This window comes from Bombina bombina, chromosome 1 (genome assembly GCF_027579735.1).
Source record: "Bombina bombina isolate aBomBom1 chromosome 1, aBomBom1.pri, whole genome shotgun sequence".
NCBI classification, from domain to species: domain Eukaryota; kingdom Metazoa; phylum Chordata; class Amphibia; order Anura; family Bombinatoridae; genus Bombina; species Bombina bombina.
Window position 1 is genome coordinate 1,416,998,678 of NC_069499.1, and position 144,179 is coordinate 1,417,142,856.

Here is a 144,179-nt window from a genome sequence, read left to right on the forward strand (position 1 = left end):
GAGTTGGAGACTATTAAATTAAAACAAAAACATGAGCATGTAGGAAAAACAAAAAAAAAAACTCAAAAGATGACTTCATAGACTTTTTGTTTAGCCAAGAAGTCTAGCAGCAGATTGATAAAACCAATTAAGATCTGCCAAGATGATTTAAGGCGCTCTACAAAAACAGAATTTATGCTTACCTGATAAATTACTTTCTCCAACGGTGTGTCCGGTCCACGGCGTCATCCTTACTTGTGGGATATTCTCTTCCCCAACAGGAAATGGCAAAGAGTCCCAGCAAAGCTGGTCACATGATCCCTCCTAGGCTCCGCCCACCCCAGTTATTCGACCGACGGACAGGAGGAAATATATATAGGAGAAACCATATGATACCGTGGTGACTGTAGTTAGAGAAAATAAATTATCAGACCTGATTAAAAAACCAGGGCGGGCCGTGGACCGGACACACCGTTGGAGAAAGCAATTTATCAGGTAAGCATAAATTCTGTTTTCTCCAACATTGGTGTGTCCGGTCCACGGCGTCATCCTTACTTGTGGGAACCAATACCAAAGCTTTAGGACACGGATGAAGGGAGGGAGCAAATCAGGTCACCTAAATGGAAGGCACCACGGCTTGCAAAACCTTTCTCCCAAAAATAGCCTCCGAAGAAGCAAAAGTATCAAATTTGTAAAATTTGGCAAAAGTGTGCAGTGAAGACCAAGTCGCTGCCTTACATATCTGGTCAACAGAAGCCTCGTTCTTGAAGGCCCATGTGGAAGCCACAGCCCTAGTGGAGTGAGCTGTGATTCTTTCAGGAGGCTGCCGTCCGGCAGTCTCATAAGCCAATCGGATAATGCTTTTAAGCCAAAAGGAAAGAGAGGTAGAAGTCGCTTTTTGACCTCTCCTTTTACCAGAATAAACAACAAACAAGGAAGATGTTTGTCTGAAATCTTTAGTAGCCTCTAAATAGAATTTTAGAGCACGGACTACGTCCAAATTGTGTAACAAACGTTCCTTCTTTGAAACTGGATTCGAACACAAAGAAGGTACAACTATCTCCTGGTTAATATTTTTGTTGGAAACAACTTTCGGAAGAAAACCAGGCTTAGTACGCAAAACCACCTTATCTGCATGGAACACCAGATAGGGCGGAGAACACTGCAGAGCAGATAACTCTGAAACTCTTCTAGCAGAAGAAATTGCAACCAAAAACAAAACTTTCCAAGATAATAACTTAATATCTACGGAATGTAAGGGTTCAAACGGAACCCCTTGAAGAACTGAAAGAACTAGATTTAGACTCCAGGGAGGAGTCAAAGGTCTGTAAACAGGCTTGATCCTAACCAGAGCCTGAACAAATGCTTGAACATCTGGCACAGCTGCCAGTCTTTTGTGAAGTAAAACAGATAAAGCAGAGATCTGTCCCTTCAGAGAACTTGTAGATAATCCTTTCTCCAAACCTTCTTGTAGAAAGGATAGAATCTTAGGAATTTTTATCTTGTTCCATGGGAATCCTTTAGATTCACACCAACAGATATATTTTTTCCCTATTTTATGGTAAATTTTTCTAGTTACAGGCTTTCTAGCCTGAATCAGAGTATCTATTACAGAATCTGAAAACCCACGCTTTGATAAAATCAAGCGTTCAATCTCCAAGCCGTCAGTTGGAGGGAAACCAGATTCGGATGTTCGAATGGACCCTGAACAAGAAGGTCCTGTCTCAAAGGTAGCTTCCATGGTGGAGCCGATGACATATTCACCAGGTCTGCATACCAAGTCCTGCGTGGCCACGCAGGAGCTATCAAGATCACCGAGGCCCTCTCCTGATTGATCCTGGCTACCAGCCTGGGGATGAGAGGAAACGGTGGGAATACATAAGCTAGGTTGAAGGTCCAAGGTGCTACTAGTGCATCTACTAGGGTCGCCTTGGGATCCCTGGATCTGGACCCGTAGCAAGGAACCTTGAAGTTCTGACGAGACGCCATCAGATCCATGTCTGGAATGCCCCATAATTGAGTTATTTGGGCAAAGATTTCCGGATGGAGTTCCCACTCCCCCGGATGGAATGTCTGACGACTCAGAAAATCCGCTTCCCAATTTTCCACTCCTGGGATGTGGATCGCAGACAAGTGGCAGGAGTGATCCTCCGCCCACCAAAAAACTCTTAACCATCTCCGTGGAGATGTTGCCTGTGCAACGGCAAAGAGAATGACTGGGGTGGGCGGAGCCTAGGAGGGATCATGTGACCAGCTTTGCTGGGACTCTTTGCCATTTCCTGTTGGGGAAGAGAATATCCCACAAGTAAGGATGACGCCGTGGACCGGACACACCAATGTTGGAGAAATCCTGATAATAATAATAATACTACAGCACATGTTGGCAAGTGACTTAGATGGTCTACAAAAGGTATTTTTTTTTTACATTAGTCTAAAAAGTAGGAAAAATGGTCTCATTTCGGCAGTGATGTAATATAAAACTAAATAAAACGTAATTTAGATTGAACAAAAAAATTATTCTAAACACACATTGTGCAGTAAAGTGCCTTACAACACTATGCTGGAGCTATACAGCCCCAAAGTACTATTGGCATTTATGTTACTTTAAGCATTCAGTGAATATAGCTCTCCATATCTCCAGGCTAAATGATAAAGTGAATAAAGGCAAAATGGAAAAGAAACTGGATCTATTTGTCCCAAGCAAAATCATTTAAACAACTTGGACACTAGATATGCATTTGTGAATGTGGTAACCAACCGAATGCGGAAGCTGAAAGCCGTTCGCAGAAGTCGGCTCTTTTTTTAGACTGATTTATTTTTGTGAAAGTGCAAGACACTAAGCGTGAAAGTCAAGCATGAACACAGATTTGCACAGATCTAAAACTCTCAGAGAAAAATATAAAAGCAGGTTTTAATTTTAAAATAATGCAAAGCGGGTTTTCTATTTTGTGTTCCTTTAAGACCATAATAAAATAAGTGTGAAAAGAAAAAGCCACGGTCTAAAACCAAACATAAAAGACTAAAATGTACACACACACACACTACTTTGCATTGTATACGCATTTCACTTGATGACCTCTACTTCACCCTACCCTGTAGTACATAAAAAGAAATTAAACCAAATCCACAATTAAAAAAGAAAAAAATGGGAGATCAACACCAGATTTCTGTAATCTGTTTCAGGCCTCAGATAAAACTGGTTCTTCCCCCAATAGATGCCTAGAGCCTTGAGGTCAAGCATTTCATAAAACAATGCTTTCTAGCTCATTGCAATCTTGCTCCACTGCGTTCCTTCCAGTGACAAAACCCTGAAAATTAATTTATGCCTTGAGCAGAGGATACATCAATGACTAAAACAGAATATTTCTTTGAATTTTCTTTAACTGAATACATACTTCCTTTACCTAGCCCATAACACTTGTATGAAAACTGATTTTGTACAAATATCTTTGTTAGTACCAAGGTCATCTACTTTCCTTAGATTCAAAACTAGAATAGGAACTTAAATTTAAAAAAAAGCAGTGCAAGAGTCTTGAAATGCATGTAAGAATGTGAGGTTGCCTAGCTGATTTGATGCTATATATAAAACCGACAATACATGTTTATTAAAAGAGGGGTGATAAACATTGGTTATATTAGAGTAGGTAGTTAGGTTGGAGAACATAAATTCTTTTTAGGATTTTACTTTCAAAATTATATTAGGAAAGAAACTGACGCAGAGGAAAAAAAAATAAAAATCTGCAAATCTACGTTTCCAATTTACCCGTGCAAGCAAATTTGAAAACTGTTAAACAGTGCTTTAACATTACAAATGCTTAAGTATCAGGACTGTCATTTATATACACTTTTTTACCTTGGATTTTAATCTGGTGGATTACACTGTGACTCATGACTCTAGGTTGAAAAGGTTTACAGCTTGTAGCCAAGGCATTTATTTTTCATTTATTGCCAGGAATGTTTGGACGTCACAAGGAGGAAATGTGAACAGACCTGCTAAAATGGCATAGCACAAAGGGGAAAGACCAACAGCTGAACACAAGGCTCTCTTTTTGTTTTAATTCCTCGTGCCTTCCTCTATTTGCTAAGCTGCTCTTCCTGCGGGTCATTTAACCACAAAATTGCACATCCGGATTTTCCCCTGTCAGGAATTACTGCAGTATGTTCCACTAACTAGAACAATAGGATTTCACTAAATATAAAATGCAGGCAGACAATAAAAAGGCCTATTTAGGTCTTATGACAAGATGAGTTTGATGTATTTTTCATAATGTATTAACTAGTGCCACTTTAAACTGATTTAAGATCAGTTACATTGGCTGAGGTTTCCAATAATGCAATTTTCATAAAGGACAGGGGTGAAACTACTATTTATACACTGTAGCATAGGAATTGAAAAGCTAGGGCTAAGAATTAGCAATGATTAATGTGATATAAAAAGGAATGCTAAATTTTAGCAAAGTTACATTTTCAACAATGGCAGGCCTCTGTTTTTAAGAGGGCTCCATTACTTTTTAGGACATCTTCCATGATAGCAAGACTACATGATTAGATTAAGTGGAAAAGGAACTATTAACAGTTACTGACAATCAAGTGCTAGATTACTCCACTCCATTTTTTTTTACTGGGCTGTAAGTCTTCAGTAGAGATGCAACACCACAAATAAACCACTCTTATTAAAGCAAGGTTAATGAAGCTAGATGTTACCACCTAGCAGGCAAAAGCAAACAAAAGCCAAGTCAACACCTGGATCTGTAATCCGTATATAGTCTTTCCCCATACTTTAGAGGTAATATTCTCCCTGTAACCTCAAATTTAAAATACTAAATATGCATCACCTACGATATTAAAGTCTGGAGGGAAAAAAAACAAACAAAAAAAACATGCCTTTAAACTCATCCTTTCTGCAGCAATGCTACATAAATAAGATTCTTAAAACACATCCTTTATTCAATTCCAATACTAAGAGTCAATGGCAGCAGCTACTACCTTAGCTTCTGGGAGGAGGGCTGGAGAGCGCATACCATTAATAATGCAGCTGACTTTTCTGCACTCTCTGTCATCCATGCCCTCCACTTGCCTATCACCATTCCAAAGGCGTTTAAGGCGAAGCTTAGGTGGAAGAGAGTCTTCTTTCTTTTCCACTGCAACTGCCTCATGATAAGTGTGTTTTACGACTTTATAGTCAGCTTCATCTTGCTCTTCCTCATTCCCTTTAGGGTAAGAGGACGCCATAGGTGTTGGTGGCAATGGTTTCCAAGTTGGAACAGCAGGTCTGGCAAACATATGCCCTACTGTTTCAGCATCCTGGTTTGGTGTGAGTTTAGCTGGTTCCTCATCACTGCTGTAATCCTCTTTTTCCACATGATCTGAAGAATAAAGGTCATCATCAGAGAGAGGTTCATCATCAGAAATTGGCTCTACTTTTAAGACTGGAAGGACAGGAGTTTGTTGAGGGATTGCTAGTTTGTCTTCAGGACTCTGCTGACGCTCCCTATTCTTACGACCCATTGGAGGAGGCTGCAACTTTATAGGGAAAGCTGGTTGCTCATCAGGTGGAAAAGAACGATGGGGTGGTGGCATCATAAAGCCAGGGTATCTTGGCAATGTCCGTGGACTAAGGTGGTAGTTGAATACAGAACAGGCCTGAGCCTGCAGGTAGTGTTTCATCTCTTCAGGGTTGAAGTTGAAGCAGCTGCCATTTTGAAAAGCTGGGCTCAGTCCTGGTGATGGACTGTAGGAGAAAACTGTCGGAGTCAGAGATAAGGCTGGTGAGATGGGCATGTTCAGCATTCCTCCACGTTGATGAAGAGGTGACACAGCAAAGGGGCTATGAGGATCACTGTACATTCCTGGCATAGAGAACAAGGGTAGCATTATTTCAGATTTGTGCTTCTGCAGGTTGTGTGCACCCTGGGAGATAGAATTTCTAGAGGACATAAGGTCTGCACCACGGCGCCATTCTGAAGATAGGTCATCAGACTCTGAAGAATTTAGTTTGCGGTCACAAACATCATTTAAAGATTCATGGCTGGACTGTGCTGTGGAATTCCTAGAGAAGTGACTTGCCTGAGCATCTTCGTTGGGGGAATCTAATGATGAGAAATGGAAGCGGGAGGCAGCCGTTGGGACAGGTGGGGCACTTTGAGGTACTGCACCTATGGAATGGAAAGAACAAAAAGGTATACTTTAATTAAAAAGGAGAAAACCTATCACAAAACAAAAAACGTGCTACATTGCAGAATAAGGCATTCTAAAGAATGGATCACAGCAAAATGCATAAGTCAATACTTTTTTTCTCCCACAAACAGTCAAATATATAATTTTTGGTCGAAGCCAAAGGCTTTTCTTATTAGGAAACAGTATAGAATAATAATAATCCCAATAGTAACCAAACATACAATTAATAAAAAGGGACAGTAAAGTTCAAATTAAACTTTAACGGTTCAGATAGGGCATGTAATTTAAAACAACTTTACAATTTACTTTTATTAAAAAAATTTAGCTTTTATCCACTTGGTATTTTTTGTTAAAAGCTAAAAATGGAAAAAGGCTTATAGGGCGATTTCTAAGACTCTGCAGTCCACTTCTTATCACATAGTCTGGCTGTGAATAGCTAATAACATGTACTGTTTGTTCATGTTAGCCATATAGATAACATTGTGCTGACTCCCAGCACTATTTGTCTGAAATGCAAGTCTGTCAAAAAGATCTGAGACGAGGAGGCCATCTGCAGAGGCTTAGATATAAGGTAGTCATCGAGGTAAAAAGTATATTAATATAACAGTGCTGAAAAATGTTGCTGCTTTGTTGACTGAAGACCAGTGAGTGCTTTAATTTCCGTTTGGAATAAATAAATAGATGGATATAGAGATATATATATATATATATATATATATATATATATATATATATATATATATATATATATATATATATATATATAGATCCATCTATAACTATATATACACCTCAACATTTCAAGTCCTAAGCTACTAGACAGGACAAAATGTTACTCGACAATTCTAATCACACCCACTACTTCACCCCCTCTTTGCAATTGTGAAACATTTTGTAATATTGTTTTTATTTTATACCATAAATTAAATAATGCTACATACAGTTATAAATTAGGTTTATAGCAGTTAGAAACATCAACTAGGGGTTCTGGGGAAGACAACAGCTGGATAGAAAAAGGAAGTTGTTGAACAGAGTGCTGGCAGTCATGGAAGGTCATAGCAGACCAGGATATTTTTTTATAATTATCACTTAACTATCTTTCTCAACTCCCTCCTCTCTTCAATCTCTCTTTTAACCCTCTCCCTTCTCTCTCTGGCCATATATTCTCTTTACACTCTCTCTCCTCTCATACTTTTTCTCTCTTAACTCTTCTCCACTTTCACCTTTCCTCTACACTCTCTCTCTGCCCAGTTTACCCTCTCAGAAGTAAAGGTCTAAGCAGTAATGGGGTCCTGACAGCCCTAGAGGAATAACATTTCCTTGCACTTTCTTGGATATATATACTATCCCTTTTGATAATAATTTTAGCACAAAAATGTGTGTTTGTCAGCACTGCAATAGGAATATAGAAATACAATGTGCCAACTTTACTACTTACAACATGCGACCAGACTTCAAACTCAACATTCACAACTAATTTTTAATCGCCACTGTTAAATGTCCACTCGCCAATGCCTAGTGGACATTTTGAGCCCTGATATATCTATATCGCTATAGCTAAATCTACATAAATCTATATATCTAAAAAAAACAAAATTTATGCTTGCCTGATAAATTAATTTATTTCCGGATATGGTGAATCCACGACGTCCTCAATTACTGTTGGGAATATCACTCCTGGCCAGCAGGAGGAGACAAAGAGCACCACAGCAAAGCTGTTAAAGGGATACTGAACCCAATTTTTTTCTTTAATAATTCAGATAGAGCATGCCATTTTAAGCAACTTTCTAATTTATTACAATTTATAAACTCCCTGAAGAAGCTTGATGCATTTGAAGAGCCGATACAAAATGAAACTCTCCCAGAGAGCTGGAAATATTAATAACTGGGGAGGAAGAAGGATCTTTTTCCCTTTTTTTTCCCCTTCTATAAATAAGGAAATTTATGCTTACCTGATAAATTTATTTCTTCTACAACATGACGAGTCCACGGATTTCATCCTTACTTGTGGGATATTAACCTCCTGATAACAGGAAGTGGCAAAGAGCACCACAGCAGAGCTGTATATATAGCTCCTCCCTTCCCTCCACCTCCAGTCATTCGACCGAAGTTAGGAAGAGAAAGAAAAAACATAATTTATGTAAGAACTTACCTGATAAATTCATTTCTTTCATATTAGCAAGAGTCCATGAGCTAGTGACGTATGGGATATACATTCCTACCAGGAGGGGCAAAGTTTCCCAAACCTCAAAATGCCTATAAATACACCCCTCACCACACCCACAATTCAGTTTAACGAATAGCCAAGAAGTGGGGTGATAAAAAAGTGCAAAAGCATATAAAATAAGGAATTGGAATAATTGTGCTTTATACAAAAATCATAACCACCACAAAAAAAGGGCGGGCCTCATGGACTCTTGCTAATATGAAAGAAATGAATTTATCAGGTAAGTTCTTACATAAATTATGTTTTCTTTCATGTAATTAGCAAGAGTCCATGAGCTAGTGACGTATGGGATAATGATTACCCAAGATGTGGATCTTTCCACACAAGAGTCACTAGAGAGGGAGGGATAAAATAAAGACAGCCAATTCCTGCTGAAAATAATCCACACCCAAAATAAAGTTTAATGAAAAACATAAGCAGAAGATTCAAACTGAAACCGCTGCCTGAAGTACTTTTCTACCAAAAACTGCTTCAGAAGAAGAAAATACATCAAAATGGTAGAATTTAGTAAAAGTATGCAAAGAGGACCAAGTTGCTGCTTTGCAAATCTGATCAATCGAAGCTTCATTCCTAAACGCCCAGGAAGTAGAAACTGACCTAGTAGAATGAGCTGTAATCCTCTGAGGCGGAGTTTTACCCGACTCAACATAGGCAAGATAAATTAAAGATTTCAACCAAGATGCCAAAGAAATGGCAGAAGCTTTCTGGCCTTTTCTAGAACTGGAAAAGATAACAAATAGACTAGAAGTCTTACGGAAAGACTTAGTAGCTTCAACATAATATTTCAAAGCTCTAACAACATCCAAAGAATGCAACGATTTCTCCTTAGAATTCTTAGGATTAGGACATAATGAAGGAACCACAATTTCTCTACTAATGTTGTTGGAATTCACAACTTTAAGTAAAAAAATCAAAATAAGTTCGCAACACCGCCTTATCCTGATGAAAAATCAGAAAAGGAGACTCACAAGAAAGAGCAGATAATTCAGAAACTCTTCTGGCAGAAGAGATTGCCAAAAGGAACAAAACTTTCCAAGAAAGTAATTTAATGTCCAATGAATGCATAGGTTCAAACGGAGGAGCTTGAAGAGCCCCCAGAACCAAATTCAAACTCCAAGGAGGAGAAATTGACTTAATGACAGGTTTTATACGAACCAAAGCTTGTACAAAACAAAGAATATCAGGAAGAATAGCAATCTTTCTGTGAAAAAGAACAGAAAGAGCAGAGATTTGACCTTTCAAGGAACTTGCGGACAAACCCTTATCTAAACCATCCTGAAGAAACTGTAAAATTCTCGGTATTCTAAAAGAATGCCAAGAAAAATGATGAGAAAGACACCAAGAAATATAAGTCTTCCAGACTCTATAATATATCTCTCTAGATACAGATTTACGCGCCTGTAACACAGTATTAATCACAGAGTCAGAGAAACCTCTTTGACCAAGAATCAAGCGTTCAATCTCCATACCTTTAAATTTAAGGATTTCAGATCCTGATGGAAAAAAGGACCTTGCGACAGAAGGTCTGGTCTTAACGGAAGAGTCCACGGTTGGCAAGAGGCCATCCGGACCAGATCCGCATACCAAAACCTGTGAGGCCATGCCGGAGCTACCAGCAGAACAAACGAGCATTCCTTCAGAATCTTGGAGATTACTCTTGGAAGAAGAACTAGAGGCGGAAAGATATAGGCAGGATGATACTTCCAAGGAAGTGATAATGCATCCACTGCCTCCGCCTGAGGATCCCGGGATCTGGACAGATACCTGGGAAGTTTCTTGTTTAGATGAGACGCCATCAGATCTATTTCTGGAAGTTCCCACATTTGAACAATCTGAAGAAATACCTCTGGGTGAAGAGACCATTCGCCCGGATGCAACGTTTGGCGACTGAGATAATCCGCTTCCCAATTGTCTATACCTGGGATATGAACCGCAGAGATTAGACAGGAGCTGGATTCCACCCAAACCAGAATTCGAGATACTTCTTTCATAGCCAGAGGACTGTGAGTCCCTCCTTGATGATTGATGTATGCCACAGTTGTGACATTGTCTGTCTGAAAACAAATGAACGATTCTCTCTTCAGAAGAGGCCAAAACTGAAGAGCTCTGAAAATTGCACGGAGTTCCAAAATATTGATCGGTAATCTCACCTCCTGAGATTCCCAAACTCCTTGTGCCGTCAGAGATCCCCACACAGCTCCCCAACCCGTGAGACTTGCATCTGTTGAAATTACAGTCCAGGTCGGAAGCACAAAAGAAGCCCCCTGAATTAAACGATGGTGATCTGTCCACCACGTTAGAGAGTGTCGTACAATCGGTTTTAAAGATATTATTTGAGATATCTTTGTGTAATCCTTGCACCATTGATTCAGCATACAGAGCTGAAGAGGTCGCATGTGAAAACGAGCAAAGGGGATCGCGTCCGATGCAGCAGTCATAAGACCTAGAATTTCCATGCATAAGGCTACCGAAGGGAATGATTGTGACTGAAGGTTTCGACAAGCTGAAATCAATTTTAGACGTCTCTTGTCTGTTAAAGACAGAGTCATGGACACTGAATCTATCTGGAAACCCAGAAAGGTCACCCTTGTCTGAGGAATCAATGAACTTTTTGGTAAATTGATCCTCCAACCATGATCTTGAAGAAACAACACAAGTCGATTCGTATGAGATTCTGCTAAATGTAAAGACTGAGCAAGTACCAAGATATCGTCCAAATAAGGAAATACCACAATACCCTGTTCTCTGATTACAGACAGAAGGGCACCGAGAACCTTTGTAAAAATTCTTGGAGCTGTAGCTAGGCCAAACGGCAGAGCCACAAACTGGTAATGCTTGTCCAGAAAAGAGAATCTCAGGAACTGATAATGATCTGGATGAATCGGAATATGCAGATATGCATCCTGTAAATCTATTGTTGACATATAATGCCCTTGCTGAACAAAAGGCAAGATAGTCCTTACAGTTACCATTTTGAACGTAGGTATCCTTACATAACGATTCCATATTTTTAGATCCAGAACTGGTCTGAAGGAATTCTCCTTCTTTGGTACAATGAAGAGATTTGAATAAAACCCCATCCCCTGTTCCGGAACTGGAACTGGCATAATTACTCCAGCCAACTCTAGATCTGAAACACAATTCAGAAATGCTTGAGCTTTCACTGGATTTACTGGGACACGGGAAAGAAAAACAAAATTTATGCTTACCTGATAAATTCCTTTCTCCTGTAGTGTGGTCAGTCCACGGGTCATCATTACTTCTGGGATATTAACTCCTCCCCAACAGGAAGTGCAAGAGGATTCACCCAGCAGAGCTACTATATAGCTCCTCCCCTCTACGTCACCTCCAGTCATTCGACCAAGGACCAACGAGAAAGGAGAAGCCAAAGGGTGTAGTGGTGACTGGAGTATAATTCAAATTTTTTTTTACCTGCCATAAAAAACAGGGCGGGCCGTGGACTGACCACACTACAGGAGAAAGGAATTTATCAGGTAAGCATAAATTTTGTTTTCTCCTGTTAAGTGTGGTCAGTCCACGGGTCATCATTACTTCTGGGATACCAATACCAAAGCTAAAGTACACAGATGACGGGAGGGACAGGCAGGCTCTTTATACGGAAGGAACCACTGCCTGAAGAACCTTTCTCCCAAAAACAGCCTCCGAAGAAGCAAAAGTGTCAAATTTGTAAAATTTGGAAAAAGTATGAAGAGAAGACCAAGTTGCAGCCTTGCAAATCTGTTCAACAGAAGCCTCATTCTTAAAGGCCCAAGTGGAAGCCACAGCTCTAGTAGAATGTGCTGTAATTCTTTCAGGAGGCTGCTGTCCAGAAGTCTCATAGGCTAACCGAATTATGCTACAAAGCCAAAAAGAGAGAGAGGTAGCCGAAGCTTTTTGACCTCTCCTCTGACCAGAATAAACGACAAACAGGGAAGACGTTTGTCGAAAATCCTTAGTTGCCTGTAGATAAAATTTCAGGGCACGGACTACATCTAGATCGTGTAGCAGACGTTCCTTCTTCGAAGAAGGATTAGGACACAAAGATGGAACCACAATCTCTTGATTGATATTCCTGTTAGTGACCACCTTAGGTAGGAACCCAGGTTTAGTACGCAGAACTACCTTGTCTGAATGAAAAATCAGATAAGGAGAATCACAATGTAAGGCAGATAACTCAGAGACTCTTCGAGCCGAGGAAATCGCCATTAAAAATAGAACTTTCCAAGATAACAGCTTGATATCAATGGAATGAAGGGGTTCAAACGGAACACCCTGTAAAACATTAAGAACTAAATTCAAACTCCATGGTGGAGCAACAGTTTTAAACACAGGCTTGATCCTAGCTAAAGCCTGACAAAAAGCTTGAACGTCCGGAACTTCTGACAGAGGTTTGTGTAAAAGAATGGACAGAGCTGAAATCTGTCCCTTCAAGGAACTAGCGGATAAACCCTTTTCTAAACCTTCTTGTAGAAAAGACAATATCCTCGGAATCCTAACCTTACTCCATGAGTAACTTTTGGATTCGCACCAATATAAGTATTTGCGCCATATCTTATGATAAATCTTTCTGGTAACAGGCTTCCTAGCCTGTATTAAGGTATCAATAACTGACTCAGAAAAACCACGTTTTGATAAAATCAAGCGTTCAATTTCCAAGCAGTCAGCTTCAGAGGAATTAGATTTTGATGTTTGAAGGGACCCTGGATCAGAAGGTCCTGTTTCAGAGGTAGAGACCAAGGTGGACAGGATGACATGTCCACTAGATCTGCATACCAAGTCCTGCGTGGCCATGCAGGCGCTATTAGAATCACTGATGCTCTCTCCTGTTTGATTCTGGCAATCAATCGAGGAAGCATCGGGAAGGGTGGAAACACATAAGCCATCCCGAAGGTCCAAGGTGCTGTCAAAGCATCTATCAGAACCGCTCCCGGATCCCTGGATCTGGACCCGTAACGAGGAAGCTTGGCATTCTGTCGAGACGCCATGAGATCTATCTCTGGTTTGCCCCAACGTCGAAGAATTTGGGCAAAGACCTCCGGATGAAGTTCCCACTCCCCCGGATGAAAAGTCTGACGACTTAAGAAATCCGCCTCCCAGTTCTCCACTCCCGAGATGTGGATTGCTGACAGGTGGCAAGAGTGAGACTCTGCCCAGCGAATTATCTTTGATACTTCCATCATTGCTAGGGAGCTTCTTGTCCCTCCCTGATGGTTGATGTAAGCTACAGTCGTGATGTTGTCCGACTGAAACCTGATGAACCCCCGAGTTGTTAACTGGGGCCAAGCCAGAAGGGCATTGAGAACTGCTCTCAATTCCAGAATGTTTATTGGTAGGAGACTCTCCTCCTGATTCCATAGTCCCTGAGCCTTCAGAGAATTCCAGACAGCGCCCCAACCTAGTAGGCTGGCGTCTGTTGTTACAATTGTCCAGTCCGGCCTGCTGAATGGCATCCCCCTGGACAGATGTGGCCGAGAAAGCCACCATAGAAGAGAATTTCTGGTCTCTTGATCCAGATTCAGAGTAGGGGACAAGTCTGAGTAATCCCCATTCCACTGACTTAGCATGCACAATTGCAGCGGTCTGAGGTGTAGGCGTGCAAAGGGTACTATGTCCATTGCCGCTACCATTAAGCCGATCACCTCCATGCATTGAGCTACTGACGGGTGTTGAATGGAATGAAGGACGCGGCATGCATTTTGAAGCTTTGTTAACCTGTCTTCTGTCAGGTAAAACTTCATTTCTACAGAATCTATCAGAGTCCCCAAGAAGGGAACTCTTGTGAGTGGAAAGAGAGAACTCTTCTTTTCGTTCACCTTCCATCCATGCGACCTTAGAAATGCCAGTACTAACTCTGTATGAGACTTGGCAGTTTGAAAGCTTGAAGCTTGTATCAGAATGTCGTCTAGGTACGGAGCTACCGAAATTCCTCGCGGTCTTAGTACCGCCAGAAGAGCACCCAGAACCTTTGTGAAGATTCTTGGAGCCGTAGCCAATCCGAATGGAAGAGCTACAAACTGGTAATGCCTGTCTAGAAAGGCAAACCTTAGATACCGGTAATGATCTTTGTGAATCGGTATGTGAAGGTAAGCATCCTTTAAATCCACTGTGGTCATGTACTGACCCTTTTGGATCATGGGTAAGATTGTCCGAATAGTTTCCATTTTGAACGATGGAACTCTTAGGAATTTGTTTAGGATCTTTAAATCCAAGATTGGCCTGAAAGTTCCCTCTTTTTTGGGAACCACAAACAGATTTGAGTAAAACCCTTGTCCTTGTTCCGACCGCGGAACCGGATGGATCACTCCCATTAATAAAAGATCTTGTACGCAGCGTAGAAACGCCTCTTTCTTTATTTGGTTTGTTGACAACCTTGACAGATGAAATCTCCCTCTTGGGGGAGAGGATTTGAAGTCCAGAAGGTATCCCTGAGATATGATCTCTAACGCCCAGGGATCCTGGACATCTCTTGCCCAAGCCTGGGCGAAGAGAGAAAGTCTGCCCCCCACTAGATCCGTTCCCGGATCGGGGGCCCTCGATTCATGCTGTCTTAGGGGCAGCAGCAGGTTTCCTGGCCTGCTTGCCCTTGTTCCAGGACTGGTTAGGTCTCCAGCCTTGTCTGTAGCGAGCAACAGCTCCTTCCTGTTTTGGTGCAGAGGAAGTTGATGCTGCTCCTGCTTTGAAATTACGAAAGGAACGAAAATTAGACTGTCTAGCCTTAGGTTTGGCTCTGTCTTGAGGCAGGGCATGGCCTTTACCCCCTGTAATGTCAGCGATAATTTCTTTCAACCCGGGCCCGAATAAGGTCTGCCCTTTGAAAGGAATATTAAGCAATTTAGATTTAGAAGTAACATCAGCTGACCAGGATTTTAGCCACAGTGCTCTGCGCGCCTGAATGGCGAATCCAGAATTCTTAGCCGTAAGTTTAGTTAAATGTACTACGGCATCCGAAATAAATGAGTTAGCTAACTTAAGGGCTTTAAGCTTGTGTGTAATCTCATCTAATGGAGCTGATTCAAGTGTCTCTTCCAGAGACTCAAACCAAAATGCTGCTGCAGCCGTGACAGGCGCAATGCATGCAAGAGGTTGCAATATAAAACCTTGTTGAACAAACATTTTCTTAAGGTAACCCTCTAACTTTTTATCCATTGGATCTGAAAAGGCACAGCTATCCTCCACCGGGATAGTGGTACGCTTAGCTAAAGTAGAAACTGCTCCCTCCACCTTAGGGACCGTTTGCCATAAGTCCCGTATGGTGGCGTCTATTGGAAACATCTTTCTAAATATTGGAGGGGGTGAGAACGGCACACCGGGTCTATCCCACTCCTTAGTAACAATTTCAGTAAGTCTCTTAGGTATAGGAAAAACGTCAGTACTCGACGGTACCGCAAAATATTTAACCAACCTACACAATTTCTCTGGTATTGCAACTGTGTTACAATCATTCAGAGCCGCTAACACCTCCCCTAGTAATACACGGAGGTTTTCCAGCTTAAATTTAAAATTTGAAATATCTGAATCCAGTCTGTTTGGATCAGAACCGTCACCCGCAGAATGAAGCTCTCCGTCCTCATGTTCTGCAAATTGTGACGCAGTATCTGACATGGCCCTAATATTATCAGCGCACTCTGTTCTCACCCCAGAGTGATCACGCTTACCTCTTAGTTCTAGTAATTTAGCCAAAACTTCAGTCATAACAGTAGCCATATCCTGTAATGTGATTTGTAATGGCCGCCCAGATGTACTCGGCGCTACAATATCACGCACCTCCCGAGCGGGAGATGCAGGTACTGACACGTGAGGCGAGTTAGTCGGCATAACTCTCCCCTCGTTGTTTGGTGAAATATGTTCAATTTGTACAGATTGACTTTTATTTAAAGTAGCATCAATGCAGTTAGTACATAAATTTCTATTGGGCTCCACTTTGGCTTTAGCACATATAGCACAGATATCTTCCTCTGAATCAGACATGTTTAACACACTAGCAAATAAACTAGCAACTTGGAAATACTTTTCAAGTAATTTACTATAATATGCAAAACGTACTGTGCCTATAAGAAGCACAGAAAAAGTTATGACAGTTGAAAATTGATAAACTGAAAAGTTATAGCATCAAATCTTTGTAAAAAACACACTTTTAGCAAAGGATTGCTCCCATTAGCAAAGGATAATTAACCCTGATAGCAGAAAAAAAATACAGAAATAAACGTTTTTTATCACAGTCAACTACAATCTCACAGCTCTGCTGTGAGTGATTACCTCCCTCAAAACAAGTTTTGAAGACCCCTGAGTTCTGTAGAGATGAACCGGATCATGCAGGGAAGACATTAAACTTCTGACTGAATTTTTTGATGCGTAGCAAAAGCGCCAAAAAAGGCCCCTCCCCCTCAAACACAACAGTGAGAGAGATCAGTAAACTGTCATAAATTAAATAAAAACGACTGCCAAGTGGAAAAAAATAGTGCCCAAAACATTTTTTCACCCAGTACCTCAGAAAATTAAACGATTTTACATGCCAGCAAAAAACGTTTAACATAAATAAAATAAGTGTTATTAAAAAGCCTGTTGCTAGTCCCTGCAAATTAGGCTAAAGTCTTATGCATACAGTATAATTCCAGTGAAGTGCCATTCCCCAGAATACTGAAGTGTAAAATATACATACATGACAGCCTGATACCAGTTGCTGCTACTGCATTTAAGGCTGAGTTTACATTATATCGGTATGGCAGAATTTTCACATCAATTCCATTGTCAGAAAATAATAAGCTGCTACCTACCTCTTGCAGATTAATCTGCCCGCTGTCCCCTGATCTGAAGTTTACCTCTCCTCAGATGGCCGAGAAACAGCAATATGATCTTAACTACTCCGGCTAAAATCATAGAAAAAACTCAGGTAGATTCTTCTTCAAATTCTACCAGAGAAGGAATAACACACTCCGGTGCTATTATAAAATAACAAACTTTTGATTGAAGGTATAAAACTAAGTATAATCACCACAGTCCTCTCACACATCCTATCTATTCGTTGGGTGCAAGAGAATGACTGGGGGTGACGTAGAGGGGAGCAGCTCTGCTGGGTGAATCCTCTTGCACTTCCTGTTGGGGAGGAGTTAATATCCCAGAAGTAATGATGACCCGTGGACTGACCACACTTAACAGGAGAAAAATCTCTTTGCAGGAGGTCTCATCTTGAAACCAATTCTGTACCCTTCTGAAACAATGTTCTGAATCCAAAGATTGTGAACAGAATTGAACCAAATTTCTTTGAAAAAACGTAACCTGCCCCCTACCAGCTGAGCTGGAATGAGGGCCGCACCTTCATGTGGACTTAGAAGCAGGCTTTGCCTTTCTAGCAGGCTTGGATTTATTCCAGACTGGAGATGGTTTCCAAACTGAAACTGCTCCTGAGGATGAAGGATCAGGTTTTTGTTCTTTGTTGAAACGAAAGGAACGAAAACGATTATTAGCCCTGTTTTTACCCTTAGATTTTTTATCCTGTGGTAAAAAAGTTCCTTTCCCACCAGTAACAGTTGAGATAATAGAATCCAACTGAGAACCAAATAATTTGTTACCCTGGAAAGAAATGGAAAGTAGAGTTGATTTAGAAGCCATATCAGCATTCCAAGTCTTAAGCCATAAAGCTCTTCTAGCTAAAATAGCTAGAGACATAAACCTGACATCAACTCTAATAATATAAAAAATGGCATCACAGATAAAATTATTAGCATGCTGAAGAAGAATAATAATATTATGAGAATCATGATCTGTTACTTGTTGCGCTAAAGTTTCCAACCAAAAAGTTGAAGCTGCAGCAACATCAGCCAATGATATAGCAGGTCTAAGAAGAAGATTACCTGAACACAGATAAGCTTTTCTTAGAAAGGATTCAATTTTCCTATCTAAAGGATCCTTAAACGAAGTACCATCTGACGTAGGAATAGTAGTACGTTTAGCAAGGGTAGAAATAGCCCCATCAACTCTAGGGATTTTGTCCCAAAATTCTAATCTGTCAGACGGCACAGGATATAATTGCTTAAAACGTTTAGAAGGAGTAAATGAATTACCCAATTTATCCCATTCTTTGGAAATTACTTCAGAAATAGCATTAGGAACAGGAAAAACTTCTGGAATAACCACAGGAGATTTAAATACCTTATCTAAACGTTTAGAATTAGTATCAAGAGGACCAGAATCCTCTATTTCTAAAGCAATTAGTACTTCTTTAAGTAAAGAATGAATAAATTCCATTTTAAATAAATATGAAGATTTATCAGCATCAATCTCTGAGACAGAATCCTCTGAACCAGAAGAATCATCAGAATCAGAATGATGATGTTCATTTAAAAATTCATCTGTAGGGAGAGAAGTTTTAAAAGATTTTTTATGTTTACTAGAAGGAGAAATAACAGACATAGCCTTCTTGATGGATTCAGAAACAAAATCTCTTATGTTATCAGGAACATTCTGCACCTTAGATGTTGAAGGAACTGCAACAGGCAATGGTACTTTACTAAAGGAAATATTATCTGCATTAACAAGTTTGTCATGACAATTAATACAAACAACAGCCGGAGGAATAGCTACCAAAAGTTTACAGCAGATACACTTAGCTTTGGTAGGTCCAGCACTAGACAGCGATTTTCCTGAAGTATCTTCTGACTCAGATGCAACGTGAGACATCTTGCAATATGTAAGAGAAAAAACAACATATAAAGCAAAATTGATCAAATTCCTTAAATGACAGTTTCAGGAATGGGAAAAAAATTCCAAAGAACAAGCTTCTAGCAACCAGAAGCAATGAAAAATGAGACTTAAATAATGTGGAGACAAAAGCGACGCCCATATTTTTTTTAGCGCCAAATAAGACGCCTAAATGCTTTTGGCGCAAAAAATGACGCCACTTCTGGAACGCCGACATTGGAGCGCAAAATAACGTAAAAAAATGACGCAACTTACGGCGACACGTATGACGCCGGAAACGGAAGAGATTTTTTGCGCCAAAAAAGTCCGCGCCAAGAATGACGCAATAAAATGAAGCATTTTCAGCCCCCGCGAGCCTAACAGCCCACAGGGAAAAAAGAGTCAAATTTTTGAAGGTAAGAAAAAATGATTAATTCAAATGCATTATCCCAAATATGAAACTGACTGTCTGAAAATAAGGAATGTTGAACATTCTGAGTCAAGGCAAATAAATGTTTGAATACATATATTTAGAACTTTATAAACAAAGTGCCCAACCATAGCTTAGAGTGTCACAGAAAATAAGACTTACTTACCCCAGGACACTCATCTACATGTTTGTAGAAAGCCAAACCAGTACTGAAACGAGAATCGGCAGAGGTAATGGTATATAAATAAGAGTATATCGTCGATCTGAAAAGGGAGGTAAGAGATGAATCTCTACGACCGATAACAGAGAACCTATGAAATAGACCCCGTAGAAGGAGATCACTGCATTCAAATAGGCAATACTCTCCTCACATCCCTCTGACATTCACTGCACGCTGAGAGGAAAACCGGGCTCCAACTTGCTGCGGAGCGCATATCAACGTAGAATCTAGCACAAACTTACTTCACCACCTCCATAGGAGGCAAAGTTTGTAAAACTGAATTGTGGGTGTGGTGAGGGGTGTATTTATAGGCATTTTTAGGTTTGGGAAACTTTGCCCCTCCTGGTAGGAATGTATATCCCATACGTCACTAGCTCATGGACTCTTGCTAATTACATGAAAGAAAGCCAAAAGGTGGAGAGGTGACTGAAGTTTAACAAAAAAATATAATATATACCTGTCTAAAAATGACAGGGTGGGCCGTGGACTCGTCATATCGCAGAAGAAATAAATTTATCAGGTAAGCATAAATTTCCTTTTCATCTACAAGATATGACGAGTCCACGGATTTCATCCTTATTTGTGGGATACAATACCAAAGCTACAGGACACGGATGAAAGGGAGGGACAAGACAGGAACCTAAATGGAAGGCACCACTGCTTGAAGAACCTCTCTCCCAAAACCAGCCTCAGAAGAAGCAAAAGTATCAAATTTGTAAAATTTGGAAAAAGTGTGAAGAGACGACCAAGTTGCAGCCTGAAGCATCGTTTTTAAATGCCCATGAGGAAGCCACAGCCCTAGTAGAATGAGCCGTAATTATTTCAGGAGGCTGCTGTCCAGCAGTCTCATACGGCAGACGGATGATACTCTTCAGCCAAAAAGGGAGTTAGCAGTAGCCTTCTGACCCCTACGCTTTCCAGAAACGACAATAAATAATGAAGATGATTGACGGAAATCCTTAGTCGCCTGCAAGTAAAACTTCAGGGCACGGACCACGTCCAAGTTATGCAACATACGCTCCTACTTAGAAGGATTAGGACATAATGAAGGAACCACTATTTCCTGATTAATATTCTTATTAGAAACAACCTTGGGAAGAAAACCAGGTTTGGTACGTAAAACCACCTTATCAGAATGGAAAATAAGATAAGATAAGGCGAATCACATTATAGCGCTGAAAGCTCCGAAACTCTACGAGCAGCAGAAATAGCAACCAAAAATAAAAATTTCCAAGATAACTTAATATCTATGGAATGCATGGGTTCAAACGGAACCCCTTGAAGAACATTAAGAACTAAATTCAAACTCCAAGGTGGAGCAATTGGTCTAAACACAGGCTTAATTCTGGTTAGAGCCTGACAAAAAGACTGAACCCGGATCTGGGGCTACCCCTTCATGCTGTCTTAGTGGCAGCAGCAGGCTTTTTGGCCTGTTTACCCTTGTTCCAAGCCTGGTTAGGTCTCCAGGTTGGCTTGGATTGAGCAACGTTCCCTCTTGCTTTGCAGCAGTGGAAGAGGAAGCGGGACCACCCTTGAAGTTTCGAAAGGAACGAAAATTATTTTGTTTGGTCCTTGTCTTATTTGACTTATCTTCCCTCCAGTGATGTCTGAAATGATCTCTTTCATTGCAGGCCCGAATAGGGTCTTACCTTTGAAAGGGATGGTCAAAAGCTTAGATTTAGATGACACATCAGCTGACCAGGACTTAAGCCATAACGCTCTTCGCGCTAAAATGGCAAAACCTGAATTCTTTGTCGCTAACTTAGCAAGATGAAAAGCGGCGTCTGTAATAAAAGAAAGAATTAGCCAACTTAAGGGCCTTAATTCTGTCCAAAATATCATCTAGTGGGGTCTCCATCTGAAGAGCCTCTTCTAGAGCCTCAAACGAAAAAGCAGCTGCAGTGGTTACCGGAACAATGCACGCTATAGGTTGAAGAAGAAAACCCTGATGAACAAAAATTTTCTTTAGGAGACCCTCTCACTTTTTATCCATAGTTTTAATGAAAGCACAACTGTCTTCAATAGGTATAGTTGTACGCTTAGCCAGAGTAGAAATAGCTCCCTCCACCTTAGGGACCGTCTGCCAAGAGTCCTTTGAGGTGACAGAAATGGGGAACATTTTCTTAAAAACAGGAGGGGGAGCGAACGGAATACCTGGTCTATCCCACTCCTTAGTAACAATGTCCGAAATCCTCTTGGGGATCGGAAAAACATCAGTGTAAACAGGAACCTCTAAATATTTGTCCATTTTACACAATTTCTCTGGAACGACAATAGGGTCACAATCATCCAGAGTAGCTAAAACCTCCCTGAGCAATAAACGGAGGTGCTCTAGCTTAAATTTAACTGCCGTCATATCTGAATCTGTCTGAAAGAACATCTTTCCTGAATCAGAAATCTCTCCCTCAGACAGCAAATCCCTCATCCCTACCTCAGAACATTGTGAGGGAATATCGGATAAGGGCTACTAAAGCATCAAAAGGCTCAGCATCTGTTCTTTACCCAGAGCTACTGCGCTTCCCTTGCAACCCTGGCAGTTTAGATAAAACCTCTGTGAGGGTAGTATTCATAACTGAAGCCATATCTTGCAAGGTGAAAGAATTAGACGCACTAGAAGTACTTGGTGTCGCTTGTGCGGGCGTAACTGATTGTGACACTTGGGGAAAACTAGATGGCGAAACCCGATTTCCTTCTGTCTGAGAATCATTTAATGCCAAATTCTTATAAGTCAAAATATGCTGTTTGCAATTTATAGACATATCAGTACAATTGGGACACATTCTTAGAGGGGGTTCCACAATGGCTTCTAAACAAATTGAACAATGAGTTTCCTCAGTGTCAGACATGTTTAACAGGCTAGTAATGAAGCAAGCAAGCTTGGAAAACACTTTAATGAAAAAAACATAATTTACAAAAACGGTACTGTACCTTTAAGAGAAAAAAAAAAAGGCATACACAAACTGCAAAACAGGTTAAAATTGCTTCAAAAATTCTGAAATTTTAACAGTGTACCCACTAAGCTTTAGAAGGATTGCACCACAAGTAAAAAAGCAATAGACCCCCAAATGAAAAAAACGGATTGATAAGTGTCTAAAACCGGTTAAAAACCCCTAAAGCACCTTGCCACAGCTCTGCTGTGGCCCTACCTGCCCTTAGGAAGCGATAATATGGGGTTTAAAGCTTCAATTAGTCCCTCAGAAGACTCTCAGGACCTCAGGAGAAGTTGCTTGCTGCTTGTAAATGTAGGCCCCGCCCACCTCACTCGATGTTGCTGGGGCCTACAAAAAACTAACAAACCCTGCCTGAAAGCCATGTGGGTTATAAACAACCCCAAAGAACCCTCAAGCAAATGTCCCATAAAACAGAAAACGTTACTCCCATACACAAAAATATTTGTCCCAAATTGACATAAACTGAGTGCCCACAAAAAAAACATAGTTTATGTAAGAACTTAGTAATACTAGGGTAATAAACCCAATAGGGGGCGCTGTGGTATGCAATATGTACTTAACAGCTGTGTTTTTATAAAAAATTACAATCCAATTGCTAGGTACAGGTACATATATATATATATATATATATATATATATATATATATATATATATATATATATATATATATATATATATATATATATATACACACATATATATATATTTAAAATTGCCTATAATAATCAGCAATTGATGTATTAAACCATTGGAAAAGTAAATATATCAAAGTCCCAAACCATGGATGAGTCGCACCCAGTATTGACTGTGGACCTTGTTTTTTATCTTATGTAAGAACTTACCTGATAAATTCATTTCTTTCATATTAGCAAGAGTCCATGAGCTAGTGACGTATGGGATATACATTCCTACCAGGAGGGGCAAAGTTTCCCAAACCTCAAAATGCCTATAAATACACCCCTCACCACACCCACAATTCAGTTTAACGAATAGCCAAGAAGTGGGGTGATAAAAAAAAGTGCGAAAGCATATAAAATAAGGAATTGGAATAGTTGTGCTTTATACAAAAAAAAAAACATAACCACCAAAAAGGGTGGGCCTCATGGACTCTTGCTAATATGAAACAAATGAATTTATCAGGTAAGTTCTTACATAAATTATGTTTTCTTTCATGTAATTAGCAAGAGTCCATGAGCTAGTGACGTATGGGATAATGACTACCCAAGATGTGGATCTTTCCACGCAAGAGTCACTAGAGAGGGAGGGATAAAATAAAGACAGCCAATTCCTGCTGAAAATAATCCACACCCAAAATAAAGTTTAATGAAAACATAAGCAGAAGATTCAAATTGAAACTGCTGCCTGAAGTACTTTTCTACCAAAAACTGCTTCAGAAGAAGAAAACACATCAAAATGGTAGAATTTAGTAAAAGTATGCAAAGAGGACCAAGTTGCTGCTTGGCAAATCTGATCAACCGAAGCCTCATTCCTAAACGCCCAGGAAGTAGAAACTGACCTAGTAGAATGAGCTGTAATCCTTTGAGGCGGAGTTTTACCCGACTCGACATAAGCATGGTGAATTAAGGATTTCAACCAAGATGCCAAAGAAATGGCAGAAGCTTTCTGACCTTTCCTAGAACCGGAAAAGATGACAAATAGACTAGAAGTCTTACGGAAAGACTTAGTAGCCTCAACATAATATTTCAAAGCTCTAACAACATCCAAAGAATGCAACGATTTCTCCTTAGAATTCTTAGGATTAGGACATAATGAAGGAACCACAATTTCTCTACTAATGTTGTTGGAATTCACAACCTTAGGTAAAAATTAAAAAGAAGTTCGCAACACCGCCTTATCCTGATGAAAAATCAGAAAAGGAGACTCACAAGAAAGAGCAGATAATTCAGAGACTCTTCTGGCAGAAGAGACGGCCAAAAGGAACAAAACTTTCCAAGAAAGTAATTTAATGTCCAATGAATGCATGGGTTCAAAAGGAGGAGCTTAAACAGCCCTCAGAACCAAATTCAAACTCCAAGGAGGAGAAATTGACTTAATGACAGGTTTTATACGAACCAAAGCTTGTACAAAACAATGAATATCAGGAAGATTAGCAATCTTTCTGTGAAAAAGAACAGAAAGAGCAGAGATTTGTCCTTTCAAGGAACTTGCAGACAAACCTTTATCCAAACCATCCTGAAGAAACTGTAAAATTCTCGGAATTCTAAAAGAATGCCAGGAAAAATGATGAGAAAGACACCAAGAAATATAAGTCTTCCAGACTCTATAATATATCTCTCTAGATACAGATTTACGAGCCTGTAACATAGTATTAATCAGAGTGTCAGAGAAACCTCTTTGACCAAGAATCAAGAGTTCAATCTCCATACCTTTAAATTTAAGGATTTGAGATCCTGATGGAAGAAAGGACCTTGTGACAGAAGGTCTGGTCTTAAAGGGACACTCAGGTTAAATTAAATTGTCATGATTCAGGTACAGCATGTAATTTTAAACAACTTTCCAATTTACTTCCATTAAAAAAAATGTGCACAGTCTTTTATATTTACAATTTTTGAGTCACCAGATCCTACTGAGCATGTGCAAGAATTCACAGACTATACGTATATGCATTTGTGATTGGCTGATTGCTATCACATGGTACAAGGGGAGTGGAAATATACATAACTTTGAAATTTGTTATAAAAAAAAATCTACTACTCATTTGAAGTTCAGACTAAGTTCTATTGCATTGTCTTGTTATCTTGCATTTGTTGATTATGCAAATCTAATGTGTTGACTGGTCCTTTAATGGAAGAGTCCACGGCTGGCAAGAGGCCATCCGGACAAGATCCGCATACCAAAACCTGTGAGGCCATGCTGGAGCTACCAGCAGAACAAACGAGCATTCCTTCAGAATCTTGGAGATTACTCTTGGAAGAAGAACTAGAGGCGGAAAGATATAGGCAGGATGATACTTCCAAGGAAGTGATAATGCATCCACTGCCTCCGCCTGAGGATCCCGGGATCTGGACAGATACCTGGGAAGTTTCTTGTTTAGATGAGAAGCCATCAGATCTATTTCTGGGAGTTCCCACATTTGAACAATCTGAAGAAATACCTCTGGGTGAAGAGACCATTCGCCCGGATGCAACGTTTGGCGACTGAGATAATCCGCTTCCCAATTGTCTATACCTGGGATATGAACCGCAGAGATTAGACAGGAGCTGGATTCCGCCCAAACCAGAATTCGAGATACTTCTTTCATAGCCAGAGGACTGCGAGTCCCTCCTTGATGATTGATATATGCCACAGTTGTGACATTGTCTGTCTGAAAACAAATGAACGACTCTCTCTTCAGAAGAGGCCAAGACTGAAGAGCTCTGAAAATTGCACGGAGTTCCAAAACTCACCTCCTGAGATTCCCAAACCCCTTGTGCCGTCAGAGACCCCCACACAGCTCCCCAACCTGTAAGACTTGCATCTGTTGAGATTATAGTCCAGGTCGGAAGAACAAAAGAAGCCCCCTGAATTAAACGATGGTGATCTGTCCACCACGTCAGAGAATGTCGGACAATCGGTATTAATTGAGATATCTTTGTGTAATCCCTGCACCATTGGTTCAGCATACAGAGCTGAAGAGGTCGCATGTGAAAACGAGCAAAGGGGATCGCGTCCGATGCAGCAGTCATAAGACCTAGAATTTCCATGCATAAGGCTACCGAAGGGAATGATTGTGACTGAAGGTTTCGACAAGCTGAAATCAATTTTAGACGTCTCTTGTCTGTCAAAGATAGAGTCATGGACAATGAATCTATCTGGAACCCTAAAAAGGTTACCCTTGTCTGAGGAATCAATTAACTTTTTAGTGAATTGATCCTCCAACCATGATCTTGAAGAAACAACACAAGTCGATTCGTATGAGATTCTGCTAAATGTGAAGACTGAGCAAGTACCAAGATATCGTCCAAATAAGGAAATACCACAATACCCTGTTCTCTGATTACAGACAGAAGGGCACCGAGAACCTTTGTAAAAATTCTTGGAGCTGTAGCTAGTCCAAACGGCAGAGCCACAAACTGGTAATGCTTGTCCAGGAAAGAGAATCTCAGGAACTGATAGTGAGCTGGATGAATCGGAATATGCAGATATGCATCCTGTAAATCTATTGTGGACATATAATGCCCTTGCTGAACAAAAGGCAATATAGTCCTTACAGTTACCATTTTGAATGTTGGTATCCTTACATAACGATTCAATATTTTTAGATCCAGAACTGGTCTGAAGGAATTCTCCTTCTTGGGTACAATGAAGAGATTCGAATAAAACCCCAGCCCCTGTTCCAAAACTGGAACTGGCATAATTACTCCAGCCAACTCTAGATCTGAAACACATTTCAGAAATGCTTGAGCTTTCACTGGATTTACTGGGACACGGGAAAGAAAAAAATCTCTTTGCAGGAGGTCTTATCTTGAAACCAATTCTGTACCCTTCTGAAACAATGTTCTGAATCCAAAGATTGTGAACAGAATTGATCCAAATTTCTTTGAAAAAACGTAATCTGCCCCCTACCAGCTGAGCTGGAATGAGGGCCGCACCTTCATGTGGACTTAGAAGCTGGCTTTGCTTTTCTAGAAGGCTTCGATTTATTCCAGACTGGAGATTGTTTCCAAACTGAAACTGCTCCTGAGGATGAAGGATCAGGCTTTTGTTCTTTGTTGAAACGAAAGGAACGAAAACGATTATTAGCCCTGTTTTTACCTTTAGATTTTTTATCCTGTGGTAAAAAAGTTCCTTTCCCACCAGTAACAGTTGAGATAATAGAATCCAACTGAGAACCAAATAATTTATTACCCTGGAAAGAAAGGGAAAGTAGAGTTGGTTTAGAAGACATATCAGCATTCCAAGTTTTAAGCCATAAAGCTCTTCTAGCTAAAATAGCTAGACACATAAACCTGACATCAACTCTGATAATATCAAAAATGGCATCACAGATAAAATTATTAGCATGTTGAAGAAGAATAATAATATTATGAGAATCATGATCTGTTACTTGTTGCGCTAAAGTTTCCAACCAAAAAGTTGAAGCTGCAGCAACATCAGCCAATGATATAGCAGGTCTAAGAAGATTACCTGAACACAGATAAGCTTTTCTTAGAAAGGATTCAATTTTCCTATCTAAAGGATCCTTAAAGGAAGTACCATCTGCCGTAGGAATAGTAGTACGTTTAGCAAGGGTAGAAATAGTCCCATCAACTTTAGGGATTTTGTCCCAAAACTCTAATCTGTCGGACGGTACAGGATATAATTGCTTAAAACGTTTAGAAGGAGTAAATGAATTACCCAAATTATTCCATTCTCTGGAAATTACTTCAGAAATAGCACCAGGAACAGGAAAAACTTCTGGAATAACCACAGGAGATCTAAAGACCTTGTCTAAACGTTTAGATTTAGTATCAAGAGGACCAGAATCCTCAATTTCTAATGCAATTAGGACTTCTTTAAGTAAAGAGCGGATAAATTCCATTTTAAATAAATATGACGATTTATCAGCATCAACCTCTGAGACAGAATCCTCTGTATCAGAAGAATCAGAATGATGATGTTTATTTAAAAATTCATCTGTATAAAGAGAAGTTTTAAAAGACTTTTTATGTTTACCAGAAGGAGGAATAACAGACATAGCCTTCTTAATGGATTCAGAAACAAAATCTCTTATGTTATCAGGAACACTCTGAACATTAGATGTTGATGGAACTGCAACAGGTAATGGTACTTTACTAAAGGAAATATTTTCTGCATTAACAAGTTTGCCATGACATTTAATACAAACAACAGCTGGAGAAACAACTACCAAAAGTTTACAGCAGATACACTTAGCTTTGGTAGTTCCAGCACCAGGCAGCGATTTTCCAGTAGTATCTTCTGACTCTTGCAATATGTAATAGAAAAAACAACATATAAAGCAAAATTGATCAAATTCCTTAAATGACAGTTTCAGGAATGGGAAAAAATGCCAGTGAACAAGCTTCTAGCAACCAGAAGCAATAAATAATGAGACTTAAATAAAATGGAGACAAAATTGACGCCCACAATATTTGGCACCTAAATGCTATTAGCGCCAAAAATGACGCCACATCTGGAACGCCGACATTTTTGGTGCGAAAAACGTCAAAAATGACGCAACTTCCGGCGACACGTATGACGCCGGAAATAGAAAAAAAAAATTTCGCGCCAAGAAAGTCCGCGCCAAGAATGACGCAATAAAATGAAGCATTTTCAGCCCCCGCGAGCCTAACAGCCCACAGGGAAAAAGTCAAATTTAAGGTAAGATAAAAATTATATACAAATGCATTATCCCAAATATGAAACTGACTGTCTGAAATAAGGAAATGTTGAACATCCTGAGTCAAGGCAAATAAATGTTTGAATACATATATTTAGAACTTTATAAAAAAGTGCCCAACCATAGCTTTAGAGTGTCACAGAAAATAAGACTTACTTACCCCAGGACACTCATCTACATGTTGTAGAAAGCCAAACCAGTACTGAAACGAGAATCAGCAGAGGTAATGGTATATATAAGAGTATATCGTCGATCTGAAAAGGGAGGTAAGAGAAGAATCTCTACAACCGATAACAGAGAACCCATGAAATAGACCCCGTAGAAGGAGATCATTGCATTCAAATAGGCAATACTCTCCTCACATCCCTCTGACATTCACTGCACGCTGAGAGGAAAACCGGGCTCCAACCTGCTGCGGAGCGCATATCAACGTAGAATCTAGCACAAACTTACTTCACCACCTCCATAGGAGGCAAAGTTTGTAAAACTGATTTGTGGGTGTGGTGAGGGGTGTATTTATAGGCATTTTGAGGTTTGGGAAACTTTGCCCCTCCTGGTAGGAATGTATATCCCATACGTCACTAGCTCATGGACTCTTGCTAATTACATGAAAGAAATAACCCATTATGCAAGCTAGTAAAAACCTCTGATAACACTAGGATTACTGCTTACCCTTCCCCTAATGGGGACACTGTCAGCCTTTCTGAGTTAACACAGTCTCTGCAGAAAATATGACTGAACATACCTCATTGCTGTATAGCAAGAAACAGTTCCTCACACTGAAGTTTTCCTGTACTCCTCAGCTCATGTGGGAACAGCAGTGGACCTTAGTTACAAATGCTAAGATCAACCTCCAGGCACAAATCTTCATCTATGTCCTGCCTGAGAGTAAATAGTACAACACCGGTACCATTTAAAAATAAAACACTTGATTGAAGATAAAATAAAACAGTTTAACACCTATTCTCTTTACTCTTCCTGCTTAGAGCCAGTAAAGAGAATGACTGGGGGGGTGGAGTTAAGGGGGGAGCTATAGAGATATCTCTGCTGTGGTGCTCTCTTTGCTACTTCCTGTCAGGAAGGACAATATCCCACAAGTTAGGATGAATCTGTGGACTCGGTACATCTTGCAAAAGAAAACGATATTAAAGTGCCCAAAATACTTCCTTACTATTGCATCCACTTGCTTAGATATGCAAAAATACGATATATGTCTATTATAACAGGATTTCTCTTGTTAAGTGTGTTCAGTCCACGGGTCATCCATTACTTATGGGATATATTCTCCTTCCCAACAGGAAGTTGCAAGAGGATCACCCAAGCAGAGCTGCTATATAGCTCCTCCCCTCACATGTCATATCCAGACATTCTCTTGCAACCCTCAACAAAGAAGGAGGTCGCGAGAGGAGCTGGAGTTTTTACTTATCTATTCTTCAATCAAAAGTTTGTTATTTTAAATGGCACCGGAGTGTGCTGTTTTTCTATCTCAGGCAGTATTTGGAAGAAGAAACTGCCTGCGTTTTTTTTCTATGATCTTAGCAGGCGTAACCAAGATCCACTGGCTGTTCTCGACATTCTGAGGAGTGGGGTAACTTCAGAAACTGGGAATAGCATGCGGGGTCCTCCGCAAATGAGATATGTGCAGTACTTTATTTTCTGGGAATTGAATTGACTAAGAAAATACTGCTGTTACCGTATGATGTAAGTACAGCCTTAAATGCAGTAGTGGCAACTGGTATCAGGCTGATAAATGTATGCGCAGTCGAGTTATTTTCTAGGGACTAGAATTTGACTGAGAAAATACTGTTAAAACTGAAATAATACTTAAGCCTTAACTGCAGTGGTAGCGACTGGTAGCAGGCTTAGTGATAACTTTGCATAACATTGGAAAATGTTGCTTTTTAATAAAACGTTTACTGGCATGTTATTCGTTTTGTGAGGTACTTTGGTGATAAATCTCTTTGGGCATGATTTTTTTCCAAATGGCTAACATTTTTCTGCATGGAAACCGTTATATCAGGGCTCCCACTGTTGTAATAGGAGTGGGAGGGACCTTTTTTTAGCGCCTTGTTGCGCAGTTAAAATTCTAGCACAGTCTTCCTGCTTCTTCCTCCTTGATCCAGGACGTCTCTAGAGAGCTCAGGGGTCTGCAAAATTCATTTGTGAGGGAGGTAATCAGTCACAACTGATCTGTGACAGTGTGCTTGACTGTGATTAAAAGCGTTAAATCTTAATTGATATTCGTTTTATCCGTTTTGGGTATTGAGGGGTTAATCATCCTTTTGCTAATGGGTGCAATCCTCTGCTAATAATACACTTCTTGTTAAGAATTGTTTAATTATATCTGTATTTTTTGAAGCGCTGCAGCGTTTTTTATATTGCTTGTATACTTATTGAAAGTGATTTCCAAGCTTGCTAGTTTCATTGCTAAGTCTGTTTAAACATGTCTGATTCAGAGGAAACTGTTTGTTCATCATGTTCAAAAGCCAATGTGGAGCCCAATAGAACGATGTGTACCAATTGTATTGATATTGCTTTGAATAAAAGTCAATCTGTACCGATAAAGAAACTATCACCAGACAACGAGGGGGAAGTTATGCCGCCTAACTCGTAGGATTGAGACGCCAAGTACATCTAGGCCCTTACAAATCACTTTACATGATATGGCTAATGTTATGAAAGAAGTATTATATAATATGCCCGAATTAAGGGGCAAACGCGATAGCTCTGGGTTAAGGACAGAGCGCGCTGGTGACACAAGAGCCATGTCTGATACTGCGTCACAATTTGCAGAACATGAGGACGGTGAGCTTCATTCTGTCGGTGACGGTTCTGATCCGGGGAGACCGGATTCAGAAATTTCAAATTTTAAATTTAAGCTTGAGAACCTCCGTGTGTTACTAGGGGAGGTATTAGCGGCTCTGAATGATTGCGACACGGTGGCAATTCCAGAGAAATTGTGTAGGTTGGATAGATACTATGCGGTACCGGTGTGTACTGACGTCTTTCCTATACCAAAAAGACTTACAGAAATTATTAGTAAGGAGTGGGATAGACCCGGTGTGCCTTTTTCCCCTCCCCCGATATTTAGAAAAATGCTCCCTATAGACGCCACCACACGAGACTTATGGCAGACGGTCCCTAAGGTGGAGGGAGCAGTTTCTACGTTAGCCAAGCGTATCACTATCCCGGGGGAGGATAGCTGTGCTTTCTCAGATCCAATGGATAAAAAATTAGAGGGTTATCTTAACAAAATGTTTGTTCAACAGGGTTTTATATTGCAGCCTCTTGCATGCATTGCGCCTGTCACGGCTGCAGCGGCATTCTGGTTTGAGTCTCTGGAAGAGGCGATTCGCACAGAGCCATTGGATGAGGCTTTGAGCAAAGTTAGAACCCTTAAGCAAGCTAATGCATTTGTTTCAGATGCCGTAGTACATCTAACCAAACTTACGGCTAAAAATTCCGGATTCGCCATACAGGCGCGCAGAGCGCTCTGGCTTAAATCCTGGTCAGCGGATGTAACTTCCAAGTCTAAGCTACTTAACATTCCCTTCAAAGGGCAGACCTTATTCAGGCCCGGCTTGAAGGAAATTATTGCTGACATTACGGGAGGTAAGGGCCACGCCCTTCCTCAGGACAGGGCCAAACCAAAGCCCAAACAGTCTAATTTTCGTGCCTTTCGTAACTTCAAGGCAGGAGCAGCATCGACTTCCTCCGCTCCAAAACAGGAAGGAACTACTGCTCGTTACAGACAGGGTTGGAAAGGCAACCAGTCATGGAACAAGGGCAAGCAGGCCAGAAAGCCTACTCCCGCCCCTAAGACAGCATGAAGACAGGGCCCCCTATCCGGAGACGGGTTTAGTGGGGGGGCAGACTTTCTCTCTTCGCCCAGGCTTGGGCAAGAGATGTGCAGGATTTCTCGACGTTAAGGATTATATCTCAGGGATACCTTCTGGATTTCAAAACCTCTCCTCCACAAGGGAGGTTCCATCTTTCGAGGTTATCAACAAACCTAGTAAAGAGAGAGGCATTTCTACAATGTGTACAAGACCTCTTAATCATGGGAGTGATCCACTCAGTTCCGCGATCGGAACAGGGACAAGGGTTTTACTCAAATCTATTTGTGGTTCCCAAAAAAGAGGGAACCTTCAGACCAATCTTGGATTTAAAGATCTTAAACAAATTCCTAAGGGTACCATCGTTCAAGATGGAAACCATTCGAACCATCCTACCCATGATCCAAAAGGGTCAATATATGACCACGGTGGACTTAAAGGATGCTTACCTTCATATACCGATTCACAAAGATCATTATCGGTACCTAAGGTTTGCCTTTCTAGACAGGCATTACCAGTTTGTGGCTCTTCCCTTCGGGTTAGCCACGGCCCCGAGAATTTTTACGAAGGTTCTGGGCTCACTTCTGTCGGTACTAAGACCACGAGGCATAGTGGTGGCTCCGTACCTAGACGACATTCTGATACAAGCGTCAAGTTTTCAGAATGCAAAGTCTCATACAGAGATAGTTCTAGCATTTCTGAGGTTGCATGGGTGGAAAGTGAACGTAGAAAAGAGTTCTCTGTTACCACTCACAAGGGTTCCTTTTCTAGGGACTCTTATAGATTCTGTAGAGATGAAGATTTACCTGACGGAGTCTAGGTTATCAAAGATTCTCAATGCTTGCCGTGTCCTTCATTCCGTTCCAAGCCCATCAGTAGCTCAGTGCATGGAGGTAATCGGCTTAATGGTCGCGGCAATGGACATAGTGCCATTTGCGCGCCTGCATCTCAGACCGCTGCAACTATGCATGCTCAGTCAATGGAACGGGGATTACTCAGATCTGTCCCCTTTGCTAAATCTGGACCAGGAGACCAGAGATTCTCTTCTCTGGTGGTTGTCACCGGTTCATCTGTCCAAAGGAATGACCTTTCGCAGACCAGATTGGACGATTGTAACAACGGATGCCAGCCTTCTAGGCTGGGGAGCAGTCTGGAATTCCCTGAAGGCTCAGGGATCGTGGACTCAGGAGGAGAAACTCCTTCCAATAAACATTCTAGAATTAAGAGCAATATTCAATGCTCTTCTAGCTTGGCCTCAGTTAGCAAAACTGAGGTTCATCAGATTTCAGTCGGACAATATCACGACTGTGGCTTACATCAATCATCAAGGGGGAACCAGGAGTTCCCTAGCGATGTTGGAAGTCTCGAAGATAATTCGCTGGGCAGAGTCTCACTCTTGCCACCTGTCAGCGATTTACATCCCGGGCGTAGAGAACTGGGAGGCGGATTTCCTAAGTCGCCAGACTTTTCATCCGGGAGAGTGGGAACTTCACCCGGAGGTATTTGCTCAACTGATTCGTCGTTGGGGGCAAACCGGATCTGGATCTCATGGCATCTCGCCAGAACGCGAAGCTTCCTTGTTACGGATCCAGGTCCAGGGAGCGGTGCTGGTAGATTCATTAGCAGCCCCTTGGGTTTTCAACATAGCTTATGTGTTTCCACCATTTCCGTTGCTACCTCGACTGATTGCCAGGATCAAACAGGAGAGGGCATCGGTAATTCTGATAGCGCCTGCGTGGCCACGCAGGACCTGGTATGCAGACCTAGTGGACGTCGTCCTGTCCACCATGGTCTCTTCCTCTGAGGCAGGACCTTCTAATTCAGGGTCCTTTCAACCATCCAAACCTAATTTCTCTGAGGCTGACTGCCTGGAAATTGAACGCTTGATTCTATCAAAGCGTGGGTTTTCGGATTCGGTTATCGATACATTAATACAGGCTCGGAAACCTGTGACCAGAAAAATTTACCATAAGATATGGCGTAAATATTTATATTGGTGCGAATCCAAGAGTTACTCATGGAGTAAGGTTAGGATTCCTAGGATATTGGCTTTTCTACAAGAGGGTTTAGAAAAGGGTTTATCCCCTAGTTCGCTAAAGGGACAGATTTCAGCTCTGTCTATTCTTTTACACAAACGTCTGGCAGAGAATCCAGACGTCCAGGCCTTTTGTCAGGCTTTGGCTAGAATTAAGCCTGTGTTTAAAGCTGTTGCTCCTCCGTGGAGCTTAAACTTGGTTCTTAAAGTTCTTCAGGGTGTTCCGTTTGAACCCCTTCATTCCATTGATATTAAGCTTTTATCTTGGAAAGTTTTGTTTTTGATGGCTATTTCCTCGGCTCGAAGAGTCTGAGTTATCTGCCTTACATTGTGATTTTCCTTATCTGATCTTTCATTCAGACAAGGTAGTACTGCGTACTAAACCTGGGTTTTTGCCTAAGGTTGTTTCTAACAGGAATATCAATCAAGAGATTGTTGTTCCATCATTATGTCCTAATCCTTCTTCAAAGAAGGAACGTCTTTTGCATAATCTAGACGTGGTCCGTGCTCTGAAGTTCTACTTACAGGCAACTAAAGATTTTAGACAAACTTCTTCTCTGTTTGTCGTTTACTCTGGACAGAGGAGAGGTCAAAAGGCTTCGGCTACCTCTCTCTCTTTTTGGCTTCGTAGCATAATACGTTTAGCCTATGAGACTGCTGGACAGCAGCCTCCTGAAAGAATTACAGCTCATTCCACTAGAGCTGTGGCTTCCACCTGGGTCTTTAAAGGGACAGTTTACTCAAATATTTTCTCCCCTTTAATTTGTTCCCAATGATCCACTTTACCTGCTGGAGTGTATTAAATTGTTTACAAGTAGCTCCTTTACCCTTATATTGGCATTTGAAATTGTTAATTTAGCATGTGGTATCCCCACCTATTCTGAAAGTTTGTGGCCGCGCGTACCAGCTATAGATAAGCTTTGTAAACACAGCCAGCAGAAGAAATTACACTCCCAGTGCAATATAGCAGAGATAAGGTAATAAAATGTTGATTTTCCATTGTTCTCTCAAAGTATTGGTGATTGTTTTAAGGACAGATATAAGATAAAGAAGTAGGTATATGTACACAATGTGATACAGTAATGAGATCTGATTATACCTACAAGCTCAACCTATTTTATTAGGCTATGGCTTCAAAACACAAAATCAGAGCTTTAATATACAGAAATAAACCTTAAAAAGCTAATTTTCATACATTTTTTACTCTGCAGTTGGTAAAAAAAGCAATTGTAAACACATTAAGGGAAAAACTATTTTACAGTATACTGTCCCTTTAAGAATGAGGCGTCTGTTGAACAGATTTGCAAGGCTGCAACTTGGTCTTCACTTCATACTTTTTCCAAATTTTACTTTCGCTTCTTCGGAGGCTGGTTTTGGGAGAAAGGTTCTACAGGCAGTGGTTCCTTCTGTTTAATGTTCCTGCCTTGTCCCTCCCTTCATCCGTGTACTAAGCTTTGGTATGGGTATCCCATAAGTAATGGATGACCCGTGGACTGAACACACTTAACAAGAGAAAAACAGAATTTATGTTTACCTGATAAATTACTTTCTCCAACGGTGTGTCCGGTCCACGGCGTCATCCTTACTTGCGGGATATTCTCTTCCCCAACAGGAAATGGCAAAGAGCCCAGCAAAGCTGGTCACATGATCCCTCCTAGGCTCCGCCTACCCCAGTCATTCGACCGACGTTAAGGAGGAATATTTGCATAGGAGAAACCATATGGTACCGTGGTGACTGTAGTTAAAGAAAATAAAATATCAGACCTGATTAAAAAAACCAGGGCGGGCCGTGGACCGGACACACCGTTGGAGAAAGTAATTTATCAGGTAAACATAAATTCTGTTTTCTCCAACATAGGTGTGTCCGGTCCACGGCGTCATCCTTACTTGTGGGAACCAATACCAAAGCTTTAGGACACGGATGAAGGGAGGGAGCAAATCAGGTCACCTAAATGGAAGGCACCACGGCTTGCAAAACCTTTCTCCCAAAAATAGCCTCAGAAGAAGCAAAAGTATCAAACTTGTAAAATTTGGTAAAAGTGTGCAGTGAAGACCAAGTCGCTGCCCTACATATCTGATCAACAGAAGCCTCGTTCTTGAAGGCCCATGTGGAAGCCACAGCCCTAGTGGAATGAGCTGTGATTCTTTCGGGAGGCTGCCGTCCGGCAGTCTCGTAAGCCAATCTGATGATGCTTTTAATCCAAAAAGAGAGAGAGGTAGAAGTTGCTTTTTGACCTCTCCTTTTACCGGAATAAACAACACACAAGGAAGATGTTTGTCTAAAATCCTTTGTAGCATCTAAATAGAATTTTAGAGCGCGAACAACATCCAAATTGTGCAACAAACGTTCCTTCTTTGAAACTGGTTTCGGACACAGAGAAGGTACGATAATCTCCTGGTTAATGTTTTTGTTAGAAACAACTTTTGGAAGAAAACCAGGTTTAGTACGTAAAACCACCTTATCTGCATGGAACACCAGATAAGGAGGAGAACACTGCAGAGCAGATAATTCTGAAACTCTTCTAGCAGAAGAAATTGCAACTAAAAACAAAACTTTCCAAGATAATAACTTAATATCAACGGAATGTAAGGGTTCCAACGGAACCCCCTGAAGAACTGAAAGAACTAAATTGAGACTCCAAGGAGGAGTCAAAGGTTTGTAAACAGGCTTAATTCTAACCAGAGCCTGAACAAAAGCTTGAACATCTGGCACAGCTGCCAGCTTTTTGTGAAGTAACACGGACAAGGCAGAAATCTGTCCCTTCAGGGAACTTGCAGATAATCCTTTTTCCAATCCTTCTTGAAGGAAGGATAAAATCTTAGGAATCTTAACCTTGTCCCAAGGGAATCCTTTAGATTCACACCAACAGATATATTTTTTCCAAATTTTGTGGTAAATCTTTCTAGTTACAGGCTTTCTGGCCTGAACAAGAGTATCGATAACAGAATCTGAGAACCCTCGCTTCGATAAGATCAAGCGTTCAATCTCCAAGCAGTCAGCTGGAGTGAAACCAGATTCGGATGTTCGAACGGACCCTGAACAAGCAGGTCTCGTCTCAAAGGTAGCTTCCAAGGTGGAGCCGATGACATATTCACCAGATCTGCATACCAAGTCCTGCGTGGCCACGCAGGAGCTATCAAGATCACCGACGCCCTCTCCTGATTGATCCTGGCTACCAGCCTGGGGATGAGAGGAAACGGCGGGAAGACATAAGCTAGTTTGAAGGTCCAAGGTGCTACTAGTGCATCCACTAGAGCCGCCTTGGGATCCCTGGATCTGGACCCGTAGCAAGGAACTTTGAAGTTCTGACGAGAGGCCATCAGATCCGTGTCTGGAATGCCCCACAGCTGAGTGACTTGGGCAAAGATTTCCGGATGGAGTTCCCACTCCCCCGGATGCAATGTCTGACGACTCAGAAAATCCGCTTCCCAATTTTCCACTCCTGGGATGTGGATAGCAGACAGGTGGCAGGAGTGAGACTCCGCCCATAGAATGATTTTGGTCACTTCTTCCATCGCTAGGGAACTCCTTGTTCCCCCCTGATGGTTGATGTACGCAACAGTTGTCATGTTGTCTGATTGAAACCGTATGAACTTGGCCCTCGCTAGCTGAGGCCAAGCCTTGAGAGCATTGAATATCGCTCTCAGTTCCAGAATATTTATCGGTAGAAGAGATTCTTCCCGAGACCAAAGACCCTGAGCTTTCAGGGATCCCCAGACCGCGCCCCAGCCCATCAGACTGGCGTCGGTCGTGACAATGACCCACTCTGGTCTGCGGAATGTCATCCCTTGTGACAGGTTGTCCAGGGACAGCCACCAACGGAGTGAGTCTCTGGTCCTCTGATTTACTTGTATCTTCGGAGACAAGTCTGTATAGTCCCCATTCCACTGACTGAGCATGCACAGTTGTAATGGTCTTAGATGAATGCGCGCAAAAGGAACTATGTCCATTGCCGCTACCATCAACCCGATCACTTCCATGCACTGAGCTATGGAAGGAAGAGGAACGGAATGAAGTATCCGACAAGAGTCTAGAAGTTTTGTTTTTCTGGCCTCTGTCAGAAAAATCCTCATTTCTAAGGAGTCTATTATTGTTCCCAAGAAGGGAACCCTTGTTGACGGAGATAGAGAACTCTTTTCCACGTTCACTTTCCATCCGTGAGATCTGAGAAAGGCCAGGACAATGTCCGTGTGAGCCTTTGCTTGAGGAAGGGACGACGCTTGAATCAGAATGTCGTCCAAGTAAGGTACTACAGAAATGCCCCTTGGTCTTAGCACAGCTAGAAGGGACCCTAGTACCTTTGTGAAAATCCTTGGAGCAGTGGCTAATCCGAAAGGAAGCGCCACGAACTGGTAATGCTTGTCCAGGAATGCGAACCTTAGGAACCGATGATGTTCCTTGTGGATAGGAATATGTAGATACGCATCCTTTAAATCCACCGTGGTCATGAATTGACCTTCCTGGATGGAAGGAAGAATAGTTCGAATGGTTTCCATCTTGAACGAAGGAACCTTGAGAAACTTGTTTAAGATCTTGAGATCTAAGATTGGTCTGAACGTTCCCTCTTTTTTGGGAACTATGAACAGATTGGAGTAGAACCCCATCCCTTGTTCTCTTAATGGAACAGGATGAATCACTCCCATTTTTAACAGGTCTTCTACACAATGTAAGAATGCCTGTCTTTTTATGTGGTCTGAAGACAACTGAGACCTGTGGAACCTCCCCCTTGGGGGAAGTCCCTTGAATTCCAGAAGATAACCTTGGGAGACTATTTCTAGCGCCCAAGGATCCAGAACATCTCTTGCCCAAGCCTGAGCGAAGAGAGAGAGTCTGCCCCCCACCAGATCCGGTCCCGGATCGGGGGCCAACATTTCATGCTGTCTTGGTAGCAGTGGCAGGTTTCTTGGCCTGCTTTCCCTTGTTCCAGCCTTGCATTGGTCTCCAAGCTGGCTTGGCTTGAGAAGTATTACCCTCTTGCTTAGAGGACGTAGCACTTTGGGCTGGTCCGTTTCTACGAAAGGGACGAAAATTAAACACTAAAAAACTCTAAGCCATCTCCGTGGAGATGTTGCCTGTACAACGGCAAAGAGAATGACTGGGGTAGGCGGAGCCTAGGAGGGATCATGTGACCAGCTTTGCTGGGCTCTTTGCCATTTCCTGTTGGGGAAGAGAATATCCCGCAAGTAAGGATGACGCCGTGGACCGGACACACCTATGTTGGAGAAACATAATTTATGCTTACCTGATAAATGTATTTCTCTTGTAGTGTGTTCAGTCCACGGCCCGCCCTGTCTTTTTAAGGCAGGTTCTAAATTTTAAAATTATAATTCCAGTCACCACTGCACCTTATAGTTTCTCCTTTCTCGTCTTGTTTCGGTCGAATGACTGGATATGACATGTGAGGGGAGGAGCTATATAGCAGCTCTGCTTGGGTGATCCTCTTGCAACTTCCTGTTGGGAAGGAGAATATATCCCATAAGTAATGGATGACCCGTGGACTGAACACACAAGAGAAATAAATTTATCAGGTAAGCATAAATTATGTTTTTATTATTTATTTAAATATGGCCCCTGCACCACATCTCTGCTGTCGTGCCTACCTGCCCCCAGAATGTACTTGTTGTAGCTGATATAGTGTGAAAGGACTTTGATAGGTTTGTAGACAACTTAGGCCTCCAGAGCCCCAGCCTCTGCTTGCTATGCGACCCGGATGAAAACTGCGCATACAAAATTAGGCCCCGCCCACCGTGTGCGTACTCTAATCCTGACTAAGACATGCATGGGTCGCAGTACAAACATGATGAAAGAAATAAAAAGTATATTCCATGTGCCCTCTTGTATATGCAGATAAAATCAAAACACTGCAGTCCTGCATCCAGTCATTAAAATTACCAGCCCTCAAGCAAAAACCGCATCTCCCAGCGTCCAGCACAAGATAAGCCACAAAGTTCTTTACATACTTTTGGCAAATAAAATAAAGGGATTTCAGGTACACCATTTCCTTTCATATAGTGCATACTGCTTACCCTTCGCCATATAGGGAACAATGTCAGCCTGTTCTGATGCATCAAATCTCCCCAGAAACAAAAGACTGCACATACCTCAATGCTGCTTGTAGCAAGACACCGTTCTCCACACTGAAGATCTTCTCACACTACCTTCAGCTGTGTTGTGGGAACTATCATGGATCTTAGATAATGTTCGCTAAGATCATCAACATCAGGGCAGAAAATAATATGTCTCCACTCCTCTTGGGAGGCAATAGACTGACAAATTCCCCCTGAGAAAAATAGTACTCACTGGCACCATTTTAAAAATAAAAAAACTTCTTGATTGAAGAATCTAAACTAACACCTCACTTTACCTCTTCCTATTACTAACACAGGCAAAGAGAATGACTGGGGGTGGAGGGAAGGGAGGAGCTATATATACAGCTCTGCTGTGGTGCTCTTTGCCACTTCCTGTTAGCAGGAGGTTAATATCCCACAAGTAAGGATGAAAGTATTGGAGTATTATAAGAAATAATTATATAACTCCAAATTTAATATATGTATATTTATCTCTTTTTTCCCTTTGTATTTATGATAAAAAGGAAAACACATAATTTAAATTTGTGGAAAACTGCTATAACTAATTTATTGTTCTGTATCTTTCAATACGGCGCTGCGTGGCACAAACTGATGAATGTCAAATAATGTTCATTTTTGTTATGGAATAAATATTTAAAAAAAAACTAAGATGAATCACACACGGCAAAGCAGAGAGTTCCGAAACTCTCAGAGCAGAAGAGCTATCAAAAACAAAACCTTCCAAGATAATAAAGAATATCTTTTAGAATGCAAAGGCTCAAACAGAGCCTGCTGAAAAATCTTAAGGTTAAGGCTCCAAGGAGGAGCAACAGACTTAAACACAGGCCTGATTCTGACCAGTAGCCTTTGGATTCATGCCAATAAAGGTATTTACGTCATACCTTATGGTACATCCTCAAGCAACAGGCTTGCGAGCCGAATCATGGTCTCCATGACCGACTCAGAAAAGCCACTTAGACAGAACTAAGTGTTCAATCTCCAAGCAGACAGTTTCACAGAAACGAGATTTGGATGAAAGAATGGACTCCGAGTTAGAAGGTCCTTCCTCAGAGAAAACCTTCAAGGGGGAAAGAGACATCACGACTAGGTCCGCATAACAGATCATGCGAAGCCACGCAGGGGCTAATAGAATAACTGATGTTCTCTCCTGCTTTATACGTGCAATGACTCGTGGAAGGAGAGCAAACAGAGAAACAGGTAAGCCAGACCGAAGACCCAGGAACCGCCAGAGCATCTATCAGGATCTCAGGACCTTGAACCGTACCTTGGAAGCTTGGCGTTCTGTCGGGACGCCACCAGATCCAACTCTGGCATCCCCCATTTAAGAGTTAACCCGGAGAACACCTCCGGATGGAGAGCCCACTCCCTGGGATGAAATCTTTTTCTGCTCAGGAAGACCGCTTCCCAGTTGTCCACTCCTGGAATGTGGATGGCAGATAGACAGCAATTGTGAGATTCTGCCCACTGAACAATCAGAGTTCCTCCCTGGTGGTTGATGTAAACCACAGGAGGAGATATTGTCCGACTGGGACCTGATAAACCGGGCAAAGGACAACTAAGGCCAAGCCATCAGAGCATTGTAAATCGCTCAACTCCAAGATGTTTAAGGGGAGAGCAGACACCTCCCGAGTCCATAGTCCTTGCGTCTTAACAAGTCCCAGACTGCTCCCCAGCCCAGCAGGCTGGCGTCTGTAGTCACAAACACCCAGGAAGGTCTCCGGAAGCATGTGCCCCGAGACAGATGCTCCTAAGAGAACCACCACAGGAGAGAATCCCATATCAAAATACTAGATCTATCCACATGATCCCCGTTCCACTAACTGAGCATGCATAACAGCAGAAGTCTCAGAAAGAATCGAGCAAAGGGATGAAGTCCAATGAAGCGACCATCAGACCAATAACTTCCATACATGGAGCCACTGAAGGCCGCAGAGGAAATCTTCATTTTCTGAACCTCCTGTCAGAAAATATTTCAGAGATAGGGTAACTAATATGGTCCCTAAGAAAAACATAATTTATGCTTACCTGATAAATTCCTTTCTTCTGTTGTGTGATCAGTCCACGGGTCATCATTACTTCTGGGATATAACTCCTCCCCAACAGGAAATGCAAGAGGATTCACCCAGCAGAGCTGCATATAGCTCCTCCCCTCTACGTCAGTCCCAGTCATTCGACCAAGAATCAACGAGAAAGGAGTAACCAAGGGTGAAGTGGTGACTGGAGTATAATTTAAAAGATATTTACCTGCCTTAAAACAGGGCGGGCCGTGGACTGATCACACAACAGAAGAAAGGAATTTATCAGGTAAGCATAAATTATGTTTTCTTCTGTTATGTGTGATCAGTCCACGGGTCATCATTACTTCTGGGATACCAATACCAAAGCAAAAGTACACGGATGACGGGAGGGATAGGCAGGCTCATTATACAGAAGGAACCACTGCCTGAAGAACCTTTCTCCCAAAAATAGCCTCCGAAGAAGCAAAAGTGTCAAATTTGTAAAATTTGGAAAAAGTATGAAGCGAAGACCAAGTTGCAGCCTTGCAAATCTGTTCAACAGAGGCCTCATTCTTAAAGGCCCAAGTGGAAGCCACAGCTCTAGTGGAGTGAGCTGTAATTCTTTCAGGAGGCTGCTGTCCAGCAGTCTCATAGGCTAAACGTATTATGCTACGAAGCCAAAAAGAGAGAGAGGTAGCAGAAGCTTTTTGACCTCTCCTCTGTCCAGAGTAAACGACAAACAAGGAAGAAGTTTGGCGAAAATCTTTAGTTGCCTGCAAGTAGAACTTGAGGGCACGAACTACATCCAGATTGTGTAAAAGACGTTCCTTCTTTGAAGAAGGATTTGGACACAAGGATGGGACAACAATCTCTTGATTGATGTTCCTGTTAGTGACTACCTTAGGTAAGAACCCAGGTTTAGTACGCAGAACTACCTTGGCTGAGTGAAAAATCAGATAAGGGGAATCACAATGTAAGGCTGATAACTCAGAGACTCTTCGAGCAGAGGAAATAGCCATTAAAAACAGAACTTTCCAAGATAACATTTTTATATCAATGGAATGAAGGGGTTCAAACGGAACACCCTGTAAAACGTTAAGAACTAAGTTTAAACTCCATGGTGGAGCAACAGCTTTAAACACAGGCTTGATCCTAGCTAAAGCCTGACAAAAGGACTGGACGTCTGGACTTTCTGACAGACGTCTGCGTAACAAGATGGACAGAGCTGAAATCTGTCCCTTTAATGAACTAGCTGATAAACCCTTTTCTAAACCTTCTTGTAGAAAGGACAATATCCTAGCGATCCTAACCTTACTCCAGGAGTAACCTTTGGATTCGCACCAGTATAGGTATTTCCGCCATATTTTATGGTAAATCCTTCTGGTAACAGGCTTCCTAGCCTGAATCAGGGTATCAATAACCGACTCAGAAAAACCACGTTTTGATAAAATCAAGCGTTCAATTTCCAAGCAGTCAGCTTCAGAGAAGTTAGATTTTGATGTTTGAATGGACCCTGTATCAGAAGGTCCTGTCTTAGAGGTAGAGACCAAGGCGGACAGGATGACATGTCCACTAGATCTGCATACCAAGTCCTGCGTGGCCAAGCAGGTGCTATTAGAATTACTGATGCTCTCTCCTGTTTGATTTTGGCAATCAATCGAGGAAGCAGCGGGAAGGGTGGAAACACATAAGCCATCCTGAAGTTCCAAGGTGCTGTCAAAGCATCTATCAGAACTGCTCCCGGATCCCTGGATCTGGACCCGTAGCGAGGAAGTTTGGCGTTCTGGCGAGACGCCATGAGATCTATCTCTGGTTTGCCCCAACGTCGAAGTATTTGGGCAAAGACCTCCGGATGAAGTTCCCACTCCCCCGGATGAAGAGTCTGGCGACTCAAGAAATCCGCCTCCCAGTTCTCCACTCCCGGGATGTGGATTGCTGACAGGTGGCAAGAGTGAGACTCTGCCCAGCGAATTATCTTTGATACTTCCATCATTGCTAGGGAGCTTCTTGTCCCTCCCTGATGGTTGATGTAAGCTACAGTCGTGATGTTGTCCGACTGAAACCTGATGAACCCCCGAGTTATTAACTGGGGCCAAGCCAGAAGGGCATTGAGAACTGCTCTCAATTCCAGAATGTTTATTGGAAGGAGACTCTCCTCCTGATTCCATAGTCCCTGAGCCTTCAGAGAATTCCAGACAGCGCCCCAACCTAGTAGGCTGGCGTCTGTTGTTACAATTGTCCAGTCTGGCCTGCTGAATGGCATCCCCCTGGACAGGTGTGGCCGATGAAGCCACCATAGAAGAGAATTTCTGGTCTCTTGATTCAGATTCAGAGTAGGGGACAAATCTGAGTAATCCCCATTCCACTGACTTAGCATGCATAATTGCAGCGGTCTGAGGTGTAGGCGTGCAAACGGTACTATGTCCATTGCCGCTACCATTAAGCCGATCACCTCCATGCATTGAGCTACTGACGGGTGTTGAATGGAATGAAGGACGCGGCATGCATTTTGAAGTTTTGTTAACCTGTCTTCTGTCAGGTAAATCTTCATTTCTACAGAATCTATAAGAGTCCCCAAGAATGGAACTCTTGTGAGAGGAAAGAGAGAACTCTTCTTTTCGTTCACTTTCCATCCATGCGACCTTAGAAATGCCAGAACTAACTCTGTATGAGACTTGGCAGTTTGAAAGCTTGAAGCTTGTATTAGAATGTCGTCTAGGTACGGAGCTACCGAAATCCCTCGCGGTCTTAGTACCGCTAGAAGGGTACCCAGAACCTTTGTGAAGATTCTTGGAGCCGTAGCCAATCCGAATGGAAGAGCTACAAACTGGTAGTGCCTGTCTAAGAAGGCAAACCTTAGATACCGGTGATGATCTTTGTGGATCGGTATGTGAAGGTAAGCATCCTTTAAATCCACTGTGGTCATGTACTGACCCTCTTGGATCATGGGTAAGATTGTCCGAATAGTTTCCATTTTGAACGATGGAACTCTTAGGAATTTGTTTAGAGTCTTTAAATCTAAGATTGGCCTGAAAGTTCCCTCTTTTTTGGGAACCACAAACAGGTTTGAGTAGAACCCTTGTCCTTGTTCCGACCACGGAACCGGATGGATCACTCCCATTGTTAACAGATCTTGTACGCAGCGTAGAAACGCTTCTTTCTTTATCTGGTTTGTTGACAACCTTGACAGATGAAATCTCCCTCTTGGGGGAGATAATTTGAAGTCTAGAAGGTATCCCTGAGATATGATCTCTAGTGCCCAGGGATCCTGAACATCTCTTGCCCAGGCCTGGGCGAAGAGAGAGAGTCTGCCCCCTACTAGATCCGGTCCCGGATCGGGGGCTCTCGGTTCATGCTGTCTTTGGGGCAGCAGCAGGTTTCCTGGCCTGCTTGCTTTTGTTCCAGGACTGGTTAGGCTTCCAGCCTTGCCTGTAACGAGCAACAGCTCCTTCCTGTTTTGGTGCAGTGGAGGTTGATGCTGCTCCTGTTTTGAAATTCCGAAAGGGACGAAAATTAGACTGTCTAGCCTTAGCTTTGGCCTTGTCTTGAGGTAGGGCGTGGCCCTTACCTCCCGTAATGTCAGCGATAATTTCTTTCAAACCGGGCCCGAATAAGGACTGCCCCTTGAAAGGTATATTAAGTAATTTGGACTTAGAAGTAACATCAGCTGACCAGGATTTTAGCCACAGTGCCCTGCGTGCCTGTATGGCGAATCCTGAGTTCTTAGCCGTAAGTTTGGTTAAATGTACTACGGCCTCCGAAATGAAAGAATTAGCTAGTTTAAGGACTCTAAGCCTGTCCGTAATGTCGTCTAGCGTAGAGGAACTAAGGTTCTCTTCAAGCGACTCAATCCAAAATGCTGCCGCAGCCGTAATCGGCGCGATACATGCAAGGGGTTGTAATATAAAACCTTGTTGAACAAACATTTTCTTAAGGTAACCCTCTAATTTTTTATCCATTGGATCTGAGAAAGCACAGCTATCCTCCACCGGGATAGTGGTACGCTTAGCTAAAGTAGAAACTGCTCCCTCCACCTTGGGGACCGTTTGCCATAAGTCCCGAGTGGTGGCGTCTATTGGAAACATCTTTCTAAATATTGGAGGGGGTGAGAACGGCACACCGGGTCTATCCCACTCCTTAGTAACAATTTCAGTTAGTCTCTTAGGTATAGGAAAAACGTCAGTACTCGCCGGTACCGCAAAGTATTTATCCAACCTACACAGTTTCTCTGGTATTGCAACAGTGTTACAATCGTTGAGAGCTGCTAAGACCTCCCCTAGTAGTACACGGAGGTTCTCCAATTTAAATTTAAAATTTGAAATATCTGAGTCCAATCTGTTTGGATCAGAACCGTCACCCACAGAATGAAGCTCTCCGTCCTCATGCTCTGCGAGCTGTGACGCAGTATCAGACATGGCCCTAGCATTGTCAGCGCACTCTGTTCTCACCCCAGAGTGATCACGCTTGCCTCTTAGTTCAGGTAATTTAGACAAAACTTCAGTCATAACAGTAGCCATATCTTGTAATGTTATCTGTAATGGCCGCCCAGATGTACTAGGCGCCAAAATATCACGCACCTCCCGGGCGGGAGATGCAGGTACTGTCGCGTGAGGCGAGTTAGTCGGCATAACTCTCCCCTCGCTGTTTGGTGAAATTTGTTCACATTGTACAGATTGACTTTTATTTAAAGTAGCATCAATACAGTTAGTACATAAATTTCTATTGGGCTCCACCTTGGCATTGGAACAAATGACACAGATATCTTCCTCTGAGTCAGACATGTTTAACACACTAGCAAAAAAACTTACAACTTGGTTATAATCTTTTTTAGCAAAAAAACGCACTGTGCCTCAAAGAGGTACTAACGATTAAATGACAGTTGAAATAATGAACTGAAAAACAGTTATTGCATCAAACTTTAAAACAACACAACTTTTAGCAAAGGTTTGTTCCCATTAGTAAATAACAACACTAATTAAATTTGTACATAAGAAAACAAAACAACGTTTTTTATACACAGTCACTATAAGAATTCTCACAGCTCTGCTGAGAGAATTTACCTCCCTTCAAAGAAGTTTGAAGACCCCTGAGATCTGTCAGAGATGAACCGGATCATGCAGGAAATATAAAAGTAGCTGACTGGAATTTTTTGATGCGTAGCAAAGAGCGCCAAAAACGGCCCCTCCCTCTCCCACACAGCAGTGAAGAGAAACGAAACTGTCACAATTAAAGCAAAAAACTGCCAAGTGGAAAATAATGCCCAAATATTTATTCACACAGTACCTCAGCAATGTAAACGATTCTACATTCCAGCAAAAACGTTTAACATGAGAATAGTTATTAAAAGGATTAGTGACCTTTAACACAGTAGTTCCGGTGAAATACCATCCCCAGAATACTGAAGTGTATACATACATGTCATTTTAACGGTATGGCAGGCTTTTCTCATCAATTCCATTCAGAAAATAAAAACTGCCACATACCTCAATGCAGATTCATCTGCCCGCTGTCCCCTGATCTGAAGCCTTTACCTCCCTCAGATGGTCGAGAACAGCCATATGATCTTAACGACTCCGGTTAAAATCATAGTAAAAAATCTCTGTCAGATTCTTCCTCAAACTCTGCCAGAGAAGTAATAACACGCTCCGGTGCTATTTTAAAATAACAAACTTTTGATTGAAGTCATAAAAACTAAGTATAATCACCATAGTCCTCTCACACATCCTATCTAGTCGTTGGGTGCAAGAGAATGACTGGGACTGACGTAGAGGGGAGGAGCTATATGCAGCTCTGCTGGGTGAATCCTCTTGCATTTCCTGTTGGGGAGGAGTTATATCCCAGAAGTAATGATGACCCGTGGACTGATCACACATAACAGAAGAAACTGCCCCTGTAGCTGAAACAGGGGAACTCTTTCCAGATTCACTTTCCATCCAAGAGAACATAGAAAAGACAACACGATCTCAGCTGAGAATTTGCTTGTTGAAAGAATGGCGCCTGAACCAATATGTCGTCCAGAAAGGCGTCCGAAAACTAAGTACTGCCAGTCTCCAGAACCTTAGAAAATTCTGGGAGCCATGATAAGGCCAAGGAAAGAGCCACCAAGCGAAAGAGCGAAAGGTTCATAAAGGCAAATCTCAGGAACTTGAAGATACGCCCCTTTCAGGTCTATGGTAGCCAGGAATGGACCCTCTTGGACCAAGGAAGAATGTAACGAATGGCTTCCATCTTGAAGGACAGTACCCTGAGAAAATTGTCGACACACTTAGGTCGAGAAAACGACAAAAAGTTCCCTCTGTTTGGGAACCCCTAAAGATCTGATTAAAATCCTAGACCCTGTTCCCTAACAGGAGCTGGTACTTTAACTTCCAGAGAGAAAAGTCCTAAACACAATTCAAAAATGCCTCTCTTTTCATCTGGACTGCAAATAAACTTGAGGGGAGGAATCTGCCTCTGGGAAGAAAGGTTTTAAATTCTATTCAGAAACCCTGAGATATTAAAGTTCACAGCCTATCTGGGACATCACGTATCCTTCCTGAAGAAAACAGATATTCAGCTTCCCACTTAGAAACTGATGTCTTGACAAAAAAAACCTTTATCCACCCGTAAAATCAGAAAATTTCTGTCAGATCAGGACCAAACAAGGTCTTACCATTGTAAAAAAGCGCCAGAAGATTGGAAAAATCCACTGACCAAAAATATAGTCGCAACGCCCCGCGGGCTAGCACAGCTAAGCCAGATATCTTGGCTCCCAGCTGAAAGACTGGTAAGGTAGCATCAGAAATAGAAGAATTAACTAGCTCAAAAACCTTAATTCTGTTCTGGATCTCCTCCAAGGAGTCCCTACCAAAATGTAATCAGACAAGGCGTTGCACCAAAAGGATGCCACACTTGTTCCATGTATGTCTCCAGCTTAGTCCCTTGATCCTCAAAAGAGCAGCTAACCTCTCTAGGGATAGTAGTTCAACTACCCAGAGTAGAAATGGTCCCTACTACTTTAGGCACCGTGTGCCATGATATTTAATAGAGAAAGTGACAGGAAACATTCTTTTTTAAAGACTGGAGATGGGGAAAAAGGAATCCCTGACTTCTCCCATTCCTATGAAAATCTCCTAGTACATTCTGAAACAGGAAAAAAAAAAAATTCAGAGAAATCCTAGTATTTATAAAGTTTACTAGATTCTTTAGGGTTGACAACGATATTGTATCAGAGTCCTTAACAATACACAAAGGTGTTCACGTTTAAATCTGAAGGTTACAACTTCAGCATCAGATGAAGGAATTATACTGTCCGAATCTGAGATTTCACCCTCAGGGGCTACTGGCGTATTCTCATCAGACTTATGAGGAAGGCCAACCTGGGTAGCAATAGATGGGACAGAAACCTCACTATCTTTCATGTGCCTCTAGCGTCTTCCCGTAACCTGGGAAAAACGGATAATTCCGCAGATACAGCTGAATATATCTGTGCAACAATTTCTGCAGACAAACAAACTCATCCAGGAGATTAAAAGAAAACGCAGGCCATAGCATGTGACGCCATGGAGGCTTGGGACGTTTAAGGAGAATGCGGTGGCATTGCTTGAACAGCACCAACCTGAGAGACATTAGGTTCAGTGGCAATAACCTATCGCTGTCTGAGAAAAGTTACGCTAAGCAAGCAGCACAGAAAAGCATAATTAAACCATTGTGCTTCAATACATAACAGACATACGCCCATGTCCTTAGTGCAGAGCTTTCCAAACTTATTATGTTGGTGACACACTTTTTAGACCTACATCATTTCGCGACACAGTAATTCAGTTGTACTAGCAAAAAGGAGGTTAAACTAACTTGTTTTAAGAGATAGACACATACATGAATTATATAATAATGAAATGTATTTACAAGTAGCAGTATGTATGTGCAAGAATTAAAAAAAAAAGTTTAACACCAATAGCTACTTGCTAGTTTAATGGGATGTATGAGGTTGATGGGGTGAACAAAATTTCTGAATATTTGGTGGAATATTAGATAAAGACACTCGCATTTCATCATCAAGCATTTTTAAGCTTCCACTTCCTATCCATATATCAAGAACAGGAGCAGCAATGCACTACTGGGAGCTAGTTGCAAAAAAAACACACAAAAAAAAAACAAAACACTGACTTCAGCTCAGCATTTAAGCTGCCGCCCTCAGAGCTCGGTGAGTCCCATTGACTACTGCCCGCTCTACAAACACACTGCTGTCCCACTCACTGACTACAAATGCAGTCACGAGCCAATTAAGGAGACTACACGTGCAGTCACGAGCCAATGTGCTGCCAATGGGAATAGTTTCAGCTCCCACTGAGCTGCGCCAATAGGTTAAGATGATCTATGTCCCCCTAGGTATCAATCAGGTGTCAACCAAGTGATATGCGTAGCAGGCAGAAAGTCAGAAACCAAGAAACAAAATTTAAAAAAAAATTGGGACACACCTACACACTGCTGCCGACACACTAGTGTGTCCCGACACACAGTTTGGAAAGCACTGCCTTAGTGTATAATAATATAGAAAAATAAAATTCTTAATTTAACATTTCTAAATGAAGAATGAAAATGTTATGTACTGTGCCTTTAATTAAAATACTGTTAGTGCTGCTACTGAGAAAAAAACTAGTGCTAAACTAGGGAACAAACAAATAATCTCTACATCTCAGTTATAGATAGAATTTGCATATAGGAAACAAATGTTTTGAAAAAAATGTCCGCAGAATGCATTTTTTATTTAAACATTAAATAAATAAATCATATGTGATTTACTGCTTTAAAACTCGATAGGACATCTGACTCGTCAGCTGACTGGAGTCCTGACAATTGATCCAAAAAGGAATTGCCTATGAAGCACGGCAGATCTGCTGCCGATCGCTAAACTGCAGCTAACCAATGTGCCAGACAATATCAGGAGAGACATAATTCTTTAGCTGCCTCCTAAATTAACACAGTTAGACTCAAAAGCGGAGAAATGGGTCATGTGACCCGCCGACTGGAAAATGCGCCGCCTACAAGCGCTCACTTCTAATCTGTCTCTTCCCGCCCTGAAATAAAACAAACATAATGGTGGACAACCGAAGAGACTACATAACACTCGCTACATAGCAAGTAAGTCCTAGAGGACACGGCAGTCTAACAAACAAACAGATCTTATACACTCTGAAAGTGCAATAAAGATTCCAGCCCATATAATAAATAGTGCATTAAAGGTTTCCCCGACAACAGTGCACCAAATATTCTGCGTGTGAGACATGAACCTGCTAGCGGAGAAGCAACAAGCTAGGTCACCTTAAGTATGAAGCATGCTCTCATAAGCTTGCATGCTGAAACCAGGCAAAATAAAAAGGTTTATACTAAAATTACCATTAAAGCAAAACAAGCAAAAAAAAAAGAAAAAAAAAAGTCTCCTGTTACATCTAAGTACCTGCTCCCTGCCTATCAATACCCTGATACAGGATAGATGCGCCATAGAGAATACTGCAGCTTAACTAATGGAGTGCACAGTCTCCCATACCAAGAAGACAAAAGGCACTTACCTGTAGTCTGGCTGTCCGGCAGGAGGACGGCTTACAAGGTATGAGAGGACAGATACTCCTCAGAGACCTGTAGAAGAGAAAGAACAGAGTAAACCTACTCTGGCTTTCTATACCATGGGCAGCAAAATGTTAAGAAAACACACCAAGGCCCACCTTACAAGTTCCTAACTGATTTAAAGCCATAGATCCACTACATCATAGATCATCATGCAAAGAAAAACATAATTTATGTAAGAACTTACCTGATAAATTCATTTCTTTCATATTGGCAAGAGTCCATGAGCTAGTGACGTATGGGATATACAATCCTACCAGGAGGGGCAAAGTTTCCCAAACCTCAAAATGCCTATAAATACACCCCTCACCACACCCACAATTCAGTTTAACAAATAGCCAAGTAGTGGGGTGATAAAGAAAGGAGTAAAAAGCATCAACAAAGAAACTTGGAATAATTGTGCTTTATACAAAAAAACATAACCACCATAAAAAGGATGGGCCTCATGGACTCTTGCCAATATGAAAAATGAATTTATCAGGTAAGTTCTTACATAAATTATGTTTTCTTTCACGTAACTGGCAAGAGTCCATGAGCTACTGACATATGGGATACCAATACCCAAGATGTGGAACTCCACGCAAGAGTCACTAGAGAGGGAGGGATAAAAATAAAAAACAGCCATTTTCTGCTGAAAGAATAATCTACAACCCAAAATATAAATTTATTCTTAAAATGAAAAACTTAAAACATCAGCAGAAGAATCAAACTGAAACAGCTGCCTGAAGAACTTTTCTACCAAAAACTGCTTCTGAAGAAGCAAAAACATCAAAACGGTAGAATTTAGTAAATGTATGCAAAGAAGACCAAGTTGCTGCATTGCAAATCTGATCAACTGAAGCTTCATTCTTAAAAGCCCATGAAGTGGAGACTGATCTAGTAGAATGAGCTGTAATTCTCTGAGGCGGGGCTTAACCCGACTCCAAATAAGCTTGAAGAATCAAAAGCTTTAACCACGAAGCCAAGGAAACAGCAGAAGACTTCTGAACTTTACTTGAATCAGAAAATATAACAAATAGACTAGAAGTCTTCCTGAAATCTTTAGTAGCTTCAATATAATATTTCAAAGCTCTCACCACATCCAAAGAATTCTTAGGATTAGGACACAAGGAAGGGACAACAATTTCTCTATTAATATTGTTAGAATTCACAACCTTATCCTGATGAAAAATTCAGAAAAGGAGATTCACAAGAAAGGGCAGATAATTCAGAAACTCTTCTAGCAGAAGAGATGGCCAAAAGGAACAACACTTTCCAAGAAAGTAATTTAATGTCCAAAGAATGCATAGGCTTAAATGGAGGAGCCTGTAAAGCCTTCAAAACGAAATTAAGACTGCAAGGAGGAGAAATTTATTTAATGACAGGCTTGATACGAACCAAAGCCTGTACAAAACAGTGAATATCAAGGTTTAGCAATCTTTCTGTGAAATAAAACAAAAAGAGCAGAGATTTGTCCCTTCAAGGAACTTGCAGACAAACCCTTATCTAAACCATCCTGAAGGAACTGTAAAATTCTAGTAATTCTGAAAGAATGCCAAGAGAATTTATGAGAACAACACCATGAAATAAAATTTTTCCAAACTAGATAATAAATCTTTCTAGAAACAGATTTACGAGCTTGTACAATACATATATTTAGAACTTTTATAACTTTATAACAATACATATATTTAGAACTTTATATTAATGCATAAAGTGCCAAAAACCATAGTTGAGGTGTCTTGGTTAGTATGTTTTTATTACTTAAAAGACACCCATCCACATACAGCAGATAGCCAAACCAGTACTAAAACGGTTATCAGTAGAGGTAATGGTACATGAGAGTATATTGTCAATCTGAAAAGGGAGGTAGGAGATGAATCTCTACAACCGATAACAGAGAACCTATGAAATAGATCTCTTGTGAGGAAAACCATTGCATTCAATAGGTGATGCTCCCTTCACATCCCTCTGACATTCACTGTACTCTGAGAGGAACCGGACTTCAAAATGCTGAGAAGAGCATATCAACGTAGAAATCTTAGCACAAACTTACTTCACCACCTCCATAGGAGGCAAAGTTTGTAAAACTGAATTGTGGGTGTGGTGAGGGGGCGTATTTATAGGCATTTTGAGGTTTGGGAAACTTTGCCCCTCCTGGTAGGATTGTATATCCCATACGTCACTACCTCATGGACACTTGCCAATTACATGAAAGAAAAACGTGTATGTCCCTTTAAAGGCTAAAATTTAACCGACGATTAGAAGTTACATTTTAGAGGGACTTATTTACATTTGGGGCAATTATAGATCTATACTGATGTGAGAAGTGAGTGCTCTTAAGATGCTTTTTCTTTTTGGCAAATTTGCTTTTCTTTCAAGGATATATTTCTTTTACATTGAAACTCCATACACGGGGAGGGCAGACCTAGTTTAGGATTGGACTACAAACTAATGATGAGGGGAAAAAAAATGGACACATTCCAATACAGAACAGATGTATACAAACACACACTTCAAAAGCTTCTTACAGCCAGTAGTGCTCCCACAGCCCCAGAGCAAGTTTACAAAAACAAATAAACAGGATGAAACAAAATACATGCTCATACGACCTCTTGGAAAAACTATTTCCTTTCCCTCCTAGCCTCTATGGCCCGATGCTGTTAATAGCAGAAGTTTAAAAAGGACAAAACCCAAAACAAAATAAAAAAAGAAGTAATATGCAGTGCTCAGGGGAACTGTTTTGCCAATTCAGTTTTCCTCTTCAAAACTGGATTATACTGGATGTTAGCATTCTGCAACCTGCTACATTTCTCATTCAGACTTAGCCAGAATTATTACCATGAAAAAAACAACTCACTAATATTCAATAGGTTTGCATGAACGCCCTAGGGGAGGGAGAAGTTAAAGTGAATGTGGGGAAAAAAACCCAACCCAAAACATGCCACTCCTTCCATTAAACAAATCACAAACTTTCTTGAACTAAGTTTCAAATGTCTACAAAGGATGATCAGAAAGGTGGATTAATGAAGATACTTTGGAGCCAAGACATATATTGGGGTGGTCTAGCATGTTTTGGTACTGGGTCATTACATGCATTGTGCTGCCATCTGTGCTCTGCAAGACAACCAAATTGGTCACTCTTCAAATAAGGTAGAACAGTTCTTATGCTGGAAGCAAGCTGGGTCTGGAACATAATCCCATCTCACACATGTCTAACTAAATACAGAACATTGTTTTTCTACATATTAAATTATGTCGATTGCTTTCCTTATAGTGCAGACGATCAATTTTTTTTTTTTTATTTAAATCAGAATTTTTCAATTTAAAAAGGGACAAACATTTTTTTCCTTTCACGATTCAGATAGAACATACAATTTTAAACAACTTTCCAATTTACTTCTATTGTCAAATTTTCCTCATTTTGCCATTATTATTTGTAGAAAAGCAGGGATGTATGATCAGGACAGTGCACACATTGTTAAACATTAGCAAGAGCACTAGATGGAAGCACTTTGTCCTGTCCTATCGTGCTTCAGGCATGTGCACGCTACCTACCTAGGTATCTCTTCAACAAAGAACAGGAGAACCAAGCAAATTTGATAAAAGAAGTAAATTGGAAACTTTTTTTAAAATGGTATTCTTTATCTGAATAATGAAAGTCCATTTTTGGGATTTATTTTTTAATGAAACGCTTTGAGAACAGTTTTATCTAAAGAGAGTTTTGTATTTATGACACATTATAATCCCAAAGTGATTCATCTTTAAATAAGGATGGTATTTTAATGATGTGGCTTGAAGCTGTATATCCATGCTCTCCTAGAGGTTTGGGCAAGATTATTTTTGGCAGTTTTCACATATTCTTGTTTTTTGTAGTTCTCATAATGTGTCTGAAAAAATCCTGCCTCCCCTTCACAGCACAAAAATATTATAAAATAAACATGAGTTGAAAAATAGACCTTAAAAAGGGACATAAACCCCATTTTTATTAAATTTTAAACAACTTTTAAATGTACTTCTATTAATTTAGCTTCATTCTCTTGGAATCCTTTAAACGTGCAGCAATACAACTACTGGGAGCTAGCTAAACACAGGTGAGTCAATGACAAGAGGCATATATGTAGAGCCACCAATAAGCAGCTAGCTCCCAGTGATGCATTGCTGCTCCTGAACCTACCTAGGAATGCTTTTCACCAAGAAAATGAGATGACAGAAGTACAATGAAAACATAATTTATGCTTACCTGATAAATTCCTTTCTTCTGTTGTGTGATCAGTCCACGGGTCATCATTACTTCTGGGATATAACTCCTCCCCAACAGGAAATGCAAGAGGATTCACCCAGCAGAGCTGCATATAGCTCCTCCCCTCTACGTCAGTCCCAGTCATTCGACCAAGAATCAACGAGAAAGGAGTAACCAAGGGTGAAGTGGTGACTGGAGTATAATTTAAAAAATATTTACCTGCCTTAAAACAGGGCGGGCCGTGGACTGATCACACAACAGAAGAAAGGAATTTATCAGGTAAGCATAAATTATGTTTTCTTCTGTTATGTGTGATCAGTCCACGGGTCATCATTACTTATGGGATACCAATACCAAAGCAAAAGTACACGGATGACGGGAGGGATAGGCAGGCTCATTATACAGAAGGAACCACTGCCTGAAGAACCTTTCTCCCAAAAATAGCCTCCGAAGAAGCAAAAGTGTCAAATTTGTAAAATTTGGAAAAAGTATGAAGCGAAGACCAAGTTGCAGCCTTGCAAATCTGTTCAACAGAGGCCTCATTCTTAAAGGCCCAAGTGGAAGCCACAGCTCTAGTGGAGTGGGCTGTAATTCTTTCAGGAGGCTGCTGTCCAGCAGTCTCATAGGCTAAACGTATTATGCTACGAAGCCAAAAAGAGAGAGAGGTAGCAGAAGCTTTTTGACCTCTCCTCTGTCCAGAATAAACGACAAACAGGGAAGAAGTTTGGCGAAAATCTTTAGTTGCCTGCAAGTAGAACTTGAGGGCACGAACTACATCCAGATTGTGTAGAAGACGTTCCTTCTTTGAAGAAGGATTTGGACACAAGGATGGAACAACAATCTCTTGATTGATATTCCTGTTAGTGACTACCTTAGGTAAGAACCCAGGTTTAGTACGCAGAACTACCTTGTCTGAGTGAAAAATCAGATAAGGAGAATCACAATGTAAGGCTGATAACTCAGAGACTCTTCGAGCCGAGGAAATAGCCATTAAAAACAGAACTTTCCAAGATAACAATTTTATATCAATGGAATGAAGGGGTTCAAACGGAACACCTTGTAAAACGTTAAGAACTAAGTTTAAACTCCATGGCGGAGCAACAGCTTTAAACACAGGCTTGATCCTAGCTAAAGCCTGACAAAAAGCCTGGACGTCTGGATTTTCTGACAGACGCCTGTGTAACAAGATGGACAGAGCTGAAATCTGTCCCTTTAATGAACTAGCTGATAAACCCTTTTCTAAACCTTCTTGTAGAAAAGACAATATCCTAGCGATCCTAACCTTACTCCAGGAGTAACCTTTGGATTCGCACCAGTATAGGTATTTACGCCATATTTTATGGTAAATCCTTCTGGTAACAGGCTTCCTAGCCTGTATCAGGGTATCAATAACCGACTCAGAAAAACCACGTTTTGATAAAATCAAGCGTTCAATTTCCAAGCAGTCAGCTTCAGAGAATTTAGATTTTGATGTTTGAATGGACCCTGTATCAGAAGGTCCTGTCTTAGAGGTAGAGACCAAGGCGGACAGGATGACATGTCCACTAGATCTGCATACCAAGTCCTGCGTGGCCATGCAGGCGCTATTAGAATCACTGATGCTCTCTCCTGTTTGATTTTGGCAATCAATCGAGGAAGCAGCGGGAAGGGTGGAAACACATAAGCCATCCCGAAGTTCCAAGGTGCTGTCAAAGCATCTATCAGAACCGCTCCCGGATCCCTGGATCTGGACCCGTAGTGAGGAAGTTTGGCGTTCTGGCGAGACGCCATGAGATCTATCTCTGGTTTGCCCCAACGTCGAAGTATTTGGGCAAAGACCTCCGGATGAAGTTCCCACTCCCCCGGATGAAAAGTCTGGCGACTCAAGAAATCCGCCTCCCAGTTCTCCACTCCCGGGATGTGGATTGCTGACAGGTGGCAAGAGTGAGACTCTGCCCAGCGAATTATCTTTGATACTTCCATCATTGCTAGGGAGCTTCTTGTCCCTCCCTGATGGTTGATGTAAGCTACAGTCGTGATGTTGTCCGACTGAAACCTGATGAACCCCCGAGTTGTTAATTGGGGCCAAGCCAGAAGGGCATTGAGAACTGCTCTCAATTCCAGAATGTTTATTGGAAGGAGACTCTCCTCCTGATTCCATAGTCCCTGAGCCTTCAGAGAACTCCAGACAGCGCCCCAACCTAGTAGGCTGGCGTCTGTTGTTACAATTGTCCAGTCTGGCCTGCTGAATGGCATCCCCCTGGACAGGTGTGGCCGATAAAGCCACCATAGAAGAGAATTTCTGGTCTCTTGATTCAGATTCAGAGTAGGGGACAAATCTGAGTAATCCCCATTCCACTGACTTAGCATGCACAATTGCAGCGGTCTGAGGTGTAGGCGTGCAAAAGGTACTATGTCCATTGCCGCTACCATTAAGCCGATCACCTCCATGCATTGAGCTACTGACGGGTGTTGAATGGAATGAAGGACACGGCATGCATTTGAAGCTTTGTTAACCTGTCTTCTGTCAGGTAAATCTTCATTTCTACAGAATCTATAAGAGTCCCCAAGAATGGAACTCTTGTGAGAGGAAAAAGAGAACTCTTCTTTTCGTTCACTTTCCATCCATGCGACCTTAGAAATGCCAGAACTAACTCTGTATGAGACTTGGCAGTCTGAAAGCTTGAAGCTTGTATTAGAATGTCGTCTAGGTACGGAGCTACCGAAATCCCTCGCGGTCTTAGTACCGCCAGAAGGGCACCCAGAACCTTTGTGAAGATTCTTGGAGCCGTAGCCAATCCGAATGGAAGAGCTACAAACTGGTAGTGCCTGTCTAAGAAGGCAAACCTTAGATACCGGTGATGATCTTTGTGGATCGGTATGTGAAGGTAAGCATCTTTTAAATCCACTGTGGTCATGTACTGACCCTTTTGGATCATGGGTAAGATTGTCCGAATAGTTTCCATTTTGAAGGATGGAACTCTTAGGAATTTGTTTAGAATCTTTAAATCTAAGATTGGCCTGAAAGTTCCCTCTTTTTTGGGAACCACAAACAGGTTTGAGTAGAACCCTTGTCCTTGTTCCGACCGCGGAACCGGATGGATCACTCCCATTAATAACAGATCTTGTACACAGCGTAGAAACGCCTCTTTCTTTATCTGGTTTGTTGACAACCTTGACAGATGAAATCTCCCTCTTGGGGGAGATAATTTGAAGTCTAGAAGGTATCCCTGAGATATGATCTCTAGTGCCCAGGGATCCTGAACATCTCTTGCCCAGGCCTGGGCGAAGAGAGAAAGTCTGCCCCCCACTAGATCCGGTCCCGGATCGGGGGCTCTCGATTCATGCTGTCTTTGGGGCAGCAGCAGGTTTCCTGGCCTGCTTGCTCTTGTTCCAGGACTGGTTAGGCTTCCAGCCTTGCCTGTAACGAGCAACAGCTCCCTCCTGTTTTGGTGCAGTGGAGGTTGATGCTGCTCCTGTTTTGAAATTCCGAAAGGGACGAAAATTAGACTGTCTAGCCTTAGCTTTGGCTTTGTCTTGAGGTAGGGCGTGGCCCTTACCTCCTGTAATGTCAGCGATAATTTCTTTCAAACCGGGCCCAAATAAAGACTGCCCCTTGAAAGGTATATTAAGTAATTTGGACTTAGAAGTAACATCGGCTGACCAGGATTTTAGCCACAGCGCCCTACGTGCCTGTATGGCGAATCCTGAGTTCTTAGCCGTAAGTTTGGTTAAATGTACTACGGCCTCCGAAATGAAAGAATTAGCTAGTTTAAGGACTCTACGCCTGTCCGTAATGTCGTCTAGCGTAGATGAACTAAGGTTCTCTTCCAGAGACTCAATCCAGAATGCTGCCGCAGCCGTAATCGGCGCGATACATGCAAGGGGTTGCAATATAAAACCTTGTTGAACAAACATTTTCTTAAGGTAACCCTCTAATTTTTTATCCATTGGATCTGAAAAAGCACAGCTATCCTCCACCGGGATAGTGGTACGCTTAGCTAAAGTAGAAACTGCTCCCTCCACCTTAGGGACCGTTTGCCATAAGTCCCGAGTGGTGGCGTCTATTGGAAGGGGTGAGAACGGCACACCGGGTCTATCCCACTCCTTAGTAACAATTTCAGTTAGTCTCTTAGGTATAGGAAAAACGTCAGTACTCGCCGGTACCGCAAAGTATTTATCCAACCTACACAGTTTCTCTGGTATTGCAACGGTGTTACAATCATTAAGAGCTGCTAAGACCTCCCCTAGTAATACACGGAGGTTTTCCAATTTAAATTTAAAATTTGAAATATCTGAATCCAATCTGTTTGGATCAGAACCGTCACCCACAGAATGAAGCTCTCCGTCCTCATGCTCTGCGAGCTGTGACGCAGTATCAGACATGGCCCTAGTATTGTCAGCGCACTCTGTTCTCACCCCAGAGTGATCACGCTTGCCTCTTAGTTCTGGTAATTTAGACAAAACTTCAGTCATAACAGTAGCCATATCTTGTAATGTTATCTGTAATGGCCGCCCAGATGTACTAGGCGCCATAATATCACGCACCTCCCGGGCGGGAGATGCAGGTACTGCCGCGTGAGGCGAGTTAGTCGGCATAACTCTCCCCTCGCTGTTTGGTGAAATTTGTTCACATTGTACAGATTGACTTTTATTTAAAGTAGCATCAATACAGTTAGTACATAAATTTCTATTGGGCTCCACCTTGGCATTGGAACAAATGACACAGATATCTTCCTCTGAGTCAGACATGTTTAACACACTAGCAAAAAAACTTACAACTTGGTTATAATCTTTATTAGCAAAAACGTACTGTGCCTCAAAGAGGTACTAAACGATTAAATGACAGTTGAAATAATGAACTGAAAAACAGTTATAGCATCAAACTTTAAAACAACACAACTTTTAGCAAAGGTTTGTTCCCATTAGTAAAATAACAATAATTAAATTTGACATAAAAAATACAAAGCAACGTTTTTATTCACAGTCACTATAAGAATTCTCACAGCTCTGCTGAGAGAATTTACCTCCCTTCAAAGAAGTTTGAAGACCCCTGAGATCTGTCAGAGATGAACCGGATCATGCAGGAAATATAAAAGTAACTGACTGGAATTTTTTGATGCGTAGCAAAGAGCGCCAAAAACGGCCCCTCCCTCTCCCACACAGCAGTGAAGAGAAACGAAACTGTCACAAATAAAAGCAAAAAAGGCTGCCAAGTGGAAAATAATGCCCAAATATTTATTCACACAGTACCTCAGCAATGTAAACGATTCTACATTCCAGCAAAAACGTTTAACATGATAAATAGTTATTAAAAGGATTAGTGACCTTTAACAGAGTAGTTCCGGTGAAATACCATCCCCAGAATACTGAAGTGTATACATACATGTCATTTTAACGGTATGGCAGGATTTTCTCATCAATTCCATTCAGAAAATAAAAACTGCTACATACCTCAATGCAGATTCATCTGCCCGCTGTCCCCTGATCTGAAGCCTTTACCTCCCTCAGATGGCCGAGAACAGCAATATGATCTTAACAACTCCGGTTAAAATCATAGTAAAAAACTCTGGCAGATTCTTCCTCAAACTCTGCCAGAGAAGTAATAACACGCTCCGGTGCTATAGTAAAATAACAAACTTTTGATTGAAGTCATAAAAACTAAGTATAATCACCATAGTCCTCTCACACATCCTATCTAGTCGTTGGGTGCAAGAGAATGACTGGGACTGACGTAGAGGGGAGGAGCTATATGCAGCTCTGCTGGGTGAATCCTCTTGCATTTCCTGTTGGGGAGGAGTTATATCCCAGAAGTAATGATGACCCGTGGACTGATCACACATAACAGAAGAAAAGTTGTTTAAAATTAAATGCTCTATCATGAAAGTTTAATTTTGACTTGACTGTCCCTTTAACTCACATTGTGCCACTGCAATTCTGTGCTACACAGAATCAACCCCTTACTTAAAGGGACACTATACCCAAACATTTTCTTTCATGATTAAGGTAGAGAATACAATTTTAAAACATTCCAATTTACTTCTATTACCTAATTTGCTTCATTCTTTAGATATACTTTAATGAAGAAATAGCAATGCACACGGTGAACCAATCACAGAAGGCATCTATGTGCAGCTACCAATCAGCAGCTACTACGCATATCTAGATATGCTTTTCAGCAAAGAATATCAAGAGAATGAAGCAAATTAGATAATAGAAGTAAATTAGAAAGTTGTTTATAATTGTATGCTCTTTCTAAATCACGAAATAAAAAAATTTGGGTTTCATGTCCCTTTAAGTTTCAAGAAGTTCAATTAATATAAGATCGGTTGAAATTGAATAATCTGCACAAGGACCTAAGTGTGAGGAGGGACAAGCAGTAAAAGTAACAGTAAAACCCATATAATTGTTTTAGTTAAATAAAAGAAATTTAAATATTATTAAGGTAATGATTTTTTTTTTTTAGTTAAAATAAAACTATTTAAATGGTTATTATTTTTCTCCTAATAAAGTACGGCTAAAAATTTGATCAAATATGAATGATTGGAGATAGATAATTATGAAATTTTTGGGAGGTGAACTATGTATTTCTAAAAAAGGTATATAACTAAATCAGTAATTTTCTGATATAACTGGAAAAATAATCTGAAAAGTTATTACAGGTAGCCCTCCGTTTACGCCGGGGTTAGGTTCCAGAAGGAATGGTTGTAAATCGAAACCCAGTTTATAATGTAAGTCAATGGGAAGTGAGGGAAATAGGTTCCAGGCCCCTCTCAAAATTGTCATAAGTAACACCTAATACATTATTTTTAAAGCTTTGAAATGAAGACTATAAATGCTAAACAGCATTATAAACCTAATAAAATAATCACACAACACAGAATATATAATTAAACTAAGTTAAATGAACAAAAACATTTGCTAAACAGCATTATAAACCTAATAAAATAATCACACAACACAGACTTAACTTGCATTTTTTTGCAAACAGTTCTTTCTATGCATTTAAATCTTGACTGATTTATAGACAGGAAGATCTTGTTCCTTTGAAATCTGCTCGACAGCTCATCTCTGGTTAAACTGATTAATTTCAGCTTGCTTGGCTTTGCTGCAACACAAGTGGACAGCTCCACTTACTGGCTATTTTAAAAAATGCACTGCTTCTCAATGCTTTTCAATAGCAGTCACATGACTGGAAAAAAAGGTTGTTATTCTGAAACGGTGTAAATTGAACCGTTGTAAAACGAGGGCCACCTGTATTCTAAAAATGAGACCTTTATGTAGAAAACCATGATTTAAATCAGGTTTTACCAACTAGTGATTTAAATCGGAATTTAAAATCAATTTTATTTAAATCAAATCCACCCTGAGTGCAGATACATTTCCCAAAGGACCAAAAATTTAGGACTGTGAGGCGGTTCTTTTTCCCAAATAAATTTTCCCCAATGATTTTGACTGACTTCACACTTATAAATCCTTTTTTTCCCCTTTACACATATGGTCTAAAAGGAGGCAGCATTAAGGCTAGGTTTGAATATACAGGTACAAATCCTCAGACCCAAAATTCCAAAATCCAGACTCTCAATATCTTTTGTTAAAAATAAATTTACAAAATTGTATGCTTACCGGATAAAAAAAAAAAAAAAAACGACAATCTCCTGGTTCATACTTTCAGAAAAAGGCAAATTGTACCTGGTAAGGACGACTATCTTTATAAAAGAACAGAAAAGGAGATCCGCAAGATAAAAGCAGATAATTCAGAAACTCTCCTAGCAGAGGAAATTAGGTAGAAGAAAAAGAACCTTCCAAGATATCAGCTTCATATCTATGCTGTGCATAAGGTTCAAAAGGAGAGCCTTTGAGAATTGAAAGAACTAAATTGAGACTCCAAGGAGGAGAGATAGGCTTTACAACTGGCCTAATTCTCACCAACATTTGGTTTGGATGGTCTGAATATGCGGGAGCTTAGCTAACTTTTTGTGAAAGAACTAATAAAGCAGAAATTTTACCCTTCAAGGTACTAGCAGACAATCCTTTGTCCAGACAATCCTGAAGAAATTGAAGGAATCTTAAAGCAATTTAAAAAAACAAAAAACCCCCCCAAAAAAAACACACTTTGGAAAAACACTAAAGTATACCTTCCAAATCTTGTGACAAATCTTATGAGTCACAGGTTTTCTAGCTTGTAAAAGAGTTTTAATAACAAAATCAGAAAAACCTCTATGTTTCAGAATTTATTGTTCAACCTCCACACCAACAGATATTTGAAATCTGGGTAGAAAAGAGGCCCTTGAGACAAGAGATCGTGCCATGGAGGAGAAGAGGACATCTGAACCAAATCCGCTTACTATGCTCTGCGGGGCCAAGCTGTAGCTATCAGGATTACTGATGCAGACTCCTGTTTGATTCTTACACTAATCCTTGGGAGAACAAATGGAGGAAACAGAGCGAGACAAAAGTTCCATGGACGCAATATGGCGTCTATCAATTGCGCCATTATATCCCTGGATCTGGCTGAGTACATTGGCAGTTTGCGATTCAAACAAGAGGCGATCAGATACATCTCTGGCAGACGCCATTTGGAAACTAGTTGATTGAACATCTCCCAGTGATTAACCACTCTCCTAGGTTAACAGACAGATGACAGAGTATCCGCTTTCCAATTTTCCACTCCTGGAATGTGAATTGCTGATATGGAGCATTGGTACTTTTCTACCCAGAACAGAATCTGAAGCACTTTCTTAATTGAAAACAGATGAATGTTTGCTTCATGAGAAGGGGCTAAACCTGAAGAGCTCAGAGTTCTAAGATGTTTATTGGTAACTTCGCCTCCAAAAGACTACCAAACTCCTTGCGCCCTTCGAGACTCCCAGACAGCACCCAACCCAGAATACTGGCGCCTGTGGTCACAATAGCCCATGAAGGCCAAAGAAAGGACTCTGACTGATAAAGAAGGACTTTCTAATCACCATGATAGATATTGTATGACTGAGGAATCTAGAATATGCTGTTCCATCTGTAGATAGTTCTTTGTCCATTGCCTGAGGACAGTAGGAGAGGCCGTAAATGAAAGCGGGCAAATGGGACTGCCTCCGAGTCCACTACCATAAGGCCCACTACCTCCATGCACTGAGATAAAGTGGGAAAAGAAGAACATTGAAGATAACATGCTTTCTGAAGCTCGATTGTGTGAGATTCTGTCAAGAAAAGGTGCATTGATACTAAGTCTATGACAACTCCCAGAAAAGGTACCTTTGTAGCTGGAGGTAAGGAGCGCTTTGGAACATTGATTCCCAAGGATGGATAAGACCTTTTGCATATGAGCAATTGCCAGCGGCAGAGAAGGAGCCTGAACTGATGTTTGTCGAGAAAGGCAAACCTAAGAAATTGGTGATGATCCTTGTGAATAGTAATATGAAGGTAAGTGTCCTTGAGGTTTTTTGGAAGACATGAATAGACTGTTGCATTAAAGGTAAGATGGTGCAAATTGTTTCCATCTTCAAAAATAGGTATCCTCAGAATTTGTTTAGGGTTTTCAAGACCAAAATGGGTCTTTAAGTCTCTTCCTTCTTTGGAACAAAAAAAAAAAAAAAAAACATAAAAAAAAAAAACACTGCCAAGCTGAGAGGTCCGAAACTCTCAGAGCACAGGAAAGCCTTCCAAGATAACACTAAATATCTATGGAAAGTACCGCAAAAACCTTAAAACAAGGTTAAGAACAAAATTAAGGCTCCAAGGGGGAGCAACAGACTTAAGGACAGGCTTGAGTCTGACCAGGCCTGACAGGGATTGCACAGTTGGCACGACTGCCAGACACTTATGTAGCAAAATAGACAATGCAGAAACTGACCCTTCAGGGTACTGACGGAACTTTTCCAGACACCAGGACAGGCAAAATTCTAGAAATCCTGACTCCACTCCAAGAGAAGCCCTTGGGCTTCACACCAATAAGGACAAGTATGCCATAGTCTATGGCAATCCCCTCGAAAAAAATGCCTGCAAGCCTGAGTCATGATCTCAATGACTGACTCAGAAACCCCACGCTTAAACAAAACCAAGCAGGCAGCATCTGAGAAACTATATTTAGATGAAGAAGGGACCCTGACTCAGAAGGTCCTCCCTCAGGTACAGTCACCAAAGTGGAGAGACGACATTATCAGGTGGTCTGCATACCAGATCCTGCAAGGTCACGCAGAAGCTATTAGAGTCCCACCACTCTCTCCTGTTGAATACAAGCAATGATTCGTGGAAGGAGAACAAACAGAGTAAACAGGCATGACTGTAATCCAAGGAAAAACGCTAAAACATCTATCAGGTCGGTCAATGGATAACTTGAGAGTGAACCGCACCTTTAAAACTAGGCGTTCTGCCGAAACTCCCTCAAAAGCCAACTCTGGACCCCCCATTTGGGGTTTACCTAGAGAACACTTCCAGAAGAAGAATCCACTCCCCGGAAGGACATTTAGGTCTGTTCAGAAGTCCGACTTTCAAATGCCTGGAGAGAGGAAGACAGACAGCAATTGTGAGCTTCCGCCCACTGAACAATCCAAGTCACCTTCTAAATGGCAAAGGAAACCTTAGATCCTCCCTGTTGGTTAAATTAAACCATTAAGGTGACATTCCCCGACTGGAACCAAACTAAGAAATGACTGAGTCCAAGAGGCCAAACTATCAGAGCATTGAAAATCGCTCTCTACTTCAGATATTAAAGAGAAGAGCAGACACTTCCGAGTCCATAATCTTAACGAGACCCAGACAGCATACCAGCCCAGCAGGTTGGCATCCGTGGTCGCATCATCTCCCAGGAGCCTAGATCCTGCGCTTTCAACGAAACCCAGGCTCCTCACTAGCCCAGCCGGCTGGTGGCCGCATAAAAATCTCCGGAGCATGAGACCAATCCCAGATCGGAACCATCACGGGAAGAGACCCATGTCATACTGAAGACAATGTGGACAAACCCCATTCCACCGTTAGAGCATGCACAACTGCAGAGCTCTCAAAACAGTATTGAGCAAGGGAATGATGTCCATAGAAGACACCATCAGATCAATCACATCCATACACAGAGCCACTGATTCTCAAACAGGAGACTGAAGAGAGAGGCAAGAGGAAGGGTCTTGGCTCTTCTGACCTCGGTCAGAGTATCATCGATAAGGAAAAATTATGGTCCCTAAGCACCCAACCCTTATAGCTGGAAGAAGGGAACTTCTTTTTCAGCTCCACTGCCATTCGTGGAACTAAGAAGACAACAAAAACCTCAGAATGAGATCTTGCTTGTAGAAAGATACCAATAGGACATCCAGGAGGGACACCCCTGCGATACCGGTATCGAATTGCAGCCCAGAATGATAAACCACTGAGATCTGTGGCAAAACCATTGTTGAACCACAACTGAAAAAGCTTAGCCGAAAGGCAAAACACAAATTATTAGATAATTGAGTCGGAACCTAAGGATACGCATCCTTAAAGTCTAAGGTCGATATAGACTGACCCTATTGCACCAAGGAAGAAAGGAGCGAACAGTCTCCATCTGTAAGAAACGGTATGAGAAACTTGGTTAGATATTTACTGGCCAAAAAAAAAAAAAAAAAAAAAAGGACTAAAAGTTCCCTCTCTGTTTTTTACATGAAAAAGGAACTAAACCCTGTTCCAAAACTAGAACTGGAACATTACATCCAGGGTGGAGGATCCTGAAAACATCTCAAGGACTCCTCTCTTCTTATCTGGTCCACAGATAATCTTGAGAAGTGGAACCTGCTCCTGGGAGGAAGAGGATGAAATCCAAATCTTAACCCTGAAATACTATATCTACAGTCCTTTAGGGATCCAGGGCATCCTGTATCCAGGCATGATAAAAACTGCCCCCCACAGGACCCAATCATTGCACGGGGCAAACCCTACATGCTGAATGAGGGTTAGCTGCAGATTTCCATAATTACTTCCCCCTGATCCAAGACAGAGTAGGTATCCAAGAGGACTTGAACGGCTCCAGCTTGGAAGACAAAGGGGGAGACTTCCTAAAGTTGCGAGAAAGCAACATACACAAAAAATTGGCCTGACTGCCCATCTGATCTGGACCTCCTCATGGAGTCTTCCAAATGGAATCAGACAAGGCGTCGCACCAAAAAGATGTTGCACTTGTCCTTTTAAAAGAGCATCTACCCTTTATGGAAATGACCCCTACTACTTTAAACATCATGTGTCATGAAATTTAAAGGAGACAGCTTATAACTAACAGAAGGAGAGAAAAGAATCCTTGACTTCTCCTATACCAGAGAAAATTCTCCTAGCATAGTTGTGCACCAGAAAAATCCTGACAGATGAATCCTAGAATATATGAAATTACTAGATTCTGAGGATTGATAATGACAGGGGAGCCGAGTCTATCTAGAAGCCCACCTCTTAATAATACACAAAAGGTGTCCAGGCTTGAATCTGAAGAGAACTAATTCAGCAGCAGATGAAGGAATTATACTGTCCAAATCTGAGCTTTAACCCTCAGATGCTACCGACTATCCTATGCACCACTTTAAATCTAAAGGCTGAATCAAATTCAGGGTCAGGTACTGCATCTTGATCCCCAGAAGACTATTACCAATCTGAAGCAGAATATTCTGATTAGAAACCAGCATATTTACATCAAGAGATGCAGACAAAGCCCCAGATTTGCACTTACATTTTGACAGTTTTATGCAGATTACTCAAATTCAGGGGCAAGAAAAAAAAAAAAAAAAATCAGTTGTTGCCCCTTGAGCAATATACACTGGAGCAGGATAGAGACCCTTAGTAGATATAATGGAGTGCGGCTGAGTTACACGCACAACCTGAGATACACAACTATTACATAGCTGGTTAACCTGACACACACACTGGAACAGTTTTGCAAAGTACATAAAGAAATTGAAATTAGGTATGATCTGTTGATCTACCCCCCAATGGGTCAGACATAATCACAAGGAAAACAAACTTTAGACTCCAGAATTACCAAACTGTTGAAACAACAATAGTATGTAACACACATCAATATTAAAAATAGATAAAGTAGAGAGAACAAAAGAAAATACAATAACAGACTTTGAGAGTCTCTAAAGTACAGAGCCCAAAACGATCCAAATCCACCCTTCCAACAGCTCTTATATGGGTACTCATGCCATCTGTAAGCTAGAGCCGGAATAAAAAAAGAGTAAAGTGTGCAAGGGAGGTAGGAAAAATGTGAAAATAAAAGCACCCCCACACAGTGCCTCTGCAGAGGCCAACCGCCATGCTCCTGGGGGAACAGTTGACGTCATACCACCCATTTTTAATAGTTGGATTTAAAGTTAAGATGGTGCAAATTGTTTCCATCTCCAAAAGTAGGTATCTTCAAGAACTTGTTTAGGGTTTTCAAGACCAAGATTAGTCTGTAAATGCCTTCCGTCTTTGGAACAATAAAGAGAATTGAGTAAAAACCCTCCCCCTGTTCTGATACAGGCACAGGAACAATTACTTCCATCACTTCCAGGTTGATGTCAGCCGACTTAACAGGATTTGTGGGAACATGAGAATCTTCTGAAAGAGACTTAATTTGCCCCCTACCAGAACAGATTCTAGTCTGGGAGCAGCACCTTCATGCAGATTGTGTGTTGGCATTGGAATTCTTTGACTGCTTATTTTTTGCCCAGGAAGAACCAGGTTTCCAGGCCAGCTTGGAGAACTATGACTTTTGAGAGGAGGAAGACTTCTGATCCTACTCTTTACATTAGACTTCTTATCTTGAGGGAGGAAAGCTTCTTATCTTGAGGGAGGAAAGCTCATTTTCCTCCAGTAATAGTCTTAATGATAGAAACCAGATAAGAACCAAAATGAATATTTCCTTGGAAGGAAATGTTTATTAACCTATTAGACACTAATTCTGCTGACCAAGACTTTAGCCATAAAGCCCTTTTTGCCAGGACTGCCACATAGTCTTGACATCAATCTTAATGATGTCCATTATTACATCACAAATAAAAGCATTAGACATCTTGAGAGCCATTCTGAAGATCTTCAGTAGAAGCTGAATCTGCAGTCAATTTAGAATCGCACCATAGGGCTGCCAAAGAGCTGCTAGAAGGTAGGAGGGCTTCTGAAGAGCCCCTTAAAAGAGACAGTCAAGTCCAAAAAAAGCTTTCATGATTCAAATAGGGCATGTCATTTTAAACAACTTTCCAATTTACTTCACTAATTTTGCTTTGTTCGCTTGGTATTCCTAGTTGAAAGCTAAACCTAGGAGGTTCATATGCTAATTTCTTAGACCTTGAAGGCCACCTCTAATCTGAAGGCATTTTGACAGTTTTTCACCACTAAAAGGCATTAGTTCATGCGTTTCATATAGATAACATTGAGCTTGCGCACGTGAAGTTACCTAGGAGTGAGCACTGATTGGCTAAAATGCAAGTCTGTCAAAAGAACTCAAATAAGGGGGGCAGTTTGCAGAGGCTTAGATACAAGGTAATCACAGAGGAAAAAAAAAAGTGTATTACTATAACTGTGTTGGTTATGCAAAACTGGGGAATGGGTAATATAGGGACTAACTTTTTAAACAACAAATATTCTGGTGTTGACTGTCCCTTTAAGTCATAAGGGCATTTAGAGAGATTTTAAAAATCAAAATGTGTGTCTGCAGGTAGGCAGGCTAAGTCCCCCAGCTATGCTATACTGCTTAAAAAGTACCTGCTTATAGCCTGTGGGCTATGAAAGTGCTATAAAATGACTTCCCAGCATGAAGCACCCCTGCACTGGACTTTCTAGCGAGATGTCCACAGCTGCATCCAGTAAAGAAGCCTCCAGTGATGCACAGGTACAGCAGAGGATATGAGAGGAAATAGATTTGATCCCACAGGAGTAGGCTAAGGGACATGCCTTCATGACACCCGAGTGTAGTTATGGCTGAAACCCCATAAGGAGATACTGTGCACACAACACTGAATTCCTATGCCCTGCATCATTCAGAGCGTTTGCAGTCCTTTGCTTGAATGACACTTCCCAGGGGGTAATGAGTATCACACATTGGTTTGAGCTCCCAGAAAGTAAAAACCATAAACAAGTAGCAAGAACACCGCTATCTTAATCATCACTCCTGGGAGGCCAAGAACAAAACTGAAGAGAGATTGGAGGTGAATCCTGGTCAAACGGTCATGCAGGACCGCCCATGCTAAGGAAAAGCGTGCCAGCTTAGTAAAACTGTGCAGCTCTCAAATATGAATTAACCTCTTAAGGACATAAAAACAAAGCACAAAAAAAAACAAAAACCTGTACGCTCCGTATCGGCCTACGAGCCCAAACGTCTCCTACACATAAAGTTAGACAGACTGTAGCGTTGCTTCTGACATGGACTTGAGTGAAGAAAAGCAGGCAGCGAAACTCGTCAAACATGATTGCTTAGGAGCCGTTAATGTGAGCCTGGGTGGTTTTGCAGAAAGACTCTCCCTGTATCTTGCAACTCTAACTCATCAATGCTTTCACTGAGAGGCTGACAAGACTACTTAAAACTCCAGTCCCATCTCAAAGGGTAAATACTCTTCCTAAGGAACTAATCCGAAATCTGACACTTCTCTGCCAACCTCCTGTGACGAAAGGCAAAGAATGACTGGTGGGATGAGGGAAATGGGGGAGCTATTTAAGCCTTTGGCTGGGGTGTCTGCCTCCTCCTGGTGGCCAGGTTCAGTATTTCCCAAAAGTAATGAATGCAGCGGTTGACTCTCCCTGTATTAAGGAAATGAGCTTTGCTTAGAGTGTCACCCCTATGGTAGGTTATAAACGCAATGCCAATATAAAGGGATCTACTGGTCTGGACTGATTCCTACAACACTACAGCCAAGATCATGAAAAAGGGTTAATACAAGTGTCCCAATTGCACCACTTGCAACTAAAAAAATTTGATCACCCACACAGTAACAAGAAATTTGTCCTCCAGCACTCAATCACATGTACAACTGAATAAGTGGTATATATGCTGTTTTGCCCATGTGGGAAACATTATATTGGGTAGATACAAGGGACTATCAGAGAACAAATGGCGATAAGAAAAGACATTAAAAATGGACATCAAGAACAACCGGTGGCATACCATTGAATGGAGGTGCAACACTTTGTGGCAACACTAAGAGTAATTCTTATAGACCATATACCTAAGCCCCCCCAGAGGTGGAAATAGGAATAAAATGCTCCTCAGGAAAGAAACGGAATGGATCTTCAAATTGGAGACTATTGCTCCAAAAGGACTAAACTCTATGCCAGACTTGGGCAGGCTAATGTGATGGAAAGATATGTAATGCAGGGGCTGGTCTTTAAAAGTGTAAGGGATTGGGTCCTCGGTGATTGGGATAAAGGTACTCTGATGTCTACTGACATTAAAGACTTGCATCCTCCTTTTACCCCTAGGTACTGCATCAGGGTTTTATAGACCCTTGTTCAGACCTGGGCATTTGTGGATCAATTCGAATATCCCATACAATAACCACTTGACCATCTGAACCCAAACTGCAACTTCCTGATGCAATGACAAAAGTACCCAATGGTAAAAGTACCCAAAGAGTAAAAGCTTACATTACATGTTATAAAATATTTCCACCTGCTAGGACACACTGTATGTAATACAGACTAGTGTCTGTTGCCTTGTATTTATACATAATTGTATTCCACATACAGAGCAAGTATGTAGTGTTAATTCTGTTAGAATATTAATATTAGTTCACTGTATGAGTTCACCTATAATAAGAGAGTTAGGTGCCTTCTTCATTATTTATATTGAAACTCTGAGTATCTATAAATGTTTATGTGGTGGAACACTATTTAAAACAAGGGTATGAATGAACGAGGCGCTAGGTTTAAAACTATACAATACCACAATATAAGGGATTTCTCCTCAAAGGACTCCCAAAAAGAAAACACAAACTGTATTTAGAATGTCTAGCTTTAAGTACATCAAATGCACCCAGGTAGACCAAAATAAAGTGGTGTCTAAATAGACTAAATATATAGATATAGGCTGACAAATGACCAAATGTTGTTCAAAGCAAATACTGGCTAAACGGAGGATAAAACAGCTATTTTATTCCACATACAGAGCAAGTATGTAGTGTTAATTCTGTTAGAATATTAATAGTAGTTCACTGTGTTAGTTCACCTATAATAAGCGAGTTAGGTGCCTTCTTCATTATTTGTATTGGAACACTGAGTATCTATAAATGTTTATGTGGTGGAACACTATTTAAGCACACATCACTAATTTGCATATTCAATCTATATGAACATATGTCTAGATAGATTTACACTGATGTGCAATATGCCATAAGTCAGCCTTAGTATGTTATGATGCATTAATATGAGGCAGGGACTCAATTGTTGTTCACATATTAACCGTTTGAAGCACTTACAGTGTTTGCAATATTTTCCTCATTACGCTAATACAAAAGTACTTTTGGACAACAAGTGACAAGGTTAACACAGTGAAGCACCACTTCTGGTTTGGACAACAAGTGACAAGGTTAACACAGTGAAGCACCACTTCTGGTTTGGACAACAAGTGACAAGGTAACAGTGAAGCACCACTTGTGTTTGGACAACAAGTGACAAGGTAATATAGTGAAGCACCACTTACGGTTTGGACATGTTTGTCACTTCCGGTGGTGCAATCTCTTTTGAATTTCAGGTAATAAGATTGTTGGCAATATACCTGCAGGTGACAGGGCTTTTAAGTCACCATATTTGGGTATGGGCTGTTACCGGAAGTACATTGATTAATTACTTCCGGTTTTGCGATTTCCACATGTTGTATTCATCTGGCCTGTGATGAAAGTTTGGCGCCTAAACTCTAGGGGGAGGAGGTAATCACTTAATATTTCACCCTATTTAAGAGTGTTTTGCACTATGTTTTGTTGTTCTGAAGAAAGGGATTGTATTCCCCGAAAGGTCAATAAATTTGACCTGCTGTGATAAGTGATAAAATCCTGAGGTATCACTGTTTATTGCCTCTCTCTCTCAAAAATAGTTTTTCACATTGCATTAAAATAAAATGTTAGTGTTGTTATTTGCCAGTTTGATTACAGAAAGGATGTAGTAGTCTTTCAAAACACCCAAAATTAAACTTACCACTGGGTCGTATGTTGATGAAAGGATAATTGGGCATAACCAGCTTGTTAAAGTTGAACTTATAAGTGAATCGCTTTCCTTTTGTTTTATGAAGAATCCTCTTGTTGTAATAATATCTGAAACAAAAAAAAATCCTGTTTACAGAAAGTTAACAGTCAGAGATGCAAGTTCAAATTGAGAAGGAAAAAAATAATAAAATAAGTAATTTCTAATCCTCAAAACCAAACCAAAAGTGTGAAATTCATAAGCATTCTGCATTGAAAAATTGTGTCAGCCTTTTTGCATTATGAAGTAGCCAGGAGGCAGCAGTGTATTACTTTGGGCTTGCTTTATCAATCAAGGGCAGACAGGGGTGTATGTGTTTGCTTCCCGCCAGAGGAGAGCTGGGGCGGATAGGGGCGATTTGCTGCCGTAATTTAACATTGCGCGCACACACATACATATACATTATATACATACATATATATATTTATTTATATTTATTTCAAACAGGGACTGCACTCGCTGGATTTAGATAAATTAATATTTATTAAGTTGTAACGTTTTGGGGTACGCAGACTACTTCCTCAGACCAGACAATGTGTAAATGGTAACAGTGCAACTTAAATAAATATGCTAAGCCCCACCCATCAGTAAGTTCAAAAATTGTGCCAAAAACTGTTGTCATGGCAACCCCATAGTTGCCTGGTTACAAGCATCAACAAAGCAAAAGTAGCAAGATCGCACTATTTCTGCATGCCCCACGATTGCAAAATCTTGTGGAAAATGATATTTTCTACGGGGTTCAAGTCAGGTGACTGATGGCCACTGTAGAATTTGCCAGGACTTCTTCTGCAACCAAGCCTTGGTGGAGTTTGAGGTATGCTTGGGTTAATTGTCATGTTGGAAGGTCCAATGATGCACAAGCTTCAGCTTCCTCACAAACTGCATTACGTTTTCTCCTAGGATTTCCTGATACTTTAATGAATACATCTTGCCTTCCACACGCTGCAGGTTTCCAATGCCCGAAGATGCAAAGCAGCCCCAGAGCATCACGAACCACCATTATGCATAACTGTAGGCAGTGTTCTTTGCAGCGTATGCTTCATTCTTCTTCCTCCAGACATTCAGCTGATCCATCGGGCCGAAAATTTCCAGTTTTGTTTCATAGCTCCACAGTACCCCAAAACTTCTGTGGCTTATAGGATTTTGGCATACTGGAGCCGACTTTTCTTGTGCTTTTGGGTAAGTAATGGTGTACGTATTTAGGGTCAGTAGTGGTCAACGTTTGATTTGTTCATTGCAAACATCTCAAAGTCTGTATATTTTAACAATAAAAAGGAGGTTATGTCACTCTGCGCTGATGAGAAATACTATTAGGCAAGTGGGAAAAGGAGATTCCCCAACCTCCAAACAACAGTCTAAAACCGATAAGATCCCAATCAAAAAGAGAAGGATACTTAACCTTGACAAAGGCCCTGTACGGGCTGAAACTCGTTGCTCCGCCCATCAGCGTGTTTACCACGTGTTCCCTACCGGCTTCCGTCGTTTGTTGGATCCCCAGAGCTATTAGAAAAATCCGGTATTGATCCCAAAATAAAGAGAGGCACTCCTGTACAACCACTGCTCACAGAGGGACTCAGCTTAAACTCCTTGCCAAAAGAAAAAGGGAAAATCTTCCGGTGTAAGAGTGTACACCTTATATGTAGTTCTCTTTCTGATCTGGGGGTCACTCATTTCAGCTTCTCCTTACTCCAAAAGGGAAACTTCCATTTTCTGGATTTCCAGTGACTATAACCGGACCTTCCTGTTTTTATCACATTTGAATGTGAATGTTAATATTATCGTTGGATCATTTTTGGATACTGCACATATAGCATTTAGTACGCTTGATCAACGTATTTTTTGCCGATTTTATGTGGATATGTTGTATATATTTTGTAAGTTTTTTGCTAGTCTGTTTAATTAATACACTTTTTACCACAGCTAGCATTTGTTTAGGCCATTGTGTTACTCACTATATCTCATTGAGTCACTATTATTGTCATATTTGACACATATTCAAAATATCTATTTAGCTGTGTTAACAGCACTATATCATATTTTAGTCACTATTTTAAGCTGTAATAACAGCGCTGTGGGTTTAAGTATCCTCTTTTTGATTGGGATCTTAGTTATCGTTTTTATATTTTAACAATAACCCCAATTTGCAAAAGAAGCTTGATCAGGAATGGTCTTTGTGAAAGGGTAGCAGCCAAGAAACCACTTTTTTGAAAGGTGAACAGGGTAAAAAGGCTAAGATATGCTAAAGCACTGAAATGAAGATCAACTGAAGAGTGTATTATGGAGTGACTAATCCAAGTTAGAAATTTTTGGGTCCAATCGTCCACAATATGTGAGAAGAAGAGTTGGAGAGATATGGAAGAATGAGTGCTTGCGGCCTTCAGTGAAACATGGTAAAGGGTCTGTCCTGGTATTTTGGTTGCATTTCTGCCAGTGATGTTGGCGATATTGGGATCATGAATGATGAAAAGTACAGACCGGTTTTAATTCATTATGCCATTCCTTCTGGAAAGCGCCTCATTGGGAATGGTTTTCTCATCAAAACGATCCTAAGCACACTGCAGATGCAGTGATATATTTGGAGAAAAACACATCTGATAAAACAGGTCAGATTTGGAATCTGCAACAGGCATTATAACTATAACCAAACACCTATTTGAATCTATTTCCTCAAAAAAAAAAAAAAAAAAAAAAAAAAAAAAAAAGACTTTTCTACACTAATAACGCAAGTAAAGCAGTGTATAAAAAGGATGAAATGTATGATCTTAAAAAATAAATATCAGAAATTGGACAGAGTGGAGACATTTGAAAATACCCAGGACTCCCATACGATAGCAATTGCAGAACTGCATGTCATTCACAAACAAAACACTACAATACAAGACCTATAAGATAAAATGGATGACACAGAAAACAGAAGCAGACGTCACAATATTCGAATCAGGGGTATTCCTGAAGCCATACCACCTTTGGACTTGGAACAGTATGTATAAGATTTATTTAACACACTAAAACAGAGACACCAACCAAGACTGAAATAGATAGAGCCCGCAGGGCACGACGTCCTAAACCACAAGCTAACCATCCTCCTCGAGACGTAATAGTCCAAATCACTATCAGTCTAAAGAAGAGCCGATGAAGTTGGCTAGAGAACAGCAGCCTATTAAATATGAAAACTCTGATATACGACTGTTAGCAGATCTATTTTAAACGCAAAGAGTTAAAACCTCTCACTGTACTTTTAAGGAAGATGAATATAGGCTACAGATGGGGATTCCCCTTTCTTCTGATAATAGTGTGGAAAGCAAGGAGGATAACTTGCTCTTCACCTATAGATTAATCTACTTAGTATTTTAATACATAAATCTATATCATTCACAAATACACACATATTGATTCTGGTAAAGAAGGGATATATCTCTGTGTCACAAGTCCTCTCTTTGGAAAACCAATTACACTAGTAAATCTTTATGCTTCTAATAAGCAACAGGATAGCTTCATCAACTCGGTCACAAACTTAATTATTACTCACGTTAAAAGCTCCTTAATAATAGCAGGAGATCTCAATATCCCACTAAATCTTACCTTCGATTGTACTAACCCAGACACAAGAATTAAAACTCTGCACCTCCAAAACATCAAAATTACTAGGAATCCACGATACATGGAGATATATTAAACAAAAACAAGATTTTACCTTTTTCTCCAACCCAAATCGAAGTTACTCCAGATTAGATTATATTTTAGTTGACCATATTGTTCTTTCATATATCAAACACTTGAGCATAAAACATCTCATGGTCAGACCATTCCTTGGTCACCTGCACCATTAGATGGCATTCAGCCCCTCTTAAAGCATATCACTGGAGGTTGGATGGATTACTGCTTGAGAACACTCATGTCAAAAAATGTCCTAAACACAGACTTATTTCTCCATAAATGATAGTCCAGATATCAGCATAGCTACCCTTTGGAAAGCACATAAAAAGAAAATTTTTGCCTACCTGATAAATGTATTTCTTTTTTGACACGATGAGTCCACGAATCATCTTAATTACTAATGGGATATTCACCTCCTGGTCAGCAGGAGGCAAAGAGCACCCGACCCCCAGCAGAGCTGTTAAATACATCCTCCCTTCCCTCCCACTCCAGTCATTCGACTGAAGTTAGGAAGAGAAAGGAAAAGCCAAGGTGCAGGTGTCTGAAGTTTAAATCCACCCACAACCTGTCTAAAAACACAGGGCGGGCCATGGACTCATCGTGTCAAAAAAAGAAATAAATTTATCAGGTAAGCATACATTTTCTTTTTTAAGACAAGATGAGTCCACGGATCATCTTAATTACTAATGGGATTCAATACCCAAGCTAGAGTACACAGATGATACGGGAGAGACAAAACAGGGAACCTAAACGGAAGGCACCACTGCTTGAATAACCTTTCTCCCAAAAGCGTCAAATTTGTAGAACTTTGAAAAAGTGTGAAGAGAGGACCAAGTTGCAGTCTTGCAAATCTGTTCCACAGAAGCCCCATTTCTGAACGCCCATGAGGAAGCAACAGCCCTCGTGGAATGAGCCGTAATTCTCTCTGGCAGCTGCTGTCCAGCAGTCTCATATGCAAACAAATTTACTTTGTTGCCATATTTGTTGAAGAGATACTTAGGTAGGTGTCTGGACCACATGGCAGGACATAGTGCTGCCATCTAGTACTCTTGCAAATGGATAACATTCTTGCAAAACTGCTGCCATATAGTGCTCCAGACATGGGCAGGCTCCCGATCTTACATCCCTACTTTTTTAACATAAGATACCAAAAGAACAAACACACATTTGTAAAAGAAGTAAATAAGAAAGTTGTTTAAAATTGAGTGCTCTATCTGAACCATGAAAGAAATTTTGGGTTTTTATAACCTTTAATGGATGCTTTGGATAGCTTAAAGGGACACTGTAGTCAGAGAAGTGACAAATAATATTTTTGCAACATATACTGTTTAAATTGAGCATGAACTTGCCTGTGTTGTCATTTTCAGATATGAACGGTATAATACTATAGTATTGCTTCTTTTCCACACAACTCACTATTTTCCTCCACTCTCTAACCAACTGTATTACATGTATAGAGCTAGAGCTGCAACTAACGATTATTTTCATAATCGATTAATCGTCCGATTATTTTTTCGATTAATCGACTAATCGGATAAAAAGAGAATCAATAATAGTTTTCTATGTTTTAAATAAAATCCACATAATGAGTGTTACAAATATAAACTTCAGACGAAAACTTTACATTAACACAACTGTTTCTTCAATTTTTAAGCAGCAGAGCACAGTTTTAAAATTATACAAAACAAAACCGCAAACTGTTTGAAAAGAGGTAGAACTAGAAAGAGTTAGACTATCACTGTTAATAACATTCTGTTATTCACTCTTTCAGAAACTTTGCATTGAAATGCAAAAATCTCAACATGTCCACATGCTTCTGGCTAAGGCTGGTTCTCTGTTTGCAGCTATATTTCCTGCAGCAGAGAAAAGGCTGTTCAGGTGTATAAGTAGGGTTTTGCCAATTTCACCAAAGTGGGATATTTATCTTTGTTAGCTCTTCACCAATGCTAAAGTGTTTTCTACCTTGGCAAGGGGCCTCAATAAAGTAACCCTTGACTTCATTCTAACATAAAAATATCTTGAATATCTATATGCAATGGTAAATAACCAGCTATAAGGTTAGGGGAAATATCTAATCCGCTCTAAAAATAACAAATATATATTTATAAAGGTTGAATCTGGTACATATTATCACAATTTATTAAAAAAAAAAACAAAAAAAAAACAAACAAAAGCAAAAGCGCTAAGGACTGTATATCAATAACAGGACAAAGCCTTACACATTTATTTATACAGTACATATAATCAGCAATAGCAACCAATACGCTAATAATTGTGCAAACAGATAATAGTGCACATCAATTTAAATAACTTCCATCAAACTAGGGGCAAGGTGTAAACAACAAGCTTGGCACTATATTATGAAAAGCATAGTTCCAAATCACCAGATTTAATATAAACAGTCCAAATGATGACTATTATATCTGGGTTGCACATAGGCCAGGGGTAGTTGTAAACTTATAGTGTCCTGAAAAAGTGAAAAGTAGACTTCTGTAGACGTCCTTTAGGCTAAGGACATAACCATAAAACACAATACCATATGCAGGAGTGCATCGGAGTGAAGCAGCTGGTGTTGTGCACAGACCAACTAATTGCAAACCAACTAATCGATTATGAGATTCGTTGACAACTATTTTCATAATCGATTATTATCGATTATGCCGATTAGTTGTTGCAGCTCTATATAGAGCTACCCAACATTGGCTGTGGCAGTGCTAGCTGCATATTGTGTACACTATGGACCATATTTTAGCAGAACTAATGCAACTTGTCAGGGAAAGTTAGTTTAGGCAGCTAATAAAAACTGTTAGGAACTAGTTGAGGTAATGTACTTTACTTTATTTCTGCTAGTGTAAACAGTTTCTTTCCTTGCTGTCTGCAATATACTATTACAGCTAGTGGTGCCTGGTTGCCGAGTAGGTGGCTCTACACATGTAATACAGCTGGTTAGGAAGCATAGGTGACAGGGATAATTTTCTTCTGAGAGCTATAGCTTGCTGGATTTGTCAAGCCCAGGTTTAATTACATAATATACAGTGTTATTTAAGTTCTTAACATATTAAATAGGCATATCATGAAGCGGACAGACAGGTTTTTAATATTCTATACACTGTAAAAAGCAGTATGAGGTGTGCAATAAGTAAAAAAGACTTTTGTATCCATTAAAAGAATAAAAAATAAAATAAAAATTGATGCGTTCCGCAGCTCCTAGGGGCGCTTATAGTGAATAGGCTGTTGGAGTAGCGGTTTGATCATCCGCGGCAATGGCACTCTGGATCTCAAGGGAGCCTCATTTCAGACAGACACTTTCCAGTTTGTAGAGATGGTAAGAGCATTGAGCCACGGCGTGTGTAATGGATACAGGTTATTAATATTAATCACGGTTTAATGCAGTTTTCACAATAGTTGCCAGTTTTTTTCCCCTTTACAATTTTTTTTTTTAAATCTACTTACCTTTTTTTGTGGCAATTTTAGGTTTTTAAAAAGCATTATTTTTTTTTAAACAATACATCTATAGATACAGCTATAATGTTTTCTATATGTGGATAATAAACCTAATAGTTTTTTCAAAAGATACATATACTGTATACATATAGGTTGGAAAAGATACATATACATATAGGTTGGAAAAGATACATATACATATAGGTTGGAAAAGATACATACATTATATATATATATATATATATATATATATATATATATATATATATATATATATATATATATATATATATATATATATATATATATATATACATACATACATATATATATATATATATATACACACACACACACACATATATAGGTTGGAAAAGATAGATAGATTATATATATATATATATATATATATATATATATATATATATATATATATATATATATACACACAGTTTTTTTTTTATTTTATCATCCAGTGTTGTAGAAAACTTCATAATAAGTTCGATTGAACAGAAATATTGACACAAGAAACAAGAGTTTCTTACATCATTTCTACTATGAACATGATGTGCTTGAAACGTGGGAGGAAAAGAAATATTTAGAAGGAAGAGAAAAAAATATTTTTCTTTTTGGAAGTCACGACTGCATTGAGGCATCCAAATCTCATCTAGTTTATTTGGCTGTACTGCTATATGCACAGGTGGCTATGGGGGAGGCACAGAGGTAATCACATGAACACATACAGTCTGTAAAAGTCCTCAGTAATGAGGTAAGTAAAAGGGACCAAAAATGTTGTATATAACTACTACAAATTCCGGGATAATAAAAAGTATTTAATATGACTGTTACACCTAAAATTAGTAAAATTAGTCATTTTAATACGTATTACAGGTTGGTTTTATGCTGAGCTGAAAAGTAAACATTATGTTCTTACGTTTGTCGAGTGCGATTGTCTACCAAGAAAGCCGAGGTAAATCTGTTCAAATACTATTTCATGTGCCTTTAATGGGTTTTTTTGGCTACATAAATATGCTGAAAACTTAAAACCTTTATGTTGTTTGATGGGCTTTTCAAGGATATATTTTTGAACACTGAATGATCAGATATAGAACAATTGAGTTTGTGTGCCTATAATATTTCAGTGCTCACAAGAGATTAATCTTAGGAAAGCCACACCCACGTACATTATGCAAGATGTCATTTGGCTAATCGCTGTTCCCTAAATGGATTCCCTAGCCATACCTTTGTTTACTTGGTAACATAGTACTGTTTAGTATACTAGCCATTATCACATAATTTTTTAAATCTAGTACTTTGATTACTTTTGAAAATCTGGAAGAATCCTTCATAAAATATATGTTCTTCCACCTATTAAACATCACAAAAAGCAACATGAAGCGCAAAACACTTGGCAATCAATTGTCTGTTTAAAACAAGAAATTTGCATGTTAGTACAAACCTAATTCAAAATGTCAGGGAATTCCTATGCACTTGGAAATGTTTAATGACATCAGTTGATGTCATCAATGCCATCAGTTTACATATGAACCTAAATTTCAATGGCACTAGTATGAATAAAAAGCAAAACATTTCCATGAGATGAAAAAAAGGTTGTATTTTCCACTTTTAAAAACCGTAAATCAATAAATTTTTACACATTAATATTTTTTTAAAACACGGAAGGCTCAGTCTACTAAGCAGTGCACGCTGCATTTGAGCGCTCCCCACAAAGTACCAGACCACTGGTTTTTACACTATGCCACCTCAGAGGTGGTGTATTGAAATCACTGCTAACACGCTTTCCTGGGGTGATTGACTCAAGCGAGTGTGTAATAATACATCATATTTTTTAGACATAGGTCCCTTCTTGGGTACACTTTTTTGATATAGATATATGCTTTTCTGGTATACAGCCCTTTATTGTTTAATTAATTTCTATCCAATTATAGTGAGTGAACAACTACTTTTGTTTTCGGTGTAATGAACATCCGGCAGTGGACATACAGGGTCTGCTAACCGCATGATGCAAAGCTATGCAGACAGGTTGTCAAGTTGAGAAGCTTGTCCACATGGACGTTAGTACATGGGGCCCTGAATAGTTGCAAACTGAATATGTTGGTGCATGCGACATATGGTCGTATGATCTGCATAGATAATTACTTAGCATTAAATGTAATAAAGCAGGACTCAACAAACTCACTCTAGGGCACCTTTAACGTCCTATAAAATGGTTCATGTGCATGTCTGTGAGCCATGAACTACTGCCATAATTCCTGCTGCTCACAGCACTGTTTTTTATGCATTGGGACATAGACTGAATACAGCATCTTCTCTTATGTTGCACAGCCAAAGAGGAGTGTGTAGCTTTCGGATTAAAGGGATAGAAAGAGAAAACGGAAGGTATCAGTGTTAAAAATGGCAAACACCATGAAGGAAAAGGAGGATTCAAACTCAGAAAAATATATATAAAAAAAAGCCTAAGTTACTGTACTGTTTGCCATAACAACCTAACAAGGCCTTGCCGTAACTACTCTCTGCATTCTGTGGAATACGCCTGCATGATATAGATAGAAATTATCTTCTGACCCATAACTTGTTGGGATAATTTTGTATCCATACACACTTAAAAAAAAAAAAAAAAAAAAATAATAATAATAAACAATTTAAGTTCCATGGTTTTATATTATATAACCAGAAATTGACTTAAAAGGGGAGATCCACTGGCTTACAAATATCCCTACAACTCTCAAATTATAAATACCAGAAGCAATCGCTTTAAAGAGCAACAAAAAAGAAAATGATAATTGTATCAATGCAATATAGTTTGTGCATAACTACAAAGTGATTAAATACATAGTTAAAGCCAATTCCAGAGCAACAATGCACTACTGGCACTTAGCTGAACACATCTGGCGAGACAAGAGGCATATGTGCATAGCCTCTAATCAGCAGCTTGCTACCAGAAGTGCATTCTAAGAGTACAAGGTAAATTTAATGATAGTAGCAAACAGAAAACCCTCTTAAAAGGACAAGCCTTGCACTAGGAAACTTTAAATTATGATTTTATGAACATTCAATGCAAAAACAATGAAAACATTTTTTTTTTTCAATTAGGCATATTCATATTAAATTTGGTATGTAAACACATTTGATAGCTTAGGTTTTTTTTGTAAAAAGAGCAAGTAGTGGTTTATTTGAAAGTTGACATTTATTTTGAAAAAAAATTGCTCAGTAAAAACTAAAATAATGGAGCACATCATGGTCAGCAGCAATTTGGCAGAGATGTGTGCAAATCAGACTACACACAAAAATACACGTTTTATACAATAAAAAGACAAACCAAATACACCAGATCTACTCCAATTTTTAGCTCTTTCCTACATCTCTACAAATGACAGTGATACTGGAAGAAGAAAAAAATTATTTGAGAACCTATGAAATTAGTTTAAAGATCACATTCTGCCCTGGGGATTAAGGTTGGCCAAGGATGAAAGCAAGCAATACATTACACCAAACAACAAAACCAGGGCGACCACTGATCTCTCACCTTAGGGCCCGGCTCAGTTTATCATAGTTCATTTGTGGTTTGCACTTGCGCCTGCCCCACAGTCTTGCCACTTCATCCGGGTCCTTGATGACAAACTCGCCATACTCCCCCTGCTGCCAGGCAATGACATGCCTGAACTCCTCCTTTTGCAGCAACTCCAAGATGAAGTGCCATAGTTGGATCTGGCGAGAGCCAGGGCTGGACTCTGCCTTGTAAGCCCAATCTGGGAAATGATAACCTGCAGGTTGTTAAAAAAATAAAATAAATGAAAAAAAAAAAAAAAAAAAAAAAAAGTGACGTATGACATCAAAAGAAAAAAAGGACAAAAATATGGGAAACTAAAAAGACAATTAAGCAGAACACACACACAGACAAAAAATAAAAGGGCAGAGATAGATTAGAATTAAGCATTAGACAGAAGCAGAAAACCAGCCTACACATAAAATGACACTAAGACATTTAAATATGATATTTCGCCCCTGTATTTTTACAGTCTAGTAGCTGAAGATTTGATACCATTAGCCTGCAATACTCCAGCAACCCTAGTTGACAAGGTTGCAGCAGAGTTGCAGTTAAAGAATATAGCATACTGTAAATTAAGGCTATGAGTTTCTAAATTACAAATAAAATATGACTTACATTGGAAAAAAAAATAATTCTTTACATATATTAAGTCTTCAAAATAATTAGTTTTAATATGCAGATATAGGACAGGTACATACATTCTGACACAGATAATGACGATATTAAATTCTATTACAGGAGTACAATAGTAGAGAGCAGGACAAAGAAATGGAAGCAGATACAACATTTAAAACATTAAAAAAAAGCAATTACAAAAGTTAATATACTGTATTTGCATGTGAAGACACAGCTGTCAGAAACGACAAATGGAAAAAATAATAATAAAAACCTCTCCTTAAATAGGAAACTAATAAGTTAAAATGCAGTTAACTGTGAAACAATAAAATACTAATAGTTAACGTCACCAACAGAGCAGCCATACACTACTAGGAGCTGGCTGAACATGTCTGCTGAGCCAATGAAAAGACGCATGTGTGTAGCCACAAATCACCAGCTAGCTCCTAGGCATGCTTTTCAACAAAGGATACCAACAGGATAACGTAAATTTGATAAACAGAAGTAAACTGGTTCATGATTCAGGTAGAGCATACAAGTTTTAACAACTTTTAAAATGTACTTCTATCAACTAATTTGCTTCATTCGCTTTGAATCCTTTGTTGAAAAACATATCTAGATAGGCTCATGAGTTTGAAACTAGTTGCTGATTGGGCATACAAGTTTATTCACCATTTTCATTGGCTTACAAATGTGTTCACCTAACTCCCAGTGCATTGCTGCTTCTCCAATAAAAGATAAGAGAATGAATGAAGCAAAATTGATAACAGAACTAAATTGGAAAGTTGATTAAAGATTTATACTACTATCTGAATCATGAAAGAAACATTTTGAGTTTCATGTCCCTGTAATATTGCATGCTCTGCCTGAATCATAACAGTTTAAATTCGACTTTCATGACCTTTAAGATAAATGAGCCAGTTTAGTTTCATACATGGTGCAGAGCTTGAAACAGAGTTAGTTCTGGTCACATAAGCATGGAGACAACGTACCACATCTATAAGGTAATGTGGCTTTCCCATTGAATCTTGCATATGTGGACAAAAGGATAGTAACACAATGTCCTGTGATTTATGAAAATCAAAGGCAACCTTAGGTAAGAACTCAGGAACTGTGAATAAAACAACTTTATCCTTATGGAAAACGAGACAAGATTCGTAAATGGAAAGAGCTTGCAACTCAGAAACCTGTCTTACAAATAGTTTTCAATGTAAGAAACCAAAGTGAGATCTCCCGAATAGGTTCAAAGGGTATTTGCATTAAGGCTTCAAAAACCAGATAAAAAAGGTACCACATTAGATTTGAAGATCTGGTAGAAGGTTGGATATGAGCCAAGGCCTGAAATAACTGAATCTAAGAAGAACCAGAGGTTTCTGAATCCATTTGATCCCAGCGATAGCAGAAATAGCAGATACTTGAACTTTAAGTGTTGTGGCAAAAAGTCCCTTCAGGAAACAGTCCAACAAATGATACAATAAAATTTTGTTTGAAGAAGCATTATGTTACACCATCCAAAGAAGGCATTACATATTCCATAATACACTGATGAAGTTGTATTCTTTCTAGCCTGAAGCAGAATCTGAATGACTGGAGCAGAGATATTCAATTGTCTAAATCTTGTGATTTCAGAAACCATACCGTCAAGTTCAGATGTTATGGAGCCAGATAAAGAATTTGTCCCTGAAACATATCCACAGAGGAAGAAGCCATGGGGATTCCACTGCAAGGTGTAATAGAAGAAGAGGAAACCATGGCCTCCGAGACCAAAAAGGAATGAATTGCCACAAACATTGCTCTTTCTGAATCCTTCATAGCAGTCACAGAATCAGATGAAATAGAGCATAGACATATCCGGTTTACATTCCATACCCGAGAAAATACAGAATTTCTAGAATATTTGCAGGAAGAGACTGTTTGTATGAGTATCCAATCCGGCTCTACTAGAGAAATACCTTGAGACTTTCTGACACCACCAATGTAGACTGCATCTTCTTAGAGCCATCAGAAAATAAGTGCGCTGGCTAAAGTGGAAAAAAAAAACAAACAAACAAAAAAAAACAGACAAAAACCCAACAACACACAACAAAATAAAGGCAAAATATACACTTACATGAAAAAAAAATGCTAAATAATTTAAAAAAATAACTAAAATAAAAGTTTATGATCCCCTATATAAACTATAAAATAGGATATGTTTAAAGCCCAAAGTGTTATAAATCCCAGTAAAGCAGAAGTAGATGAATGGTAGGTGTAGCTGTAGCTCTCTGGAGTGCGAGTACCCATCAACTTAAATATTATAATTTGTGCCTATTTCTTGGGAGATCTGCGAGAGTCATCAGCCGATTCTCGGGACACCTGCCATCCATCAACTGGTTTACTGGGATTCAGAATACTTTGGACTTTCAACATATCCTATTTCATAGTTAAATAGGGGGGGATCATATACTTGTTTTTAAATTTATCAAATGTGCTGGCTCAATACAAATTGTCTCCGGTAATGTTGCTGACAGTGGATCTTAAAAAGACGCATTCTCCATCTTGCCCACCTTAAGTGGATGAGAGAAGCCATGTGCTGAAACATCTGCATCAAGGCCCACCCAAGCTGTCAGACATGAAGGGTGTTGCAGATTTTTGAAGTAATTTATCAAAGACTTCTTCCTTTGTAGGGATACAGAAACTAGAGATCTGTCTGTATCAAACTGGGCCCCAAGGAAGGTAATGGACTGCGTGGGCTGTAGTTGACTTTATGAAGATTCACCAGCCATCCAAACTGCTGCAGGGTCTGTAGAAACTGTGCTCTGTGAAGCTATGACTGCTGAAAAGTTCTTGAAATCAGAAGAATGTTGTCTAGATACTGTATCACCAAAAAAGGACACTGACCCTCATTTCTGCTATGAGAGGAACCAAGGTCTTTGTGAATACTCGAGAAGCTGTAGAAATGCTGAAGGGTCGAGCAGTGAACTGGTAATGAATTCATGAAAGATGCCGGCACAGTGGATAAAAAAAATATATGACTTTATTAAAGACCTTAGTAAAACAAACTTGTTTTACTAAGGTCTTTAATAAAGTCATATTTTTTATCCACTGTGCCGGCATCTTTCATGAATTCATGTGCTACACAGGGATTTAGCAGTTAACCCCCTTTGACTGTGCACTAACAGTGGTGCTGTTCTCCCTACTGACTTTAGTGAACTGGTAATGCTATCTTCCTTTTGCAAATCTCGAAAACTGCCTGTGAACTTCTGCGATAGGAATGTGGAAGTATGCATCATTATTTAGATCTACTGATAACAGATAAGACCCCAGGGGGGAAATGTTTATCACTGAGAGAAGTGACTCCATCTTGAATGGCTTGCTCGCCACGAAAGAACTGAGACGTCTGGAAAAAAAGTAGAGTAGAATCCTTAAAAGTGCAGCAATGACGGAACTTCTTGTATTACCTTTTTCTCCAAAAACTGATGGATAGTCAGAAGTTTCAAATTGTTCTCTGGGATTGGAGATGTTACAAAGCAAGGAATTTAAGACTTATTAATGAATTCCAGAGAATAGCACAATTTCAGGATCTGTAAGACCCACTTGTCCAAGATGACTTCTGCCCAGATGTCCCTGAAACAACTCCAAGTGTGTCAGATACGTTGATAGTTGTTTTTGGCACCTTATTGGGATGTTTCCAAGCATGTGAAGCTTGGAGCATCAAGGTTACAGACATGCGAGTGCTGTAGCCATCTAATGGTTTGAGGAATTGAGTGTTTACAATTCCTCACATTGTGACTGTTGGAATAAACTGAACTTTCAAAGTAAAGTATACACTTTTAGGACTAAAGAGCAACATTGAGGTTAACACTTTGGCAATTCTCATACTATTAAAACCATCTTAAAAGATCATGAAACTCACTTTTTCTTTCATAATTCATATGGAGCATACACCTTTAAACAACTTTCCAAATTACTTCTATTATCTACATTTTTGTTCTCTTTGTATCCTTTTCCAGTTGCTGCACACATACTAATCTACTATAGCAGTTCTCAAGCCTCTCTGGATATCCATTTGTGGATGATAAAAAAAAAAAAAAAAAAAAAAAAACACACCCAGTTAAAATTATCTGGAGATTACATAAGTGGATTTGGAGATGCATAACCTGTAAGCATACACAAAAGAGTCATCAGCAACCAAATATCCCTTTGATCCTTTTTTTTTTCCCCCATTTCCCCACTTGCTGTTTATTTTTTCCAAAAGACGGAAATACAGATGTTGTATATTCAGATAGATATAAATAGGATGGCCTAAGAAAATTCAAAAACAAGTGTTTTTACAACACAAACCCACTTTGGAGGTTGACGAATATGCATCTGCCAGAAGATTATTATTAATTGGTGAATCAAGAAACATTCTTACTATGAAAAAAAATAAATATGGATTTGTAATGCAGCACAGTAGCATCATGGAAGCAAATAATATATCTCTCCAAATATGCTTGCAATGACTATGGTATCAATAAAAAGATGCTTCTATGAGATGGAATATTGTATACATTTTATTTAAAAATTATTCCTATATTATATAACGTCAAAATATTTTTTTCAGTTATCAACTAAAGTGTATTTGTTGGTAAAAACCACATTAAATTCTATGTGAAGGGTCATCATTTTTTCACCATTCACCTTCTGTATCAAAAAGTTAAAGGGACAAGAAAAAAAACTTGCCATGACAAGACGTGTATGCTGTCTTGCTATAAACTGACAGCAAAGATTAAACCAGTGCTCGACAAATCTGTTTAAAAATTAGGAGCCAGTAAAAAGATTTAGGAGCCAGACATATTTTTAGGAGCCAGACAGTGGCAGTTGTATATAGAGATATGAAGGATAACCCAAAAAGATAATTAAAAGTTTGCAACAAACAACTCCCCCCCCCCCGCAGAAAAAATAAAAGTCCCTTAAAGTACTAAATTATAAAACTAATTTCCTTAAAATGTAGATAGAGCTATATATAAAAAAAAGGAACAGAAATCATACCTCCCCCTCCTTTTGGTTTTTCACCAATACTGCAACCAGTTTTCATTTTACTTCTTCCTGCTGACTGTGAAGGGAAAACGTAAACAGTTAACATTTAAAATATTAAATAAATAAAACATGTCAACTATCAGATCATTGAAGGCAAAACATAACTGTACCAACTGATACCATCAAGGATCTTGTAACACTAAGCATACAAGAAACAATTCATATTATTACAGCAAGATTAATGTTTAATATATTAAAACTTTGACAGTGTTTCATAAATCTCAAAATCCTGGGTATTAGCTAAGTTGTGACTATCTAATGTGTATATATATGTACATGAAATTTAATAACAGTTCAGAATGAACAACTCTTGCCTTAAATAAATCACAAAAAAATAAGTACTAACTGGTCATGGTTTCAGTTCCAACATTTCAGCTAAGCCCTACATCTCTCTGATCTGCGTTTGACCCTCTTGTTTCATAAACAAAAAGGAAATATATAGCTTACGTTTTTCCTTCCTTGCAGTCCCTGTATTATAGCTAGAAAGAGGATTGCAATGTACACCCTCACACTTCAGTTTTAACTCTGAAGTTATTTTTTTGTTTTTTTAGAACCCTCATCTAAACCATATGCATCAGTTTTCAAACTCCGTTATGAGACAAAATAATAAAGAGCCAGATAGATGTAGTTAACTCAAAGATACATTATGTTTCACTGATGACAATAAATACATACCCAGACTACAAAAAAAAAAAAAAAAAAAAAAAAAAAAAAAAAAAAAAAAAAAGGGTGTGGACTAGAAACCTTTAAAAGGGGACACTGAACCCAATGTTTTTCTTTTGTTCAGATAGAGCATGCAATTTTAAGTAACTTTCTAATTTACACATATTATCAAATGTTCTTCATTCTCTTGGTATATTTATTTGAAAAGCAGGAATGTAAGTTTAGATGCCGGCCCATTTTTGGTGACAAACCCGGGTTGTTCTTGCTGATTGGTGGATAAATTCACCCACCAATAAACAAGTTCTATCCAGGGTCCTGAACCAAAAATTGTCTGGCTCCTTAGCTTAGATGCCGTTTTCAAATAAAGATTGCAAGAGAACGAAGAGAAATTATTAGGAATTAATTAGAAAGTTGCATGCTCTATCTGGATCACGAAAGAAAAAAAAAAAAATTGGGTTTAGTGTCCCTTTAACTGTCAATTTAATATACCCCGGTATATTTATATATGTATGGTAAGGAGCAAGAGAGCCTGGCCCTGATGGTTAACAAATAAAATTGACAACCACTGACTGTCTCTAAAGTATGTATAACCATCTATATTTTGTTAGAATTTTTTTTTTTTTTTTTTTTAAATCAAGAGACTTTTTACTCCAAGAATTAGTGAATTACTTTTTTTAATGACTATTTGTTAAAATATAATAGAACAACCGTTAAATTAAAATTAAATATTTGGAGCCAACAGTGAATGACTAATTGGACAGTCACTTCCCTACAAATGCATGTCTATTAGATATACTAAATGAACACAACATTGCAAAACATATTGAATTCCTCTTGGTTGTCTTGATATGTTGAAGGAGGAGAGTAACTAAACCCAAGCAAATCAGATGATCATGTAAGCTTTTAGTGTGACCATGAAAAGTGTTAAAGCATGTTGTTTTAATTACAAAATACATTTGTATTTACACTTTGCCACATGAATCTGTCTCTTTTGCCAGCTTATTAAAGACACATTTCACTTAGAAGCCAAACTTTACAGACCATCACCATAGCAACTAGGCAGATGATTACAACTTGCTATAAATATACCACAACAGGGTAGTAGACAACAAAATAATGCAAATCTCACACAGTAGATGAAAACATGATTATTAACGCGGTAATTAATATATTTCAGTGTACAAATGTAAATGGTTATGATTAGAAAGCTTAGTTGGTTGGCCAAAAACATTTAGATCTCATGAAGCCTAGGTGTCAAAAACAAGCCAGATAACTGAAAGATCAGAAAGTATCGATTACAAATAGTTTGTTGCTAGTAACAGGACTCTTACACCTGGACAAAAGGTAACAGTTAATAAAAATGTGACATTAGTAAAGGGATAAAGCAGGATTTTACAATTGCATGTTTTAAGAACCCGGAAAGGTTGTACCTCAAAAGATATATTTATGACATGGATCAACAACTGCATAATATGGAAATGGAACCAACCAGAATATTAAAACCCAGATATACAGATTGCTCTGGCATTTACAAAAAAAGCATTTATAAATTGATGCAAATATAGTTTGGAGCCAAAAGCTAACCACCAAGCATTTGTACATGGACACCTAAAATAATACATGACAGCCAGAAAAGTTACATGGATCTTAGGATCAAAATCCATTAGATTTGTCAAAGCCATTAATCAAAAAACATTTTGAGTACATAGGATAGGTAAACGTGGACTATAGAATCCTTTTTGTCGATAATATTTTGTTTCGGTCTTCATAATAAAGAAAATAAAATTACCTACAGAAAGACAAGTTATATAATTGTTAGAGATGATCGTATATCAGGGGATGGTTCCAAGCTTCCTATTTTGGATTGTGATCCTTTAAAGTGTGGTAAACCCGAAAAGTTGCGGTCTACACACAAAGCAGGTACGTATAAATGTTACTGTTGTATCCAAAATGTTTTAGTCACTCAATACCAGATTTTATACAACACACACAACCTAATAGATCCAGAAATGTGGGGATGTGTCTGAATAAAATGAATATTCCTATATTCACTATATATAACACGCGCTCAACCAGAAACAGACGCAGTCCCATGCTGTTAAAACCCATTGTAAACAACAAGACAAACCCATTAGTAGCCTCCTCAATTAACCTAAGAGAGGGGTCAGTTTGGGGCCTCGGGGTCAGCCTAGGGTCTATAAGGCCTCCTGCAGCGGGGAGGCCTGAGCGGTATAGCAAAGCAATAACTCTACAGAGCACAAAAACTCAAGGAAAGAAAGACCTTGACAACAGCGAAGGATAAGTAGATTAGAGAGACTCACCGGTGCTGGTCACTCGACTACAGCTCCGCCACGGTTTCTATAACTTCTTCTTCCTCCTCCGCCTCCAGTATCCTCATTCGAGTTAACAGGAAGTGCCTTCCGCCTTATTAATCCCACTTCCGGTTTTGCCGTCTCTCTCTCACTCTTCTCACTACGCTGGCGGATGAACACAGTAGTGACGTATTCGGGTGGGAAGGTGAAAGTGAGCTAGCTGTAGCGTCGGCAAATTAGCCACGCCTACTTGCCAAAACAAACCTCTTAAAACCCCTTTACGCGAAATGCGTTCTAGCAAAACCACGCCCGCTCGTGACGTACTAGCGTTCAAAGCAAACACAGCTGTTTCTTCCTTTTTGAGCGACGAAAGTGTGGGTTTTTGTGACTGTTACGTCAATACGAGTGGGGTCATTTTTGTTTCGCACAATTAGCAGCCATGCAACACTGAAACATAGGAGTGTGTAATTCGTTTGGGTAAAATCTGTTGCATTGTCAGTGTAAAGCATAACGCTACATAAGTATACAAATAAGTAGGCAGTGGGTTTAAAACATTGTACCAAAGTTTATAAACAGAGCTAAAGCATGACTGCTGGCTGGGGACAAAATGAGAAGTGTTATACAACAATTGGACAAATGACTGGAATCTAAAGTTTAAGACCGCAAAATGTAAAATTTGTGAGGAAAATATGGACGTTGGACCCCATAATATACCCCCACTTTTGGAACATGGACACAGGAACAGGGGATGCACTAAAAGGAATGACAAGGGTGAATGACAAAATGGAATACCCATAGACTTTAATGGGATGTAAAATTAAAAGTGTTGAAGCAAGAAAACTATGAGACATATCAAATAGATATTTACCAGATATGTTCCCCAGGTACAGTAACATATTCTGAAAGTGAGATTACTTCAGATTATAGCTGCTTTCTATGGAATGACAGGAGTGAATGACAAGATGGAATGCCCATAGACTATAATGGGATTACATTTAAAAGTGCTATAGAAATTAAACTATGATGCATATCAAATAGATATTTACAATATATGTTCCCCAGGTACAGTAGCATATTCTGAAAGAGATTACCTCATAGCTGCTTTCTATGGAATGACAAGGGTGAATGACAAAATGGAATGCCCATAGACTTTTATGGGGTGTAAAATTAAAAGTGTTGAAGCAACAAAACTATGAGACATATCAACTGGATATTTACCATTTATGTTCCCCAGGTACAGTAGCATATTTTGAAAGTGAGATTACATGAGATTATAGCTGTTTTCTATGGAATGACAAGGGTGAATGACAAAATGGAATGCCCATAAACTTTAATGGGATGTAAAATTAAAACTGATGAAGCAACAAAAATATGAGACATATCAACTAGATATTTACCAGATAAGTTCCCCAGGTACAGTAGCATATTCTGAAAGTGAGATTGCGTCAGATTATAGCTGCTTTCTATGGAATGACAAGGGTGAATGACAAAATGGAATGCCCATAGACTATAATGGTATTACATTTAAAAGTGCTATAGCAACAAAAATATGAGACATATCAAATAGATATTTACCATATATGTTCCCCAGGTACAGTAGCATATTCTGAAAGTGAGATTAAGTGAGATTATAGCTGCTTTCTATGGAATGACAAGGGCGAATAACATAATGGAATGCCCATAGACTATAATGGGGATACATTTAAAAGTGCTATAGAAACTAAAATATGAGACATATCAAATAGATATTTACCATATATGTTCCCCAGGTACAGTAGCATATTCTGAAAGTGAGATTAAGTGAGATTATAGCTGCTTTCTATGGAATGACAAGGGCGAATAACATAATGGAATGCTAATAGACTCTAATGGGATTACATTTAAAAGTGCTATAGACACTAAAATATGAGACATATCAAATAGATTTTTACCAAAGATGTTACCCAGGTACAGTACCATATTCTGAAAGTGAGATTATAGCTGTTTTCTATGGAATGACAAGGGTGAATGACAAAATGGAATGCCCATTGACTATAATGATATTACATTTAAAAGTGCTATAGCAACAAAAATATGAGACATATAAAATAGATATTTACCAGATAAATTCCCCAGGTACAGTAGCATATTCTGAAAGTGAGATTGCGTCAGATTATAGTTGCTTTCTATGGAATGACAAGGGTGAATGACAAAATGGAATGCCCATAGACTATAATGGTATTACATTTAAAAGTGCTATAGCAACAAAAATATGAGACATATCAAATAGATATTTACCATATATGTTCCCCAGGTACAGTAGCATATTCTGAAAGTGAGATTAAGTGAGAGTATAGCTGCTTTCTATGGAATGACAAGGGTGAATGACATAATGGAATGCCCATAGACTATAATGGGGATACATTTAAAAGTGCTATAGAAACTAAAATATGAGACATATCAAATAGATATTTACCATATATGTTCCCCAGGTACAGTAGCATATTCTGAAAGTGAGATTAAGTGATATTATAGATGCTTTCTATGGAATGACAAGGGCGAATAACATAATGGAATGCTAATAGACTCTAATGGGATTACATTTAAAAGTGCTATAGACACTAAAATATGAGACATATCAAATAGATATTTACCAAAGATGTTACCCAGGTACAGTACCATATTCTGAAAGTGAGATTATAGCTGTTTTCTATGGAATGACAAGGGTGAATGACAAAATGGAATGCCCATTGACTATAATGATATTACATTTAAAAGTGCTATAGCAACAAAAATATAAGACATATCAAATAGATATTTACCAGATATGTTCCCCAGGTACAGTAGCATATTCTGAAAGTGAGATTACGTCAGATTATAGTTGCCTTCTATGGAATAACAAGGGTGAATGACAAAATAGAATGCCCATATACTAAAAAGGGATTACATTTAGTGCTATAGCAACAAAAATATGAGACATATGAAGTAGCTATTTACCAGATATGTTCCCCAGGTACAGTAGAATATTTTGAAAGTGAGATTACGTCAGATTATAGCTGTTTTCTATGGAATGACAAGGGTGAATGACAAAATGGAATGTCCATAGACTATAATAGAATTACATTTAGTGCTATAGCAACACAAATATGAAGCATATCAAGTAGATATTTACCAGATATGTTCCCCAGGTACAGTAGCATATTCTGAAAGTGAGATTACGTCAGATTATAGCTGCTTTCTATGGAATTACAAGGGTGAATGACAAAATGGAATGCCTATAGACTTTAATCGGATCACATTTAGTGCTATATCAACACAAATATGAGACATATCAAGTAGATATTTACCAGATATCTTCCCCAGGTACAGTAGCATATTCTGAAAGTGAGATTACATGAGATTATAACTGTTTTCTATGAAATTACAAGGGTGAATGGCATAATGGAATGCCAAAAGACTACATTTAAAAGTGCTATAGAAACTAAAATATCAGACATATCAAATTTATATTTAGCAGATATGTTCCCCAGGTACAGTAACATATTCTGAAAGTGAGATTACTTCAGATTATAGCTGATTTCTATGGAATGACAAGGGTGAATGACAAAATGGAATGCCCATAGACTATAATAGGATTACATTTAGTGCTATATCAACACAAATATGAGACATATCAAGTAGATATTTACCAGATATGTTCCCCAGGTACAACATAGTAAACACATAGGTAAAGCACAGCATTATTGGTGAATGTTAAACACATAAGCATCAGGTGTAGTCAATGGAATAGCCAAACATAATGAATGTGCATGTGTCAAAAAAATGTGTATATGTAGTACTGGCATTGCAATAAGATTCACAAAGTAACACAATAAGTTGGGATATAGCAATGTAACCAGAAACGTATAACAGTGTAATGCAGTCAAATGATTAAATGGGCAAACAAAGGCTGAATAATCACATAAACGAACCGGCATAACAGATCAATCAGTTGAAACTTCAAAGGGGTCAATCAGCTTACAGAAAAGAACCGGTACGTTAGTTTATTAAAAAAATAGAGCGCAAACTGAACGGTTGCCATGGCAACCCGGTATACACAAGGAAAAATGTGAAAATTCAAAGAGCTGAGGCATAAAAACGAGTGGCATATGTACATACTACCAAGGGAGACAACAACTAGAACACATCATAAAGCCAGTGTATAACACAAAAATAACACAAATAGAGGCGAGTGCATATAGCAGTGTCACTAATTATCCGTGAGCCCTGTCAAGTGTGTGTGTGTGTAGCAAACCGCAACATAATTGCAGCAGAGACGGCACAAATCATGTAGCATATAAGGAAAGCCCTGTCCCATATTTCAAACTAGGGGGAATAAGCCTCTAAGGCAAGCCACAAAGAAAACAAAGGCATCAGCAATAATCCTAGTGTGTATGGGAAGAGAGGCATCATATATGTAAACGTATCCACTAGGGAGCCCACCCTGTTAACCAGAAAAAGCAAAGAGACCGGTAAATAAAAGAACAACTGGGACATGTAACATATAAAGTGTAACTGACCGGCTGTTACGGAAACCCGGTCAAACATACAGCGCAGGTATTGAGCATGTACAAAAATAGTGTGTGCCAAATGTATGCGTACTGGAAAAACGATGTCAAAAAAGAGGTATGGGCCAGATGAGCCAAAAAATACAAAATTAGACCGGTTACTGCTTAGCCAAAAGATGCACAACATTATGTAAAAAATGCAAAAAATATGCAAAAAAATATTAATAAAGTAGTAGGGGAGCAAGACTAGTGCCAAATGAGCGCAAGTATAGAAAAAACTGAGTAGCCAAGTGTGTAAAGACATGGTGTGAGGGGCTCCTATAACAAAAAGAGCAAAAGGAACACTGAGTACATAATATAGCATAGCAATTCTGTGGCAATAATATACTACTACCAAGCACAACCTGGTAATCACAAAAAGGTAATGGTTGTACAAAATAGGAAGCAGGTACATAAGCAGTGCTCAGTCATATGAGGACAAGTTAAGGATGTAATATGATAGGTAACACGTAGGAGTCTATTAGTCACAAGGCTTGTATCACAAACACACCTGCCAGTCTAGGTGTGTGTTGAGCCCTTTTAGTATGAGGGTCTCCAAGACAAAAGTCCAATGGGCTTCCCTCCTAAGTAGAAGGGTATTTCTGTCTCCTCCCCTACTGAGTGGGGGTACATGGTCAATAATAGTATACCTGAGGTCTTTGACCGTGTGGTTGTTGTTAACAAAATGGCGTGCCACCGGTTGCTCTGAAGTCCCATTTTTGATAGCCATTTTGATGGCCGACCGATGGTTGGCCATTCTTGTGCGGAGGTCATCAGTAGTTTTGCCCACGTAAAAAAAGGCCACAAATACAGTGTAACAGTTAGATTATGTGGGTAGTGGTACAAGTCAATCTGTATTTGTGGAAGTACTTTTTCCTTTTGTGTGGATGCGTAAAGTAATTGCCGGTTATTAAAGCGCTGCATGTGGTGCAGCCAATGCACCTGAATATTCCTTTCTTCTCTAAATTGAGCCAAGTACCTTTATTGTAACTTCTTACCGGATCGGTTTTTACCAAAATATCCCTTAAGGATCTGGATCTCCTAAAGCCAATCCTTGGAGGGGGCATCTGTTGGAACGGCAAGGCAGGATCCGTGTTAACAACATGCCAATTATCCTGTAAATGTTTGTTGATTCTTTGTTTATCCCCTGTATAGGTGGTCACAAAAGTCATCCTATGGATATTTTTGTCCTCCCTGCTGGTGTCCTGGTTAGCCAGTAGTTGTGATTTTTGTTGTTTCAACAGTTTTGGAGGATAGCCCCGTTGTGCAAATCTATTTTCCATTTCTACAAGTTGTTTGTCTTTATGCGAGTCCAGTGTGTTATTTCTAATGACTCGTTGTAGTTGTGATTTAGGCAGAGGGCTTTTAAGCGCTGGAGGATGGCAGGATGTATAGGATAAAAGAGAGTTCCTGTCGGTTTCCTTTCTGAATAATGTGGACTGGAGTCGTTCAGAATCCTTAAAGTGATGGTAAACTCTCCCCTTTTTAAAATCAGATCTGGAATGTAAGCACTATTTTTGATGGAGTTTAATTCATTAGCTGTAATGAAGATGCAGTATAACATGCTTTTTAATATAGATATGAAATTCAAATACTGCATGCTCCTCCGCCCACTTCAAAAGTAAAATTTTCTGTGAGCTAACAGATTGAATTGTTGTCCAATCAGCGCTCTCCCCATCTGGCACTTTTGTTGTAGCTAGAGCATTGATTGGAGAGTAATTCAATCATTTAGTTGACAGGAAAATTGACTTTTGAAGTGGGTGGTGTAACGTGGGGTATTTGAATTTCATATCTATATTAATAACTAAGTTATAGCGCATCTTCATTGCACATGATGAATAAAACTCCATCTAAAATAGCGCTTACATTCCAGATCTGATTTTAAAAAGGGGAGAGTTTACCATCACTTTAAATAAGCGTACATCCAGGAAATCTATTGTTGCAATTGAGTAATTCATTTTGAATTTAAGAGCCATAGATGCGCTTTTAAGCTGTTGGAACCAGATAAGTAGTTCCTGTTCTGATCCGCTCCACACCAGCAACAGGTCATCAATGTAGCGTTTGTAAAACTTGATCCGCTGGTCTTTAAATAGGTCCGTGTCCTTAGTTTCAAATTGTGCCATGTAAAGATTGGCATATTAGGGTGCCACATTAGACCCCATGGCGGTCCCCTGTTTTTGTAGGAAAAAATGTTTTTCAAACTTGAAATAGTTGGTTTTTAGGCAGAATTCCAGTAGGTGGATTAATACCTCCACCGGTGGCCCCACATAGGGGTAATGGAGCAGATGTTGTCTCGTAGCTTCTATACCTTCATGGTGGGGTATTACAGTATAAAGGCTGGTGACATCCAAGGTCATCAGCAGGTCCTCATCGGTACATGATATGTTGGATAAGCAATTCAAAAGCATTGATGAGTCCCGTAGGAAACTCTCCATATCTCTGACCATAGGCTGCAAGAAGTAATTCCCAAATCGTGCGATGGGTTGAAGAATAGAGCCCATAGCAGAGACAATGGGTCTGCCAGGAGGGGGAACCATGCTTTTGTGGATCTTGGGGAGAGTGTAGAGGATTGGAATAATGGGGTGACTCACTAGTAAGAAATCCAAAGTGGTCTGGGAGATGATATTACGCTCTGAAAGTTCCAAAAGATAGGAGTCGATTTCCGCCTTGTAGGTGCTAGTAGGGTCCCCGGGTAACTTGGAGTATGTACGTGTATCACTTAATTTTTACTCATGTTATATTCATTTAGTATGTGCCATTTAGCTATTGTCAGGTACACTCATAACATGGGCCTGACTTTACTTGGGTATCTCTGTGTATATATATGCCTTAATTTCCTGCTGTTCACATTTATTTATTTTGTTGAGCCAGCCTCATTCGTTGCCAGTGGGGTGACCTCATTAGTGGGTGGCACCCTACACTGGAGAGCCTGTGATTGGCTGGCCTACCTTCTTAAGGGTGTCCGGTGTGGGATTGTTCACATTGTATTTTTGTATGTCTGAGGAAGGGGCTAATCCCCCGAAAACGTTCACATATTTGGAATACAATTCTAAAAAGTCCTGGCGAGTGCACTCTTAATTATTTTCTATTTGCCTATCTGTTGCACCCTGGGCATTGAAACTGGATTTCTGGAGTGCTTGTCTACTTTGAACTTTTATATATATATATATATATATATATATATATATATACAGGCTACACTATATAAGACCCCGTAACTGGATCTTGGATTCAAAGTAACGAAAAAGGGAATAGGAGCGCCAAGGTTGGCTAAAGTATATATAAACAGGATAATTCCGGGACAAAGCTGGCTGAAAATTAGGGTGACATTTTCAATGGTTTATCTAATAATATAATATAACACCTACAGTGGTCTTGCTATATAGGCAATAAAGTTTAGAAACTGGTAGTTTCAAAAATACTTTATTACAAATAAAACAATTTATTTATATTAAAAACTTATATAAACATTTTCTTAAATAAGAGTGACTCAGGATTATATATATATATATATATATATATATATATATATATATATATATATATATATATATATATATTAAGTAAGGTCAAAAACTACTTAGATAATATACAATACAATCAGATTCAATGTATAGAAATACAAAATATACAATTGTTATACAAAGTAATAGATACATAGTGCAAATGATGAATACACTAATAGAAGAGACAATCTCAAAAGATCAAATAGTGCAATTGTCTAAATAGATATCCGGTTAGGATACCATCACAAACGTCTACACGTGCAATAAAAGGTGATATACTGTGAAAGACAGTCAAAAAATGGCCAACAATTCAAATCTATATAGGACTAAATGTAATCCTATTATAGTCCATAGGCATTCCATTTTGTCATTCCATAGAAAGCAGCTATAATCTGACATAATCTCACTTTCAGAATATGCTACTGTACCTGGGGAACATATCTGCTAAATATCTATTTGATATGTATCATAGTTTAGTTTCTATAGCACTTTTAAATGTAATCCCATTATAGTCTATGGGCACTACATCTTGTCATTCACTCGTCATTCCATAGAAAACAGCTATAATCGGATGTAATCTTACTTTCAGTATATGCTACTGTACCTGGGGAACATATCTGGTAAATATCTCTTTGATATGTCTCATATTTTAGTTTCTATAGCACTTTTAAATGTATCCCCATTATAGTCGATGGGCATTCCATTATGTCATTCACCCTTGTCATTCCATAGAAAGCAGCTATAATCTCATGTAATCTCACTTTCAGAATATGCTACTGTACCTGGGGAACATATCTGGTAATTATCTATTTGATATGTCTGATATTTTTGTTGCTATAGCACTTTTAAATGTAATCACATTATAGTCTATGGGCATTCCATTATGTCATTCACCCTTGTCATTCCATAGAAAAAAGCTATAATCTCACTTTCAGAATATGTTACTTTACCTGGGGAACATATCTGGTAAATATCTACTTGATATGTCTCATATTTGTGTTGCTATAGCACTAAATGTAATCCTATTATAGTCTATGGGCATTCCATTTTGTCAATAACCCTTGTCATTCCATAGAAAGCAAATATAATCTGACGTAACACATATCTGGTATATAGCTATTTCATATGTCTCATATTTTTGTTGCTATAGCACTTTTAAATGTATCCCCATTATAGTCTATGGGCATTCCATTATGTCATTCACCCTTGTCATTCCATAGAAAGCAGCTATAATGTCACTTTCAAAATATGCTACTGTACCTGGGGAACATATTTGGTAAATGTTTGATATGTCTCATATTTTAGTTTCTATAGCACTTTTAAATGTAATCCCATTAGAGTATATGGGCATTCCATTATGTAATTCACCTTTGTCATTCCAGAGAAAACAGCTATAATCTCACTTAATCTCACTTTTAGAATATGCTACTGTACGTGGGGAACATATCTGGTAAATATCTACTTGATATGTCTCATATTTGTGTTTCTATAGCACTAAATGTAATCCTATTATAGTCTATGGGCATTCCATTTTGTCATTCACCCTTGTCATTCCATAGAAAGCAGCTATAATCTGACGTAATCTCACTTTCAGAATATGCTACTGTACTTGGGGAACATATCTGGTAAATATCTATTTGATATGTCTCATATTTTAGTTTCTATAGCACTTTTAAATGTAATCCCATTATAGTCTATGGGCATTCCATTATGTCATTCACCCTTGTCATTCCATAGTAAGCAGCTATAATCTGAAGTAATCTCACTTTCAGAATATGCTACTGTACCTGGGGAACATATCTGGTAAATATCTAGTTGATATGTCTCATAGTTTTGTTGCTTCAACACTTTTAATTTTACATCCCATTAAAGTCTATTGGCATTCCATTTTGTCATTCACCCTTGTCATTTCTTTTAGTACATCCCCAGGAAGAGTGCAGTATCATTGGTAGCCCCCATTAGAACCCCCATACCTATTTTTGTCTTAAAATAATGTTGCATGACTGAGAAAATAATTTAGAATGCTAAATAAAAATTTTACCTGCTAGTGATGCCACAGAAATATAATGTAAAATGCCATTTAGTTTCTTCATTTTACATATAAACATAGATATTGACGGCAGATAAGAGCCATAGGCCCAGCACGTCTGCCCGATATTACCTAACAGTATACACTTATCTAGTTCGTAGGATAACCTTATGCTTGTCCCATGCATTTTTAAAGTGACCCACAGTGTTTGTCATTACTACCTCTTGAGGAAGTTTAATCCATAAATCAATCGCTCTTTCTGTAAAGAAGTGCTTCCTCAAATTACTCCTGAATCTACTACCCTTCAGCTTGAGATCATGACCCCTTGTTCTTGAATTTTCCATTTTATGTAAAATACCCAAAGCCTCAGTTTTACCAAGTCCTTTAACATACTTGAAAGTTGCTATCATATCACCTCTTTTCCTTCTCTCCTCTAAACTATACATATTTAGGTAATTGAGCCTATCCTTTTAAGTTTTATTTTTTAGACCATATACCATTTTGGTAGCCCTCCTTTGTACAGATTCAAGTTTGTTAATTTCCTTCTGAAGATATGGCCTCCAGAACTATACACAATACTCAAGATGAGGCCTAAATAATGATCTATAAATGACATAAGAACCTTACTATTTCTGCTGCAAATACCTCTACCAATACATCTAAGTATTCTGCTAGCCTTACCCGCTGCATTACTACTTTGTTTACTAAATTTTAAATAATCTGAAATAATAATTCCCAAGTCATATTCCTCATGTGTAACAGTCAGTAAAGTGTCATTGAGTCTGTAATTAACATTTGGATTTTTCTTCCCTAAATGCATACTTTTACACTTTGTTGTATTAAACTTTAGACCACAGTCATTTGTCCAATCCTCCAATTGTTGTATAACACTTCTCATTTTGTCTACCCCCCCTGGAACATCACCTCTGTTACAAATTTTTGTATCATCTGCAAACAGACATACTTTCACCTGTAGCCCTTTGCTAATATCACAGATACATATGTTAAAAAAAAACAGGCCCCAGAACTGACCCCTGAGGAACACCACTAGTTACAGCCCCCTCTGCTGAATGTACTACATTTACTAAGACACTTTGTTTTCTGTCCTTAAGCCAGCATTCCGCCCAGTTCGCAATTTTTGAGTCTAGACCAAGGATATACAATATGTGAATTAGTTTGTTGTGTGGGACGGTGTCAAATGCTTGCTGAAATCTAGATATGCTACATCAACTGCTCCACCCTTGTCTAATACTTTTGTTACATAATCAAAGAAGTCAATTAGATTAATCTGATATGATCTCCCTGAAGTAAAACCATGCTGATTTTGGTTCTATAAATTGTCTTTATGTAAGTCATAATTCTTTCTTTTAAGAGACCTTCCATTAATTTCCCTACTACTAAAGTTAAACTAACTGGCCTGTAGTTACCAGATTCTTCCCTACTGCCCTTTTTATGAAGAGGTATTACATTTGCTATTCTCCAGTCATCTGGAACAGCTCCTTTTAATAGTGACTGATTAAACAGATCAGTTAATGGAACAGTCAGCACTGATCAAAGTTCTTTTAAAACCCTTGGATGAATATTATCAGGACCCACTGACTTTTTAACATTTATTTTTGATAATGCTAACAAAACCTCATCCTCTGTAAAAAGATTAGCCTTAAGCTCATTTCTATTTTCCGTAGCATGCCTTAATATAGACATTCTATCTTCACAATCTTTTGTGAAAAAAGAACAGAAGTAGTCATTTAGACAGTCTGCAATTTGCTTATCTCCTTCTATTATTCTACCATCAACTGTTTTCAATTTTACTATTCCTGCCTTATTTTTCTTCTTTCACTGATATATCTAAAGAATGTTTTGTCCCCATGTTTTACTGACTGCGCTATCTTCTCTTCTGCATGAACTTTAACCTTCCTAATTAACTGCTTAGTCTTTTTTTGTTGGAGTCTCCATATTTTCATATCATCATCTGATTGTGCGTGTCTGTAATTTTTATAAGCTATCTTTTTTTGTCTTTACAGCATGTGCTACTTCTTTGGAAAACCAAATTGGTTTCCGCTTTCTTTTACTTTTACAGACATGTCTAATACTGTGTGTGGTTGCATCTAAAATGGCACCCTTCACAAATTTCCACTGATCTTGAACCCCTGTAATAAGAGTTTTCCCTTTTAAATAGTTTTTTTAGGTATTCTCCCATTATTGAAAAATCTACCTTCCTAAAGTCTAAAACTTTTGTTTTAGTCTGGGTGGACAGTTCCTGCACTTGAATACTAAACCAAACAGATTGATGATCACTGGATCCTAAGTTCTCAGCTACAGAGACATCTAAAACTGTATCACTGTTTGCAAGTATTAAATCTAATATAGTTTCCTTACAATTTGGTTCCTTAACTAATTGCTCAAGTGATTCCCCTAGCAGAGATTCAAGAATATACCTGCTTCTAGCTGATCTAGCAGAAGGAATCTTCCAGTCTGTATCTGGCAAATTAAAGTTCCCCATTACTATAACCTTACCCTTTATGGTTATTTTGGTTATTTCTTCTAATAACAGATTGTCCAGTTTTTCATCCTGCAATGGAGGCCTATATACAAACCCTATTCTAAACACATTTTTATCTCCAATTTCCAAAGCCACCCAAATACTTTCCACCTCATCATTTGTTACAACAATTTCAGTAACCTTTATATTTTAATTTACATACAGGGAAATTCCTCCACATTTCTTTCCTACTCTGTGCTTTTTAAATAACCTGTATCTAGGTATGACTATGTCCCAGTCATGCAAACCATTGTACTATGTTTTTTGTTATAGCAAATAAATCCAAGTTGTCCCTAGTCATTATTGAAGTGAGTTCAGGTAATTTATTTCCTCAGCTGCGAGCATTTGTGATCATGGCACATTCTACTCGAATTTCTAGAATTGTTACTTGGACTAACAGTTTTGGCATACTGTGAGGGGCAGGTGTATATATTAATGCTACCCCCTTTTATTAGTTTAAATGATTTCTAATAAAGCATTTAAATTCCTCTACCAGATACTCTGTTCCTTTAACATCCAAATGCAAGTCATCTCTCCTAAATAACCTAGTATCTTGCCAAACAGAGCTTTAATGGCCAATAAAACCAAATCCTTGTTTCCTGCACCACTTATCTAACAAATAATTAAATGTTATTATCTGCTCCATCTTTCCTGCTTCCTGGCCATACACAGGTAACATAACAGAAAATGATAGAGTTGATGCCACATTCTCTAAATAATTACCTAGGTCACAAAACTTTCTGAACAGCAGCAACATCATTACTAGCCAGGTCATTTGTTCCTAAAGTAACAATCACATCTAACTCACTTCCCTTTCCTGCTGCCTTAACAATTCTCAAAATATGATTCTTATCTCTATGAGCAGTAGCTCCTGGAAGACATCTAACCTCCCTTGCTTCTCCTTTACTTTCACCTAAATACACATTCCTCAAAATAGAGTCACACACTAACTGTCTTTTCATCAAAAACACATCTGCAGTTCTTACCTGTGTTATGTTTCTTGGAGAATCAGGTACCGATAGTTTTGAGTTACCTATTACAGCTTCAGAGGGCTCAGAAACAGCAATCTTCTCATCACAAGTGTTTTCAGCAAGAGCAGCATAGGAGTTTTGCAATGGCAGAGGTTATGGGCAATGCTTCTGGTCTACTGTTCTAATTCTTCCAGAGCCTACAGTAATCCATCTGCCTCTCCCTGTTGATCTCTGGGGTAGAAGGTTTCTTTCTGAGGCAGCTTTGTAGAGGTAACATGTATGTAACTTGAAGGATAGCTATTTCTTCCCTTAAGTGGGAAAATGCTTACAAACAGGACAGCCCCTAAATCTCCAAAAAGTAGCACTATAAAAAAGTGCAAAACACCCTTTGCACTGTATCTGAGACATTTTAAACTTTTAAATGTATATGCAATTATTTATTTAATGTCCTCTAAAATACTGCTCATTGGTTTTGAAAATTACACTATGCAGGAACATTTAAAATAAAAAAATATTTTTTTAAATAATGATTTGTATTACTATATGTTGGGTTAAAGCAATATGTGTTAAAATGCCTTAAAAATAAGTTGAAAGGGGGGCAGATCCAACTAGCCTACTGAACAGACTTGTCTAATAATAGCTCCTGCCATCATTAAGTTTAAATTCAATAAAACTTAACGTTACCATGCATAATTTTACCCCAACACATCTTTACAGCTGGGAGAGCAGTCAGGCTGTCATAGGCAGGCCTGCGAAGTACGAGTCTAACCGCAATCAGTGGATATTGCTAACTCCCCAGTATTGGACCTAAAGATTGGGACTGCCGGAGTGGGCGAAGCCATTTGCGCTATTTGAACCCTCACTATCGGAGGGTGGGTGACAACAGCCAAGAGAGCTGCAAGGACCATACAGCCCTCTCGTGAATAAGAGTGGGGCGGATTGGCTGCCTGAGGATCGCTGACCTCCATTTAGCATTGTAAGGTAGTACCTGCTCCACATAATGACTCGTGCAGCATTGATTCATGCGATATGGGGAGATCTCCTCCTTGGATTGCTTGAGCAGGAGCTCCTGGATTCAACCAGACCGAGTGTCCCTTAACTCAGAAGAGGAGGAGAGTTCAAAGCGGCAAATTGAGGGCCTGAACGGCACCCGGCGATCCCCGCCATTTTGATCAAGTAAGTGTGCAGTTGCTTAACTGCCTGCACACGATCCACAGAGATAGCTTAGGCCTGCCTAGAAATACCTCAGTTTGGCCTCAATCGTCATAAAGACAGGGATATTGATGTATAGCACATCTGATATAGAAATTGGAAAATTCTGATACAGTTGCATGTGCTGAATCTAAGGATGTAAATCTTGTTGGTGTGACATTGGCAGTTCTCTAGACTGAGCACTCCCTATACGGCTCTCACATGGAGGTTCTTTACAAAGCTTTTATGGGATGCTATACTGCCTGTGTCTGGTATAAGGTGACTGTATTTGTTTTTATCTTTTTTTTTAGTGGGGTGCATATTGCTGTTTGCTTTAAAAATCCCCCTTAATGATTTATGCCTTGCTCTCCTTGGCTGATCCTGTGCCAACTAAATCCCTTAAGACTTCATAGTTCTTATATTCTATCCACAGAGGGGTTTATTTATCAAGCTCCGAACAGAGCTTGATGCCCTGTTTTTCTGGCGAGCCTTCTGGCCAGAAACAAAAGTTATTAAGCAGCGGTCTAAAGACCGCTGCTCCATAACCTGTCCGCCTGCTCTGAGGCGGCGGACAGAAATCAACCCGATCAAATACGATCTGGTTGACACCCCCTGCTAGCAGCCGATTTGTCGCAAATCTGCAGGGGGCGGTATTGCACAAGAACTGCTGGTGCAATGATAAATGCCGACAGCATATGCTGTCGGCATTTATCGATGTGCGGCGGACATGGTTCGCTATAGTGGATCATGTCCGTCCGCACAATGATAAATTGACCCAATAGACTTTTTGATATACACTTGAGGTAATTTTGCTTAACTAGCTGAGAATGTGTCTGTGTCACTGAGCTGCATTCATTGTTTTTTTCTTTTTTCTCTCTTTATACATATGTAGTGGCGTGCATGTTAGTATTGCAGTATTACCTTTTGTTCTGTACAATGCGCTTCGATATAGTTTAAATAGACAGCAATGAAATCTTTATCAATTAGGTAAACAAAACTTGTGAAAAGCAATTAAATTTTATGCCACATGATGGGATACTTTACAATCAAATTCTTTACGGATATTTTTAATGGAACAAATAAACAATACATACAATATAGCATAGAGTCCTTGTTACAGAAAAACATCTCATAGCTATGTGTTAGAAAGGTAATTTAAAATAATTTAACACCCCCATTTTAAATGAGTCATAGTAGATTTTTGTTTCCTTCTTAATACAGGGAGAGTCCACAGCTGCATTCCTTGTGGGAAATACTGAACCTGGCCACCAGGAGGAGGCAAAGACACCCCAGCCAAAGGCTTAAATACCTCTCCCATTTCCCTCATCCCCCAGTCATTCTTTGCCTTTCATCACAGGAGGTTGGCAGAGAAGTGTCAGAAGATTTCGGAGTAGTTCCTTTTGGATGGTAGTACCCTTCGAAATGGGACTGGAGTTTTAAGTAGTCTTGTCAGCCTCTCAGTGAGAGCATTGATGAAAGTTTGAGTCTGGAGATGCAGGGAGAGTCTTTCTGCAAAACCATCCAGACTCATATTAACAGCTCCTAAGCAATCAGCGTTGACGAGTTTTGCCGCCTGCTTTTCTTCACTCAAGTCCATGTCAGAAGCGCTGCTACAATCTGTCAAACTTGAAGGACCATGTTTCTGTTCCACGGCATAGATTCCGGTAAGATAGTTTCAATTTTTACACATATTGCAAACGCTAGAAGACAGGGTCACAGTGTGGCTCCTTTTATCTATATGGAATCAAGGGTTAATATCTCCTGAGGGGGATTATGAACAGTTGGGTTTAGTCATATATGCTTTATTTGATTTTATGCTGCTTTATGTGTAAGATGTTTATGGGCTCATAGGCTGAGATGGAACATACAGGTTTCACTTTTACTTTGAAGGTTGCGCAGCTTAAAAGCTTGGCGTGCTTTTTCTCATAGCAGGGACGGTCCTGCATTGCTCACCATGTGACCGTAATGGTCGAGACTTCCATTGACCGAGTTACTACCGGAGAGGAGTTTTATCTCTGTTCTGTCTGGGTCATAGGAGGTGGTGAGCGCCCCAGCCATAGGGGGTATAAAGGTACAATTCTTTTAAATATAGTTTTTTCTGTAGGCCTCCACATATCGTACTTTGCTATGGAGGATTCTGATTCATTAGAGGGTTATCCCTCTATTTCAAAGAGTAATGCCTGTTTATATTGTGAGGGAGCTCTGGAATATCCGCCCTTTCAATTATGTTCTATATGTCAGTATATTTATAAGAATCTCTGCAGTACTCTCCAAATAATATGCCAGTATATGGCAGGGTTATAACACAATATATTTAATAATTATCCTTTAAACTAAACCCAAAATATGCATATACTAGGAACCATAAGATTAATATAAATTCCTGAATTCTTTATTATTAGTAAATATCTATGAACACATTGAAATATATTTGTAGGAACCAGAATATGAATCAATATTATACGCGTTTAAAAACTATTAAAATATGCTATGCAGAGTTCATACAGGTTTACGTTATTCACAATAGAATTTCATTCAGTTAACACAATGAGATTCCAAGATATTTAATTGGTAACATTCAAGCAATACAATTTTAACATTGCTTAGTTAAACAATAGGACAATATATATATTTCACATTCAGTGTATTTCTTCCTGAATATATAAATTGATGCCCATGACCAATTGTTGCCTGCAACACAAAGAAATAATTGTTAGAAATGATTAAACATTCATATATCTGCAATGTTTATCAATCTCAGCAAATGTTTATCTAATATGAACGCTATCTGTCACTGCTTTTTAGGTCCACAACTATCTACATTCATATGCTTAAAAACACAGAGGCTAAGACATTTTATGAGTTTTGTTTGAATGATGTTTTACTGGAATCTAAGTGCAAGTTATTTTAAACAGTGAAATTTGAAATTATAATGCAAGCCATATGCTTTCACTGTGTGTTAACTTCCAGCCATATGTCTGCAGCACGTATATTCAAGTGTCAGAGATTCAGTCAGCCATTGTGTTGTTATCACATATGTCTGTTAGTATGTGTTTCTTTTCAAGTCACAAAGATTTGGTGAGAGATTTCAGAGGGCTTCTTAGCAATATTTTCCATTCAAAACACAGACTATTGACTCCAAATAACCAAGGGGTTTCCTGTAACTTAAATACTATGCTTATCTTTTAATTATGATAAACATGTCTTCACCCAGCCAAAACCATTTGGCAGGGGGGTTGTTTTATAGTGGAATAGAACTGTTGTATCCAAAATTTATGAGACACAATATAGATGGTTTCAGAGTAGAAATAGGGGTCAGCGATCATCTGATAGGGATTTTAAATTCACGCCTCAGTGGGACATCTTTTGGAAACAGTCCTCTGTTTTCAGATGTGGAATACATAGAATATACAGATGATTATCTTTGAAGCAATCTGTCTTTTCTCTGAACTGGTTGTTTAATTTAGGTAGACCAAATGTTTTCTCTAAGATTACTTTGAAAACATTTCTTTGTTCTACAAGCAATCCATTTGATGAGTGAGGGAGGGGGCTGGTTTCTATACAGTGTCCATTTGCAGCTTTTAGAAACAAAATTAATTATTTGATGTGCACAGCCACAGATATATTGAATAATAAGTATACCTGTGTATATCATCTAATAATATTTCAAATACCTTGACATAAATCTCCCTTCCAATTTTAAATAGATGTAGGACACAGGCTTAGAGTCAATGGTATTTGGTGGGGGTGTTGACCGTACACATCATAGACAGTCTTCTATGTAGAGAGTCCGTCATTCTTGAGCCCTTATCCTCATCAGTTAGGCATCTTTAAACTACAATATTTCTTTAGTGCATTTGGGGGTATGACACTTCATTCCCCCTCTATGACTTGTAGTTGGGACCTAGGATGGCACGCTCGCAGCTGAGTGATATGGACCCATTTATCTATAAAATTTTCATTTTTGGGGATCCTTATTGGATGGAGATATTTTGTCAGTAATGACAAAAGGACCTTTCCATGAGGGAAGAAATTTCTTCTCCCTAACCTGATCTCTTCCAAAGTTATAAAGATAAACTTTATCTTTTATTTCATATTCCTTTTTGGACGTTTTGAGATCATAATAGGTTTTAGTGGCAGTTGCAGCTTTCTCTAAATTCCTTTTAGCAAATGCAAAGGCATATTGCAGGTGCTTTCTTAGGTTCTCCACATATTGATGTGTATTGGCAGCGTTTATCAAGTTTTGGTCTGAAGTACGGTACAGCAGATGCTGAGGTAGAACCATTCTTCTACCATTCATCAGTTCAAAAGGTGACATCTTGGTAGCACTACTTTGAGTTGCTCTTAATGCCATTAGGACTAGAGGTAGTTTTACATCCCAGTCTTTACCCGTTTCACTCACAAACTTTTTGAGGATTTTCACAATGGACTGGTTGTAACGCTCTACACCACCACTTGAGGCAGCTCTATAAGCAATATGGAGCTTTCTTTTTACCCCTAGTATTTTCCACATTTTGGTCATCACTTCACTAGTAAAATGGATTCCCCGATCTGATTCGATTCTTTGGGCCAAACCAAATCTGGAGAATACGTGGTTGATGAGCAATGCTGCGCATGTTTCAGCAATATTGTTAGGTGCACTGATGCACTCTACCCATTTAGTGAACAGGCATGTCACGGTTAACATGTATTTGTTACCTCTAGTTACTGGAACAATAAAATCAATTTGTATATCTGGCCATGGCATTACCATCCCCCTTTTCTGCAATGGCGCTCTATGCGTTGGCGCAGTGGGTTGGAACTGTGGACAGATTAAACACCCTTGACAGTAGGTTTGAACATCTTTCATGGTGAGAAGAAAAAGAGAGCGCCTCATAGTGCAGATATCTCTAAACAGGTAGAAAATTTTGTATTAACCAAAAAGCAGGTACTCACAAGTGGAGTGGCACTTTTCGTTAAAAAAGTGCATACGAGCAGGCTGACATTCTCAGCAGTCAGCACGCTGACCAAAGCAATATGGTGTCGGTCTATAGGTGTCTCACGGTCAAAAGACAACTTCCAATTTCCCTCTGTTAGATGCCGTACTTAGCAAGGTGTTTCCTTGTTCCAATTGGGATTGAGACTTCTTGAGCAACAAACAGTGTAAACTGTTAAAAGGCTAAAATTCACGTCTCTTTGCACATAAGAACAATACTCAGTCCAGGCTGAGTAACTGAGAAAAAGTTTTTTATTTTTGGAGCTGATAACGCGTTTCTCGGCCGTTAGCTCCTGGCCATTTCATCAGATCAATTACATACATTGTTGACAGGTACATTTAAAAAGGTGTACATATCACCTGATTGGATAAAACAGAACCAATAGGCATATTGGTAACATTGTTGCAAAGAGACGATTTTGTTAGACATTCTTCTAAATGGCTGAGAGGCCAATAAGATACAATTTTTTAAAAGAATAAAAAACAATATAAACTAACTAACTAATTAAGAACACATATCTGTATAAAATATCGAGTGAAAAGTATTGCTAAAAAGCCACATTTAAAATTGTTTAGATAATTCTGTGACGGAAAAACATTTTTTCGTAATTTAAGACAGATTAGTCAATTTGTAAGAGGATTTTTCTCTTTTTTTCTTGGTAAAAGATAAAAAGTCTGCGAGTAACCCAGATTCTTTTTATTCTTGTTTGTTGAAAAAGATGTTGACGCTATCAAAATATATACATGCTAAACGTGTTTGTCAATAGTCTGTGAATATTTGGGAAATGTTTAAAGTAAGAATTTTACTCTTGCAGGTCGGTTCCTTTCTTTTGTTCTGGTTTTATAAGTGCTGGTTTTTGTGTTATCGTTTGTTGAAGAGTAGGATCGTATAAGACATCTATAGATGCCACTTGGCCATTGGATGAACCTATCAATACGATAGGTTTGTTCTGGTTTTATAAGTGCTGGTTTTTGTGTTTTCGTTTCATTGGACCTAGGAGTAGATTGGGACGTGGTGTTTTGTCTTTTAAAAATAAGTTTTGTGAGTACTAGATACAAACAAGGCTTGAATACGCCTGAAAAGGATCTATTCTCTGTGCATTTACATCCTAGAAAAAAGTGTGGTCAGTAGGGAACAGATGTTTGTAATGATGTGATGGAGAATGAAAGTCACTAAGACTTACAATATGTTTATGTGTATAGTGTTTATATTTTCAATGATAAAAATATATAATGGACGTCAAAATGCATATGAGACAGGTATACTATCAGTTAAAGGCAGCTAAATCTAGATTGGAGTTGAGGCCTGCTGGATACAAAGTTTTAAGTTTATGTATCCAGAAAGTCTCACGTTGTCTAAGTGAAATCATTCTGTTATAGTCTGTGGAGGGGGGAATGAAGTCTATCGTATAAAATTTAAAAATAGAAGGATTGCCACCATGTTTTCGGAGGCAATGTTCAGGTATACTATGTTTAATAGTGGTCTTTTTACAGTTCTTGCAGTTACGTCAATGCTCCCCCCAGCGTGTTCTGGCCTTTCTGGAGGTGCGACCCACGTATTGCACCCCACAAATGCACTCTAGAACATATATAACATAGCTGGAATTACAATTGAAAAATCTGGTTATTTCAAAACTTTCTCCTGTTGAGAATGATTTAAAAGTTTTCTTGCCTGAAGTGATATGTTTACATGTTTGACATCTCTTCATGCCACATTTATATATTCCCACCTCTTTTAGGAAAGAGTTTGCTTTTTTAAGTTTAGGATTGGAAACTTTATGTTTTACTTTTTTGCTGGGGGCCAATTTGCTTCTTAATGTGGGGGCTCTAGTGTACACAATTCGGGGATGTTCTGATAGTAACGGTTTTAAAATTGGATCTCTACAGACTATGTGCCAGTGTTTGTTCAGGATGTGGTAAATTTGTCGATAATTGTTATTGTATTGGGTTATGAAAAGAGGGTCCAACTGTAAAGTATTGTTAATATTGTTTTTCCCGGATTTCTTCTCTAAGAGAGTGTTTCTGTGTAGTGATCTAGCTTTGTTTAAACAGTTATCTAGGAGTTTTTTAGGATATCCTTTGTCAATGAATCTCTCATATATAATGTTACTTTGTTGATCAAAGGTTTCTAGGTGTGAACAATTTCGTTTTATCCTTTCAAATTGGCTATAAGGAATATTTGCTAGCCATTTTTTGTGGTGATTGCTAGTAAAATTTAGATAGCTGTTACTGTCTACTTGTTTAAAAAATGTTTTTGAGCAAAAGAAACCCTCATTATCCCAACTCAAAGATAGATCTAAGAAATCTATTGATCTTTCGTGTATGACTGATGTAAAATTAAGACCCATTTGGTTGTCGTTGAGCGATGCAACAAAAGCTGTAGCTGATGTTTGATCTCCTCTCCATAGAAAGATAAGATCATCTATATAGCGGCCATAGAACACCAGACTCGCCCCCATTGAGGAATTATAGATGTAATTTTCCTCAAACATGCCCATAAACAGATTGGCAAAACTGGGGGCGAATCTGGTGCCCATGGCCGTTCCCTTGATCTGTAAGAAAAAGGAGTCTTGATACATGAAATAGTTGTGATGAAGAATGTATTCAATACATTCCAAAGTGTATTCTTTTTGTGCATTAGGCATGTACTGATCTCTATTGAGAAAGAGTGAAATAGCTTTAAGACCTAAATGGTGTGTGATGTTGGAATATAGAGCTCCAACATCACAGGAGATCCAAAGAAGATCTCCTGTGTTGGTATGATGTTTCAATTTGTTCAAAAGATCTGTGCTGTCTTTAATATAGGACGGTAGACCAAGAACATATTTCTGTAACAAAAGATCAATATAGTAGGATAAATTATAAGTGAGATTGTCAATACCTGCAATGATGGGGCGTCCTGGGGGATTTTCTAAATTTTTGTGTATTTTTGGAAGGTGATAGTAGTGTGCTATGCTTGGATTCGTAACTTTGAGAAAGAGTTTTTCGTCTTTATTGAGAATTTTTTGACCTGCAAAAACAAAACCTGCAAAACACAGATGCACTATGTATACTTACAGATAACATGGAATGTAAGAACAATACACCTATCATCACCAGCTCAATAGATAATTTAGCCACACATTTATACGAAGGTTTTATACATACCAGTGTAAAAACAAAATCATCTTTTTCACCTGTGTTAGGATCGAATCAATATATAGAGATTTATCAAAGTATGGTTTTGGAGTACTTTGAGAAGTTGACTCAAAAAAACGCCAAAAGTAAATTCTATATTAACTTACAAGAAAAACAAGCTATCCACTCCCTATCTAACAACTCTAATATCATTATACGTGATGCAGATAAGGGAGGAGGCATCATTATTCAAAATATCACTGACTATCTAAAAGAAGCGGACAGAATTCTAAAGGATGTCAATTATTATAGAATTCTTAAACAAGATCCTACTGAGCAATTTCTCAAAACCTACCAAAAATTAATACAAAAAGGAATAGATAAAAAAATTCTCAATAAAGACGAAAAACTCTTTCTCAAAGTTACGAATCCAAGCATAGCACACTGCTATCACCTTCCAAAAATACACAAAAATTTAGAAAATCCCCCAGGACGCCCCATCATTGCAGGTATTGACAATCTCACTTATAATTTATCCTACTATATTGATCTTTTGTTACAGAAATATGTTCTTGGTCTACCGTCCTATATTAAAGACAGCACAGATCTTTTGAACAAATTGAAACATCATACCAACACAGGAGATCTTCTTTGGATCTCCTGTGATGTTGGAGCTCTATATTCCAACATCACACACCATTTAGGTCTTAAAGCTATTTCACTCTTTCTCAATAGAGATCAGTACATGCCTAATGCACAAAAAGAATACACTTTGGAATGTATTGAATACATTCTTCATCACAACTATTTCATGTATCAAGTCTCCTTTTTCTTACAGATCAAGGGAACGGCCATGGGCACCAGATTCGCCCCCAGTTTTGCCAATCTGTTTATGGGCATGTTTGAGGAAAATTACATCTATAATTCCTCAATGGGGGTGAGTCTGGTGTTCTATGGCCGCTATATAGATGATCTTATCTTTCTATGGAGAGGAGATCAAACATCAGCTACAGCTTTTGTTGCATCGCTCAACGAGAACCAAATGGGTCTTAATTTTACATCAGTCATACACGAAAGATCAATAGATTTCTTAGATCTATCTTTGAGTTGGGATAATGAGGGTTTCTTTTGCTCAAAAATATTTTTTAAACAAGTAGACAGTAACAGCTATCTAAATTTTACTAGCAATCACCACAAATAATGGCTAGCAAATATTCCTTACAGCCAATTTGAAAGGATAAAACGAAATTGTTCACACCTAGAAACCTTTGATCAACAGAGTAACATTATATATAAGAGATTCATTGACAAAGGATATCCTAAAAAACTCCTAGATAACTGTTTAAACAAAGCTAGATCACTAGACAGAAACACTCTCTTAGAGAAGAAATCCGGGAAAAACAATATTAACAATACTTTACAGTTGGACCCTCTTTTCATAACCCAATACAATAACAATTATCGACAAATTTACCACATCCTGAACAAACACTGGCACATAGTCTGTAGAGATCCAATTTTAAAACCGTTACTATCAGAACATCCCCGAATTGTGTACACTAGAGCCCCCACATTAAGAAGCAAATTGGCCCCCAGCAAAAAAGTAAAACATAAAGTTTCCAATCCTAAACTTAAAAAAGCAAACTCTTTCCTAAAACCGGTGGGAATATATAGATGTGGCATGAAGAGATGTCAAACATGTAAACATATCACTTCAGGCAAGAAAACTTTTAAATCATTCTCAACAGGAGAAAGTTTTGAAATAACCAGATTTTTCAATTGTAATTCCAGCTATGTTATATATGTTCTAGAGTGCATTTGCGGGGTGCAATACGTGGGTCGCACCTCCAGAAAGGCCAGAACACGCTGGGGGGGCATTGGCGTAACTGCAAGAACTGTAAAAAGACCACTATTAAACATAGTATACCTGAACATTGCCTCCGAAAACATGGTGGCAATACTTCTATTTTTAAATTTTATCCGATAGACTTCATTCCCCCCTCCACAGACTATAACAGAATGATTTCACTTAGACAACGTGAGACTTTCTGGATACATAAACTTAAAACTTTGTATCCAGCAGGCCTCAACTCCAATCTAGATTTAGCTGCCTTTAACTGATAGTATACCTGTCTCATATGCATTTTGACGTCCATTATATATTTTTATCATTGAAAATATAAACACTATACACATAAACATATTGTAAGTCTTAGTGACTTTCATTCTCCATCACATCATTACAAACATCTGTTCCCTACTGAACACACTTTTTTCTAGGATGTAAATGCACAGAGAATAGATCCTTTTCAGGCGTATTCAAGCCTTGTTTGTATCTAGTACTCACAAAACTTATTTTTAAAAGACAAAACACCACGTCCCAATCTACTCCTAGGTCCAATGAAACGAAAACACAAAAACCAGCACTTATAAAACCAGAACAAACCTATCTTATTGATAGGTTCATCCAATGGCCAAGTGGCATCTATAGATGTCTTATACGATCCTACTCTTCAACAAACGATAACACAAAAACCAGCACTTATAAAACCAGAACAAAAGAAAGGAACCGACCTGCAAGAGTAAAATTCTTACTTTAAACATTTCCCAAATATTCACAGACTATTGACAAACACGTTTAGCATGTATATATTTTGATAGCGTCAACATCTTTTTCAACAAACAAGAATAAAAAGAATCTGGGTTACTCGCAGACTTTTTATCTTTTACCAAGAAAAAAAGAGAAAAATCCTCTTACAAACTGACTAATCTGTCTTATATTACGAAAAAATGTTTTTCCGTCACAGAATTATCTAAACAATTTTAAATGTGGCTTTTTAGCAATACTTTTCACTCAATATTTTATACAGATATGTGTTCTTAATTAGTTAGTTAGTTTATATTGTTTTTTATTCTTTTAAAAAATTGTATCTTATTGGCCTCTCAGCCATTTAGAAGAATGTCTAACAAAATCGTCTCTTTGCAACAATGTTACCAATATGCCTATTGGTTCTGTTTTATCCAATCAGGTGATATGTACACCTTTTTAAATGTACCTGTTAACAATGTATGTAATTGATCTGATGAAACGGCCAGGAGCTAACGGCCGAGAAACGTGTTATCAGCTCCAAAAATAAAAAACTTTTTCTCAGTTACTCAGCCTGGACTGAGTTTTGTTCTTATGTGCAAAGAGACGTGAATTTTAGCCTTTTAACAGTTTACACTGTTTGTTGCTCAAGAAGTCTCAATCCCAATTGGAACAAGGAAACACCTTGCTAAGTACGGCATCTAACAGAGGGAAATTGGAAGTTGTCTTTTGACCGTGAGACACCTATAGACCGACACCATATTGCTTTGGTCAGCGTGCTGACTGCTGAGAATGTCAGCCTGCTCGTATGCACTTTTTTAACGAAAAATGCCACTCCACTTGTGAGTACCTGCTTTTTGGTTAATACAAAATTTTCTACCTGTTTAGAGATATCTGCACTATGAGGCGCTCTCTTTTTCTTCTCACCATTTAGATTTCTGACTCACCGACAGCACCAAGAGAAGCAGCCTCGCCACACGGATTTCGCTTGTTGATTGAACTTTCACAAGACCCTTTTTTTAGTTTCACCAATGGACTTTTTGGGTTTGCATTAGTTTTCAACTATCAACCATTGTATTTTATCACTTAATTATTTACAATTATTTTTTAAATTGTATCATATCACCAGATTATACAAGCACTACTATTATTAACCTCACTTGATTTTTTCTTGCAATTGTTCATTTATTCGCATACATTTTATTAGTTCCAGATATATCACAAATATCACTTTAGCATTGAAACATTTCTTGTGATTCATAACAAATATTTTGTTACATAGACACACACTTTTTTCCAAGGTTTTTTCCCAGCACGTAGTAACGCACCCATTCTTTAAAATTTTTCCATATGGTGCCCCCTATCTATATTCAATAATATACACTCCCTTTGAACATCTTTCAACATGTGTGGCCAAAAGGCATAATCATGCAATATTTTATACGTGAGTTTGGCACCACGATGACCAGATGTGGGAGCATCATGGGCATGTTGAAGCATTAGGCCTCTGAACTTGGTGGGTACTACCCATTGCTGGATGCCAGTTTTGGAGGTTCTAATTAATAAACCTTCCTGTAACTGGAATTGTGATCTGGATTTTATTAAGATTCTAAGATCTTCTTTGCCAATACAATCATCTTTTAATATGGGGTTACTTTCAGGATCTTCTATGTGTTTATAGAAGATGCCTTTAAAGGGGTCTTCTTTTTGACTAGTGATCAGGTCCTCACTAGGAGAATCCTGACTCCATTGTACCAGGTTAGGCTCACTCTGTTGTTTAGCCTGGTTTCTGGTAATGGCTTCTACCTGAGTTGCACCCATTAAGTGGTCAATATTAAGGAGTTCTCCAGTTATGGCTCCTTGTTTGGCTAATGAATCCACAAGATCATTGCCTTCCTTATCAGGACCTGAATTCTAGAATGACCCTTGGCCTTTTTCCAGTGTATTGTCAAATCATTGGATACCAACAGATTATCAATTTTGCAGAACAACTTGCCATGCTTGACTGGTTTGTTATTGCTTTTCTGCCTGCCATTTATTTTCCAAGTTGGCAGGTATTCAACAAAACTGTCACACACATAATTTGAGTCAGTTATGATCACAATTTCATGAATACCATATTCAATAGCCATTTCAATGGTTTTTAGAACAGCAGTTAGTTCTGCAACTTGACTGGATCTTGGTCCAATGTTGAAACCTATAGATATATTTGGGAATCCATTTACCCAAGTTATACCAATACCAGCAACTAATCTGCGCTCATTATCAATAGTGGCATTGTAAGAACAACCATCAACATATACCCAAGGTAATGTTTGACAATTGTCCTCATTGTACATTTTATATGGGGAAAGCAATTGTTCCTCCAGAAAAATATTTTCTGATAATTCTTCCCCAGGATCCTTAGCAGTACAGTAGTGGAGCTCAGCAAGCTCCTGTGCGACTGGATTCTTTTTATTCTGCTTGTAGCGAATTTCTAAAGGCCAGCCCTGTAAGGAAAGAGTCCACGCTGTTATGTGGCTATTTGACAAATTCCCATCTCTTATTCTCTCACTTTGCAAATATAGCAAAGGCTGGTGGTACAATAATTTTCTCACCCTGTACATAGCTGCGGAAATTTTGTAGAGCCCATACAGTAGATAAGAGGGCTTTTTCGCAATCGCTAAATTTTATTTCTACTGGGGATAGAGTTTTGCTCGCATAAGCAATGGCTTTGCTTAAATTATCATGCTTTTGGTATAAAACAGCACTCATGCTTACATCTGTGTAACCTGTCTCTAAGAAGAAAGGTTTACCACCTTCAGGGTATGCTAAGCAAGGTGCTTGTGTGAGTTTTCTCTTCAGCTCTTTGATGGCTGTCTCTTGAGACTCACTCCAGTGCCATTTCACAGCCTTCTTTAGAAGAAGTAGTAGTGGTTTAGCTAACTCTGCATAATTATCAATGAATTTGCGAGAATAATTTGTCATATCCAGGAATGATCTCAATTCCTTTTAAGTTAGTTGGGTTTTTAGAATTTACTATAGCTTCCACCTTTTTCTTCTGAGGATTTAGCCCTTCAGAAGTAACTTCATGTCCCAAGAAGTTTACACGAGTGCGGCACCATTGAGCTTTTTGTAGGGATAATTTGACACCTGCCCTTTTAAGTTGTCTGAGGACATGTTTAATCTCTGCAATGTGTTTTTCAAAGTCTGTGCTTTTGATTAAAACATCATCAACATAAGATAAGGTCCCCCTTTCCAGTGCATCAGGCATAGCCTAATGCATGAATACAGCAAATTCATGTCCAGAATTTATGTATCCAAAAGAGAGTCTCTGAAATGCATATTGGACCTTTTGGAATGAGAATGTCAGCTTATACTGGTCCTCCTCGTGTACTTTTATGGTCCAATATCCCTGTGCACAATCAATGGCAGTGAATATTTTGGATCCATGCATCTGTGCTAGGCATTGGTCAATGTATGGTACAGGCCAGCCAGACATGTACACTCGTTTGTTTAGCTGTCTTAAGTCAGCACACAAACGCCATTGTCCATTGGTCTTAAGAACACCTAGAATAGGATTGTTGTAAGAGCTGTGCACCTGTCTGATAATACCTCTTTCTTCCAAGTTCCTTATGATTTCTGCAAGAGAATCATATGAGGCTAAAGGAAGTCTGTATTGTTTAACAAAGACAGGTGGTGCATTGGAATCTGTTTGTATTCTTGCAATGTGCAAGTCTGTAGTACCACAGTCATAAGAATCCCTAGCAAAAATATCCTTGTACTCCATCAGGAGTTCTCGCAGCAGTTGGCGTTCATCATCGCTGGAACAGCCATTAGCTAAGGATATTTGCTCTTCGACTATTTGCTGAAATCCTGGAAAGATTTCAGGCTGTCCTATTTCATAGGCTTCTTCCAATCTAGAGTTGAGATTCCCTTGATTATAATTTACATTGCCCCCATGACTCTGGGTATTGGGGTAATCTTGCTGTTTGATCGTCTATTCTGGAATCCAAAAGTGTAATAACTTGATTCTAGCGCATATCCAATGGTAGTCCCTTTGGATAAGATTATATCCTCTGGGGTCAGGTTATGTACAATAACATGTATTGGAATAGTTCCAATATTTATCATAGGAGTGTAGGTCATTGCGATACCCAGATTTTGTATTCTATGGGAGAGGCAAATTAGTGTTTCAGAAGTTTTTAATTTCTGACCTCTCTTTACCTGTAAGGGTAAAATAAATTTATCAGCCCCGGCAGTAATTTTAACATCGTTAGACACCTGAATATTCACAGCATATGGCAATTGCTGGTTTGATTTCAGGGCTGCACTTTCATCCTGAAATACTTAAGGGTCCCCCTTTAACCTGCTCCAGAGGCAAGAGTTAATCAAATCTATTTGTATGGCATATCTATGTAAGATATCATTGCCAATGTATATTGGATTATGGGGAGTATTTAAAACTAAAAACAGGTGCTTCACTGATTTATTACCTATAGAGACAGATAATAAGCACTTAGCTTTGATGTTATAGCTTTCAAACCTGTTTCAAATCCAGGTTGTGGACACAGTGGTCTTGGGGGGAAAGATATTTAATCACTTTAGGTTCAGCTATCTGTGCTAACAAGCCTCAATCATCTTTTGATATGGGGTTACTTTCAGGATCTTCTATGTGTTTATAGAAGATGCCTATAATGGGGTCTTCTTTTTGACTAGTGATCAGGTCCTCACTAGGAGAATCCTGACTCCATTGTACCAGGTTAGGCTCACTCTGTTGTTTAGCCTGGTTTCTGGTAATGACTTCTACCTGAGTTGCACCCATTAAGTGGTCAATATTAAGGAGTTCTCCAGTTATGGCTCCTTGTTTGGCTAATGAATCCACAAGATCATTGCCTTCCTTATCAGGACCTTGAATTCTAGAATGACCCTTGGCCTTTTTCCAGTGTATTGTCAAATCATTGGATACCACAAGATTATCAATCTCGCAGAACAACTTGCCATGCTTGACTGGTTTGTTATTTCTTTTCTGCATGCCATTTCTTTTCCAAGTTGGCAGGTATTCAACAAAACTGTCACACACATAATTTGAGTCAGTTATGATCACAATTTCATGAATACCATGTTCAATAGCCATTTCAATGGTTTTTAGAACAGCAGTTAGTTCTGCAACTTGACTGAATCTTGGTCCAATGTTGAAACCTATAGATATATTTGGGAATCCATTTGCACAAGTTATACCAATACCAGCAACTAATCTGTGCTCATTATCAATAGTGGCATTGTAAGAACAACCATCAACATATACCCAAGGTAATGTTTGACAATTGTCCTCATTGTACATTTTATATGGGGCAAGCAATTGTTCCTCCAGAAAATCATCTTCTGATAATTCTTCCCCAGGATCCTTAGCAGTATAGTAGTGGAGCTCAGCAAGCTCCTGTGCGACTGGATTCTTTTTATTCTGCTTGTAGCGAATTTCTAAAGGCCAGCCCTGTAAGGAAAGAGTCCACGCTGTTATGTGGCTATTTGACAAATTCCCATCTCTTATTCTCTCACTTTGCAAATATAGCAAAGGCTGGTGGTACAATAATTTTCTCACCCTGTACATAGCTGCGGAAATTTTGTAGAGCCCATACAGTAGATAAGAGGGCTTTTTCGCAATCGCTAAATTTTATATCTACTGGGGATAGAGTTTTGCTCGCATAAGCAATGGCTTTGCTTAAATTATCATGCTTTTGGTATAAAACAGCACTCATGCTTACATCTGTGTAACCTGTCTCTAAGAAGAAAGGTTTACCACCTTCAGGGTATGCTAAGCAAGGTGCTTGTGTGAGTTTTCTCTTCAGCTCTTTGATGGCTGTTTCTTGAGACTCACTCCAGTGCCATTTCACAGCCTTCTTTAGAAGAAGTAGTAGTGGTTTAACTAACTCTGCATAATTATCAATGAATTTGCGAAAATAATTTGTCATACCCAGGAATGATCTCAATTCCTTTTAAGTTAGTTGGGTTTTTAGAATTTACTATAGCTTCCACCTTTTTCTTCTGAGGATTTAGCCCTTCAGAAGTAACTTCATGTCCCAAGAAGTTTACACGAGTGCGGCACCATTGAGCTTTTTGTAGGGATAATTTGACACCTGCCATTTTAAGTTGTCTGATGACATGTTTAATTTCTGCAATGTGTTTTTCAAAGTCTGTGCTTTTGATTAAAACATCATCAACATAAGATAAGGTCCCCCTTTCCAGTGCATCAGGCATAGCCTTATGCATGAATACAACAAATTCATGTCCAGAATTTATGTATCCAAAAGAGAGTCTCTGAAATGCATATTGGACCTTTTGGAATGAGAATATCAGCTTATACTGGTCCTCCTCATGTACTTTTATGGTCCAATATCCCTGTGCACAATCAATGACAGTGAATATTTTGGATCCATGCATCTGTGCTAGGCATTGGTCAATGTATGGTACAGGCCAGCCAGACATGTACACTCGTTTGTTTAGCTGTCTTAAGTCAGCACACAAACGCCATTGTCCATTGGTCTTAAGAACACCTAGAATAGGATTGTTGTAAGAGCTGTGCACCTGTCTGATAATACCTCTTTCTTCCAAGTTCCTTATGATTTCTGCAAGAGAATCATATGAGGCTAAAGGAAGTCTGTATTGTTTAACAAAGACAGGTGGTGCATTGGGATCTGTTTTGTATTCTTGCAATATGCAAGTCTGTAGTACCACAGTCATAAGAATCCATAGCAAAAATATCCTTGTACTCCATCATGAGTTCTCGCAGCAGTTGGCGTTCATCATTGCTGGAACAGCCATTAGCTAAGGATATTTGCTCTTCGACTATTTGCTGAAATCCTGGAAAGATTTCAGGCTGTCCTATTTCATAGGCTTCTTCCAATCTAGAGTTGAGATTCCCTTGATTATAATTTACATTGCCCCATGACTCTGGGTATTGGGGTAATCTTGCTGTTTGATCGGCTGATCAAATACTAGAGAGGCTTCTTCAATTTTACAGATGCCTTCCTCTGAGCTGAAGGGATAAATAGACTGAATAGTAAATAGACCCTCTGGCATAGATGCAAAGGATTGTTCTATTAATTGTTCTTCAGTTAAGTATCCTTCAGGTATTAGCCCAATTACATTATTCTGGAATCCAAAAGTGATATTGCCAATGTATATTTGATTATGGGGAGTATTTAAAACTAAAAACAGGTGCTTCACTGATTTATTACCTATAGAGACAGATAATAAGCACTTAGCTGTGATGTTATAGCTTTCAAACCTGTTTCAAATCCAGGTTGTGGACACAGTGGTCTTGGGGGGAAAGATATTTAATCACTTTAGGTTCAGCTATCTGTGCTAACAAGCCTTCGGTTATATAGCTAGCTTCCTGTTTTAAGTTCAATCCCTGCAAGGTATTGAGCTTGGCCCCCCTCAGGGATTCTATGATCCCCCTTGTGGAGAGATATGGTTAATACATCGCCGTCTAAGGAAATCTTTGCTATCTTTCCTGGCGAAATTTTAAAAGTATTACCATAACAGCCAGTTAAAGGAGTCTGATCATCTATTTGTAAAATAGTGATATCAGGTACAGAGTTATTCCTGAAATGAATCTGTTTTTTTTCCACCACGTGACAGTTATGTCGGGAGTGAGATATACCAGATTTCTCATAATTAATCGGCCTTTTAAATTGTGACCAAATTACATTATTTATGCAATCAATTATGGTGCTTAATTGCTTCAGGAGATCACTACCAATAATTAAACGATCAGTTGGCAGATCCACTATAATGATAGTGTGTCTTATGACCCTGTTCCCTATTTTAAATTTTAACCATGCTGTACCGTGGACTTTTAGAGAGTCACCCCCAACACCTATTAGAGAACCATAAAATTCTTTTATTTTAGGTTTGTGGGGCTCGTTTAGCTGTGTGTAGTACCTGTGGGATAAAATGGTTGCCTGAGATCCAGTATCAATTAATCCCATGATAGGGTTGGAGACTGAATCTTGTAGCTCAGCTAATACATAATACCTCCCTGCAGTTTCTACCATTTATTACATAAAATTGGCATTATCATACATCTGTGGGCTTCGCCACGTGTTACCTGAATCCGCCGTGTTGCCCGATGCAGAGGAACTTTCATACCTACTGGTCTCCTCTATGACCGGGTCCTTGTGTACTGCATCTGTGGAAACAAGGTTAAGAGAATGCTGCAAAGGAAGGCATGTGTTAATGCTCTCTGGCTGAGGTTGCTCGTCATCACAGCTAAATCGTCCGTTTCCAGTCTGTGGGGAGAGAGTATGATTAGTACCATTAGTGACATTTATCATTGCATTTGGTATATCTCTCCCCTCCCTTTCAGGTAGTACTGCAGTATTTATGACTGTGCCTGTGGCCCACCGCTGGCCACTGGCTGTACCCCTTAAAAAGGTTGGTTAGGTTGCTGAGCCGTAAGTGTTTGACTTATATTAGTGACTTGTTCACTCAACCGAATTTGCTGGGTACTAAACTGATCTACTTGATAAAGTTACCTCTACCCCTGGGCCTATCCCTTGATGCCCCATAGTAGTTATTCCTGGACCATTGGGTTCCCTCAGAATCAGGGCCGCCGTTTCTATCCTGGCGTGGTTGCCCCTGGGGTTCAATTTGTTCAGCATTAGTAATTTGGGAGCATTATTTACTTGGGGTGTCTGGTTGTCCTGAGAATATCTTCGCCATCTATTGTATCTACCCTTACGTGGATACCAACTATTTTGTGGGTTTTCTCTTTGGGAGTAATAATTTACCTGATTATGTCCCCCACTTTGGTTATAGTCTCTCTGCGCCTCAGCCCGTGTTGGGTGAGAGGTAGGGTTAAACCTCTGTGGAGATGGCCCGTTTCCACGGGTTACCTCCGCATAGGTTTTCTTTTTAGACTCCAAGTTGAGGGGGCTAGGTGACACCCTAGTTTCGGCCACTATTTTAGGATTGGGCTTTCTCTCCCTTTTATCCTGCTGTTCACCGGATTGCTGAATAGAGTATAACTTTGTACTCTCTTTGATCAGCCATTCCAATGAGCAGTTCTCATCAAAATCTCTAGCTAAGTTAATTTTGATGGGTGCGGGCAGTGCTTCAAAAAATAGATTCACAAACTCTGAGTATTCAAATATGGGATTATCTTCAGCCATACTGTATGCACTTTTCAGTATAGAAAGGAACTTGATGGGGCTTTGAGTTGCAGTACATTTTAAACCATATACAGCTATTCTCACTGCAGTTTTAGTGCGATGTTGCCTGAATTCTTTTCTGCACTGTCGTTTTGTTTCACTCCAGGAATGAATATTCATATCCTTTAGTGAAGCAAAGAATTTGTGATGTTTGCCTTCAAATACCCAGGGTAGACATTCAATTTTTAACTGCTCACTTGTAACACTCATTATAGATAAAGCATTTTCTAAGGCCTCTAAGTGGTCAATAATGGAAGTGGCCCCCCCTTTGGAAAATGGGCGTACTGCATTCTTTAGGAATTTAATTATTGTGGGAGTGTCATACACTTAATTTAGTACATTACTGAATTTCATTTTCTAAGGCCTCTAAGTGGTCAATAATGGAAGTGGCCCCCCCTTTGGAAAATGGGCGTACTGCATTCTTTAGGAATTTAATTATTGTGGGAGTGTCATACACTTAATTTAGTACATTACTGAATTTCATTGGGAACTTATTGTTTGAGTTAGGGTGCCTTTCATCTGTCCTATCTTTACTGTGCTGAAATCTTACCCGTGTATTTTTATATGGGCTGTCTGATAATCTAGCCCCCCTTTCTGACCTGTTATAGTAACTGCCCTCTTCATCTGAGGCGTAATAATCTACTTGTCCCCCAGAGTTAGGTAATTGCCTAGGGGAAAAGTTAACTCCGGGCCTGAATTAGGGCTATAATTTGGTTACTTTTGTCTATCCTCCCGCCTGGTATCTTGAAACTCATTTTTGCCCCAGTCCTTAATTGAGTTAAACATTTCAGCATTAGTGTTATTACTTAAAAGCTTCTTATTACTGCTGATTTGTCTCTTTAATTTATTTTTTTCCTGTTCATATCCTTTTGTAGCCTCACGATATCTAGCTTTTAAAGTTTTATTTTCATCTTGGCATGTTTCATATTCTTTTTCGAAAGCTTTAAGTTCAGCCACTAGAACCTCTACCTTTCCGTGAATAAAGGCTTCTTCAGATTCTCGTAATAAATCATTTTCATCCCTTAGCCGTCCTAATTGTCTGTCTTGTCCTGCCATTTGGTTAGACATTGGTTAGACATTTCACAGCTCAAATAAATTAGTATCAGCCAAGTTTTGAAAATTAATTCATCACGTCCTCTAAATTCCATGCATTCATTAAGTTGCAGTAACATTTGTTATAATTCCCCATCTTCAAACCACATATCTCTAACTAAATCTTTGGCCCTAGCTTTACACCCCTTAATATACATGGAGCCATCGTCCCCAATATCAAGTCTAGTCATGAGGTGGTTCATGGCTTCTAATTTGAGAGTTTTTGCCTGAACCATTTCATGGACAGAGGATTTTGGGGAGGGCACAATTTCATCATGTACAGAAACACTAGCATTACGTTTTGCTGAAGACATCGTTATATTAGTGTTGTACTTAATAAGATAAAAACGCTAATACAATTTTGACCAATAAGAGAGGGGAAAAAAATTATATTTTCAAAAATATCTTATATATATTTTGAAATATGAAAAATTAATATTTTTATTAATTTTGAAATATGAAAAATTAATATTTTTATGAATTTTTCAAAAATTTATTTTTAATAATATTTCAAGATATTAATATTAATCTTGAACATGAAAATCAATATTTAAATTTTCAAAAAAATTATATTTTCAAAATATTAATTTCGAAATATGAAATTTTTTCTCTTTTTTTTTTTTTTATAATAATTTCTATTTACTACAAATATATATCAATATGATAAATATTATAATATATCACGCAATGCCTCCAAATAATATGTCAGTATATTTATAAGAATCTCTGCTGTACTCTCCAAATAATATGTCAGTATATGGCAGGGTTATAACACAATATATTTAATAATTATCCTTTAAACTAAACCCAAAATATGCATATACTAGGAACCATAAGATTAATATAAATTCCTGAATTCTTTATTATTACTAAATATCTAGGAACACATTGAAATATATTTGTAGGTACCAGAATATGAATCAATATTATACGCGTTTAAAAACTATTAAAATATGCTATGCAGAGTTCATACAAGTTTACGTTATTCACAATAGAATTTCATTCAGTTAACACAATGAGATTCCAAGATATTTAATTGGTAACATTCAAGCAATACAATTTTAACAGTGCTTAGTTAAACAATAGGACAATATATATATATATATACTCTAATCGAAACACCAGAAGTTATATGTGTATATATATATATATATATATATATATTCTATATTTTGCACAGATAAATTACTTAGCATACAAAAATAAACTTAACCCTATACAGGACTATGAATTTAAGCTAAAATACTGTTGAAGAAAAAATTAACATGAAGACAGCTGATCCAAATTTTAAAAGGTTATAATTGTACAATTAAACAATATTACAGCACAATGACAACAGTCATTCTACACAGTAATACAGAGTGTGGCGCGCAGCCTCAGATAGGAACAGTGTCTTCTTTTATAGCCCATGTTCTGTGTTTCTGAGAATCTTCACATGTAAGTACCTCATGGTATTTTCTTATCTTGTCCATACAAACTTTGGGTGTTGTTACTATAGCTGAAAGACTTACTTTGCATACACAGCAGAAAATAGCTGAACTGACAAGAAAAATGTCACTGTTTAAAAATGTCACGTCAGCCCATTATAACACATAAGAAAAATATATTAAGTATTTTCCCCTAACATTTCTCACCCTTTTGACACAGGTTTTTATCACAGGCCTGGAAGTTCACTTTCTTACAGTGAGAGGCGTGTATCCAGTTTGGTTTCCATTCCACTTTGACTGAGGTGGGTGTTGTCAGTATAACCTGGTATGGGCCGTCAAACCAGGGCTCTAAGTGTCTCCTCACGTATCTTCTTATCAAAACCCAGTCTCCAGGGTGCAGGTGGTGAGTTCCAGTTATTTGTTCTGGATCTGGTAATGAAGAGAAAACTTTTCCATACAAATTAGTCAGTTGCTCATGCAGCTGAACAACATAATCAGTTAGAGAAGCATACTGCCCATGTTAGTGGTGGCCTACCAAACAAAATTTCAAATGGCGATAGGCCATGCCTCCCCTTTGGGGTTGTGTCTTACTGCAAAGAGGGCTAAAGGCAAGGCTTGTACCCAAGTAAGTTTTGTCTGCTCACAGATCTTAGCTATTTTATTTTTTAAAACACCATTGGCTCTCTCTACTTTCCCAGATGATTAATCTGCAACCCTTTCATCTTTTCTGCAAACACTTGCCCAGTAAAATGAGTCCCTCGATCAGATTTTACTGTTTCAGGTAGACCATATCTGCACACAATTTCGGTTATCAGTTTTTTTGCTGTTACACCTGCTGTTGCCTTGCCATCTGGCCAGGCCTCCACCCAAGAGGAAAACATGTCTACACACACCAAAACATACTCATACACACCACATTTGGGCAGCTGAATATAGTCTATTTGCAGGTTTTAAAAGATGTTTCATCCTCACCTTTGTCAATTTACCTGGAGTGTATTTAGCACAAATCATGCATTTCTTGCACTTTTCAGTTGCAAATTGTGAGAAACCTGGTGCAAACCAAAATTTATTAACACTTGCAATCATTTGTGTAATCATTCCCCCTTTGGAAACATGGGGAGGGAGATGAGATAAACTGGCTAAAACAGGATATAGCACTGTAGGTGCACATAATCTACCATCCCCATGTTTCCAAACCTCATTTTCCTGTTTGCAACCAGCGTTTTTCCACTTGCTCTGAGTTAGGGAACCTGTTTGGTTTTGGAGGGTTTTCAAGACATCCATTGTCAAATTCTCCACAGTTTCAGAGGACTGTTGGAGTATCATGAGAGCTGCCTTCTTGGCTGCTTCATCTACCCTATTATTACCCATAGTGATAGGATATATCGCTTGCTGATGTGCCTTTAATTTCATAACAGCTATAGCTCTTTTGAGAACGGTGTGGTCTGTTCCAGTGTCCACCAAACACTCCACAAAATGGTATGGCATGTCAGAGAGGGTCAGGCGAACAAAGGCATCACTCCCTCTGCTCTCAGGCATGATTGGTAGCACTAGAAGCCCAGTCCATCAATTGTTCTCCCACAGTTATAACGTTTAGCTTTTCTGGGTTCCCTTTAGTAGTCCCTCCAAACTGTTTCTATTGGGTTGTCCCAGGAGCACTCACTGGCATTACCCTTAGTGCTTTCTTTTTCTATACTTCTTCTATGTTATAATTGTACTGAGCTCACTAAGCTCATTAGTGCTGGGACTGATTTATCTTGCCAATCAAAATGGGCGGAAACCAATTGAGAAACCAATTTATCATGGATTTCTTTTTTCAGTCCCAACACCAATGTGGCAGTGAGCATTTTTCCCATACCTTGGTCTTCAAGGTTACCTCCCCTTAGGGCATATACATCTTGCCATGAGGTGGTATGGGGCACATAAGATACTACAGTCAAAACTGGGGGCACAAATTATTTTCCCCAGCAATACTAAAACCCAACAATTTTCTTTTATAACTTAGAGCATGCAGTTGTAAACAATTTTCAATTTCATGTCTATTAGCAAATTATCATTATTCACTTGGTATTCTTTATTAAAGGACCAGCAAGGCACCACTGGGAGTCAGCTGAACACATCAGGTATACCAAAGAAAAGGTCCATCTATGTGCAGCCTACAATCAACAGCTAGCTCCCAGTAATGCATTCCTCCTCCCAAACCTACCTAGAAAAACATTTGGGTTTCACATACATATATATATATATATATATATATACAGGGAGTGCAGAATTATTAGGAAAATGAGTATTTTGACCACATCATCCTCTTTATGCATGTTGTCTTACTCCAAGCTGTATAGGCTCGAAAGCCTACTACCAATTAAGCATATTAGGTGATGTGCATCTCTGTAATGAGAAGGGGTGTGGTCTAATGACATCAACACCCTATATCAGGTGTGCATAATTATTAGGCAACTTCCTTTCCTTTGGCAAAATGGGTCAAAAGAAGGACTTGACAGGCTCAGAAAAGTCAAATATAGTGAGATATCTTGCAGAGGGATGCAGCACTCTTAAAATTGCAAAGCTTCTGAAGCGTGATCATCGAACAATCAAGCGTTTCATTCAAAATAGTCAACAGGGTCGCAAGAAGCGTGTGGAAAAACCAAGGCGCAAAATAACTGCCCATGAACTGAAAAAAGTCAAGCGTGCAGCTGCCAAGATGCCACTTGCCACCAGTTTGGCCATATTTCAGAGCTGCAACATCACTGGAGTGCCCAAAAGCACAAGGTGTGCAATACTCAGAGACATGGCCAAGGTAAGAAAGGCTGAAAGACGACCACCACTGAACAAGACACACAAGCTGAAACGTCAAGACTGGGCCAAGAAATATCTCAAGACTGATTTTTCTAAGGTTTTATGGACTGATGAAATGAGAGTGAGTCTTGATGGGCCAGATGGATGGGCCCGTGGCTGGATTGGTAAAGGGCAGAGAGCTCCAGTCCGACTCAGACGCCAGCAAGGTGGAGGTGGAGTACTGGTTTGGGCTGGTATCATCAAAGATGAGCTTGTGGGGCCTTTTCGGGTTGAGGATGGAGTCAAGCTCAACTCCCAGTCCTACCGCCAGTTTCTGGAAGACACCTTCTTCAAGCAGTGGTACAGGAAGAAGTCTGCATCCTTCAAGAAAAACATGATTTTCATGCAGGACAATGCTCCATCACACGCGTCCAAGTACTCCACAGCGTGGCTGGCAAGAAAGGGTATAAAAGAAGAAAATCTAATGACATGGCCTCCTTGTTCACCTGATCTGAACCCCATTGAGAACCTGTGGTCCATCATCAAATGTGAGATTTACAAGGAGGGAAAACAGTACACCTCTCTGAACAGTGTCTGGGAGGCTGTGGTTGCTGCTGCACGCAATGTTGATGGTGAACAGATCAAAACACTTACAGAATCCATGGATGGCAGGCTTTTGAGTGTCCTTGCAAAGAAAGGTGGCTATATTGGTCACTGATTTATTTTTGTTTTGTTTTTGAATGTCAGAAATGTATATTTGTGAATGTTGAGATGTTATATTGGTTTCACTGGTAAAAATAAATAATTGAAATGGGTATATATTTGTTTTTTGTTAAGTTGCCTAATAATTATGCACAGTAATAGTCACCTGCACACACAGATATCCCCCTAAAATAGCTATAACTAAAAACAAACTAAAAACTACTTCCAAAACTATTCAGCTTTGATATTAATGAGTTTTTTGGGTTCATTGAGAACATGGTTGTTGTTCAATAATAAAATTAATCCTCAAAAATACATCTTGCCTAATAATTCTGCACTCCCTGTGTATGTATATATATATATATATATATATATATATATATATATATATACAGTATATATACACAGTATACACATACATACATCTATACATATAATATACACACATATACAGCGCATACATAAACATAGATATACATATACACACTGTGACATAAATATTCACACTCTCACAAGCATGTATTTACTATCAAATACACTCACTGACAAACTGGCACACATATTCTACACACTCTACAAAAAATGCACACAAAACCTAAGACTAGGGCACATAGTCCACAAGGCCTTGGCATGCAGTCACGAATGGCAATAGACAGTCAAGTGCCAGTGCCAACATACAATCAGACCCACAACCAATTATCTAACCTTATAAATGCAAGGGCTACCATTAGTGACCAAATAACTTTCAGGGGGGGTAAGTACTAGTTGTCTTATCATTTGTGAAAATACTTGAGAGTAGTAAAAGTGTAATTACCAATAAAGTAACTAGCAAATCAGAGCTCTTAAAGGTTCACTACTATAATCTTGTGTATATTGTAATTTATATTAATTCTACTGCAGAGATATCACTAGGACCATAATGTACAAAGGGACAATGTATGGCTATTGCAGTGTCACTTATGCAAGTGACAATAGTGCTGGCCTTTTCAAACTCCAGTTAACCCATTTAAATACCAAGCAGGGACGTAAAACCCCTAAATGCCCTCAAGCATAGCATAGACTATTATGTCTTTTAATGGAAGACTTGCATATGTGTGTGTGCAAAACATACATAATCTTACATTTAATTCAATTGAATAAAAAGTTTCTAGCAGCACATAAAGTCTAGGACAAAAAAGGGTTAAAAAAAACAACAACAAAATTGTCCTGCTCTGTGCTAGAGGGATGGGGGTTGGAAGCCCCCACCCAGTTCAGCAGCTGCAGCACACATCGAAGAGACTGGATTCTAAAAAATACATTGGGCTGTTTCTGATAGGATTCTACAGTTATTTTTATAGAGATTTTGCTAGTGGAATAATTCAAAGTTCCCCCTTTGGAAACCCAACATCCTTTCCCTTAGTCAGCTTGCACCATTCAGGCAGATGCCAGCTGACCCACATACTATATTCTTTATACATTTCCTCCTGTGGGCTATTGAGGAAATTTTGGACGTCCATTGCTTAAGGATGATCTCATGTCACCCTTGCTAAAAATTGTTTCTCATAGTCCAACTATGATGGAGGGGACTCTTACCCTTCTCTCTCGACTCTTAGCAATACTGTGGCTGTCAGGGAAAGTCCCACACTAAAAATCCACGCTTCTGATCCCTCAAACTTTTCCAACAAACCCAAATAATAAACAGTAGGCAGACACACCCTAAAAGTACTTGGCCTCTTATATCATCAAAATCAAACCATGCTAGGGGACTTACATCAACAGTTTTATATATCATTAGAGACAAGTCTACTACAGCTCAGGGATGCGCCCTTCAGTATAGGAGCGTGCAAGCTCAAACCAGTGTGTCCAAGGTTTTCAGAAACAAAGCCAAGAGGTGATCAAAGATCACAATTCGCCCTTGTTCTCTGGGGGTACCCATAGACTTTATACTGACAGACCAAGGTAGACTAGTAAGAAATTCTGCACTTACCCACACTTAACCTTCTGTTGTCCCTTTGCTGTGCAGACAATTTTAGTAACAGTTTACTTAACAAATACAGAAAATAGAAATCATTTGTCTCTGAGGACAGTAGGATCCTCTTACTTAACACACTACTGCTCCCACTTGCTTTCTCCACAGAGGGGCGTCTTGGAGCAGTATATTCACACGCCGTAAAGGACCTCTTACACTCACACATTCATAACAAAAGATGTTAATACATAAAACATAAAAACAGCTGTCTCAGGTTCTTGGGAGTTTGTACTCACGACAGGACAGAGGGTTTAGGAATCAGATGATAGGAGAGCAAATTGAGAAACAAAGGTTCTCACCTTTTTGGCGCCTTGTGGTCTCCTGTCCTCAAAATTCCAGTCCTGGCTCCATCCACAATCGCTTTCAAACTCCCAGGTTTCGGCACCAAATTGTTGAAGAAAAAATTAACATGAAGACAGCTGATCCAAATTTTAAAAGGTTATAATTGTACAATTAAGCAAGATTACAGCACAATGACAACAGTCATTCTACACAGTAATACAGAGTGTGGCGCGCAGCCTCAGATAGGAACAGTGTCTTCTTTTATAGCCCATGTTCTGTGTTTCTGAGAATCTTCACATGTAAGCACCTTGTGGTCTTTTCTTATCTTGTCCATACAAACTTTGGGTGTTGTTACTATAGCTGAAAGACTTACTTTGCATACACAGCAGAAAATAGCTGAACTGACAAGAAAAATGTAACTGTTTAAAAATGTCACGTCAGCCCTTTATAACACATAAGAAAAATATATACAGAATTAAGTATTTTTCCCTAACAATACAAACTGCTCTTTTAAACTCTCAACTATACTTTAAACTGCAGTGACTATGCATATATTTGTGTTAAAATATTAATGTAATTAATAACCTTTATATATATATATATATATATATATATATATATATATATATATATATATATATATATATATATATATAATTTATACTTTACCAAATAAACAAATTGATATCCAATATTTCTCAATAGGAACAATCTCACCTCAGAATACCAAAATTGGGGATATCTGCATATGGAGAATAAAAAGTAGCTGTTGCTTATAACTGCAGGGTTCAGCAAAAACGGTTTACCAGTCAAAGTTAGTCAGCAGCAGCCTCCTTTCTCTCTCAATGCTTGGGGTTAAATCATCTGATCTCACCCCTCCCCTTTTTTGATTAGTACCCATCATTGGTGAGATTGGAAACGCCCCACGGAAGCTTGTCTTGGATTGGATATCTGGGATATCTTATCGGATTGGCCCTGGGAAATTTCATTTTTAACAGCCAAAAGGCCTTCTGGCTGTTATTCTCACATCACAACACAGAGGGGCAGCATGACAACAACACAGCAATACATTTTAATCATTTCTAACATTTAAACATATTTCTTTAAAATGTGTAATAAATGCCATAATTTTCTTACATTAATAAGTTATATGTTCATTTGTACTGGGCTAGATCACAATATTTCTTCTGATTATTTTGATATGAAATATAGTATGTTTTTAACATTATATTATATCAAAGCAATTATACTGCTAATTATTCCAAAATTAATAGCATTTAAAAATCCTGATATATATATATATTCATACAAATACAGCATGTTTCACATTCAGTGTATTTCTTCCTGAATATATAAATTGATGCCCATGACTAATTGTTGCCTACAACACAAAGAAATAATTGTTAGAAATGATTAAACATTCATATATCTATTTGCAATGTTTATCAATCTCAGCAAATGTTTATCTAATATGAACGCTATCTGTCACTGCTTCTTAGGTCCACAATTATCTACATTCATATGCTTAAAAACACAGAGGCTAAGACATTTTATGCTTTTTGTTTGAAGTATGTTTTACTGGAATCTAAGTGCAAGTTATTTTAAATTTGAAATTATAATGCAAGCCATGTGCTTTCACTGTGTGTTACCTTCCCCCAGCCGTATGTCTGCAGCACGTATATTCAAGTGTCAGAGATTCAGTGAGCCATTGTGTTGGTATCACATGTGTCTGTTAGCATATGTTTCTTTTCAAGTCACAAAGATTTGGGTGAGAGATTTCAGAGGGCTTCTTAGCAATATTTTCCATTCAAAACACAGACTATTGACTCCAAATAACCAAGGGGATTCCTGTAACTTAAATACTATGCTTATCTTTTAATTAGGATAAACATGTCTTCACCCAGCCAAAACCATTTGACAGGGGGGTTGTTTTATAGTGGAATAGAACTGTTGTATCCAAAATTTATGAGACACAATATAGATGGTTTCAGAGTAGAAATAGGGGTCAGCGATCATCTGATAGGGATTTTAAATTCACGCCTCAGTGGGACATCTTTTGGAAACAGTCCTCTGTTTTCAGATGTGGAATACATAGAATATACAGATGATTATCTTTGAAGCAATCTGTCTTTTCTCTGAACTGGTTGTTTAATTTAGGTAGACCAAATGTTTTCTCTAAGATTACTTTGAAAACATTTCTTTGTTCTACAAGCAATCCATTTGATGAGTGAGGGAGGGGGTTGGTTTCTATACAGTGTCCATTTGCAGCTTTTAGAAACTAACGCCTAGATTTAGAGTTTTGCGGCCAAAGGGGTGCATTAGCTACGCGTGTTCCCCCCCCCGCACCTTTTAAATAACACTGGTATTGAGAGTTCTCTGAAGGGCTGCGTTAGGCTCCAAAAAGGGAGCGTAGAGGCATATTTACCGCCACTTCAACTCTCAATACCAGCGTTGCTTACGGTAGCGATAAGCTAGGAAAACGTGCTAGTGCACGATTCCCCCATAGGAAACAATGGGGCTGTTTGGGCTGAAAAAAAAGTAAAAAAAAAGCAAAAAAGCAGCGTTAAGCTCCCAATGCAGCCCCATTGTTTCCTATGGGGAAACACTTTCTAAGTCTGCACCTAACACCCTAAAATGAACCCCGAGTCTAAACACCCCTAACCTTACACTTATTAACCCCTAATCTGCCGCCCTCGCTATCACTGACACCTGCATTTTATTAATTAACCCCTAATCTGCCGCTCTGGACACCGCTGCAACCGACATTATACCTATGTACCCCTAATCTGCTGCCCCTAACATCGCCAACCCCAATATTATATTTATTAACCCCTAATCTGCCCCCCCCAACATTGCCGCTAATTTACCTACACTTATTAACCCCTAATCTGCCGACTGGACCTCACCGCCACTCTAATAAATATATTAACCCCTAAACCGCCGCACTCCCGCCTCACAAACCCTATAATAAATAGTATTAACCCCTAATCTGCCCTCCCTAACATCGGCGACACCTAACTTCAAGTATTAACCCCTAATCTGCCGACCGGACCTCGCCGCTACTCTAATAAATGTATTAACCCCTAAAGCTAAGTCTAACCCTAACACCCCCCTAAGTTAAATATAATTTTTATCTAACGAAATAAATTAAATATTGTTAACTAAAGTCTTCCTATTTAAAACTAAATACTTACTAAATACTTACTACCTGTAAAATGAACCCTAATATAGCTACAATATAACAAATAATTGTAGCTATTTTAGAATTTATATTTATTTTACAGGCAACTTTGTATTTATTTTAACTAGGTACAATAGCTATTAAATAGTTATTAACTATTTAATAGCTACCTAGTTAAAATAATTACAAAATTACCTGTAAAATAAATCCTAACCTAAGTTACAATTAAACCTAACACTACACTATCAATAAATAAATTAAATCAATTAACTACAAGTAACTACAATTAAATAAACTAAACTAAATTACAAAAAAAAAAACACTAAATTACAAAAAATAAAAAAAGATTACAAGAATTTTAAGCTAATTACACCTACTCTAAGCCCCCTAATAAAATAACAAAGCCCCCCAAAATAAAAAAATTCCCTACCCTAATCTAAATTAAAATAGTTAACAGCTCTATTACCTTACCAGCCCTTAAAAGGGCTTTTTGCGGGGCATGCCCCAAAGAAATCAGCTCTTTTGCCTGTAAAAAAAACACAATACCACCCCCCAACATTACAACCCACCACCCACATACCCCTTCTCTAACCCAAACCCCCCTTAAATAAACCTAACACTACCCCCCTGAAGATCTCCCTACCTTGAGTCGTCTTCACTCAGCCGAGCAGCGATGGACCAAAAGAAGACATCCGGAGCAGCAGAAGTCTTCATCCTATCCGGGCAGAAGAGGACATCCAGACCGGCAGACATCTTCATCCAAGCGGTATCTTCTATCTTCATCCATCCGACGAGGAGCGGCTCCATCTTCAAGACCTCCAGCGCGGAACATCCTCTTCTCCCGACAACTAGACGACGAATGAAGGTTCCTTTAAGTGACATCATCCAAGATGGCGTCCCTCGAATTCCGATTGGCTGATAGGATTCTATGAGCCAATCGGAATTAAGGTAGGAAAAATCTGATTGGCTGATTCAATCAGCCAATCAGATTCAAGTTCAATCATTTGGCTGATTGGATCAGCCAATCCGATTGAACTTGAATCTGATTGGCTTCTTTTGGTCCATCGCTGCTCGGCTGAGTGAAGACGACTCAAGGTAGGGAGATCTTCAGGGGGGTAGTGTTAGGTTTATTTAAGGGGGGTTTTGGTTAGAGTAGGGGTATGTGGGTGGTGGTTTGTAATGTTGGGGGGTGGTATTGTCTTTTTTTTACAGGCAAAAGAGCTGATTTCTTTGGGGCATGCCCCGCAAAAAGCCCTTTTAAGGGCTGGTAAGGTAATAGAGCTGTTAACTATTTTAATTTAGATTAGGGTAGGGAATTTTTTTATTTTGGGGGGCTTTGTTATTTTATTAGGGGGCTTAGAGTAGGTGTAATTAGCTTAAAATTCTTGTAATCTTTTTTTATTTTTTGTAATTTAGTGTGTTTTTTTTGTAGTTTAGTTTATTTAATTGTAGGTACTTGTAGTTAATTCATATAATTTATTTATTGATAGTGTAATGTTAGGTTTAATTGTAACTTAGGTTAGGATTTATTTTACAGGTAATTTTGTAATTATTTTAACTAGATAGCTATTAAAATAGTTATTAACTATTTAATAGCTATTGTACCTAGTTAAAATAAATACAAAGTTGCCTGTAAAATAAATATAAATCCTAAAATAGCTACAATATAATTATTCGTTATATTGTAGCTATATTAGGGTTTATTTTACAAGTATTTAGTTTTAAATAGGAAGACTTTAGTTAATAATATTTAATTTATTTTCGTTAGATAAAATTTATATTTAATTTAGGGGGATGTTAGGGTTAGGGTTAGACTTAGCTTTAGGGGTTAATACATTTATTAGAGTAGCGGCAAGGTCCGGTAGGCAGATTAGAGGTTAATACTTGACGTTAGGTGTCGCCAATGTTAGGGAGGGCAGATTAAGGGTTAATACTATTTATTATAGGGTTTGCGAGGCGGGATTGCGGCGGTTTAGGGGTTAATACATTTATTAGAGTGGTGGCGAGGTTCGGTCGGCAGATTAGGGGTTAATAAGTGTAGGTAAGGTAGCGGCGACGTTGGGGGTGGGCAGATTAGGGGTTAATAAATATTATGTAGGTGTCGGCGATGTTAGGGGCAGCAGATTAGGGGTACATAGGGATAATGTAGGTGGCGGCGGTGTGCGCTTGGCAGATTAGGGGTTAAAAAAATGTATTCGAGTGGCGGCGATGTGGGGGGGCATCGGTTTAGGGGTACATAGGTAGTTTATGGGTGTTAGTGTACTTTAGAGCACAGTAGTTAAGAGCTTTATGAACCGGCGTTAGCCCAGAAAGCTCTTAACTCCTGACTTTTTTCTGCGGCTGGAGTCTTGTCGGTAGAGGGTCTACCGCTCACTTCAGCCAAGACTCCAATACCGGCGTTAGGAAGATCCCATTGAAAAGATAGGATACGCAATTGGCGTAAGGGGATCTGCGGTATGGAAAAGTCGCGGCTGGAAAGTGAGCGTTAGACCCTTTCCTGACTGACTCTAAATACCAGCGGGCGGTAAAAAGCAGCGTTAGGACCCCTTAACGCTGCTTTTGACGGCTAACGCAGAACTCTAAATCTAGGCGTAAATGAATTATTTGATGTGCACAGCCACAGATCTATTGAATAATAATAAGTATACCTGTGTATATCATCTAATAATATTTCAAATACCTTGACATATATTCCTTTTGATAATGGGATTATATCAAATAAGGTTGACATGTTTGATACCACTGAGCCACCCACCTCTGAGGAGTCCTCATCCAGTGAGGTGCACACCCTAAATGCATCTTTTTTATACACATGCAGCTTTTCATTGCACTGCTAATCCTCCATCTGGAGGGGACCTTTTTTCACTAGACGTTATTGCGCAGTTTCATATGGCGGTGTCTGTGGCCATTAGTGCTTTCCCTCACACTGCTAATCACAAGCGAAAGGTTAAATCTTGCACTCCTGCCCCGGGGGCATAATGTAATTTGTTGGATGTATCTGATTGGTTATCCGAGGATGAGGTTCTCTCTGAAACTATTAGTATGAACTTTCAGAGTTGGAGTCTGCTGCCTATAATCTTCCGCCTGTGGAGGATCCAGTTTTTAAATTTAGGACAGAACGTTTACGCTTTCTAAAAGGAGGTTTTGACTACATTAGAGGTTTCAAAGGCCGACCTGCCAGACGAACCTCTGTGTCCTAAATTTAATGGCATCATTATTAAGGACAAGTGGGACAGGATTAGATTCCTCTTCCCCGTCGTCTGCCTTTTAAGGATCCTGGTTCCGGGCTCTATTTGGTTGGCGCTATTTTTACACTTGCCACACATAATACTAACCTTTGTGAGGATAGTTCGTCATTCATAGAGCCGCCGGATATAAAGATGGAAACTCTGTTAAAGAGGGTGTTTCAACCTAGGGGATATTTTCATTTACGGGGGGAGCTTGTTACCGCAGTTGCTGGAGCGGCTACCTTTTGGTGCGTCTCCTTTTCGAAATTGATTGAGGTGGAGGGTTCCCTCAACATTTTTCAGGAAAGTATAAAGGCCTTCTGGGTTACTAATTCTTTTATCTGTACTGTTATTACCCAGATTAATTAGCCTAAGGCTAAGACTTCAGGTTTTCTGTTCAGGCTGACAAATATAACTTCTAAGTCTAGTCTCTTTCCCTCTCCTTAAGGGAAAGAGTTTGTTTGACTATCTCCATGGTTTCAGGGGCCAAGGGTGCTATGGGATAAAGTTCGTATTTTTGTTCCTTTAAATCTGATAAAAGACCAGCGTCAGAAGCCCTTCA

The 144,179-nt window shown here is 39.1% G+C and overlaps 1 protein-coding gene across 1 annotated transcript; it reads right to left on the reverse strand.

Annotated features, from left to right (window-relative positions):
- Nucleotides 1-2,330: 2,330 nt before the first annotated feature.
- ETV3 (ETS variant transcription factor 3) lies at nt 2,331-94,428 on the reverse strand. Its single transcript, XM_053705344.1, has 5 exons — nt 94,256-94,428; nt 91,224-91,287; nt 85,572-85,809; nt 74,879-74,994; nt 2,331-6,134 (listed from the first exon to the last, which is right to left on the reverse strand). Exons 2-5 carry the CDS (start codon nt 91,267-91,269, stop codon nt 4,939-4,941), a joined length of 1,596 nt encoding a protein of 531 aa, XP_053561319.1. The 5' UTR covers nt 91,270-91,287; nt 94,256-94,428; the 3' UTR covers nt 2,331-4,938.
- Between the last annotated feature and the right edge of the window lie 49,751 nt (nt 94,429-144,179).

Excerpts from the sequence above, each read along its gene's own strand:
- ETV3 (XM_053705344.1), bottom strand. The coding sequence starts at position 91,269 with ATGAAAACTGGTTGCAGTATTGGTGAAAAACCAAAAGGAGGGGGAG. Across the intron at positions 85,810-91,223 it reads AAAACCAAAAGGAGGGGGAG|GTTATCATTTCCCAGATTGG; the intron begins GTATGATTTCTG and ends AACAACCTGCAG. Across the intron at positions 74,995-85,571 it reads AAACTGAGCCGGGCCCTAAG|ATATTATTACAACAAGAGGA; the intron begins GTGAGAGATCAG and ends TTTTTGTTTCAG.